Source organism: Lissotriton vulgaris, unplaced genomic scaffold (genome assembly GCF_964263255.1).
Source record: "Lissotriton vulgaris unplaced genomic scaffold, aLisVul1.2 SCAFFOLD_896, whole genome shotgun sequence".
NCBI classification, from domain to species: Eukaryota; Metazoa; Chordata; class Amphibia; order Caudata; family Salamandridae; genus Lissotriton; species Lissotriton vulgaris.
Genome location: NW_028250281.1, coordinates 357,400 through 501,578, shown reverse-complemented (window position 1 = coordinate 501,578; position 144,179 = coordinate 357,400).

Here is a 144,179-nt window from a genome sequence, read left to right as displayed (position 1 = left end):
TTATCGATCACTTTATGTTGCAGGAGTAGAAAACACAACAGTCCTTGACCATTTATCTTTACTTCGTTCCTGCGTATTATACCTTTTATCCGTCATGTAATTGGACTGCTTTATTTCACTTGCCTTTTACTGTTTCGAAAACAGTGACTAAAATTAAAAACTTTACCAATGTAAATACTTCTACCATGTTTTGTTTTAAAAACCTTTATTGTGAAAATGTCAGTATACAAATATGGGCCTATAACCACGTGGGCCGGCCACGGAGCAAACTGTAATCGTATATGATGAGGAGACATTTACACTGTAGAGGAACGTAACGGGTGGGCCATTAGGTTGCAAGAACTAAGGTGTCTAACAGTTGCGAAATCGGTGGACGTACATTTTGTAATTAAAATACGACAGGGCCACTTACAATAAAATTATCTAGATATACATTTGCGGGCAAGTACCATGGATGACGTTAATTTGAACTTTCAATAGTACAGTAATCAATAACACATCAGAACTTAATATCAATAGGGATGTCGAAATATTCAAACAATTCTCGTCCCCGCCCACCATGTGCTTCAAAACTGCATACGTATCTCATGATATCAAGGTTATGCAACCAGTACACAACAAGGAATTACGAGTCCCATTTATACCGGTGCCATTTTGGGCGAGGCCGGGCAGGTCCAGGATATAGTCAAAATGTTTCCACCAACCATCGACTATGATGATGTTCATAAGCTCTATTGATTAGACTAACACTCCTCTCTCCACATGAAATTAATTTGCCGCAAGTTAAACATGTCATTTTCATTTGTCCAAAGTTCTTCTGCTCGTTTGCGCCGCCTCCCCCCCCCCCCCCTTCGAGCACCCCACGCCGACTTTCGGCGCAGCATTGTAGGATGGCCACACCAGTGCGGCAACTTGCTGGACAACACCTAGGTGCCAACCGGATCTCAGCGCCTTGTGGTGTCTTCCATTCAGAAAATTTTGTTGGCAGCATTTTGAAAGGGAAGATAGACAGCCGTTCTCCTAGTGAGTCTCACATTGTTACATTTAGGAAGAATGTTGAAGAGTAGTATGTTGAAAATCTAAAGCCATTGTTCTACAAACTCTCAACCAGCCTTGGATGGAAAAATCCCGAAGAATATACAAACTGAAAACCAGTTTTTGTCTGTATAGCATCAGCAGGAACGCTTGAGTCAGCTTTGTGTGAAGCCGCCATTTTGATTCAATCAATAGCGTCCCCCTGCACACATTCAGGGACCTGGTCGTGTCTTCAGGTCAAACGGATTGTGGGACAAGATGCAGAAAGGAAAAGGAAATACTTACGCCGGACCCCGGGAGCCGGCCGCCTATGTCATGGGCGATCTTTGGCCACACCAAGGCAATAGTGAGGCTGCAGCAGGTGCAAATAAGCTTCAGACAGTGTTACAAGCGCTGCTCAGAACTCTCAACTATGACACCACCTCGGTGCCATCCGGATCTTGGCGCCTTGTGCTGGTTCCGGCCTATTCACACATCGGTCCGCTACTGACACCATCTCACAGGACCCCACGCCGACTTTCGGCGCAGCATTGTAGGAAGGCCACACCAGTGCGGAAACTTGCTGGACACCACCTCGGTGCCATCCGGATCTCTTCGCGTTGGGCTGCCTTCCGCCTACTGTAGCAGCAAGTGCGGACCCAACTCAGTTGGCCGGCCTGTGAAACGCTAAGGGGCGCTGCACTGCAGATGAGGTGCCTCCACCTGGAGAGGCGGAAGAGGGCCGTTCGCGCCGCCTCCCCCTGGGCACCCCACGCTGTCTTTCAGCACAGCATTGTAGGATAGCCATACCAGTGCAGCAACTTGCTGGACACCACCTCGGTGCCATCCGGATCTCGGCGCGTTGTGCTGCCTTCGGCCTATTGGCACATCGGTCCGCTACTGACGCCGCCTCATGTGCCAACGGATTTTTTACGCTTTTTATAGCCCTATGCCGCATAACAGGTCATGTGACTTGTTTATAAAACTTTTCATTGGTTCATTTTACTTTTGGTTTCCTAATGATGGAAGGCTTGGTCATATGACCTAAAAATAACACTTTTCATTGGTTTAGAACATTTTTTTTTCCCAAACGTTGAAAGCCCCACCTTGTTTCTGGATGTTTCAGACTGAAGCTGGCGTCAGCATGAAAGCACCACCATCTCCTGGCTCCGTCGTGGTCATTCCGCGAGCAATCATGGAAGCCGCTCCCCACCGGAAGCCTGCAGGAGTCGAGGGCCCCCAAGACTTTTGTAAAATCTTCACGGCTGAGAGGACGCTTTCGAGAATGGGGTCCAAGACCTAGCAGACAAGCGTCCGAGTTCAGAGGTGTCCCAGGGCCATTTTAGTGGACCAGGCCCAAAAAGGAAAGAGCCTGCCGCCATTTTGAGAGTCCTGTGGCAGCCGCCTATCGCTGAACCGCAAGAGTGGGCGCAACTCAGCTGAATGGCGGATTTTGGCACAGTGTACCAAAAGCGGGCGGAATGGCAACTGAAACGGTAAAGGGGCGCCCCACTACAGCACACGAGCCGCCACCTGGGGAGGCCCGTCCACACCGCCTCCTCCCCCCCCCCCCCCCCCGGGGTGCCCCATGCCGTTTTTCGGAGCAGCATTATAGGATACCAAAACCAGTGCGGCAGTTTACTGGGCATCACCTGGGTGCCATCCACATCTCAGCGCGTTCTGCTGCCTTGGAACTATTCGCACAACAGACCGCTACTGACAAGGCCTCCCCCGGGACGCCCCACGCCATTTTTCGGAGCTGCATTGTAGGATACCAAAAACCAGTGCGGCACCCAGGTGACATCACCTGGGTGCCGTCCAGAACTCAGCTCGTTGTGCTGCCTTGGGACTATTCGCACAAAACACAGCTACTGACCATTGTTGCTTCTTTTTTCCAAAAAATGTTTAAATGTGTTTACTGTTTTTGTTGCGTTGTATATATTTAAAAGTTATTAAAGTTTTATAATCCTACTACTTTGTTGGAGTGCTATATATTTTTAATGTGACACATAATTGTAAAAACTTTGATGTACAAAGAGGCATCCCTGGAATCTTCCGCTTCAGGCTCGGTCCCACACACCCTCACAGTGAGAATTCCCTCCCCAAGCACAATACAGGATGGTTATCAGATAGTAGGAACGCGTATGGTGTGACGGATCTCATGGGGTGGGGGCCTTGATCTACTGTAACTCCTTTGAAGAGGGGTGATTCTTTACAGCTGGGGCCATAAACTACATCTGCAGGGCTAGGTGATAGCCTGGGACCGGCCTGGACAATCGGACACAGAGAAAGAGGAGTGTCAGAGGGTGCGGTAGTGAATAGGGTGAAAGGGAGGTGTCGGGCGGGCACGGGGTGTGATTCTCAAGGCAGAGCAGCGCAGATGGGGGGAGGTTTATGGCCCATGCATGAGAGAGAGAGCGGGGGTGACCAGTGCGTGGGGGAGATGCTTGCGAGGGTGGGGAGCCGTGCTGAGGATCGACGGCGTGCAGAGAGTGGGTCTGGTCAAGGCATCTAAAATGGCTGCCGTGCACGACAAAATTGTTTATCAATAAGGAATAATTTATAACAAAATATTTTATCGCAGTGACAAAATGGCGGTCAACAGTTCCTGATTTCCATCGAATCGAACGTTAACAGACGTCACGCAGCAAAAAAATAAAACGCTCATGCACAGCCGCTGGAAGACATGTATCAACATATATGAGCCTCCTCAGCCAACCTCAGAAAACATAAGGGGTCAGGATACGTCTCCCGTCCCCCCTTATACCCTGTAATTTAATTAAAACGAAACACAAAATGGCGAATTCCCATTTCGCTACCAGTTTGCGGCCCAGTTCGCGGCCCGGGAAGCGCTTCTACAGTGAAAAATCTATTTTTTTTTATTTTCCCCACGGGACCCTTTAATAACCCCAACATCATTCCTAGGGGGTCAAGAGGGGTCTACCTTGCCCCCTTTCATTAAATTCCCCCTTCGTTTTTCTCCTCCTCTTGTCTCTCGATCCTACCGAGAGACAAAATGGCGGCCGCTCCGGACTGTTTAGAATGTTGACAGACACCGGAGAGCCAATCAGCTTCGCTTCGCAAAGCTCCGTTATGCAAAAAGTACGCGATCTGGAGCGCTATCTGGGACGCTGTCACAGATATATAAATTTTCTAAAACATTAATTTCTCAAAATCCACTGGAGCACATATATTGAGACCCAGCAAAGGCACATCGGGCTAACAGTCCCTACAATTTTGCCAAGTTTCGTGTAAATCCATTCAGCCGTTCGAGCTAAAAGTGAGGCCAAACGCCCTATGGAAAAATGAATGGGAAAAACCCTAAAAAAAAAGGGGTCAGGATACGTCTCCCGTCCCCCCTTATACCCTGTAATTTAATTAAAACGAAACAAAAAATGGCAAATTCCCGTTTCGCTACCAGTTTGCGGCCCGGGAAGCGCTTCTACCGTGAAAAATTAAATTTTTTTTATTTTCCCCACGGGACCCTTTAATAACCCCAACATCATTCCTAGGGGGTCAAGAGGGGTCTACCTTGCCCCCTTTCATTAAATTCCCCCTTCGTTTTTCTCCTCCTCTTGTCTCTCGATCCTACCGAGAGACAAGATGGCGGCCGCTCCGGACTGTTTAGAATGTTGACAGACACCTGAGAGCCAATCAGCTTCGCTTCGCAAAGCTCCGTTACGCGAAAAGTACGCGATCTGGAGCGCTATCTGGGACGCTGTCACAGATATATAAATTTTTTAAAACGTTAATTTCTCAAAATCCACTGGAGCACATATATTGAGACCCAGCAAAGGCACATCGGGCTAACAGTCCCTACAATTTTGCCAAGTTTCGTGTAAATCCATTCAGCCGTTCGAGCTAAAAGTGAGGCCAAACGCCCTATGGAAATTAACATTGGAAAAACGCGTTTTGGGACCCCCCTTTTTTCTCGGCCCCCCCTTGACGAAACCCCCCCAAATTTTAGAGGGCTGCTCAGAAACAAAATGTGCCATTTTCCTGAAAATTTCAGCCGATTCCGTCCACAAACGCCAAAGTTATTAGACATAGAATTTTCAAAAGTCCCATAGGAAAAAAATCCTAACTATATATACCTACTGGCGATCGCCAGTAGGTAATATATATATATATTCACTGAAAAAACCATAGGTTTTACACACGTTATAGTTAGGAAGTAGCATTTGAAAAACCTATGAAATTCACTGAAAAAACCATAGGTTTGACACCAGTTATAGTTAGCTGGAAATTTTACTGATATAAAACCAATGAAATTCCACGTTATAGTTAGTTGGACTCACTATAACTTGCGCGTGTAATGCACTGCTGATGACATCACATATTAGATCACTCATGACATGGTCAGTGACATCACTCATGACATCACTGATGACAACATCCTTGTGAGAAAGTGACAGATATCATTTCAGTGTAATGTAACCCTTGAAACACATATTCAAAAATAGAAACTAACATTTTCAAAAAAATGGAGATACCTATACCAGTTACAACAACCAATTCAGTAATTCCAACATTTATATACACATCCACTAATTCACTAACAGTTCTATATAGTCACTCGTATATATGCTTACTGATTATATATAGTGATACAGCTATACATCCTATTATATACCGACAGACATCCAAAAGTAAATCACACACATATTCACACTTGGAAATAAACTAATAAACATCCATTTATTTACATATACAGATATACACACAGTAACACCTTACTTCTAAGTAAACTTTCACTTACTTACTCTTTTAAACAATCACTTATAGAAACACATACTTATTTAAACAAGAACTCTTTCAATCTCTCACTGTCACATATACTCAGTTATATATATCAATACTTACATAAACTACATTAAAACATATGTGGTTACTAATAAACACACTAGTGAAGCAGGTATTCACTCACTAACACACACATATACACACTCAGCCATCCATACAGTCCTGCACATCCATTAAGACACTTATTTAAACATTTATTTTTCCATCAACCTCTACATATACATATATAAAACATATTTATTTTTTAAAAAGACACACATTCACTGAATAGTGTCATCAGTGATGTCATCAGCAGTGCATTACACGCGCAAGTTATAGTGAGTCCAACTAACTATAACGTGGAATTTCATTGGTTTTATATCAGTAAAATTTCCAGCTAACTATAACTGGTGTCAAACCTATGGTTTTTTCAGTGAATTTCATAGGTTTTTCAAATGCTACTTCCTAACTATAACGTGTGTAAAACCAATGGTTTTTTCAGTGAATTTCATAGGTTTTTCAAATGCTACTTCCTAACTATAACGTGTGTAAAACCTATGGTTTTTTCAGTGAATTTCATAGGTTTTTTGAATGCTAGTTCCTAAGTATGAAGCATATACCTGAAATAAATATCGACATACCAATCTTACATGCACAACCGAGTGCACGCACCCACCTATTTATTTCATGAAGCTTTCCAATTTAAGCCTAATGAATTTCTTCATAGACCAATGAAAAAACTTATAGTACGTTAAAGACACTGAACCTAGGCTTTTTTTCTCCTATAAACTTTTTAATTAAATGGAGCCGAATTTTTTTTAATCATTCGTGCGTGACTGATTGTACACACCTTAATATTTATTTTGAAAAATATAACAGATTTTATAATTTATTAATTGTATACTTAAATCGAGCTGTAAAAATATGTGAAATCCGTATGTGTTTGAATTCACTTCTTTTCACGTTTTTAAACTTCAGTAAAGAACATCGCTACTTCCAAATCAAGTTCGTAACTAGATAGTGTCACCGCCTACACGTCCTAAGAAGCGCATGTAAAGTCATGTGACTTGAAAACAAGACTTCCAATTGGTTCTTAGTAGTTTCTGTTCTGAAATTTACACGAAGCACTCCACCCACTTTCCTCACAATTTTTTTCTACTCTGAAGAGACAACAATGTCGAGCATCTTCCGGAAAAGTTTGCTGAAATGGCTGCCGTTCTGCATTCATCTTCCGAATCAGAAGGAAATGAGCGACCACCGTTAAGAAGAAAAAAGGAATCTTTCATTTGGCAATTTTTTACTTATCCTGAAGATCAAAAGAAAGTGAATGCGCCAAAAGTAACCTGCACGATATGCAATTCTGAGCTCTCAAGGGGAAATCCAAATAGAAAATATTCGTTTTCTATACACACCATGCTGCGGCATGTAAAACAAAGGCACCCTGAGCATTATGCAAAAGCATCGACAAGAGCCCTGGCAACGCTATTACCATCAGAGGTGGCCAGCGCATCTTCTGGTGGAGGACCTGTATCTCCATCGAGTGCTGAGATGGACTTGAGACCATATCTTGCGAAGGTACACATGAAATGCAACCAGTGTGCAGAAATTCTTTTGTATGGAGAGCAGAGCCTTGTTCTTATTAAACTCAAAATTGAAAGTCATAAATGCCCCAAGAAAAAATAAATTTCTTCACTTCATTTTCATAGTATTACATACTGAAAAATGTAGTACAAACTTTAAGAAATCGAAAGCATCATAACACTTGTTTCCAAAAAAAAAAAAAAAAAGTTCTTGTCAGAACTAACTATTTCTACCAAAACATGCTCCAAGAGCATCTTATGACATGTTTTTTCGCCGCTTCATTGTAGCGCGCACCCTCCTATCACGTACAGGACCTGAGACTTGCATGTGAAGTCATGTGACTTCAAAACAACACTTCTAGCTGATATTTTCTCGCCGCTTTCATTTTGTGCGCGACCGGGTGCGCGCACCCACCTATCACCTACAGGCGTCGAGACACGCATGTGCAGTCATGTGACTTTAAAAGAACACTTCCAATTGGTTCTTACTAGTTTCTATTCTGCAATTTACACGGAACACTCCACCCACTTCCCTAGAAAACCAGTTTATCGAAAAACTTTTAAAGCCTCCCCTTATGAAACATTCGACATCGTTCACATAGCAGTGTAGTAAATAGCACTAGATACACTCCGTCCCTTAATTATAAAAGACTTATCAGTATGTGAGAAAAACTTTTGTTTTCACACGATAATGTGAAATGCTGAGCCTGTTACCGAATTTTTTTTCACATATGTTACTATTCTCCTTCGACCACTAACACCATAGAAAATACCACCAATAGCGGTGATATTTTGTAGACCGACAACGGGCGATTTCTATCGCTTAGAGCCCTTGCTATTATAAAGTTTTATTTCCTAAGTCTCTGATCTCCAACTGTGGAACGTGACTCCCCTGTGTGTCGTAATGAGGTGCTAAGAGCAGCACGTACACTATACTGCGACTAAGCATCCATAAATTCCGAGGACGTTTCTACCCTGCTATCTGCAATTATAAACATCAAAAGGAGCTACGCTGCCCCCCTTAGAGAGGCCTCACTCCCACTGCTACAAAGGCTTGGCAGTCGCCAAGATACACAAAAACAGCGTCTCGGATCCATTGAACTTCTGTGACGATCTCAATGAAAATAAGCACTAAACAATATTCAAGTATGTAGTATTCCTTCTACTTGGTTAGAGACTAGGGGGCATATTATCAAGGGGGTTTATCACCGCTTTTTTGGCTTTAAAAGCCAAGAAAGCGGAGATAAAATTATCTCCCTATTACCAAGCTGTCGCTAACACCAATTAGTGACAACTAATAGGAGATAGCAACCATCTTGGGCCCCGCTTTACATGTCGGTGATATTTATCACTAATGACATGCAAAGTGTGTATGCCAAAATGTTAGCCACTGCAAACAGTCCCTAACATCGCTATCTCCTATTACCAACTTTTGGAGATATTCGCGCTAAGCGCAAATATCTCCGAAAGCTAACACATGCCCTGAGCAGTTCTTAGCCATGTTATCCAATGGGAGGTGGATAACATGGCTAAGAGCATTTGCTGGATAATTCATGAATATCGCTGACTTTTCAGCGATATTCCTGCATTGCGGCCGTTTTTATCGCATTTGCGATAAACCTTGCTAATAGCAAGGTTTATCTGCGATAAAAATCGCCGATGTGCGGCGATAATTTTTGTCTCTAAACAAGTTAGAGACAAAAATTATCGCTAGTTGTTGGTAATATGCTCCTAAACATTTACCGCAGCGCTGCAGCGATTTCTTCCGCAAATAAACCTTGGTATTAATGAGGTTTAACGCAAATGCGGTAAAAAACGTTGCAAAGCATAAGTATCACAAAAAAATCAGGATTATTCATAGATAGCGACCTAATGCTATTAGCGATGTTATCCACCCCCCTTTGGATAACATAGCTAAGAACTACTCAGGGCAAGTCTTAGCTTTTAGAAATATTCCCGCTTAGCGAAAATATCTCCAAAAGCTAGTAATAAGAGATAACGATGTTAAAGACTATTTTCAGTCGCTAACATCTTGGCAAGCCCACTTTGTATCTCATTAGATATAAATGCAACTGACATGCAAAGTGCGACCCAAAATGTTCACTATCTTCTACTAAGTGTTGCTAACTGGTGTTAGCAGCAGCTAGGTAATAGAGAGATAATTTTATCTCTGCTTTCTTGACGTTTAAAGTAAAAAAAACACAAATAAACACCTTTCATAATATACCTCTATATTCAAATTGAAGTAGGCGTAGGTCTTCACGCAGCAATCACATGCACAGTTTTGAAAGAATATGGCCCAGAAAGTCACTGAGTAAAATCTCATAAATGACAGTCAACCAATTTCAATATGTATTAATTCAGAAGAACAGTTCTTTATGATACAGGGCTCTAGAATGACAGACATATCTCATCTTTATAAAAACCCTTCAGGTTTTTTAACAGCTGTTAAATGGTTCCATACTCATCACAAACCTGCTCCATCATGAACATTGCCTGATCTGTCCTCAGGACGAACAACATTTGTGATGAACTTGCCGCTATGCATGCAGAACACTAACATTATGCTTCCTTAACACGTTCTATTCACTAAGCAGAACCATGACGGAACCACTCTATCATAAACACATCTGAGCCATGGCTCATAAAAGGAGTACCTCAATCATGACCATGCAAGTCCCACTAAGCCCCCCAGCCCCCTAATCTTGAGTCAAAATTGGAACTACAACACAGGATTTAAAATCCTCCAAAGAACACCATGTAACATTTAATACCATATACACCACTTTTCCTAAACTCACTCAGTGAAATATCGCTCATTTTATTTAATCACTTTTAAACCATACCTCCTAACAATGCACCCAATCCTATGTGGAAGTGTTCAATATAAAAGATGACATTGTTTTAAGAAGGATAGAGAAATAAATAACACAATGTTGTAAACATTTCTTTATTATATATACTTACCTAATAAAAAGAAAAAAAAATTAAATGTCTTATAAAAACGTAGCACCTGAGGAAAGAAATTAAAAATAAAATTATAAAGTATATTATTTATAGAAAAAACAATACGAAACAATAAGACAGATGCAAACAAAACTGTCAGATATTATTAATTAAACTTACCTTATAAATATAATATCTGTGGAGGAGAGTAAAAAAAAAATCTGTTATAATACATATTTCTGAATGCAATGTAGCAAAATAAGTAAACAACATATTAAATGATTTATTTTTGCTGTCCTCAGAAAACATTGATTTTCACTATCAAGAGTGATTTCAACATTAATCATCATATAACAGCGGGGGAAAAAAACACAATCAAAATGATTGTGTTTAAAAAACCCATACAAAATCTGCATACATATTATAAATACTTGAAAAAAACATGTCTTAAATGTTTTCCTCAAATTCGCAATTTCTTGAGTAAGCACACTACATCTTCCACAGTTACAACCTAATTAAAGTATACCACTTATTTTTCAAGATATCTCAACAAAATCCCGTGCAGCAATCTCCTATAAAAAATGTATTTGAAAAACACAGTTTCTTCTCTCATACCTTTCCGCGTGGCCAAATTGTATAAGCTAACTCATTATCTTTTAAATACCTCTCCCAAACACTTACGTCCATATAAGTTTCTAAATAATTCTCAAAAGTACTCATTTTCTTCTCTCATATTTTTCCACGTGGCCGAATACTATGAGTTAAGTAGTTTTTTTCTGAAATTTTGTAATCTTAGTCTCATCTATTATTTTCTGTACTTTTACAATCAAAATTTGTACCATATTTTATACCATCAAACATTAAGTAAATTTGTACCTGATGTTATCAATATGCAAAACACAAATTTCATGTATAGATTTGTACACCCTTATTTACATGATATTTCTAAACTAGTAAATTTCAGATCTTTATAGTATACATATTCCTACAGCAAACCACTCTACTGAAATTTGGGTTCCAAAAATAACAAATAAGAGTTACTTAAGGCAAAAGGCAAACGTTTTTTAAAAGTCAATTGGCTATCATTGCAAAATGTCCAGCCAGTAGCACACTTCAAATAAGCCGTATAATGTCCTGATGATGTAGAATGCCCTTCATGATAAATAATGGCTACAGTTACAAATGTTCTTCTAGAAATAGAAACTTGAGAAGCCACAAAATTTTTAATTAAAGTGGATAATTTACTCCCATCAGCTCTGCATCGTTGAAACATTAAAATTACATATTGTCCGTATCTATGGATAAATAAAGTTGATAACATTTCAGACTTGCATTGAGAACAGACCATATTTTGATGCGCATCTTTAACTAGTTTATTAAAAGGCACTTCTTTGCAGTCTGGTAATGTCAAATATAAAAATCTTTCACTGGGTATCTCAGTACTACTTAAAAATGAGCAATTATCACACTTATGTTCCCATTTATAAGAAAGCCCAAAAAGACTATCAATATCTACACCTTCATCTTCCAAAGCTGTAAACATATACATAATAAATTCCTGACAATCTTGCTGTATATTCTGAGAAAACTTATTTACTTCTACACATATATCTAAAACATTCCTTAATTCTGAAACACTTCCTATTTCATTATCACCACTACTACACGTTTCAAATATCGAATTTAAAGAATGACAAAAGGTATGCTCCTGATTTTCTATAATCTGTTCCTTAACATTTTTCAAAAAGAAAACAACATTAACTACTACATTTGCATAGCAGTTGACACCACACCTATTTTCCAACTTAAATCCAACAATCTCTTCAATACTAACAGTTTTCCTAGAGCTACCAACAACAGCTACATCTTTTTTTCGTCGTTTCTGGACTACTTCAGCACATTTGTCCTCATTTTTCCTTTTCTGACCAACTATACGCCTTTCAATTAAAGGATATTGAGGTAAACTTGGAGCATATTCTCTTCTTAACCTATTGTACTCCTTCACACAATTTAAATCTGCACTAATCTTTGTCTCATCATAATCAATTAGATAAAGTCCACATAAAGTTCTAACACGCGACAGAGCAACATACGCCATACCCTCTTTGAATACAGTACTTCCAATATTTACCAAAGCACAATCTACACTTAAACCTTGAGATTTATGTATAGTCACTGCATATGCCAAACAAATTGGAAATTGCTTACGACGGACATATAAGTCTTTCACAAGCAAAAAACGAGTTGAACATCGACTAATTTGTTGAACTTCATCAATCCCATCAAATTTTATCCTCAAAAATTCAATCTCATCTCTATTGGTATAATTCACAAAACCAACAACATTACCCATTGCTCCATTTACCAATCCTCTTTCTACATGTAAATTTCTTCTTAAAATTATCCGACAATTTAAACATACATACAGATTTTTCTCTAAACCAGCAGTTTTAGATATAGTTTTTTGAAGAGAATCCAATTTCAATTTCAACTTTTCAGACAAAACAATAGTACTACCGTCATGCTCTATTCTATCTTTAGCTTCCAGTTTCTTAATTTCTTGCTTTTCTAAATTCAACATTTTCTCATTAAAAACTGAACATTCTTTCAGAGTTGGCATCAAGCATATCACTGACTTATCTACAACCTCTTTACTATATATTCTTTCAGGAAAATTATCTTCATTAGGAAACAGCTTGGAAAGTAATCGCGTTCGTAGAGTCTGTTTCGCATCTTCAGTTAATTTTCCAATCCTAATATCTTGAAGAATACTTCCATATTTAGTATCCTTTGCCTGTCGCATATTTTGAATCAGTTCAGTATATTTGAAATGTGACCATATATTTACATTTCCAATACTGCCCAGGCACTTTCTGGTCTCCTCATGTGTAACAGTTTCAAATACAGGTTGTCCTTTGACAGGAGTCAGCTGGAGTAGATCTCCAAAAACTATGACATGTTTACCTCCAAATAACACATCATACTCTGTCTTAAGTGTCTGTTGCATTCTTAAATGCACAAAAGCAAGCATTAAATTAGAGACCATGCTTACTTCATCAATAATAAGAAGTTTCATTTTTTTAAGGACTCTAGAAACTCCAAAACAAGCTTCTCCAGAAAGCTTCTGATATTGTAATTTATTTTCATGTTCAACTGGCAGCATCAGCAAACGATGTAAAGTTACACCTTTTATATTATGTGCTGCCAATCCAGTTGGAGCAGTAACAACACACGACAGTGTTGACTGAGTTGTTTGCTGTAAATATGTAGTAATTCCTTTAATTAGGAAACTTTTACCAGTCCCAGCTTCTCCACTTACATATAATCGAATAGGCTCAAATGACATACATGAGCAATCTTTTCTCTCATGACGAAAGCCATGCTCAATGTGCTCTGTCACTTCATCATATATCTGTCTTTGCTCAACATTAAACTGCTTCTTTAATTCTTCTAAGTCGATTACTTCCTCTTGACCTTGCTGCATTGCGCTTTCCACCTCATCCATGGCGGTGGCTGCTTCATTTTGAATAATTGGTTGTCCCAGTGGATCTTGACTTAATGATGCCGAACTTTGACTATCTTGTGAACTATCTCTAGCAATCTCTGCTGCAATTGTTGCTTCTTGCTCTATTTCGTCATTCAACATTTGGAGATAATTGCTGAAAACAGGACATTCAATACTACTTTTAGATGCGTTAAATGATTCTTCATAACTATCAAAGTCTCCAAGTAGTTCCTCTTCTCTACGCCATGGTTTAAAGAGTTGCAAAAGAGCAAAATAGTAAAATTCTCTTTTATCAGGTGTTTCACAACTCAGTTTCCGATGATTTATCAAGTGTCTTTTTCTTTGTTTTACTAGACATCCTTCATGTCCAATTCCAGCATGTACACCTTTATCAATATTCTCGGTAACATTTCTCTTAAAAGTATAATTTTGAAGTATTTCATACAGACAAATATTTTCAAGCAGAGTACTTCTATTTGGATAGTATGTATCCAACATATTTGTTTTCAAAATGTCTGTACTGTTTGGTTCTTTCTGGGCTAAGTACTCAATTTCTTGCACAGGTTTTAGAACACGGTTTCGTGTTTCTGCTAGGCCCAAACTCACCCAGAGAATAGTCCTTGACTTCGCATAAAGACTTGCTGATGATAATCTATCACAACATTCATATGCTCCAATTTCTCGATGAGACAGCATCTTCAAACTGTACGTATATAATTTCTTGCTCAGGCTCTTTTCATGAGAAATGTCTTCCCACATCTCCTTCAGTTCCGTCTTTTCAGATTTCGTGATGTAAGACGTTACATATCGAGCCACAGCAATAGAGTTGTCTGCAACATATTGTATGTCCATGTTAGCATTCCACATGGACGAAATGACTGGATTATAGTCATTAATATATTTCGATTCTTCACCTCTTCTTAAATTGTACGTATTTTTAGGTGACCTCCTTCTGATATTATGTCGCAAACATGACATCAAATTGTTGACTCTTCCTTTTGAAAGTACCGGTCGTGCAAATCCAAAGCGACATTTGGTATAAAATTTGCTCTTTGATTAGAATTTTCGCCGACAATATTTTCCACAGCGATGACTTTGGAAACGTAACACTTTTCCTCTTAAGTCCTTATCAGTGGTACTATTAGGTATGTCACAAGTGGCATACTGTTCAATAAAAGACAGTACAGTCTCATCCGAGTCTATTCCAAATTTAGGAGCATCCTTGATCCATAGTAGCATATGAATATGAGGAGCACCTCTTGCTTGATATTCTTTTCTCCAAAAGAAATCCAATACTTCACCAAGAGGCGGATTTTTCTTGTTAGTAATAAAAGACATCATAGCTTCAAATCTATGATTAAAATACCTGCAAACATTAACTGGATCTAATGAACACAGTTCTCCAGGTGTCTTGTAGTTTATATTTTCTATATTTGCATTCGCCTCCCGAAGAAATTCAATTAAATCTTCCCAAGCATACTCTGCACAGCTTAGAGTTAAAAACCATGTTGGTGCTCCTAAGTTTCTAAGCATACACTTTAAATCTCCATGACGACTGTACCAATACTCATTAGTACCCCGCTGACAAGCCATTAAATTAATTAAATGAGAATCCAAAACACTATCTTTCTGATGCACTCTATCCATAAATTCCTTTGCTGAAATATTTTGCAGATGTACACCACTTTTTAAGATATGATTTACTGCATAAGACAGACCAGATAAGTCACTCTCAAACAAAAGATGAAACAGATATGGAATACATTGCCGAAACCTTGGATCTTCTGCATATAATCTAGTTGTCCGGTACTCAGACGCAGGAATCTGCATAGGTCGATCATCATATCGTGTACCTTCACCTGTAGGAAATAACTGTGGGAAACAACGACCTTCCAAACTTTCTTCCCAGACACTAATAGCCTTTCGCCTTTCTCATCTGAAATAATTCAATAGCATTCCCTATTGCTTCTTTGGAATGCAGTGGATGAACACTGTAATGTTCATAAATTTCTTCAGATCTAGATACATCAACTTTTTCAATTTGTCCACTACACAAATCACTATCCTCTTCTTCACTTACATCTTCTTGTTCTACGTATATATCTTTGTAATACTTATTATTTTCCACTAAATACAACGTTGCCTTTTTCACTTTCCTAACATCCACTAAATCTTGCCAGATTTTCTTACTCTTTGTGGGTACACCATTCACTAGAATAACTAGAGGTTCCTCTTCTACATTTTCAACACCAATTGTTTCCATATTTTTTTTAAGATCAAGAGGCAAATACACAACTCTACCCTTTAATCCTCTTAGTAAATCTGAAGGATTTAATTTACCAGTCTTAGGCTCCATTCGAACAATAGCCTGAAAAGGATGTACACATTGAATCAGAATCGTCTCATAAGTATTTAAATTCATCAATTCAGATGGAATATTTACCAACTCTAAATTATTGTGAACAGCTCTAGCAGGCATTTTATTTTCATCTAATTTATTATAACAATATTTACAAACACGTTGCTCAAAACCCAAATCAAAATAGTTTTCCACCAACAAATAAGTTGCAAAATCATTCCATTGACCATTACTTTCATCTTCACTTTTTAAATATAAATCAACTAACCTCGTTTGACTTTTGTAATGAATTCGTCGACAACAGACACAAGAAAAATTTGGTTTCTCACCTGCAATTACCTTAAACTTTATTATTTCTTGTTCAAAGTTTTCAATATTTACATTCCCAACATTTTCTAACACATTTCCTTCTATAATTATATCACCTTCTGCATTATCTTCCTCGGGACCAAAATAACTTACCTCAATTTCTGCACAAATCTTCTTAACATCTAATTCACATCCATACAAAAGAGCACTATTTAACTGTTTAAGTTTAAGTGCTGGACTTTTTGCATAGTACAACTTTCTCACTAATTTTCTCATTTTAGTGTGATGCACTGCTAACATCCGGAAGTGATGAAATACACTCTGACATATTTTTTTAGAGAGACAAGCCAGAGAATGGCCTTGCAGACCTATTTTCTCACGCACTCTGCATTCATCTAATTCTTGCAACATTTTAATTTTTTTCTTTAGACTTTCTTTACTGTACTTACGTAAGAAATTGCGAAAGAAATCAATTGAATCCTGTCGTACACTACAAATGCTACTACAATTCCAACTGTAAACAGGAGCATTAGGACGTCCCTGTAAAGCTTCTCTAACCATAACATCTTCTGCATTTCTAACCACAATTTTCTCTTTCTCAATAACACAACCATCCTTCACCTCATACGCTCGACCAGTGGTGTCAACTGCATGCAACAGATCGTTACTTTGAAAGTAACTCTCTTCATTAAAAAATGGCTCAGAAGTTGAAGTATGCATCCACTTCCCAGAAAACACTTTACAAAAATTACTCCTATTTATATGTCTCTTCCATTTACTTTTACTTTTGAAAACTCGAATCGCCTTATTTAAAATATTTATTCTATTAAGTATTAAAATAAATAACTTTCGTTTTGTCTCAAATGCGCGCTCAACAAAAGCCTCTATATATCGTTTTTTTTAAGAAAAACAGATCTTTTTTTAGAAACTTTTTCCTTTTGTAATAAATTCGCAACAACTCTGTTGTAAAACATACGCTTCCTGATTTGGCTAAATTGATTGGTCCGGGTTTTACTGTACTGACTTTCATCTTTCCTAATTGCAGTAATAGTAGTTTGTTTAACTCCAGATGTCTTTTTAGATGATGAAATCGTTTTCTCCTTCTGAACTTCAATAGTTACATTTTTCCTCCCCAAAATACTTTTCACAAACTTTTTAGTTTGCTTACCAGGAGTACTCTTCTTTGTAACCGTCCTCTCAGTCTTTGAAAATAATTCTGTAGTATTCTTCTTTAAACTGTACGTCCGCTTGTAGAGTTTCTTTTTTTCAATTCTGGTCGGCATCTTAATTTAAAATTTTGATGAGATTGTGAACCTGTAAGACACAAAAATAACAAATATTATAGTTCAGTACTACCATATACCGTACAAATTAAAACCACACATTCATTTTTTAATAAAATACACATAATAACAGAAAATCTCCGAACAAAGTAGTAAATCCTGTAGTGAATTTTCCTTCTAAATTTATCACACTGTATATGTCTTTAAACTTCATAGACAATTTAAAAAAAATTTTTTAAAAGCATACAAACAGTACACTCTTTTTAAAAACTATCGATCATTATAACTGTTTTAATCTTTTTTTCTACAATCTCTTTTACACTTCATGAGAACATATCTTATCACTCTCATGAAGCACTTCATCGACGAATATATCAAGAAAACTATCATCACGAATGGTTTGCTATCACTTTTTTTTATTTATTTAAAAGTTCATAATTTAAAAGAACTTCTAACATCAGTTCATCAGAGACTTCTTCAAGTCCATTGTCCTCCTCTTCTATCAGCTCTAAATATGCTGAATCTAATGAAATGTCCATAAAATAGTCATTTTTATCTTCTTCCTATCCAACAACCGCGTCTAATATTTCCTCCATCAGTTCATTTATAATTTCAAAATGCACTTCATTTTCTTCGAAAAAAAATTCCATTCTATTTTTTTCTATAAATTCTTCTTTTTCCTTTTAAAAAAATATTAAGACTAAATTATATCTTTGTCCACTAGTGTATAATTGAAAACTACTTTTACTAATTTTTAAACTACAGAAAATTTTATAATCTCTAACTTATTAACTCTATAATTTGTAAGATACCACATTCCTCTTGTTTTGAAAAAGAAATTGGCAATATAACTCTAACCATTGACACTGTGTTTTTTAAAAAATTAAATAATTACTGTTGATAAAATACATTTCACTGTAAAATTTATTTTTATATTTTCTACATATTTGAAAAATGTATTAACTGTATAATAATTTTTAGAGACCCATTTCTTTTATTTCATCACTACAAAGTGCAATATAAATATATGCACTCTAAACAAAAGGATGACACTATACAAACCATTTAATTCACTTTACAGATTACTACTTCCCACAGAGACAGTTCCATTTATATTACAACAGTATACTCACCATATTAATGTCTTAGCATATGCAAAATGTCATACTTACCATGAACAACCACCTCATAATAAAACTCTACATTAATATTTAAAAAAGTGCCTATACATAGTATATTCACAGATATGCAGGAAAATGAGCATTACATTTAGATCCATATCATAATACCTCTCTCTAATTAAAAATGGAACACTGCCAAACATAATACAACAAGATTTTAAAAATAATAAGCACTTCACAAGTATTACTAAAACAAACCTGAAAGAATTATAGTCCAATGATTTCTAAATCTCAACTCCTTGTAAAACTTCACATATCCCAAACTCATTAAAACATAATTTGAACTGTCAATGGAGAACATCTCAAAAAACATATGTACTATAAGCAGATAGAACCACATGTAAAACAAATTGAGATAAAATCATATTCAAAACATTTACAAATTACTCTTTATTATTTTCATCACCACCCACAGAAATTGCCAAACCATAAAAAGAAACTCACCTGAAAAAAAGAATATATATTCTCAATATATAACTTCGACAGGTTAATCCTTACAGGCACCAAACACTCTAAAAATAGAAAAAATAAAATTTTATTAACTTATAACAAACTTATTTCCTACACAATATACAATCATTATAGCATTGAACAAGCATAAGTAATAAGATTCCCAAAATACTCTCCATTAAAAATAAATACAAAATTTCTCATTTATAAAAGCATTCTGCCACAGATATGTCACTTTTTTCTTATGTTAACATTCATGCACCTACAACAGTAGGCTTTGAAAAGTAAAAGGCCAACTCACAAAACAAAAAAAGCCTTATTAATGAAACATTGCGTCGCCACTGCGTCACTTTTAGCATGGAAAAAGTGACGCACTAGTAACGCAAGGCCGTCATAAATAAAGCCTCATGTCCATACAGAAAAACTACAGGGCCAGCATTATACACATGCAAGCAATACACTTGCACAGAACCACAAAACACCAGGAGCCACCATGTTAATATATATCCTTAATATAATAAACCTCTGAGAATGGATATATATTTCCGTGGCAAACTCCTTAGCAATATTTAAGTGACTAAACTCCTAGAAAATTTATCAAGTCATTATGCTCCTCTCCACTGCATAGCCGGCGACCTAATTCTGTGGAGTTCCTATACGACCGGCAATACTGCGCCGTTTCCTTTACCACCTTGGTAAATTCAAAATGGATATGCCTCCTGCCTTCGCAAACGAGTCAGAACACATACAACTATTTCGACAGAGAATGCTTCTGTACTACGGCACCTTAACACTCTCATCTTTGAATACTTCATATCGATTATCATTTCCATATTCGTATTTCACTTCTGTGCAGCCTGTATTTCATTGCTTCAGCTGTGATTTCACATGGGCCCTGCATTTATGTCTCAGCAATTTGGTTCCTCCTGAACCGAATTACAATCACCTCATAAATCCATTACTTGATCATGAACAGCTTTGTTACAACGGAGGGTTTATGGCCTTTGCAGCGATACAAGGAATTCTGGATCATTGGAATATATTCGCAGCGGCGCAAGATTTCCTAACAGAGAGCTACATCGAAAACCCACCGAGCTGCCCTATGATGGTAAAAGACGCTCCAATAATGACAGATCATGAATGCTCCTTTCATCTTCTCAATTGGATGGCTGACATGTTTTCAGATGATAACAGTGATTTCTTGATACAACCACTTGCTGCCTATTTTACCTACACAATGGACGGTTAACTCTTTCCTAACAGCGAGCTACATCGAAAACCCACCGACCTGCCCTCTGAAAATATAAGAGGCTCCGATTTTAACAGATCATGAGTACTGCTTTACTCTTTTCCATTGGATAGCTGACATACTTTCAAATGATAAAAGTGATTTCCTATTACAAGCAGAAGCTACCTATTTTGCCTAAACAATGCTTCAATAACTCTTATATAAGCCATTGACGTCCTCATTTCCTTTTGGTTCCCTATATTCTTCACGTTCTTTTCCATATTTTCTTTTAAAGAACAGACCTATTGGCTTTACTGACAGTGGACATTATGATTTCGTGCTGGCTAAATTTTGATCTTTTATATGAACTACATTTGTTTCTTCACCTACTCGATTTTCAACTTTATTTTTTTACAGTGTATTCTCAATAATTCTATTGCATATCTTATCTAACGTTATTTCAAACATACTCGATGCAAAACTCGCTAATATATGCTACATGTGCCCTAATTAATGTGTAAATTTTAAACGAGTTTTTTATGACTGTAAACGCCATTTCGCATCTCAACTACTTATTTCCGCCTCACACGCCTCTGCTCCTTTAATTTCCTATGAAATTATATTTTTAAAAAACTTTACAGAAAAATATGTTCTTTCAACAAAATTTCCATTATTACTAGTGCTGTATTTTAAATGCAATACTGCAACCTTCAAAAGATATCTCAATACAGTAGTTCTCCTCAATAGTGATTTCCGCAGCATCCAACAGATTACATACATGCACCTCTCGCCATTTTGTCGCTTTTGGCGCCTTTTTTTCCCCCCTCACATACATTCACCTCTCGCCATTTTGTCGCTTTTGGCGCCTTTTTTTCCCCTCACATACATGCACCTCTCGCCATTTTGTCGCTTTTGGCGCCTTTTTTTCACCTCACACAGTAACATAACACAAACTTGATAGTGCTTCGTATGTAGACATCTGATTCATAAAGTAATGATGTATAACAACTTGCATTTTCATATATCCTTCCTAAACTAAAAGACCAGAGACCTTCTTCCACTTATTAAAATATAATATACTTCCTTATTAGAGTGTACAATGTTTTTTTCCAACTATATTCATTTTTCTTCAACTATAGCGTTTGTATTCCATGTACTACTGACAATACCAATTACTGTGTTTTTTGCAATTTCTGTACTCATGTTACATAATGATTTACCTTTAAAACAGTACATTTCCAAATAAACATTTCAAATATTCACGGTTTCTCTTTTAATCCATAATTTCAACTGAAATGATTTCATATTAAAAAACTATTCATGGATTCCACATAACCTTAACTGTAGACACGGAGGACCTTATTTATGAAGACCTTCCGCCGCCGGTGCCTCATTTTTTAAAATGGGAAACAGTGACGCCCCGGTGGCGCAAGGCCTTCATAAATAAAGTCCTGAATGTTTTCTTTTCTCGACCTCACTTACTGATACTAGAACCTGCAAGCCAATTACGGCCCGTGAACTCTTTCTTAGTAGGTCGCGCACCGTAAAGACAATTATACCACTGTTAACAATTTTTTTTTACTGTTACCAAGCACCGACACAGTTCCGCTTCACTCAGAGTTAATCACTGCTCCCACGCTTCTACAAGCCAGACGCTATGTCGTATTTCTCTCCTTATCACCCTTTCATCTCCACAATAACAAACAGTTCTCCGCCAGCCAGCAGAGAACAGAGTCAGATGCAGAGGCACCAAAGAGTGAAATACGACATACCCTCTGCTCTGAGAAAGCAACCAAGCGGTACTTGAGAACGAAAACATTCAGTAGCGCTTTAAAAATACCAATGCAATTATATAATTTTTTTTTTTTAAACGTTCCAATCACTTTAATAGGACTATCTGTGTGTGCCTCCACAGCAAACTTCCTCAGGCCGGATTGAAGGCAAACACACAGACAATAAGATAACACAGGGCAACGGAGATGCAAAACAAAAGGGACATGAAGATGGAGTCAAACAGCAGAACTGAGAGAGATATTTTTATGCTCCGTTTCCAACCTCAATGTACGAACACATTTACTACACAAATCTCTATACAACCTCATGGTCAAAACTTTTCATTTTATTTCACTCGACCACCTCCCTCACCCCACCAGTGCAAACGACGACCAGAAACCGCACTATAATTTTGACGTCTAACAGAAACTTTGTGAATACCTTAATCATTACCACTTTAGCCCCCTTCCCCGTCCCTCTCGCCCCACCCCCACCAGTGCAGGCCACGGCCACCAACCAGCCTGAAATGTTCTCGATTGACAAAAAGTTTACAAATTCATTAACCATTAGCATTTTTTGACGACGGTATCACTAGTAATTTACCATTTCTCTCTCTTTCTGCATTGTCTGTGTCTCTGCTAATATAATTTCTTCATATCCTCAACAACTTCTCTCATTATATATAAACGCTTCAAAATTACAAAAATAATTACTCTATATTAAAAATATTTTTTACTGCGTATTCAACATTTAAATGGAAGAAATTACTATTACAAATACAACACATTACGACAGCCATATATTAGTTTTCACATGGAAAATCAATGATTGTTTCTGATTAAACTATATTATACGGTACATGACAAAACAAACAGTTACGCACTTACCTTTACCAATGCTTTGAACGATGTAGAACAGTGAAAGTCACAAAACAGATATTCGTTAGCGGAACTCTGAATATTGCTTCTATCACTGCAACCAAAATTCAATGGCACAGATATCCAGTCAATACACACTCATATAACTCTCTTCAACCAATCACATTTCCTGACGCAAAATTGTAAGATCAAATTTACATTTCAATTGGTTGTCCTTCACAATATTTTCAGACTCACGTGAGAGACACCCATCACCAACTGCCATCTCCGGCTGTTTCCATGGTAACACCTCATTCTGCACCTTGCTGAAGGCACAGGTCAAAAGTTCATATCTCAACGTTCTACAACAAACTAAGAAGACTGTTTTCCCTCCAGAAACACCTGCCAATCCACAACTCAGTTACATGTCTTTTGTTCACACCCAATAATACTTTTCGTTTAACATAAACATTAACATGCAACGTACTCTTCAATCTCCACTTATTATAATCAACCAATCATTTTTATTTTATTAACCACACCCAGCCTCTTCCTTTCTTTTTATTTAGAATTTCAACTTGTAACTACCATTCCACTTCCAGAACCGATCGGACGACGACTACAAATCCATTAAAAATGAAGGTCTGGCTAATAGGACACAGTTATATTCACTAGAGTGAAAAAAATGCAGTAAGCAGATACCACATGCAAGACGTCTATAGGAGAGACGGTGTTCATTTCACGAATAGGGGAAACACAATCATTCTCTGCAACATCAGGCTCTGCATCGATACTTACTTATAAATGCAGAAAACACTCAATTAACACAAGGGCTCTTTTCAGAGCCACTTTATATCTAAGCACTCAAACTTCTAATTTATCTCCATTTTCACACTCTTGTGAATAGGTGTGCGCGACCGGGTGCGCGCACCCCGTTATTTTTTTCCGAAAAAAAATTCGCGTTTAAGGGCCTTACTACACACCCCGAGAAAACCTGCGCAGCAAGACAATCTCTACCTTCTCCCCTTTCCATGTTTCAACGCTATGAAATGAACAATATATTTACTCGCAGTGACAAAATGGCGGACAAAACTTCCTGATTTCCTTCGAATCGAACGTTAACAAACGTCACGCAGCAAAAAAAAATTCCGGTCACGCGCAGCCGCTTGGGTGCGCGCACGTGTGCGCGCCTATAGATATATAATTGACTTTAACTTTAATTTTCTCAACAACTACTAAACGGATTTACACCATTCCAAAAAAAGCGTAATCTGCGAACAGGACTCTACAGTTTTGCCAAATTTCTTATAAATCCATTCAGCCGTTCGACCTGTAGCCGAGTCTAAAGGTCCTATGGAAAATAACATGGAGAAAACACGTTTTGGGACCCCCCTTTTATCTCAGCCCCCACTTGACCAATCCCCCCCAAACTTTCAGGAAATGAGCGCAGCGGACCGAGCCATCTTCTTTGAGGAATTCACAAAGATTCATCCACCAGGGCCAAAGTTATTCCAAATAGAATGTTGAGGATTTCCTATGGAAAACAATCCTAACTATAACTACCTACTGGCGACCGCCAGTAGGTAATATATATATATATATATATATATATATATATATATATATATATATATATATATATATATATATATATATTACCTACTGGCGGTCGCCAGTAGGTATATATAGTTAGGATTTTTTCTCTATGGGATTTTTGAAAATTCTATGTCTAATAACTTTGGCGTTTGTGGACGGAATTGGCTGAAATTTTCAGGAAAATTGAACATTTTGTTTCTGAGCAGCCCGTGACAATTTGGGGGGGTTTCATCAAGGGGGGGCCAAAAAAAAAGGGGGGTCCCAAAACGCGTTTTTCCCATGTTAATTTCCATAGGGCGGTTGGCCTCACTTTTAGCTCGAACGGATGAATGGATTTGCACGAAACTTGGCAAAATTGTAGGGACTGTTAGCCCGATGTGCCTTTGCTAGGTCTCAATATATGTGCTCCAGTGGATTTTGAGTAATTTAGGTTCAAAAAAAGATATATATCTGGGCGGAGCCTAACCACACATCTGATCTGATTGGCTGTCAGCACTTCATCCAAGAAGTGTTGGCAGCCATCTTGGGACCAATATACATGATAGCACCTCATTAAAAAGCATTGTAGTTAATAGAGGGTTTTAGGACTTTAGTTACATTATAAATCATTTGTTGACGGTACCATACACGTTTTAGGAATTGTGGTGGGTTCTAAGGTGATTTTACCATGTGAAAAAACCTTCTGCTGTGATATCATGAATATTGTTTGAAAGAAAACTAATATCTCATGATTTTCCCACAGTGGTTTGGAAGGGGATCTATAAGCTAAACTGAAAGCATATTTTCTGTAAATTCACATTATCTTTCTCAGTCATGTGAAAATGAAGTCTGACATTCTCAGTAAAACATGTACATCCAACAAGGACAGAGACTGTCAGTTGATTCCTTTGTGTTCTACTGCAGCCTCCTAGAGTGTTCTAAAGAACAACTAGAGCGCTAACAGTCCTACTTATTACAAAGGTATGGCACACCTGAAGCCATATTGATTGGAATGAAGTGGTAACTCTTAAAACATTTAATTTAAAAAGAAACAACATGAGGGGGTATATTTTGCCATAGAAAGTATGATTAGTGCTGCAGAATGAAAAATTAGGGCACATTTTGAGTGACTTCTCAAATCCTTTTCTATTTCATTAAAACATTCTGACATGCAGTCTCCCAAAATTGCCACCAGAGACAAAAGAGCCCAAATGTAGCCCAAATATCACCCAGATGTAGCCCAAGTAGAGCCCAATGACAGAATGTCCCAGAGTGTTCTAAAGAACAACTAGAGCGCTAACAGTCCTACTTATTACAAAGGTATGGCACACCTGAAGCCATCTTGATTGGAATAAAGTGGTAAGTCGGAAAACACTCAATTTAAAAAGGAACAACATGAGGGGGTTAGTTTTGCCATAGAAAGTATGATTAGTGCTTCAGCAAGAAAAATTAGGGATCATTTTGAGTGACTTCTCAAATCCTCTTCTATTTCATTAAAAAAGTCTGACATGCAGACTGAAACATGCACTTTGAATACCAGCAGCAGACGTCCCTGGTGAGCAGTAGCTTTACTACAGTGATCTAATGTGCAACTAGAGTGCTAACATTCAGAATTTATGGCAAATGTGTGACACATCTGAATGCCTTCTTGATGGAACCAAAGTAAACAAGCATTGAAAATGCAATAGATCTCGCCCTCGTTTAAGTTAAAGCCATTCTGTTTGTAATGAGGTGGCTTTTTAGCTTTGCCTTTATTAGTGTTTTTTCAACTTTCATGTAAATAACATGCATCTGTATGCATATAAGTATATGTATGCATGCATTTATGTTTGTATTTATATAGATATACAGATGATATATGTTTATATATATATATATATATATATATTCACAGAAAAAACCATAGGTTTTACACACGTTATAGTTAGGAAGTAGCATTTAAAAAACCTATGAAATTCACTGAAAAAACCATAGGTTTGACACATGTTATAGTTAGCTGGAAATTTTACTGACATAAAACCAATGAAATTCCACGTTATAGTTAGTTGGACTCACTATAACTTGCGCGTGCAATGCACTGCTGATGACGTCACATATTACATCACTCATGACATGGTCAGTGACATCACTGATGACACCATCCTTGTGACATAGTGACAGACCTCCTTTCACTGTAATGTAACCCTTGAGACACATATTCAAAAATTGAAACTGAAATTCAAAAAAAAATGGAGATACCTATATCAGTTACAACAAGCAATTCAGTAATTCCACTATCTATATACACACCCACTCATTCACCAACAGTTCTATATAGTCACTCATACATATACTCACTCATCATATGAAGTGATACACCTATACATCCTGTTACACACCGACAGTCATCCAAAAGTTACTCACACACATATTCACACGTGCAAATAAACTATTGAACATCCATTTATTTGAATATAGAGTTATACACACACTTCCACCTTACTTCTATTGAAAATTACACATATTTATTCTCTTAAACAATCACTTATAGAAACACATACTTATTTAAACAGGAACTCTTACAATCTCTTACTCTCACATATACTCACTTATATACATCAATATTCATATATACTAGATTAAAACATATGTAGTTACTGATAAAGACACTAGTGAGACAGTCATTCACTCACTAACAAACACATATAGACACTCATCCACCCATACAGTCCTGTACATATGCTGTCTTCAAAACACATACAAACAGAGAGTCAGTCACTCATGCATCTATGTGCTAAGTAATACCCCCACCAAACCATATAGACACTCATACTGATACTAATAAAAATATCTAATAACCCATATACATACGCATGTAGCTACTTACCAACACATGTAGCCACTTATACACAAAGTGAAACACTAATATATATATTTAAATATTTAAACATAACTCACTAATATTTATTTTTCAGAAAGACACATATTCACTGGATGGTGTCATCAGTGATGTCATGAGTGATGTCACTGACCATGTCATGAGTGATGTAATATGTGACGTCATCAGCAGTGCATTGCACACGCAAGTTATAGTGAGTCCAACTAACTATAACGTGGAATTTCATTGGTTTTATGTCAGTAAAATTTCCAGCTAACTATAACATGTGTCAAACCTATGTTTTTTTCAGTGAATTTCATAGGTTTTTTAAATGCTACTTCCTAACTATAACGTGTGTAAAACCTATGGTTTTTTCTGTGAATTTCATTGGTTTTTAAAATGCTAATTCAGAAAAATGTCGTGTATGCAACCTATACTTTTGGCAATAAAGTTCTGGCAATATTTGTTTCGAAAACAAGCCGTTTTCTTCACTGTTCAAGTTGCATAGAGACTCCTTGTAAAGCGATACAGAATTCGAAAGTCTGTACCTTGCCTTTTTTTAAACACATTAAAATTTGTCTGTAAATAAAAATAGCCTTACTAAACTTTCGTGCGCGACCCGGTGTGCGCACTCTCGGCAACAGTTGTCAATAAAATGGATATCGCATTTCCAGGCTTTCGTGCGCGACCGAGTGCGCGCACCTGCCTATATATTTCGTGAAAACTTTGCAATTTGAACTTTCCAAAAACAGCTCCAGGAGCATATTATAAAGGGCGTTTATCGGCTTTCGATCGTGCGCGACCGTGTGCGCGCAACCGCCTATATATATATTTCGGGAAAAGTTCGCGATTGCAACTTATTAAATTTCTTCATACACCCACCATAGAACTTATACTACTCAGAAGATATATTAAATCCGGATATGTTTCGATTTACTCCTTTTCACGTTATGAAATTGGACCGCTACTTCCAAACAGATACTATCACCGCGTACACGTCCTGAGACGCGCATGTGAAGTCATGTGACTTGAAAACAACACTTCCAATTGGTTCCTAGTAGTTTCTATGCTGCGTCAATACCTACGCCTGCTTCAAACACATGCACAGTTTTGAAACAGCATGGGCCTGAAAGTCACTGAGTGAAATATCATACATTACAGTCAGCCACTTTCAAGACGCATTCCTTCAGAGGAACACTTACCGTTTATTAGAGGTAGATCGTCCGACTCCACCGGAAAACACCCCTAATAAAAAAGACATATATATAAAATGCGGACTAGCCGCTGTATCGTACTAGCAAACTTTAACTTAAAACTCGTTAGAGAAAACAAAAGGAATCGAACAAAATCAATAGGCCACTGATAGGATCTCTTTTGACCTTGCTAAAATAGAAACATTAGGAACAACCCCTCATGAGAAATATGAAACTAGTGAAACTAGTGAGAGAAACCGAGCTCGACGCCATCTTGCCCCCTTTTAGGCCCCATCACGAACATAGATAGCCCTACATAGCAAAACGTGATCTTATCGCCTGCCCAACTTCATATCTGACCCCCCCCCTTTTGCTCTCATGTCCTGTCGGAATGTCCGGCTGTAGATTACAATCACATGTTCCATTTGGGAGGGGAAACGACATCAGAGCGACAAATATTAGAAATATACCACACGACAGCAAAATAACAGATTAAAACGTTTTTATTCTTGAACAAAAATATATTAAAACAACTATGGAGAACCATTACGCAAATAGTCCGGAGGCGACACCATGCGCCAAGGCCTGTCCCCAGGATGAACCAAGGAATACGTTCCTGGGACCGTGGCAAAGAGCAGCCGGTCGCCATCGGCCAGAGAAGGCATGGGCCCAACCCGAGATGTAGTTGTCTTCCCATTCTCTTCCTCTTTCGGCGCCTTGCAGGCCATGAGGGGGGGATGTCTTGCATATGCCTCCGACCCCCCCCCCCCTCTCTTCATCGCCTGGTCCGGCCATAACAAATGTCAGCAAAACGCCGTGGGGTACACTGGGAGGGAGAGACGGCGCGGACGATAATCTTTCGGCGCCTTGCAGGCCACGAGGGGGGATGTCTTGCATATGCCTCTGACCCCCCCCCTCTCTTCATCGCCTGGTCCGGCCATAACAAATGTCAGCAAGACGCCGTGGGGTGCACTGGGAGGGACAGGCGGCGCGGACGAGCCTCTCCCGCCTCCCCACGTGCAGGCCCCTCACCTGCACCCCCAATGCTCCACGCACCCGTCAAAGGACTCGTCCACTCTTGCGGTGCAGCGACGCTCCATGCACCTGGCAAAGGACTCGTCCACTGTGGCGGTGCAACGATGCTTCGCCCGACAGGCTTGAGTCCATCAGCTCCTGCAACCCAGTGACTGCCGGTGGTTGCAGATCTTTCCTTTCAAAATGCTGCCAACAATATTTTCTGAATGGCGTAGCCACGAGACGTTGGCTCTCTCATGCTGACGCCAGCCTCAGTTTGAATGACCAACAATCCGGGGCGCGGCGCGGAGCGCGTAACGTAAGCATAACAGGTCATGTGACTTGTTAAGGCTTTTCATTGGTTTAGAAATATTTTTATGAGCATATTTGACTATTTTATTAAAGACACTACACATAACCTGTTTTTCAAGTTATGTTTAATTTTAAATGAAACGGTTTACATTTTCACTTTTAATTTCCAGTAAATTTGAAAAATAAATGTTTATAGTTCCATATGCTGAAGCACGTCAGCTTCCCACCCTATGTCATACAATTCTGACAAATCGGCATCCTCATCATGTTCTTCATCATCCTCAGGATTTAAATCATCTAAGGGTTCCACTTCCACTGACGTTTCAATGACATGTTCAACAATAAGATCGAGACCAACGGATTGCTCATTATCACTCATGGTTAATGTCCTTATCTTTAAAGAAAGAGAACAACAATGAGATGTTGCAGAGTAAGAGACAAATCTCAGACACTATAATAGTAAAATTGTGTAACAACAGTAACATTTTGCAGCTATTATTTAGCCATGTCCAGCGATGCTGAGGAGGTGAGTCCTATGTCCAAGTTTTCAGTGAACAGGACTCATCTCTTTTTAACCTTCGATAAGCTTCACCAACTCTGTGTCCCCTGCTCATACTTAAATGTAAAGGAGCAGATTTATGTTAACTGGCGCATCCCCAGAGATGCACCAGTTAATGTGCACCGCTGCTCTGCCACCCATGGTGTGCCGCATTTACAATGTGGAGCACCATTTACTCGCAGTGACAAAATGGCGGTCAACACTTCCTGATTTCCTTCGAATCGAACGTTAACAGACGTCACGCAGCAAAAAAAAATTCCGCTCGCGCGCAGCCCCTCCTTCCCCAAAGTAGCAATGTTGGGCTACTTTTGGGCTGCTTTCTAGTAGGGTTTTTGAGCATCAGAAAGTCTACAAAAGCCGTCGGCAACGGCCTGGGGTGGAGAACCATTACGCGAATAGTCCGGAGGAGACACCACACGCCAAGGCCTGTCCCCAGGATGAACCAAGGGATCCGTTCCTGGGGCCGTGGCAAAGAGCGGCCGGCCGCCATCGGCCAAAGAAGGCATGGGCCCGACCCGAGATGTAGTTGTCTTCCCATTCTCTTCTTTTTTCGGTGCCTTGCAGGCCACAAGGGGGATGTGACATACCTAATAGTATAACTCATATATATCCGACCTCCCCCTCTCTTCATCGCCTGGTCCGGCCATAACAAATGTCAGCAAGACGCCGTGGGGTCCACTGGGAGGGAGAGGCAGCGCGGACGAGCCTCCCCAGATGGAGGCCCCTCAGCTGCACCCCCAACGATCCATGCACCCGGCAAAGGGTTCGTACTCTGTGGCGATATAGGGACACTCCACGAGCCCAGCAAAGCGTTCGCATACTGTGGCGGTATAGGGACGCTCCACGAGCCCAGCAAAGGACTCGCCCACTGTTGCGGTACAGCGACGCTCCACTCACCCAGCAGGGTCTCGTCCACTGTGGCGGTGCAACGATGCTTCGCCCGACAGGCTTGAGTCCATCTGCTCCTGCAACCCAGTGACTGCCGGTGGTGGCAGATCTCCTAAAAATGGCGGTCGACTTTGCAGGAATGGGCCTGGCGTGAAAAGTTGGCCTGGTCACCTGTTAACCAGAAAATGGGCCCCTGTCTTTCCTTTCAAAATGCTGCCAACAATATTATATCAAACTCTGCATCGGTACTTACTTATAAATGCAGAAACAACTCAATTAACACAAGGGCTCTTTTCAGAGCCACCTTATATCAAAGCACTCAAACTTCTGATTTATCTCCATTTTCACACTTTTGTAAATAGGTGTGCGCGCCCGAGTGCGCGCACCCCGCAACTTTTTCGAGAAAAAAAAATATATATTTTCGCTTTTAAGGACCTTACTGCACACCCTGAGAAAACCTACGCAGCAAAACAATCTCTACCTTCTCCCCTTTCCATGTTCCAACGCTTTGAAATGACAATATATTTACTCGCAGTGACAAAATGGCGGTCAACACTTCCTGATTTCCTTCGAATCGAACGTTAACAGACGTCACGCAGCAAAAAAAAATTCCGCTCGCGCGCAGCCCCTCCTTCCCCAAAGTAGCAATGTTGAGCTACTTTTGGGCTGCTTTTTAGTAGGGTTTTTGAGCGTCAGAAAGTCTACAAAAGCCGTCAGCAACGGCCTGGGGTGGAGAACCATTACGCGAATAGTCCGGAGGAGACACCACACGCCAAGGCCTGTCCCCAGGATGAACCAAGGGATCCGTTCCTGGGGCCATGGCAAAGAGCGGCCGGCCGCCATCGGCCAGAGAAGGCATGGGCCCGACCCGAGATGTAGTTGTCTTCCCATTCTCTTCTTTTTTCGGTGCCTTGCAGGCCACAAGGGGGATGTGACATACCTAATAGTATGACTCATATATATCCGACCTCCCCCTCTCTTCATCGCCTGGTCCGGCCATAACAAATGTCAGCAAGACGCCGTGGGGTCCACTGGGAGGGAGAGGCGGCGCGGACGAGCCTCCCCAGATGGAGGCCCCTCAGCTGCACCCCCAACGATCCATGCACCCGGCAAAGGGTTCGTACTCTGTGGCGATATAGGGACACTCCACGAGCCCAGCAAAGCGTTCGCATACTCTGGCGGTATAGGGACGCTCCACTCGCCCAGCAAAGGACTCGCCCACTGTTGCGGTACAGCGACGTTCCACGAGCCCAGCAGGGTCTCGTCCACTGTGGCGGTGCAACGATGCTTCGCCCGACAGGCTTGAGTCCATCTGCTCCTGCAACCCAGTGACTGCCGGTGGTGTCAGATCTCCTAAAAATGGCGGTCGACTTTGCAGGAATGGGCCTGGCGTGAAAAGTTGGCCTGGTCACCTGTTAACCAGAAAATGGGCCCCTGTCTTTCCTTTCAAAATGCTGCCAACAATATTATATCAAACTCTGCATCGGTACTTACTTATAAATGCAGAAACAACTCAATTAACACAAGGGCTCTTTTCAGAGCCACCTTATATCAAAGCACTCAAACTTCTGATTTATCTCCATTTTCACACTTTTGTAAATAGGTGTGCGCGCCCGAGTACGCGCACCCCGCAACTTTTTCGAGAAAAAAATATATATATTTTCGCTTTTAAGGACCTTTCTGCACACCCTGAGAAAACCTACGCAGCAAAACAATCTCTACCTTCTCCCCTTTCCATGTTCCAACGCTTTGAAATCACAATATATTTACTGGCAGTGACAAAATGGCGGTCAACACTTCCTCATTTCCTTCGAATCGAACGTTAACAGACGTCACGCAGCAAAAAAAAATTCTGCTCACGCGCAGCCACTTGGGTGCGCGGACGCATGCGCGCCTATAGATATATAATTGACTTTAACTTTAATTTTCTCAACAACTACTGAACGGATTTACACCATTCCAAAAAAAGCGTAATCTGCGAGCCGGACTGTACAGTTTTGCCAAATTTCTTATAAATCCATTCACCCGTTCGACCTGTAGCCGAGTCTAAAGGTCCTATGGAAAATAACATGGAGAAAACACGTTTTGGGACCCCCCTTTTATCTCAGCCCCCACTTGACCAATCCCCCCCAAACTTTTAGGGAAGGAGCGCAGCGGACTGAGCCATCTTCTTTGAGAAATTCGCTAAGATTCTCCAACCAGGGCCAAAGTTATTCCAAATAGAATGTTGAGCATTTCCTATGGAAACTAGGTCCTAACTATAACTACCTACTGGCGACCGCCAGTAGGTAATGTATGTATATATATATATTCACTGAAAAAACCATAGGTTATAGACCATATATAGTTAGGAATTAGCATTTACAAAACCTTGAAAATTCACTGAAAAAACCATAGGTTATAGACCATATATAGTTAGGAATTAGCATTTACAAAACCTTGAAAATTCACTGAAAAAACCATAGGTTATAGACCATATATAGTTAGGAATTCGCATTTACAAAACCTTATTTTACTCACACAAAACCATTGAAATTCCATATATAGTTAGTTGCACTAACTATATATCGCGCACCTGCAATCCACTGCTGATGATGTCACATATTACATCATTCATGACATGGTCAGTGACATCACTGATGACATCACTGATGACATCTCAAATGACATCACTGATGACATCACTGATGACAACATCCAGTGACTGTATGTTTCTGTAAAGTTAAAATATGTCTTACATATTGAAGAATGAGTGGATGTATAAGTGTCTGGATGAAGGATTTAGTAGGTGCATGACTGACTGTATGAGTGAGTGATTAAATGTGTCTCACTGAGTGCATGGGTTAGTGACTAAACTGTCTTAATTTGTGCATCATTATGTCTGTTGTTCTGTAAACTGTTGCATGTGTTGATAAGTAGCTATATGAGTAACTATATGGGTTATTGATTGGTTGCCCAAGTATTTGTATGGGAGACTGAGTGTGTGTGTGGGTGGCTGGGAGGTGTATGACTCTGTGCATAGATGTGTGAGCAGTTGATTCACTAGATGTATGGTTTCAAAAGTGCATGTGGAAACAGCTGTATGGGCGGTTGACTGTGTGCATGAGTGTATTGGTGAGTGAATGGATATCTCAGTGCTACATGTCAAAGTAAGTACATATGTAAAACACAGTACATGTGGGAGTTGACATATATAAATAACTGTGCATAAGAGCCAGTGAATGTGTGAGTGGCTGTATGGATCATTGTGAACTTGTATCAGGGATTGTATAAGAGAGTAAATATGTGTTAGTATATGTTTGAATAAGTAAAGTTTGTATAACTGTATAGTTGAGGAAATGGAGGTGTGATTGATTCTTTGCATGACTGACTAGGTGTGTGAGTAACTCCATGGATGAGTGACAGTCTGTGAGTGTCTGTTTACACTGATTGTATCTAAGGTTATATTAGAGTCTGAAGAGGTTCATCGTATTATCACATGAATGATATCATCAGTGATGTGATCAGTAATGTCAAATGAGATGTCATCAGTGATGTCATCAGTGATGTCATTTGAGATGTCATCAGTGATGTCATTTGAGATGTCATCAGTGATGTCACTGACCATGTCATGAATGATGTAATATGTGACATCATCAGCAGTGGATTGCGGGTGCGCGATATATAGTTAGTGCAACTAACTATATATGGAATTTCAATGGTTTTGTGTGAGTAAAATAAGGTTTTGTAAATGCGAATTCCTAACTATATATGGTCTATAACCTATGGTTTTTTCTGTGAATATATATATATATATATATATATATATATATATATATTCACTGAAAAAACCATAGGTTTTACACACGTTATAGTTAGGAAGTAGCATTTGAAAAACCTATGAAATTCACTGAAAAAACCATAGGTTTAACACCAGTTATAGTTAGCTGGAAATTTTACTGACATAAAACCAATGAAATTCCACGTTATAGTTAGTTGGACTCACTATAACTTGCGCGTGTAATGCACTGCTGATGACATTACATATTACATCACTCATGACATGGTCAGTGACATCACTTATGACATCACTGATGACAGACCTCCTTTAAGTGTAATGTAACCCTTAAAACACATATTGGAAAATAGAAATTAACATTTTCAAAAAAATGGAGATACCCATACCAGTTACAACAACCAATTCAGTAATTCCACCATCTATATACACATTCTCTCATTTACCAACAGTTCTATATAGTCACTCATACATATACTCACTCATCATATGTAGTGATACACCTATACATCCTGTAACACACCGACAATCATCCAAAAGTTACTCACACACATACTCACACATGCAAATAAACTATTGAACATCCATTTATTTGCATATAAAACTATACACACTCAACCACCCATACAGTCCTGCACATATGGTGTCTTCTAAACACATACAAAAAGAGAGTTAGTCATTCATGCATCTATGTGATTAGTAATACCCCCATAAAACCATAGAAACACTCATACTGATACTAAAAAAACATCTAAGAACCCAAATACCTACACATGTAGGTACTCATCAATCCATGCAACCAGTTATTCACAAAGTGAAACACTGATACATATAATCAAATATTTAAACATTACTCGCTAATATATGTATTCACTAAGGTACACATTATAAGCCAGTTATCCAATCATTTCTTTTTGAAAAAAACATTCATTAAGACAATTATTTAAACATTTAGTCTTCCCTCGACCTTTACATATACATATATAAAACATATTTATTTTTTAGAAAGACACACATTGACTGGATGGTGTCATAAGTGATGTCACTGACCATGTCATGAGTGATGTAATATGTAATGTCATCAGCAGTGCATTACACGCGCAAGTTATAGTGAGTCCAACTAACTATAACGTGGAATTTCATTGGTTTTATGTCAGTAAAATTTCCAGCTAACTATAACTGGTGTCAAACCTATGGTTTTTTCAGTGAATTTCATAGGTTTTTCAAATACTACTTCCTAACTATAACGTGTGTAAAACCTATGGTTTTTTCAGTGAATTTCATAGTTTTTTTGAATGCTAGTTCCTAAGTATGTAATCACGTTCGTAACTACATAGTGTCACCGCCTACACGTCCTGAGAAGCGCATGTAAAGTCACGTGACTTGAAAACAAAACTTCCAATTGGTTATTAGTAGTTTCTGTTCTGGAATATACACGAAGCACTCCACCCACTTTCCTCACAATCTTTTCTACTCTCAAGAGACAACAACGTCGAGCATCTTCCGGAAGACTTTGCTGAAATGGCTTCCCTACCAGATTCATCTTCCGAATCTGAAGGAAATGAGCGACCACCGTTAAGAAGAAAAAAGGAATCTTTCATTTGGCAATTTTTCGCTTATCCTGAAGATCAAAAGAAAGTGAATGCGCCAAAAGTAACCTGCACGATATGCAATTCGGAGCTCTCAAGGGGAAATCCAAATAAAAAATATTCCTTTTCTGCACACACCATGCAGCGGCATGTTAAACAAAGGCATCCTGAGCATTATGCAAAAGCATCGACAAGAGCCCTGGCCACGCTATTACCATCAGAGGTGGCCAGCACATCTTCTGGTGTATGACCTGTATCTCCATCGAGTGCTGAAATGGACTTGAGACCATATCTTGCAAAGGTGCATATGAAATGCAACAAGTGTGGAGAAATTCTTTTGTATGGAGAGCAGAGCCTCGTTCTTATTAAACTCAAAATTGACAGTCACAAATGCCCCAAGAAAAGATAAATTTCTTCACTTCATTTTCAAACTATTACATACTGAAAAATGTAGTAGCAACTTTAAGAAATTGAAAGCATTATAACACTTCTTTCCCCCCCCCAAAAAAAAAGTTCTTTTCAGAACTAACTCTTTCTACCAAAACGTGCTCCAAGAGCATATTATGAGATATTTTTTCGCCGCTTTATTTTAGTGCGAGACCGGGTGCGCGCACCCTCCTATCGCGTACAGGACCTGACACTTGCATGTGAAGTCATGTGACTTCTAAACAACACTTCTAATTGGTTCTTGGTAGTTTCTATTCTGGAATTTACACGCAGCACTCCACCCACTTCCATCACTTTCTTTTCTACTCTCAAGAGACAACAACGTCGAACATCTTCCCGAAGACTTCAGTACAATGGCTACCGTTCCGCATTCATCTTCCGAATCTGATGAAAATGAGCGACCACCTTTGACAAGAAAAATGGAGGCCACGCTATTACCATCAGAAGTAATCAGCACATCTTCCGGTGGTTGACCTGTATCTCCATCGAGTGCTAAAATGGACTTGAAACCATGTCTGGCGAAGGTGCACATAAAATGCAACAACTGTGGAGAACTTCTTGTATACGGAGAGCAAAGCTTTACTCTAATTAAACACAAAATTGAGAGTCATAAATGCTCCAAGAAAAGTTAAATTTCTTCACTTTATTTGGATAGTATGACATACTGAAAAATATCATAGCAACTTTAAGAAATCAAATGCATCAAAACACTTGTTTCCAAAAAAAAAAAAAAAAAAAGTTCTTTTCAGAACTAACTCTTTCCACCAAAACATGCTCGAAGAGCATATTATAAGATGTTTTTTCGCCGCTTTATTTTAGTGCGAGACCGGGTGCGCGCACCCTTCTATCGCGTACAGGACCTGACACTCCCATGTGAAGTCATGTGACTTCTAAACAACACTTCTAATTGGTTCTTGGTAGTTTCTATTCTGCAATTTACACGCAGCACTCCACCCACTACCATCACTTTCTTTTCTACTCTCAAGAGACAACAACGTCGAACATCTTCCCGAAGACTTCGGTACAATGGCTACCGTTCCGCATTCATCTTCCGAATCTGATGAAAATGAGCGACCACCTTTGACAAGAAAAACGGAGGCCACGCTATTACCATCAGAAGTAATCAACACATCTTCCGGTGGACGACCTGTATCTCCATCGAGTGCTGAGATGGACTTGAGACCATATCTGGCGAACGTGCACATGAAATGCACGAACTGTGGAGAACTTCTTGTATACGGAGAGCAAAGCTTTACTCTAAATAAACAAATAATTGAGAGTCATAAATGCTCCAAGAAAAGTTAAATTTCTTCACTTTATTTGGATAGTATGACATACTGAAAAATGTCGTCGCAACTTTAAGAAATCAAAAGCATCATAACACTTGTTTCCAAAAAAAAGAACTAACTCTTTGTACCAAAACAAGCTTGAAGAACATATTAGCTGATATTTTCTCGCCGCTTTCTTATAGTGCGCGACTGGGTGCGCGCACCCACCTATCGCGTCGAGACACACATGTGCAGTCATGTGACTTTAAAACAACACTTCCAATTGGTTCTTACTAGTTTCTATTCTGCAATTTACACGGAACACTCCACCCACTTCCCTAGAAAACCAGTTTATCGTAAATCTTTTAAAGCCTCCTCTTATGAAATATTCGACATCAATCACATAGCAGAGTACTAAATAGCACTATATACACTCCGTCCCTTAATTATAAGAGACTTATTGCTATGTAAAATCAACTTTTGTTTTCCAAGATAATGTAAAATGCTGAGCCTATTACATAATTTTATTTCACATATATGTTACTAGTCTCCTTCGAGTACTAACACCGTAGAAAATACCACCAATAGCGGTGATATTTTTTACACCGAGAACGGGCGATTTCTATCGCTTACAGCCCTTACAATTATAAAGTTTTATTTCCTAAGTCTCTGGTCTCCAACTGTGCAACGTAGATCCCCTGTGTGTCGCAATAAGGTCCATAAACAAAAACTACAGAGCCAGCAATTTAAACATACACAGAACAACAAAACGACAAGAGCCACCATGCTAATATATATCCTTAATATAATAAACCTCTGAGAATAAATACATATTTCCGTGGCAGCCCATAACACAAATGTGGCGTCCTCTGACTCTGCTCCATTACCAAACACCGTAACTCCCCGCCCCCCTCACTTTTCACTAAACTCCGCACTCCACCCCAGCCGAACCCCCTATTACAAACCCCCAACCTACCCTCCCTGCCCAAACCCACCATGAACCTCAAACCGCCCCTAGAAAACTTATAAGACACAGGATTACTAAAACTCAAAGAATACGCAACAGGCACATAATGTAAATAGTACATAAAGGCACATATTTTTTCCAAAATACTATTTAAAAACATGTTCTATTTTTAATAAATCTATCATGCATCTGACCCTCTAGAACTGCTTTCAAAACGTGAACTATAAACCTCTACTTTTCATTTTCAAACCATACACTTTCTTCTGACCCTCTAGAACTGCTTTCAAAACATGAACTATAAACCTCTACTTTTCATTTTCAAACCATACACTTTCAATTACATTATTTTTTTTCCACAATTCATGTAATGTTACAAACCTTTTCTAAAATACACCAGTCCGTATCATTTATAAGGATTTATTTTCAGTCTTCATCAGTGACACTTTCTTCACATATAATAGAAATCACTATAACTTTTTAAACGACAATGCTAACGCGGTAAAAATAACCCTTCATTTACTTTCCTTTAAGAATGCACACTATGTACCCCACGCATGCGTTTCTTAATCTTTGTATTTGGCAGCGAATACCGACCTTGAATCGGAAGACATGAACAAGACCGCCATTGTCACATTTAAAACTGAACGTTGCATCTGCTCACACACATATCTTTCACTAAGCTAACATTCACAGAAAACAGCATTGATGTAAAAAAAATTGACCTTGCTTTACAACTCCCTCAAATCACTCCCTTATTTTTTAACGCATCCTCCAGTTCAAAAAAAGCTACTTTTTTAATAACCACTAAGCAATATATAAGTGACTAGACTCCTAGAAAATGTATCAAGTCATTCTGCTCCTCTCCACTGCATAGCCGGCGACCTAATTCTGTGGAGTTGCTATACAACCAGCAGTGCTGCGCCGTTTCCTGTACCATCTTGGGAAATTAAAAATGGATGTCCCTCCTGCCTTCGCAAACGAGCCGGGCCACTTAGAACTATTTTGCCAGAGGATGCTTGACTACTACGGCATCTTACCACTCTCGACTTTGAATGCATCATATCGATTATCATTTCGATATTCGTATTTCACCTGTGTGCAGCCTGTATTTCATTGCCTGAGCTGTGATTTCACGTGGGCCCTGGATTTATGTCTCTGCAATTTGGTACCTCCTGAACCGAATTACAATCACCTCATGAATCCGTTACTTGATCATGAACAGCTTTGTTACAACGGAGGGTTTATGGCCTTTGCAGCGATACAAGGAGTTCTGGGTCATTGGAATATATTCGCAGCGGCACAAGATTTCCTAACAGAGAGCTACATCGAAAACCCACCGAGCTGCCCTATGATGGTAAAAGACGCCCCAATAATGACAGATCAAGAATGCTCCTTTCATCTTCTCAATTGGATGGCTGACATGTTTTCAGATGATAACAATGATTTCATGTTAGAGGCACTTGCTGCATACTTTGCCTACACAATGGACGGTTAACTCTTTCCTAACAGCGAGCTACATCGAAAACCCACCGAGCTGCCCTCTGATGGTAAAAGAGGCTCCGATTATAACAGATCATCAGTACTGCTTTACTCTTTTCCATTGGATAGCTGACATAATTTCAAATGATAAAACTGATTTCCTGTTACAAGCAGAAACTACCTATTTTGCCTAAACAATGCTTCAATAACTCTCAAACAACCCATTGACGTCCTCATTTCCTTTTGGTTCTCTATATTCTTCACGTTATTTTCCATATTTTCTTTTGAAGAACAGACCTACTTGCTTTACTAACAGTGGACATTATGATTTCGTGTTGTTAGATAGCTGATTCATAAAGTAATGATGTATAACCACTTGCATTTTCATATATCGTTCCTAAACTGAAAGGCCAGAAACCTTCTTCCATTTATTAAAATATAATATACTTCCCTATAAGACTGTACAATGTTTTTTTCCAACTATATTCATTTTTTTCAACTATAGCGTGTGTATTCCATGTACTACTGACAATACCAATTACTGTGTTTTTTGCAATTTCTGTACTCAGATTACATAATGATTTGCCTTTAAAATAGTACATTTCTAAATAAACATTTCAAATATTCACGGTTTCTCTTTTAATCCATAATCTCAACTGAAATGATTTCATATTGAAAAACTATTCATGGGTTCCACATAACCTTAACTGTAGACACGGAGGACCTTATTTATGAAGACCTTCCGCCGCCAGTGCCTCATTTTTTAAAATGGGAAAAAGTGACGCACCGGTGGCGCAAGGCCTTCATAAATAAAGTCCTGAATATTTTCTTTTCTCAACCTCACTTACTGATACTAGAACCTGCAAGCCAAATACGGCCCGTGAACTCTTTCTTAGTAGTTCGCGCACCGTAAAGACAGTTATACCACTGTTAACATTTTTTTTTTTACTGTTACTAAGCACCGACACAGTTCCGCTTTACTCAGAGTTAATCACTGCTCCCACGCTTCTACAGGCCAGACGCTATGTCGTATTTCTCTCCTTATCACCCTTTCATCTCCACAATAACAAACAGTTGTCCGCCAGCCACCAGAGAACAGACTCAGATGCAGAGGCACCAAAGAGTGAACCCATCACCAACTGCCATCTCCGGCTGTTTCCATGGTTACACCTCATTCTGCACCTTGCTGAAGGCACAGGTCAAAAGTTCATCTCTCAACGTTCTACAGCTAACTAAGAACACTATTTTCCCTCCAGAAACACCTGCCAATCCACAACTCTGTTACATGTCTTGTTTTTTCACACCCAATAGTACTTTTCGTTTAACATAAACATTGACCTGTTCACTCTCCACTTGTTACAATCAACCAATCATTTTTATTTTTTTAACCACACCCAGCCTCTTCCTTTTTCTTTATTTAAAATTTCAACTTCTAACTACCATTCCACTTCCAGAACCGATCGGAGGACGACTACAAATCCCTTGAAAATGAAGGTCTGGCTAATAGGACACAGTTATATTCACTGGAGTGAAAAATATGCAGTAAGCAGACGAATTTGCAACCTCAGCTTACCAAATGTACACATAACATGGATTTCCAAAAGAGGATTGAAATGTCACCAATTAATTCCATTGGTGAAAACTTTTATGCATCTCCCAGAACCAGACCTTATAATTGTGCACTGTGATGGGAACGATCTAGACACAATCACTGGGGTAGGTCTGGAAATGCTTCTAAAAGACACCTTTCGACAATTGATGACACTTTTTCCTCGATCTGCCTTGGTATATTCCAATATATGCCAAAGACAGAAATGGAATTGGTCCAATCACCATTGTGCACAATTTGAGAAAGCAAGGAGACATGTAAATAAATCTGTTTCTGCGTTCCTCAGAGATTATAGCATGGGTTCTATTTACCACAACAACTTGCGCTACCACATGCAAGACGTCTATAGGAGAGACGGTGTTCATTTCACGAATGAGGGAAACAGAATCTTCCTCTGCAACATCAGGCTCTGCATCGGTACTTACTTATAAATGCAGAAAACACTCAATTAACACAAGGGCTCTTTTTAGAGCCACCTTATATCTAAGCACTCAAACTTCTGATTTACCTCCATTTTCACACTCTTGTAAATAAGTGTGCGCGACCGGGTGCGCGCACCCCGTATTTTTTTCGGAGAAAAATTATATCTTTTTGCGTTTAAGGGCCTTACTGCACACCCTGAGAAAACCTACGCAGGAAGACAATCTCTACCTTCTCCCCTTTCCATGTTTCAACGCTTTGAAATTAACAATATATTTACTCACAGTGACAAAATGGTGGACAAAACTTCCTGATTTCCTTCGAATCGAACGTTTAACAGACGTCACGCAGCCCAAAAAAATAGCGCTCACGCGCAGCCGCTTGGGTGCGCGCACGTGTGCGCGCCTATGGATATATAATTGACTTTAACTTTAATTTTCTCAACAACTACTGAACGGATTTACACCATTCCAAAAAAAGCGTAATCTGCGAACAAGACTCTACAGTTTTGGCAAATTTCTTATAAATTCATTTACCCGTTCGAACTGTAGCCGAGTCTAAAGGTCCTATGGAAAATAACATGGAGAAAACACGTTTTGGGACCCCCCTTATATCTCAGCCCCCACTTGACCAATCCCCCCCAAACTTTCAGGGAAGGAGTGCAGCGAACCTAGCCATCTTCTTTGAGAAATTCGCAAAGACTCATCCACCAGGGCCAAAGTTATTCTAAATAGAATGTTGAGGATTTCCTATGGAAAACAATCCTAACTATAACTACCTACTGGCGACCGCCAGTAGGTAATATATATATATATTCACTGATGAGCAAGGCGACTGAGTTCCCCGAAATGCATCGGATCGTGGCACTCCTAATTCACTGAAAATAAAAATAACATTTTGCAACTGTACCGGATTGAAGTGTCCGTTTTCTCCTCGAAGGTGCTGTTTGTGCGGCGTGCTTTATATATATATATATATATATATATATATACTATTTTTTTAAAGACCTCCATTTTAGCTGCTTTTGTCTTTGGAAAACTACCACATTCAGCTCTAGTCTTCTCCTGACTAATCTTGCTCCTTCACTTCAAAATGCTTAGAGTATGGATTTTGGGCCACAGCTATATCTATTAGGCTAACGAGGCTGCAAAAAAGAGAGAGGTATTGACAGGGACTTGGGTTTGCCAATTGTGCACATTACTTTGTTTGGCCAGATAGGGTAATGTTTGATCAGTTGCTGGCTTTAGCTAAATCCACTCTGGAATCCCAAGCTCATCACCTCATGATTCTGCACTGTACTGGCAATGTCCTAGACACATTGACTGGGGTAGGGCTGTAAATATTAATGTAAGAAACATATGCTAATTAATCACTTTTCCCCCACACTGTCTTTGTGTACTCTAATATATGCCAAAGACAGAAACGTAAGTGGTCAAATCATTTCTGTCCACAGATTGACAAAGCCAGGACTCCTCAGAGACTACCTCATGGGCTGTACCTACAACAACAATTGGCGCTTTGAAATGCATTGAATTTATAGAAATGATGGAGTGCACTTTGCAGATGAAGGCAACAGGGTGTTTCCAAGTAACACAAAACTCTGTGTAGCAGCCATATACACACAACCAACACACCTGCTTCAGAGCCACCCTAGTAACCAAAACATTGTGAGGTTTTTTCTAAAGGTTTTTTAAAATTTCAATTTTTGACAATATTCACGACAATGTCACGATCCCCCCACATATACATCACGAAAATGGAAAACAAAAGTAGACATTCAATGACCATTAACACATCCAAAAATGATATGTAAAAAAATCCATTTTGAACATTGCACTACACATATTACTATATACATACTTCTTTCAAAGCATGCTTAAACTCATATTTTTCTACTTAGCTTCTTTAAAATACTTCTTTCAGACCTAATTTCCATTTTTGCAGTTACTTGGGGCGTTACGACATTGTTGTTAACCATGTCAATTGTACCTTTTCCATAAAGTTAAAATACATATACACATGTGTGCACCTATATTACAGTATTTTACAAACTAGAGGTTTATTATGGTACACTTCAAACTCATGTTTTTTAGTCTATTTCTAGAGCAACCATCTCTAAAACCTATTTTCACTTTTTGCGGAGTGGCCGAAGATCCCGATGACGGTGGTCCTAGTGATCCCCATGGTGACGTTGTGAAAGCAGAAAGCAAAAGCAGGAATTTAATAGCCTCCACCACATAAATAAATTATAAATATATATTTAATTCTAGCCATCACTGTACGTAACTCACTATATCAATAACTCAATAAAAACATTTACCGGAATCTCAATATCTTTATATAAATGCAATATTAATGACTCAATATATTCCCATCAATCTTTGTGATGCCTTTGTAATAGCCATAATGTCCCTGTGATGGTACATGCAGGGCCTCGGTGGCTGTCGCAACATCGTCCTGAATATGGTGAACGATCCAAAAAATCTATTATGGGCACCTAACTTGTGTCACTAACACCCCCATTTCTCAAACATAGGGTGAGCGAACCTCTACTCTGACCCCTAATGTAAGCTTTATTACAAATTGTCAGCCCCGGGCACCATTCCCGATCAATAAATGGCAGCCTCAATTTTCTGCTTAAGTTCCGTCCAGCCAATCAGAGCATTTCCATTGGTGCGTACGTTCGCGATTACTCTAGAAAATTCCGCTAAATATCCACAACCAGCCATATCACAATAAATTTCGGCTTAATTTTTTCAAAAACAGCCTAGCAGATTTACACCAAAAAGGCAAAAGGCACTTCCTTGAACCAACATTTACCTCCTTGTCAAATTTGGTGTAAGTCTGGTTAGCAGTTCCGGCTGTATGTGTGGCTAAAGGTTCCTATCGGAATTAACATTAAAAATATTCCCCCTATTTTGCATCCCAAATTCTCGGTCCACACTCAACAGAACCCACCCAAACTTTCTTTGACAACCAGAACATACCTTGACACTTTCTTGGGAAAATATCATGAAGATTGTTTAATATATATATATGAACTAGCAGCCCGTCCCGACGTTGTCCGGGTATGAATTGTAGCGGGCCAGTAGTATATTGTTTTGTAGGATTTCGTTTTGATAGCATTTCTTATCTGTGACATGCATGTGAAACGCTCTGATTCACAGTGCACTGCTGATGCACTTATAGTGTGCGTTCAGTAGTGTGCGAACTCGAGTTTCCCTACTTTATTTTTCCTTGCAGTATTATGTAGCACAAACTCGACAACATGGCATGAGCACAATTTACATTACAGAAGAACACATTAATTTGTGGTAGGCACGGGTAGACAAAGCGATTTGCCTGGAATCACAGGATGTTGAGCTGATGCCGAGATTCGAACGTAGCTCCACAGCTCTAAAGTTCGCAATTCTGGAACTTGTGGCGGGAGGTGTGTCTAAAAGAGAATGTCGGTGCTTGCCTTCAATGAGAGAGACCTGTGCATTTTTCAAATGGGTGGTGAAAAAATATGAGTATGTTGCTGGAGATGTGGGCCGCCGTGCCACCAATGTACTTACCGGGGGAGGGTAAACACCCATTATTCCGCAACTTTCTTTCCGCATACCATCACTCCGCATACTTTCATTACAGAAGTACCATGACTCCGCAATGCTATTGTAACGCATGGCATTACATTTTGTATGCTTTTACCATGCATACATGTACAACGAAATTCGTTGTAAATGCATGAATGGTAAAAGCATGTTTTTTTATGTTTGGATAAGGTAAGTATGGGTATAGGGGTATATGTTTTGGGGTACTGAGGTATATGTTTTGGGGTGTTTGGGTATTTTAAGGGTTCAGATATAGTTTTGGGTTATGGGGTACAGGGGTAGTTTTAGGGTTTAGGGATAGGTATGGGTATGGGTTTTGGAGTACAAGGGTATTTTTAGGGTTCAGGGCTAGGTTTGGGTTTTGGGGTATAGGGGTATTTTTAGGGTTCAGGGGAAGGTTTGGGTTTTGGGATACACAGGTATTTTAAGGGTTCAGGGCTATGTTTGGGTTTTGGAGTACAGGGGTATTTTTAGGGTTCAGGGCTAGGTTTGGGTTTTGGGGTACAGGGGTATTTTAGCATTCAGGGGTAGGTTTGGGTTTTGGGGTACAGATTTATTTTTAGAGTTCAGGGCTAGATTTGGGTTTTGGGGTACAGGGGTATTTTCAGGGTTCAGGGGTAGGTTTGGGTTTTGGGGAACAGGGGTATTTTAGGGTTCAGGGGTAGGTTTGGGTTTTGGGGTACAGTGGTATTTTTAGGGTTCAGGGCTAGGTTTGGGATTTGGGATACAGTGGTATTTTTAGGGTTCAGGGGTAGGTTTGGGTTTTGAGGTACAGGGGTATTTATAGGGTTCAGGGCTTGGTTTGGGTTTTGGGGTACAGGGTTATTTTTAGGGTTCAGGGCTAGGTTTGGGCTTTAGGGTACAGGGGTATTTTCAGGGTTCAGGGGTAGGTTTAGGTTTTGGGGTACAGGGGTATTTGAAGGGTTCAGGGCTAGGTTTGGGTTTTGGGGTACAGGGGTGTTTTAGGGTTCCGGGGTAGGTTTGGGTTTTAGGGTACAGTGGAATTTTTAGGGTTCAGGGTTGGGTTTGGGTTTTGGGGTACGGGGTATTTTTAGGGTTCAGGGGTAGGTTTGGGTTTTGGAGTACAGGGGTATTTTTAGGGTTTAGGGATAGGTTTGGGTTTTGGGGTACAGGGTATATTCATAGGGTTAAGATGGGTTAGTGTTTAAGGGTGTTGGGATATTTTTTAAGGAGTAAGGGTGGGTTATGATTATGGGATGCAGGGGTATTTAAAGGGAGCAGGGTGGGATTAGCACACAATATGAGACATGGCATGAAAGGCGGACCGTACCACACGCCCCAAGCTTTTGTCACGCCCCCAGTACACGCCCACAGCACAACGCAGACACGCCCGCAAGGGACTACTTTGCTGGCATGGTTCTTTTACCTTTAAAATGTATATGGTAGCCGTCTGCATAGCCTATGCCCTTCTGCTGCAACTTCCCTTTCCAACGCTGTATTGGGTGTTGTGATTGGTGCTGTGGTTCCTGAGATTACCCGCCTCAAAGGTTTGGGCTCTCTCTTTATTATATTAGTATGGATATATATAAAAAATAACTACTGGCAGTCACCAGCAGGTAGTTATAGATAGGACCAAGTTTCCAAAAGAAAAGCATTTTTTTGAATTGACAATATCTTTGGCGTCCTTTGGCGAACCTTTGTGAAATTTTTAAAACTAATGGGGCAGTTAGGTCAGCTGCTGTGTTGAACGTTTTGGGGTGACCCATGAAGTGGGGGCTGAAAAAAAAGGGGATCCCAAAATACCCTTTCTCCATGTTAATTACCATAGGAAGCTTCAGATAGGGCTACAGCCCAAACTGCTGAATGTAATTACACCAAAATTGGCAAAAAGGTAGCTCTTGGTTCAAAAAGCACTATTTTTGTTAAAAGGTGTAAATCCGTTCATTAGTTCCTGAGAAATGTAAATATTTTTCAGATATACAAATACAGCTGCTGAGAACCCTCCCGATCTCGTGCCAGAGATCTGATTGGCTGCCAACACTTTAAACCAGGAACTGTTGGTAGCCATCTTGTGACTTGTTTGAATGCAGTCACAAGGGAACATTTAAAAAAACATAAAGAAGTAGGAAAAGGGGGAAGGGTAGAAACACCTGCCCCTCAGGCCTCCACATGGGGCTACACAGGGACCCACTGGGCCAAAAGATGAAAAAAAACAAAGTGCAGGCTCCTGTGCTTTGTTTCTTTGATACCCATGGGTGGGCTAGGTCCGGGGCTATATTAAAATGATATGTGGACGCCTGCACTGGCCCGTGCAGCCCTAGGGACCGCCAGCTTTCTTTTTAAAATGAATGTGTGGGGGGGGCTCCTCGAAAACCCAGGGACTGCCACCTTCCCGGGGCTATTTTCAATAAAATGCGGGGGGCAAGCACCCCCCCTGCTGTACCCAGGGACCCCCACATCCCAGAGGCTACATATGAAATAGAATAATAGAATGCATGGGGGTTGGAGCCTTCCCCATGCAACCCCAGGGAACGCCACCTTCCCGGGGTTAGCTACAATAAAATGCAGGGGGCCACATGCACCAGGGGCCACCACCTCAAAGGATCTACATTACAACATTCATCAGGGGGCTCAAGCGACCCCATGCAGCCCCAGGGACCACCACCTCTCCGGGGCACAAATCAAATAAGTTGCAGATCCCTGGCCCTGAGTACCACCACCTCCTTGGGGTTATAGAGAAGATGGGAGGGGCTCACTTAGCCCCCCTGCAGGAGCCCTCCATTGCCCCCAGGGCTGGCTCTAGCAACATTTACATTGCAGCAGGACATTGCAGTTTGCTATGGCATGGCAAGAGCACTGCTCTAGCTATGCCATTGCAAACCCTTCTTCTCTTCATGGAAGCGAGAGCAATGAAAATGCTCTTACTTCCATGAAGCAAATCAGTACTTCTGTTGGACAGAGAGAGCTGCATGTTCGCAGCCTGCTGTTAGCAGCTCCCTCTGCTCAAAAGCAATGCTGGCTTCCGCACATTTATTTTAAAAACATTTCAGTAGGCGTAGCACTGGATCCGTGAAACAAAAAAACATTAAAAAAACATTAATAATCGGCCCCAGGTGGGTCAGGTCCTGGGGGCACTTGCATTATAAAAGAGGGGGGGCACATGGACTGACCCTTCCTGGTGCTTATTAATGCCCCTGGTACCACCCCCTCTCCAGGGCTAATTTATTTATAAATGGGCCATGATCAATTTGTGGTTTGGGACCTCAGGGATCCCCACAGGCTCGGGAATCACATCCTCTCTGGGGTAACTTCTTTTTGTAAAAATGGTTGAGGGCCACACAGCCCCCATTTCTGGGCCATTCTTGGCCCCTGGACTGCCACCTCCTTGGGGCAGGCCCAAAATTAAGGAAGGTGACCCCTCTCTTGGAGTCATAGATGGCACTGGGGACAGCCACCCCCAAGAGCTGTATCCTGATGCATCCCAGTGTGTGACCCCCGGTACACAGCTGTTTGCTGTGACTTGTCGGAAGCTTTACCTCTCCCGCCAGCCCGCAGCAAACACTCTACTTCTGCTTATCTATCAAATTTGCAAGAGCTCGTTGTCCAAAAGTACACCGGTTGCTGTTCTAAAGAAGTATGTAGTATTCGCAATTGATCCTGTTTAGGGTCAAAAAGAATATCCAATTCAATCCACAACCAAGCCAAAGAGATAGATCCAATAGTGATCTGTTGTAAATGTCAGCTGAAATCAGTAGTCCAGAAGTAGCTGAACTCAAACCCGAGCCGCTCCAGGATAGGAAGACCCAAGTCACTTGAGGATTGGAAAGAATGTCTGAACAGTGTGGCAATGATTGAAACTGCTCAGTTAGGCCAGTATCTGTATTATTGACCAAATTGCTTCATATTAGGAGGGTGAAGCAGTCCGTAAAAGCAATAATAAATGGGAAGCACAGAAAATGGCCAGTATCTAAAGCCGATTCATCTGATCATCAAAGTGTAATTCCACACGATGACTGTAAATCAATCAAACCACGTGTATTGCATCCCGGCTCAAGAATTGTAATAGCTGTAAGTACAGTGTTCCTCAAAGTCCAGAAACGTGCAGCATACCGTTCTCCTATTCAAACGCCTACACTCCCTGTAGGCTCCTCCAATTCTGTAGCACAGCCCTTAAACCCCCTCCCTAATACGAATCTAACAAGGGTTACTCAGCCTGGCCAAGGGCTAAATGAAGGTGACCTAGCTTGTGAGCCATTACTACCTAGGACAGAAGCTAGAGGAGTTATGCACCAGGCAGCGCTACCTGTGAATTTCACTGGAATACTTAAGCACCAACCACAACAAACTCTCCATCTCCCCCTGCCGCTGCACCACTGGCCCTGGTTTTGGCAAATGTCCCTCACCTTCGTGAAAATCAAAGCGAAACCACAAGACAATTAATGGACAAATGTTTTCATTGGTTAATAAGTAATGTCCATATGACCGAGGGGGGGAGGAGGCAAGTGACCAATGAAGTTATTATGGCCAGGAGAGTGGGATGGGTGGGGGGTTCAAGAAAATTGTTTTGTGGTGATTGTGTGGTAATTAATTTTACCAATGCATACACAAGTGCCTCTCTTTTAGCTAACTCCCATAGATTTTCTCAAAGGAACTCCCAGATAATACCTTTACCCCGGAATTGTTTTATAATGGCCTGGGTGTAACCATGGGAGGAGAATACAGGGGTAGACAGCTGAAAACGCCCTCTGGTACTAATGAGGGACCCCTTTTAAATCCTTGGATTAGTTTATATAATAGATTTGCACCCCTGTTGAACTTGGAGGAATGTGATTGACTACCTACATCACTGCCCAAACTACTAAGTAGGGCAAATACTGCGACCCTTGTAGAGGTTACCCCATTGGGTATTCCACTAGAGCTGCAAATCTAGCATCCAGGGTTCCGGAACATGAGCACCCTTGCCAACCTGTACGACTGATATTAACGGAACGAGGCCTAATATGATATTGTGGAACGTGGCAGGTTTAGCTTCCAAACTAGCTAATGCTGAATCGACAAATAAGTGGCAATCTATGGAGGTAGCATTTTTTTAATGGACCTGGGCTATAGAACTAATTTTTTTCTCTGGTTTTTGCACCTTCTATTTCCAAGCTGTTCCGTCAGTATCTGGAAGGGCGAAGGGGGTTTATGTACTCTATTCTCAAATACTATACCCCTTCAAATCAAAGAAGTTGGTCCTAGGCATACTCACTTTCAGATCTTTGAGTTGGGTAGTAGGAAACAGGGCATCTGGACAATTGTTAATTTTTACAATAATGAGTTTGAGAGGAACTCAAGGCAAGTAGCAGACACACGAGCATTAGAAATTGAGAAATTGTACAATCGGAAAAATGGGGGGAGTGCAAATCTTGTATGGGTGGGGGATTTTAATGTTCATCTTTGTAAGTTTAATGGCACTAGGATATGTGGAGTAGAGGACTCCTACAATAAACTCTTTTCACACTTCACACACAATGAGTATGGTGAGGTTTTGAATAGATTGCATATAAGTGAAACTTGTCCTTAATAAATGTATCAGAAGAGGGAGGGCAAGGGTCCACTTTTAGAAGGGGTACACAAGAGTCTACTATAGACCATATTTTAGCCTCATCACATTTACATAGGAAAGTGGTCAATACAAGTACCCGATTCTCTTCTTATAGTGATCACACCATGTTATCTATTTACCTAAGTATCTTATCTGAACCTAAAGAGTAAAATAAGGTTGTAGAAGGTGTGAATTTGTCTAGAAAAAATGGTTATCAGCTGAAATAGTCACAAGCACAAAGATTACATTTAGGCCCTGAAATTATAGCTCAAATAAAGGAGGAAATATTAACCTGTCTGGAAGAGAATTCATCACCTCTATTCTTGGTGACCCAGTTTATTGTTCTTTTGGAAAAAATGAAAAAAGCACTCACACGGGTTAAGTCAGCTAACGCTACCATCACAAGGGTGTGATTAGATACAGCCTGCGCAACAGCAAAAAAGCCCTTGTTAAAGCTCTAAACATACATCCTAGAGATTGCTCTGTAATCTGTGTGTTACACGAAGATCATTATTTAGCGAGGAGGGCAAGGGAGAAAGATCTTGGGGCACAGGCATGGGCAGATCTTGTGGAAGCAGCTATGTCAGGCAGTAGTAAAGATTTCTGGAAAATTGTGAATGCCCCACATTTTAAAGACATCAATGATCCTTCATTAGATGTGCATGTAGAGGAAGATGCATGGGTGAGGTACTTTGAAGAAATATTTGGTTTAGAAACCCCACTAACTCCACTGTTATCCTCCCCAGAGATGTTACTACAGGGAGGGTTAACTTTCTCTGTATTATAGATAAGAAAGGCGTTGGAAGCCTGCACCCCAGGTAAGGCGCCTGGGCCAGATGGAGTTCCAATTGACCTCTTTCAGCAGAATTATAATAGGAGGGTGCCTTTACTTACAAAAAATGTTAATAGCATCCAGATAGTAGGCCTGACTCTCTCTTGGAACCGGAGTCTAATTGTGCCCATTTTTAAAAAAGGTGACAGAGTATCTCCAAAGAACTATTGTCCCACTACAGCCAAACTTATGGGACGGGTACTTTTGTCCAGATTGAAGGACTGGGCCGAATCGCACAATATTTTTATGGAAGCCCAATACGGGTTTCGTAAAGGAATGGGGATGGTCGATCAGTGTTTAAACCTCTCCCTAACTATAGGGAAATACATTAAGGCAAAAGCCGGCAAATTGTACATGGCACCCGAGGTTGTGGTCCATGATGGAGGGCATGGGTATTGATCCACCAATAATTGGTTTCATACGCCAGTTGTACGCCAATGCAACTGCCTGTGTAAGGTATAGCAGGAAGGGGGAGTGCACTCGCCTCTTTATATCAAAAAGGGAGTAAGACAGGGTTGTGTTCTCGCCCGTTCCTTTTTTGAATCTATACGAATGGGGTAGAATCCTCCCTGTCTGCTCTACCGGTGGATGTGTCTAAATTTCATCATATCCCCCTTCAGATTCTGGCACACGCTGATGATGTGTTATTGATGACAATTTCTGGCTTAGCCCTACAAACGCTAATCACAGCCTAATCAGTCTTTATGGCCTCCCTTGACTTAAAGGTCAATGAATCGAAATCAATTATAATTGTGTCTGGAGCTGCAAGAGGTGACAAACATCTCCATTTCCACTTAGCAGGCAAGAAAATCGAGACAGTCAACTCCTTTCGTACAGTCAGATCTACACATTGTATTATTTTGCAAGACCTATACAGAGGAAAAGAAAACATTCATACTCCCAATCCTGAGGTACCTCAATTTTAGGCAGTGTCGAGTGGCCATGTACTTTTAAAAAATTGTACGGGAACCATGTGTATGCTGTTCTGTTGTCTCATTTCTGTGGGCTTGTCTTAGGAAGAGGAAAGAATTGGGATGACATTTTAGTAGCAACAATTAATTAATGAATTTTAAATTCTTAACTGCTTTTCTCATAAACGTTTTCGTACGAATTTACCTGGATCACAGCAACTGTTTAATTCTTATTGTAAATGTGTATATATGTGTATATATTGTGTTGGAATTTTTAGATAACTTTATTTTATGATCCGTTTTAAAAAGATCGAATAAAGCTGTGTGAGTATGACTATGAACCTGTAAGGTAATATTTAAAATATGCAAAAAACGTTGGCATGAAAGATGAAGTATATTGTAGTAGCCACATTCTCCTTTGGGAAAGGTGAGAAAGACCACATTAACGAGATGAGAAAAAGTAGCAAATCACTATGCACTAACAACTCCTCTGCCACCCAAGTCGTCCTGCCTGGCCTCCCTCAGAGCACTGATATCATAAACCATTGGTAGCTCGCTGCATCTCATGGTGGTCTCTTCAGCTGCTCTAGTGAAAAATATTATCTGACTACAGTCATCTGGGATAGGTGCTTGAAAAACAAAAATATGATAAAACTGACAATATCTATTTTCACTATTTCCAGTTTATGGACATTCTTGGTAATCACAGTCAAGCTAAATACATGCACAGGTGAAGAAATAAATGGGAAATCAGAAGGTCAGACAAATCCATGAATGTGGTGTCAACTTTATTTTGGTTCTTGCTTATTTGAAAGCCTGGGATGTGCTCTCTCCAGCACATATATTGCTTTGTTTTTACTATGTGATCTACCGAAAAGTACAGCCGCCTCAAACAATGGCTTTGTGATGTCCAAGTTGTTAATGCACTCATACTTGACTACAGGAACTAATTTCATCTTGCTTCTCCAGAAACGCTTTTTAAACAACCGCAGTTGGTCTAGAATTTAACTACCTGACCGACTGTCATGCAATATTCCAATTCTCTTTTAACTTCATTTGTAATGTACAAAAAGCCATGTCATTTTCAAATCAATGATGATAGTTTACAAAGCAGTGTGCTAACACTTCTCTGAGTTTATTGCAACTAAATTACACTGGCAATCACTTGAATGATACTCCACTCAGCTAAATCATATCAGGACATGGACCATTAAGTTGGGACCCTGTATATTCTCAGTTACTGCTATGAAGGTCTTTAATTATTTTCCTTTCCATCTTCGATCAGAGCTCATTCTCCTTCAGTTTAAGAAACTGCTGAAGACCCATTTATTCAAATTGCTGTAGTTTTTCTACATAATGCATGCACTCTCATTGGCCACATGCTTCCGCAAAACGCACCCTCTATAAGCAATACCCATAGAACGCAGATCAAAGTAAGAAATATCACTTTTTTGATCGCCCCACCTATTTTTAGTTTTTTGGGTCCCCAGATTGAAGATCTGCATTCAACTTGAAATGCTGAACAAAAACTGGATGACCTTTTTTTGGAAAGTTTCTTGAAGATTCCCCGCACTGCACCAAAGTAATTAATAAACACAAAATGGCCTTTCAGTGAAAATTCCCTATCCATAACTACATAGGTGTTCTATATATCATCTGAATTATAATCATGCAAATGTGCAATTTGAGATTGCGAATTTCAATCTTTTTTCTTTTCTTATTCCTATATATAGATATCTATATATTTATACAATATGTGAAGGTTCACTGTTACTCCTTGGAAAACTATATAAAATTGAAAGAATATACATTATTAGATTTTCCAAGATCGCAAAATAAGGGTCATCAAGAATAACTCTAAAAAGTTCAGGACGTGGCTAAGACACCTCCTAGACTGGCACTAATCTGTGAGCTACCAGCCCAATTCTAATTACTTTTGATACGGTGGTCCATGGGCTTTAGCCAACCATCATTGATTTGTGGCAATGTAGTAGGATCATCATAGGCTTAGTGAAAGCATACTGTAAAATATGATCCTTCATCTTCAAGTGGTTTGTCATTAATGGTGGAGTGCTGTTCACTCTCCAACTGTACCTTTAATGTATATCAGCAGTTATTTGTGAATACCATCCTAGATTTAGGTGACAATACAGGGGTGCAAGAATATTTAAAGCATCTTTGAAATATATTTATGGGAGCAAAACAGGAATGTACTGGTTGAGGGACACTTGTTTAATTAAGCAAAACTCTCTCAATGCTTAATGTTCATGCATTGTAACTCTTGAACGCGTGCATGAAGCTGCAGGCACCGCGTGGTGCATGCCGATTCATGCATGCAAAGGCAGGGGGGTACCATAGGTACCCCCCATGTGCACGCCCCACCCCCCCTTCACCCCTGGGGGCCCGCAATGGGCCCCCAAAGAAAAGTCCGTATGCCTTTCCACGGCGGAAATGCCACCGTGTAAAGGCATAGGACCGCTGACATCCTAATATGGCTGCCGGTGTCTGATAGACACCGCCAGCCATGTTAGAGCTTTTCCGCCACGGTCGGAAGGCGACCGCGGCGGAAAAACAGCGGGCGGAAAAAAGATCCCCCAGCCATCCTAATCTGGCGGGGGTCTTTTTTCAGTCCGCAGCGGTTAATCCGCATCCTCCGGGCCGGCGGTGGCTTCCGCCGGCCCGGAGGATGAGGATTAACCGCAATCCTAATGAGCCCCTATGTTGGGTCACATTAATGTCAGTTACACTGACTGCCTTCTTTCTTTCCTATGCCAACACTTCTTCATGCACAATGACACATTGTGAATATCTGAAATTTCTGCTAGTCAATAACTATTGATGAAACATTATTTTGTTTATCCACAGACATTCCTGAAGGGATTAACGTATGGAAACTGCAACTTCTCGGAGGCAGTGACCTGAAGCCGATGTGAGAATGTGAGCAAGAGAGGGGATTGAAGAGCAGACCCTACTCAATGGTCGTGGGCACACAAGAGACCACGGTCCAAACTGTTAGGAAGAGTCCAGGTCCCTGAGTGGCACAAGTGCTAAGTGGCTAGGGCTTACTGCAGGGGGTGCTCATCAACCTGAAACCCCTAGATTGCTGCTCTGGGTCTCTGAAGGCATAATTTACAGTCATGAATGGTATGGGCTTCTGGGGCCCCATAACACATTGTAATGCAGCCAGTAGGGTCATGCACTTTACACCACAAAGCCTGGCAAAACATTAAGAATTGGAAATTCTGTAGCAAATTCTCTGCTCATGCCAGGCAAGGCTCTTCTACTATGTTCTGCTCTCTGTACATACCTGGAAATCTTCCTTCTGGCTTGATGCACTCACACCAGGATGTACTGACATGCTGATTTTGACAGCGCAGAGGATAAGGTTCCTAGCCACAATGATGTGCAGCCAATATGATGTGCACTCTATGTTAAGGAGGTTGTGTGGAACATTGGGCACCTAGTCCCTATTGATGAGCAAACTCACTCCTTGACACTCATCTTTTCTGTCTTTGCCCAGATCATACCTAACTCTCTGGATGGTCAAACTAAAGATGGGCAAGGGGTGCAAGCACCCATCATCCCTGGTACAGTCGATGGAACAATCTCAGGAGATCCTGACCCCATTGCAAACTCTGATCCCCATTGTGATGGGTACCACCCTGCGCACAGTACTATAAGCTGTGATGAGCACTAAAACGACCCTTGAAAACAAAAGTGCCCGTGTGGCATTTGGCTTATGTTGGTGGGCCAGCGAAAGCTAGTAGATATATTGTCTAAGTCTCAAAAAATTGTCGTGCAGATCACTTTTGAGGTGATGGAGTTAGAGACTCGGCTGGCAGATGTGAGAACAGGTGCAATTCTCGCATTGCTGGGCTGAAGAATCTTAGGGAAGAGTCTGCTGCAGTAACTTACGCTTCATTGGGGTCTCATAGGGGAGCAAAGAAAGGGATTTGGCAGCCTTTTTTGAAGAATGGATACAATGTTCACTGAATGTGGAGAGTCTTTCTGGTTTCTTCTCAATAGAGAGGGCACACAAGATCCCAACTGTGCCTCATAAGCCAGGCACTCCACCAACAACCCTCATCGCCAACATGCTTCACTTTCAGTGATACTATCCAACAGAAAACTAAAAATAAGACCCCTGTCCCACGGGTCAATTTTACCCTGACTACACTACAGTGATAAAACAACTGCACAACTCTTTCTATGCAGTCAAGACTACACTACGTGAGCTATCAATATCGCACAGGCTCATGGTTCCTGCATGGCTGAAGCTTATGTTCAGACCAAACTTTTTTAAAGATCCCAAGGAAGCCTGGGACTGGGCAAACATGAGAGAGACTGCAGGTGAGCAAGGGACAGGCAAGTCTCCCTGTTTGAAGAACCCACCTCCTAGTAATCAGACAAACAGAGTGATCAGAAGATTCCCTACTCCTTCCCAAGCACTTAATGCCTGGTTGGAGGCCTTGGCTATGCTCACTGCAATTATCAGGTCACTAAACCACCTACAGGGTGTTGGGGATTGAGGGACGCTTTGGCCATGTTTAATAATGGACCTAAAGACTCAGACAACGAGTTACTCATGTGCACGCCTAGAACTCAAATGGCCAGAGACTGTGAATCCAGAGAGTGCAGCTCTGCTGGCTGTCCCTGGTGCCATCCACTGGCACCCATGCCGAACATTCTTGTGAACATCACAGCTGATTTATTTGTATGCTTACATTTGCCAGATTCGGTCAGCCCCAAAGAGTTGGCAGTGGGGTTCAAGTGCATGTTTCTTCTTCACCCCCTAGGCAATAGCCATGATGGGTCTATATCCACTTTTAATACTGCAGATTTGTGCTGTACTGACAGTTGCAGTAAAGGACATTGGGTTTTTGTTACACATAGTGGGCTGTGAGCAGTTTTGTACCCCGTCTACGGAAAGCAGTTCAGGGTGGACTTGTGGAGGGGCGTTTTAAGTTGACTCATTCAAGCAAACATTAAGGTCCAATTCATGGGCTGCATCAAGTCTATCCTGACACATATAATTGCATCCAACACATTGTATGGCTGATATGCAGAAAACAACTCATGAGGCACACAATATAACTGGTGGATCTACCGGAAGGAGTGGATGCTGGAGTGATCGGAATCTGGTGTCTTCAAAGGTTGGCAAATATGTCTTCATGATCTGGAATGGCCAGGGCCTCAGTAGCCCAGTCAAAAGACACACAATTCATACTTACCTGATAAGGTAGGGGACACACGTGTTACTGTTACAGGAGACACATGTAACGCCACGTGAGGATATCAGACTGCAACGAAGAAGGAGAGGGCAGGTATAGGTCACTGCCTTCTCTGCTTATGATTGAGGAGTCCTGATACAGGTGCATCCTTTGGTCTCCTCCCACATCACTGAATAAACAGAGGACAAGGTCAGGAGATTGTCTGTTTGTATGGCAGATTGCATGCAAGTGTGATACAAATAATAAGCCTCTATGCTCCCAATACAGGTCAGATGACAACCTTAGAATACGTTGGCTTGTTGTTTAATAGACACACACAGGGTCCATTCCTTAAAGGGGGAGATTTCAAGTGTATTATGAGCATTGAAATAGACAGATGGCACCCATTGGTACACAGCGCACCAGTAGAGAAACTGACTCAAGGGCTGACAGCCTGGGTGAGGGAATTTGCCCTAAGCGACAGATGGCGTGTCTTCAACCTGAGGAAGCTGGAATATTTCTGTTACTCCCCACTACGCTTCACACATGCATAGGGCCCGCTTCACAGAACTAACTTAAGACACAATCTTAAACTTACTACTTTTGGTATTCACAGAAGTTAGGATTTTGTCTTAAGACAGACTTAAGTTAGGATTCTGTCATAAATTTGTCTTAAGTGTGTCTTAAGTCTGTCTTAAGACTGTCTTAAGTCTGTCTTAAGACAAAATCCTAACTTCTGTGAATACCAAAGGTAGTAAGTTTAGGAATTTGTCTTAAGTTAGTTCAGTGAATCGGGCCCATAGACATTTTCTTTATTACCTCAAATCTGATGGCAGACGTCTTTGGAGTCGAATATTTTGACAAGACACATAATCCGACCATAACCCAATTTTTATGAGTGATCATTGCAGTGACTATCTCACACAAATAGCGCCACGGAGACTGCACACATCTGTACTTTAAGATGTAGTGTTCAGACACACAATTAGATACAAAATCACAGGATCTTCAAAAAAGAATGAATGCTGTATCAATAGATAACAGATAGTTAATTTGGGTTCATTTGAATACATGCATCAGAGCGATCTGTCTGAAATACAAGAACGTGGTGTGCAGAGCACCTCATGATCAGATCACTGACCTCCAGAATAGTAGTGCATTAACTGAGCGCCAACCACTTATATAACCTGAATCCCTTCCCAAACGGGTGCAACAATTACTCTCCAATAAGGAGTTCTAAGATAGGCTATTGTGTTAGTTCTACTGAGGATACCTGGCCCAGAGTCATTCTTAGGGTGACAAGACGAGGTGCCTGCTTGTCAAACTAGTCCAGGGTACATCACTGTGCCCGTCCGTCTCCGCAGTGTGCCGAAAGGATGGCAAGATGGCACACATCGTTGCTCAGGTCTATACTATGTTTGTGGTGTATTGCCGTGATCTATATGCAGCTCCTGTCTTGGAGAGATGCAATGATTACCGGTACCTTCAAGGGGCAGCCTTGATGTGGCTATCCCTGGAACAACACGCTACATCTGCCCAAAGATGCTGATGGGATTAAAACAGCACTGGCACATGGAGCTTTACACAATGTATTCAGAGCACTTGGCCCCCACCTTCATGATCTTTATCAGCAAGCTTACACAAAGTGAGACCTGTCCCAACCTCCAGCGTGGCAATCCTGGTGTCCTGCCAAATGTGGGTCACTTCACCCCCTGTCATTGCTTAACCTTGATTTCAAGAAACTGGGAAAGATTCGGCCATCAAAGTGCTTTGAGTGCTGCTGTTCAGAGTTTATTGTGACCGAAGCATGTTTCACCCTGGCTGCAGTACAATACCCAATGTTAGACGCCTTCTTCACTCCTGAGCAGCACGTGGGATAACTGTCAGTTTGAGATCAGCCTCCATAGACTTGCAGAAAGCTTCCAACACCCTCGAATGAAGCTTCTCATGGCTAGTTCTGAGACATATGGGCTCGACAGCTGATATCATTGAATGTGAGAAGCTGCAGTATGCTGCTCCATCCTTTCCAGTCTTAATGGAGCATGTGATTCTGATGCAAGCTTCTATTATCCATGATGGGTCAGGTTTTCATCGCTAAGATGGTACTACTACTGAGGATGCTTTTTTTCTTTGCCAACATCCCTTCGCAACTTAAACTGCATGTTCTCCAGCATTTTTCCTCAGTTGGGCGGCGAGTAGCAGGAGGGTAGCCCTTGACACCTTATACACCCCACGTGTCACAGGAGGACTGTGGGTCCTTGACTTTGTGGCATACTACCTGGTGTTGCAGCTCCAAAGTGTGGCAGGATGATTCAGTCCCGGGTCCTATTCGAATTCTCTTACTTACAAACAAAAGTATCTCCCATAAATGTCTTAAAGTATATTTTGTATTAACAGAAACAATGTCCCTAGACCAGAAGACAATAAATTTCAATAAATATAGACTGAATAGTTCTATATCAAATGTCCAGCCGGATAGTTTAATTTTCAATGCATAAGATCCATAAAAGTATCACACTGCCACAATTTGCCTAAAAATCTTGTGTTTGTCTCCCCTTGAGTGTGTTAGATGGGCACCGGCTGGTGTCCCACTTGTATCACACTTTACCTTTATGGATCTTATGCATTGAAAATTAAACTGTCCGGCTGGCCATTTGATATAGAACTATTCAGTCTATATTTATTGAAATTTATTGTCTTCTGGTCTAGGGGCATTGTTTCTGTTAATACATAATCACCCAAGGTCCCTCGCTTATTGCACCTTTGGGTACCCTTGTGTTTTATATACATAAATTAAAGTATATCTTGGACAAAAAGTTTAGGAAAGGGGTTAGGTCAAATCTGCTACATGAGACATAATATAACTGGCATGCATACCAGTGCATAAGGGCTAATTACTTTCTCTATGCCCTGAAACTCCACTGTGGGTTTTCTCTAGTTTCTCACAACTGGCACACAGAGTGGACATATCCCTATGGAATTGGGCAAGGATACCACGAGTAACCTATACGATTCTGGTATTTTCATGTCTTTCAAGAAGTTGACACTCACTCATGACCTTCCCTTCCAGTCAGTTCCACACTCATGTGGCCCTATATAGGGAGATGGTGGGGTAAAGCCAGCAGCAGACACTTAAATACAGGCATTCTGGGTGTTGGGGGATGGTTATTACTTCATCACTCTCACATGTAGAGCGATCAAGTCTGCTGAATCTAGAGCCCCTACATCCTAGAGAGTCCAATGGGACGAGGAGCTTGGAGAAGAACTAATGGTCTCAGAATAGACATGTGCCATGCGACAGGTGCAACAGGTTTCCACGAACGCCCCCCTCAAACTTATACCATTTAACTATGTTTATAGGACCCAAACAAAAGGAAGGGAATCAAAGCATAAAGTGCCAGCACTAGTCTAAAAAATCCCTATCAGTTTTGGCGAACAGAAAGGTGCAAACAAAGGGCTGGGAGCACAATTCCCTATATTCCCTTAATTTAAAGGCTGATTCAACGAACCTAACCTTCAGCAATTTAGCAACACATAGTAGCCCAGCACATTTTAAGCACAATTTATTACAGTCAATGAGTCAAAGAAAGTTTAACTTCACAAACAAGCCGATGTTTTCAGTTTCAATTATTCTTTATTGTTCAATGTTTACAAACTTTTGACAGCATCACTTTTGGAACCGCCAACGCGTTTCGTCCCAACCAGGGACTTCTTCAGGGCTTGAACAGTCAATATAGTCAATTCTGGTTGACAATTTCTTATAAGTTCTTTGTTGACAGTTTCTTATGAGTTCTTAATGGTAATAAAGTATTTCAGAAAAAGGAGTATTCTATTTGGTGACCCTTTATCGTTTCTTCATCTGGTTAAGGCATCATATTTGATAGTCGGAAGGTCAATTATACAAAATAGTAACCCGGATATGGTAGTTCGGGTCCGTAAGGAGGGTCCTCGATCGTCTCTGCTCCAACAGGAATCACCACGTTTATAGGACCCACCTAATGCCAGCTTGCTTATACATCATGTACCTGGATATGTCCCATGTTTGCCCCCACTGCAGCCAAGATTGTTGAGTGTTTGATTATATGGTATGGCGGTGTTCAGCTTTAGGAGGGTAAAGTTTGGGCACAGGACCATATTGTCAGCATTTTAATGTTGTATCTTAAGGTTGTTCTTCAGACTGATAATAAAGAATTTATTTTTTAAAACTGTGGCTTCCGTAGGAATTTACAACAAGGGGTGGTGAGGGACAGAGTCTCTGAATTAAGCAGAAAGCTCTCACCCAGTCAAGAGATCAGGGCTAGATCCAACACCGTTTTTTAGCTCACTGCACCATCCCAGTTTCAGAACCTGGCTGTATGCAAATTAGTCTGTTCCTGTCCCAGTGCATGATGGGAACAGCGCAAACCAAACCACAAAAAGCCAATTCTTACACTGGGAAGGAAACAAGCTCCCGGGGACCGGTTTCTGGCATTACAGCCGTCTTCGGCCCGGTTTGCTTGAATCCTGATGGTGCAATGAGCAAGGGTCTCACATCTGAGAATACCCTTCCACGCTTAGGGTGGACAAAAATATTTACAACAAGGGGTGGTGAGGGACAGAGTCTCTGAATTAAGCAGAAAGCTCTCACCCAGTCAAGAGATCAGGGCTAGATCCAACACCGTTTTTTAGCTCACTGCACCATCCCAGTTTCAGAACCTGGCTGTATGCAAATTAGTCTGTTCCTGTCCCAGTGCATGATGGGAACAGCGCAAACCAAACTACAAAAAGCCAATTCTTACACTGGGAAGGAAACAAGCTCCCGGGGACCGGTTTCTGGCATTACAGCCGTCTTCGGCCCGGTTTGCTTGAATCCTGATGGTGCAATGAGCAAGGGTCTCACATCTGAGAATACCCTTCCACGCTTAGGGTGGACAAAAATATTTACAACAAGGGGTGGTGAGGGACAGAGTCTCTGAATTAAGCAGAAAGCTCTCACCCAGTCAAGAGATCAGGGCTAGATCCAACACCGTTTTTTAGCTCACTGCACCATCCCAGTTTCAGAACCTGGCTGTATGCAAATTAGTCTGTTCCTGTCCCAGTGCATGATGGGAACAGCGCAAACCAAACTACAAAAAGCCAATTCTTACACTGGGAAGGAAACAAGCTCCCGGGGACCGGTTTCTGGCATTACAGCCGTCTTCGGCCCGGTTTGCTTGAATCCTGATGGTGCAATGAGCAAGGGTCTCACATCTGAGAATACCCTTCCACGCTTAGGGTGGACAAAAATATTTACAACAAAGGGTGGTGAGGGACAGAGTCTCTGAATTAAGCAGAAAGCTCTCACCCAGTCAAGAGATCAGGGCTAGATCCAACACCGTTTTTTAGCTCACTGCACCATCCCAGTTTCAGAACCTGGCTGTATGCAAATTAGTCTGTTCCTGTCCCAGTGCATGATGGGAACAGCGCAAACCAAACTACAAAAAGCCAATTCTTACACTGGGAAGGAAACAAGCTCCCGGGGACCGGTTTCTGGCATTACAGCCGTCTTCGGCCCGGTTTGCTTGAATCCTGATGGTGCAATGAGCAAGGGTCTCACATCTGAGAATACCCTTCCACGCTTAGGGTGGACAAAAATATTTACAACAAGGGGTGGTGAGGGACAGAGTCTCTGAATTAAGCAGAAAGCTCTCACCCAGTCAAGAGATCAGGGCTAGATCCAACACCGTTTTTTAGCTCACTGCACCATCCCAGTTTCAGAACCTGGCTGTATGCAAATTAGTCTGTTCCTGTCCCAGTGCATGATGGGAACAGCGCAAACCAAACTACAAAAAGCCAGTTCTTACACTGGGAAGGAAACAAGCTCCCGGGGACCGGTTTCTGGCATTACAGCCGTCTTCGGCCCGGTTTGCTTGAATCCTGATGGTGCAATGAGCAAGGGTCTCACATCTGAGAATACCCTTCCACGCTTAGGGTGGACAAAAATATTTACAACAAGGGGTGGTGAGGGACAGAGTCTCTGAATTAAGCAGAAAGCTCTCACCCAGTCAAGAGATCAGGGCTAGATCCAACACCGTTTTTTAGCTCACTGCACCATCCCAGTTTCAGAACCTGGCTGTATGCAAATTAGTCTGTTCCTGTCCCAGTGCATGATGGGAACAGCGCAAACCAAACTACAAAAAGCCAATTCTTACACTGGGAAGGAAACAAGCTCCCGGGGACCGGTTTCTGGCATTACAGCCGTCTTCGGCCCGGTTTGCTTGAATCCTGATGGTGCAATGAGCAAGGGTCTCACATCTGAGAATACCCTTCCACGCTTAGTGTGGACAAAAATATTTACAACAAGGGGTGGTGAGGGACAGAGTCTCTGAATTAAGCAGAAAGCTCTCACCCAGTCAAGAGATCAGGGCTAGATCCAACACCGTTTTTTAGCTCACTGCACCATCCCAGTTTCAGAACCTGGCTGTATGCAAATTAGTCTGTTCCTGTCCCAGTGCATGATGGGAACAGCGCAAACCAAACTACAAAAAGCCAATTCTTACACTGGGAAGGAAACAAGCTCCCGGGGACCGGTTTCTGGCATTACAGCCGTCTTCGGCCCGGTTTGCTTGAATCCTGATGGTGCAATGAGCAAGGGTCTCACATCTGAGAATACCCTTCCACGCTTAGGGTGGACAAAAATATTTACAACAAGGGGTGGTGAGGGACAGAGTCTCTGAATTAAGCAGAAAGCTCTCACCCAGTCAAGAGATCAGGGCTAGATCCAACACCGTTTTTTAGCTCACTGCACCATCCCAGTTTCAGAACCTGGCTGTATGCAAATTAGTCTGTTCCTGTCCCAGTGCATGATGGGAACAGCGCAAACCAAACTACAAAAAGCCAATTCTTACACTGGGAAGGAAACAAGCTCCCGGGGACCGGTTTCTGGCATTACAGCCGTCTTCGGCCCGGTTTGCTTGAATCCTGATGGTGCAATGAGCAAGGGTCTCACATCTGAGAATACCCTTCCACGCTTAGGGTTGACAAAAATATTTACAACAAGGGGTGGTGAGGGACAGAGTCTCTGAATTAAGCAGAAAGCTCTCACCCAGTCAAGAGATCAGGGCTAGATCCAACACCGTTTTTTAGCTCACTGCACCATCCCAGTTTCAGAACCTGGCTGTATGCAAATTAGTCTGTTCCTGTCCCAGTGCATGATGGGAACAGCGCAAACCAAACTACAAAAAGCCAATTCTTACACTGGGAAGGAAACAAGCTCCCGGGGACCGGTTTCTGGCATTACAGCCGTCTTCGGCCCGGTTTGCTTGAATCCTGATGGTGCAATGAGCAAGGGTCTCACATCTAAGAATACCCTTCCACGCTTAGGGTGGACAAAAATATTTACAACAAGGGGTGGTGAGGGACAGAGTCTCTGAATTAAGCAGAAAGCTCTCACCCAGTCAAGAGAGCAGGGCTAGATCCAACACCGTTTTTTAGCTCACTGCACCATCCCAGTTTCAGAACCTGGCTGTATGCAAATTAGTCTGTTCCTGTCCCAGTGCATGATGGGAACAGCGCAAACCAAACTACAAAAAGCCAATTCTTACACTGGGAAGGAAACAAGCTCCCGGGGACCGGTTTCTGGCATTACAGCCGTCTTCGGCCCGGTTTGCTTGAATCCTGATGGTGCAATGAGCAAGGGTCTCACATCTGAGAATACCCTTCCACGCTTAGGGTGGACAAAAATATTTACAACAAGGGGTGGTGAGGGACAGAGTCTCTGAATTAAGCAGAAAGCTCTCACCCAGTCAAGAGATCAGGGCTAGATCCAACACCGTTTTTTAGCTCACTGCACCATCCCAGTTTCAGAACCTGGCTGTATGCAAATTAGTCTGTTCCTGTCCCAGTGCATGATGGGAACAGCGCAAACCAAACTACAAAAAGCCAATTCTTACACTGGGAAGGAAACAAGCTCCCGGGGACCGGTTTCTGGCATTACAGCCGTCTTCGGCCCGGTTTGCTTGAATCCTGATGGTGCAATGAGCAAGGGTCTCACATCTGAGAATACCCTTCCACGCTTAGGGTGGACAAAAATATTTACAACAAGGGGTGGTGAGGGACAGAGTCTCTGAATTAAGCAGAAAGCTCTCACCCAGTCAAGAGATCAGGGCTAGATCCAACACCGTTTTTTAGCTCACTGCACCATCCCAGTTTCAGAACCTGGCTGTATGCAAATTAGTCTGTTCCTGTCCCAGTGCATGATGGGAACAGCGCAAACCAAACTACAAAAAGCCAATTCTTACACTGGGAAGGAAACAAGCTCCCGGGGACCGGTTTCTGGCATTACAGCCGTCTTCGGCCCGGTTTGCTTGAATCCTGATGGTGCAATGAGCAAGGGTCTCACATCTGAGAATACCCTTCCACGCTTAGGGTGGACAAAAATATTTACAACAAGGGGTGGTGAGGGACAGAGTCTCTGAATTAAGCAGAAAGCTCTCACCCAGTCAAGAGATCAGGGCTAGATCCAACACCGTTTTTTAGCTCACTGCACCATCCCAGTTTCAGAACCTGGCTGTATGCAAATTAGTCTGTTCCTGTCCCAGTGCATGATGGGAACAGCGCAAACCAAACTACAAAAAGCCAATTCTTACACTGGGAAGGAAACAAGCTCCCGGGGACCGGTTTCTGGCATTACAGCCGTCTTCGGCCCGGTTTGGTTGAATCCTGATGGTGCAATGAGCAAGGGTCATCACCACCCCCTTTTTGTAAATCGTTTTTGGCCACTATAGGTGTGGCAGGGTATACTCAGACATGAGTCCCTTTCTCACTGCTCCATCAGGATTCAAGCAAGCCGGGCCGAAGAAGGCTGAAATGCCAGAAACCGGTCCCCGGTAGCTTGTCTCCTTTCTGGTGAAGAATTGGCTTGGTAGTTTAGTCTGCCCTGTTCCCATGATGCACTGGGCCAGGGACAGACTGATTTGCATATAGCCAGGTTCTGAGCTGGGATGGGGCAGTGAGATAAATAACGGTGATGGATCAAGCCCTGATCTTTGGACTGGGTAAGAGTGGTCTGTTTAACTCAGACACTCTGTTCATCACCACCCCCTTTTTGTAAATCGTTTTTGGCCACTATAGGTGTGGCAGGGTATACTCAGACATGAGTCCCTTTCTCACTGCTCCATCAGGATTCAAGCAAGCCGGGCCGAAGAAGGCTGAAATGCCAGAAACCGGTCCCCGGTAGCTTGTCTCCTTTCTGGTGAAGAATTGGCTTGGTAGTTTAGTCTGCCCTGTTCCCATGATGCACTGGGCCAGGGACAGACTGATTTGCATATAGCCAGGTTCTGAGCTGGGATGGGGCAGTGAGATAAATAACGGTGATGGATCAAGCCCTTATCTTTGGACTGGGTAAGAGTGGTCTGTTTAACTCAGACACTCTGTTCATCACCACCCCCTTTTTGTAAATCGTTTTTGGCCACTATAGGTGTGGCAGGGTATACTCAGACATGAGTCCCTTTCTCACTGCTCCATCAGGATTCAAGCAAGCCGGGCCGAAGAAGGCTGAAATGCCAGAAACCGGTCCCCGGTAGCTTGTCTCCTTTCTGGTGAAGAATTGGCTTGGTAGTTTAGTCTGCCCTGTTCCCATGATGCACTGGGCCAGGGACAGACTGATTTGCATATAGCCAGGTTCTGAGCTGGGATGGGGCAGTGAGATAAATAACGGTGATGGATCAAGCCCTGATCTTTGGACTGGGTAAGAGTGGTCTGTTTAACTCAGACACTCTGTTCATCACCACCCCCTTTTTGTAAATCGTTTTTGGCCACTATAGGTGTGGCAGGGTATACTCAGACATGAGTCCCTTTCTCACTGCTCCATCAGGATTCAAGCAAGCCGGGCCGAAGAAGGCTGAAATGCCAGAAACCGGTCCCCGGTAGCTTGTCTCCTTTCTGGTGAAGAATTGGCTTGGTAGTTTAGTCTGCCCTGTTCCCATGATGCACTGGGCCAGGGACAGACTGATTTGCATATAGCCAGGTTCTGAGCTGGGATGGGGCAGTGAGATAAATAACGGTGATGGATCAAGCCCTGATCTTTGGACTGGGTAAGAGTGGTCTGTTTAACTCAGACACTCTGTTCATCACCACCCCCTTTTTGTAAATCGTTTTTGGCCACTATAGGTGTGGCAGGGTATACTCAGACATGAGTCCCTTTCTCACTGCTCCATCAGGATTCAAGCAAGCCGGGCCGAAGAAGGCTGAAATGCCAGAAACCGGTCCCCGGTAGCTTGTCTCCTTTCTGGTGAAGAATTGGCTTGGTAGTTTAGTCTGCCCTGTTCCCATGATGCACTGGGCCAGGGACAGACTGATTTGCATATAGCCAGGTTCTGAGCTGGGATGGGGCAGTGAGATAAATAACGGTGATGGATCAAGCCCTGATCTTTGGACTGGGTAAGAGTGGTCTGTTTAACTCAGACACTCTGTTCATCACCACCCCCTTTTTGTAAATCGTTCCGTAGGAATTTGGCATTTATCTCTTCTGATGTATTTACCACTGCTCATTATGAAGTCTGTATCACTTCCTCTACCGGTTTTACAAACTCCTGGCGCACCCTGGTGTCATGGAAAGATCAGTATTAGTCTATTAATGCATATTTATGAGCCATGGCTGGGGTTTCATTTCATAAAAGAAATGATAATGCATTTTGGAGCAATTCTCTGACATGGAAGGTCAAAACATTTCAAGCATCCTCTGGTTATAAAGCCATCATAAGGTGAAAAATATGATGAATATGTGGAGGCTGGTAAAAGACATGAAAAAGAATTCTGTTCACAAAGCATACTTTATCTCAAACACATGTTTTTCCAGAAAGCAATATATGTAGGATACCATAAAGTCTTAGCTCCTTTAAGAAATCTAGCAGCACAATGTGAATTTGAACATTTCACAGAGCAGCTGATTAGAGATCAATTAGCCATGATGTGCGGGGATTCAAGATAATCCAAGAGAGGCTATCATTACCTTCCAGAAATCCATATTTCATAGAGGCAATGAAAATGGTCAATAGTATTCAGAGGTTACAAGGTATGTTTTAAAATCTTAAAAGAGAAGTGGTTGACTTTGAGGATGTATCAGTTAGAATTTTGGAAAACTCAGGTGAGATACTTTGCGCCTATTATGACTAACGAGGATAATAGAGCAAAGGAAGATGTATTTTTAGATGTAAATGAGGCACCAGCACCTTGCAACAGAGAATACTCTAGTTTTTTGGTTTGTGTGAATTAAATGTAAAATGTGTGAAAAAAATTTGGCATCGCTGAGTGACGCACTCATGAGTTTACTAAAAAGGGCATAACATGTGAGTGGGGAGAAAAATAGAAAAGTGTGTTTTAAAATACATAGGGCCTGATTATGAAGGCTGTCGGAAGAGCATCTGACTGCCATCATTGCGGGATGGATACCGGCCAACATGTAGTAAGCGGTTCCACCCACCAAATTAAAGTCTGACCACAGGTGTCTGTTTTCCATTGTGGCTTGTGCAGAGGCGCAGAAAAGGACACTAGCACAAGCCACAAAAGAAATTGGCATGTTTTTAACATCCATGCACATGGCAAAGTAAACAGACATCGTAAATCCTACAGTGGTGCCTGAGCAAGCACTGCCCCTTCTGTAGGGATTACAATCCAACTGTTGCCCCAAATGGGATCCTTGAGCCCATTGGAAAAGCAGAGGTCTGTCACTATGGCTGATGCCTCCGACCACCAGATCATTATCCGGCAGTCGGGCCACTTCTATGGATGGCACAGGGACTGCCACTGAGGGGCTGTCAGTGCCAGTCTCCCTGCCATTGTAATGAGGCCTAAGTGTGAGTTGGCAGAAGCCCAAATGTTAGCATCATTTGTCCCCTGAGAAACAGTGATTGGGGAGGTAGACAATAATATGGGTTTGGGGACTGTGATGACACAAAAAGGAACAATAGAGATTATACTATTGTATTTGCATCAAGATCATAATATTCTTCAACAGAATATAAAATGCTAGCCTGTTGCTGGGCACTGCAGAAGAAGTTCAAATCCTGTGTTTGGGATACCAAGTTTGTGCTGCAAATTGACCACAAATCACTCATATATATTTTAAAGTTGACAAATGTTCATTCCATAGAGGATGCTGCAAAACTGGACAGACTGAGCACGAAATTGTTGAAATGTAGGGGCATATTACCAACAACTAGCGATAATTATCGCTATGTTGGTTTAGCGGTGATATTTTTATCGCCGAGCTGCGGCGATTTTTTATTGCTTAGGAACCTTGCTATTATCAAGGTTTATCTCCTTAGCGATAAAAATCGGCCGAAATGCATGAATATCGCTGAAAAGTCAGCGACATTCATGCATTACCGAACGAATGGTCTTAGCCATGTTATCCACCTACCATTGGATAACATGGTTAAGAACTGCTCAGGGCCAGGTGTTAGCTTTTGGAGATATTCGCTCTTAGCGCGAATATCTCCAAAAGTTGGTAATAGGAGATAGCGATTTTAGCAACTGTTTCCAGTCACTAACATCTTGGCACGCCCACTCTGCATGTCATTAGTGATAAATATCACTGACATGCAAAGCGGGGCCCAAGATGGTCGCTATCTCCTACTAGTTGTCGCTAACTGGTGTTAGCGACAGCTAGGTAATAGGGAGATAATTTTATCTCCGCTTTCTTGGCTTTTAAAGCCAAAAAAGCAGAGATAAACCCCCTTGATAATATGCCCCCAAATTTTTAAGCATAGTATATACATGGTTTAACGAACAAGGAAGAAGTCTGCAAGTTTTAGTTTCCAATGCTGAGTGAGGGTTGGGAAGAAGCAGAATCTGATAAGGAGCTGGAGTGCTGGTAGCAAGTTTTAGTGAGGGTTGACCGAAGAGGAATGATGACAGGTGTGGTCACCTATCAAGTGATTCATAATGTCATGGAATGAGATTTTAAGTTGCCATAAAGAAAGACATTCTGTGGCCAAATGCAAAGTTATGCAATAATTGACCCAGAGATTCCCACTTAAAGAGAAATTTTTGGGAGAGGTGAAAACGTTGCACCCTAGTTGACATAGGATAATTCTAGCGATAATTTTACACAATGAACCCATGGGTACCACTGCATGTACAAACTGAGGATTGAGGGTGTAATTTTTGTGGCCGTCTGGAGATAGGGAAGTTGATTTATTTATTTGTGTTGAATGCAATAGGTCAGGAAATGGATTGTTTGCAGAAAGTCATGTTTGGTGTCAGTACAATCTCAAGAATGTCTTTAAGCTTTGAACTTATTTTTAAGGACTCTTTTTGTGTTTGTTGACAAGTAATAGGCCCGCCATGGTTACTTTAGATTATTTCTAAAAAGTGGTAGAAATTAGATTTATCACCAATCTGGATACCATAGTCGTAATTCAGTTTCTGGAAGAAATATTGGGCAACTGGATTGTAATTTGTATCACAGAAACGTTTTTAAAAGACAATGGAATGGACAAGTCTGTAAAAGAGAACCCAAAGGCGGACTTCTAGATCTGCACCTCATGCTAGTTTTGTTAGTATCAAGTCCTGCACACTGATTCTCTAGCACCAGCCATTGTGTGGTGCCTCTGGGTTCCAGATCCTTAATTGAATAAGCGAATGGGGGTGCACAAAGTAATGAAGTCCAAACACTCTTGTAGTTTCAAAACCTCTATTTGTACTTATTCTTTTCCTTTTTTCAATAGCACATACAGCTCAGCCAACACGTTTTGTTCCAACAGTAGGAACTTTATCAGGGCTTGAAAAACAGTATAATCTAATTCATTTTTCCATGACAGTCAGTGTAGTTTCTCCAGCTTATTGCACCAGATGAAATGAGAATTCCCAGGGCAACATCATGCCCATAAACTATAAACCTAGTCAGAGTTCCTGTTGTTTAAGTGTTCTCATGTAATATATGTGTGCGCTGATACTTCCATTTAAAAGACCCAACCTGGCCTCCCACCTATGAACGCTTCTTGGACATTTGAGGAGCAGTTTATACCCTTGTTAGTGCAGTACTTTAGTTGGAAGGGCCAACAGGCAATTATGTGGATGTGCTTTTTCCCAGTCACAAACAGGCCCGCACTCTTGCAGGCAGGGAAACAGTGTCCCAGGGTGGGCTCCCTAGTACACCGCGGCAGCTGAGCCACCCCCAGGGGATGATCAGCTCAGATAGGGGGTTGATATGGGCCCTGGTGGGATCCCCAGGACCTTGATCAGGAGGGGTGCTGCGCGCCTACCTCCCATCTGAGGATTGTGCTGGGTTCCTGCGGATGGGGTCCCCATTGCAGTGGTTGGCTCGGGGAACAGGGCGCTCACCTCCACTTTAATATTTATGTAGGACCCTGGGGGATGGGGTCCCTAGGGCCATCATCAGCTCTGGAAAGGGGGTCCCACACTCGCCCATATACCAAAACATTAGATTACATTAATTAGATTACATTAACATTATATCACGTTTTATATATGCCTCCCTGATTCCTGAGCTTTATCGACCATATTCCCGATTTTCAAAAAGGGCGACTTGGATAGCACCTCATGCTATAGGCCCATCTCCCTCCTGTATTCTGTGGTGAAGGTGGTGGGCCACATGATACTCAAAAGGTTGGTATCTTGGGCAGACAAAAGTAATTTCTTTTCTGAGATCCAATATGGGTTTCGCCCGGGCGTTCCACCATGGAGCAGGGTCTCAACTTGTATCTTCTCCGGAACAAGTACACAGTGGCCCATGCTTGCCCTATATACTTAGCTTTTATGGACATGTCCTCAGCCTTTGACTGTGTGAACAGGTCCAAATTCTGGCAGCTGATGGCTACCGTCGATATTGATAACAACATAATTTGGTTTTTGAGGGATCTTCATCGAGACTCTAGGGCAGTTGTACATTACTCAAAGGATTTGGAAGTGTCCCGCAAACTCAACATAAAGAGAGGGGTGCACCAGAGGTGCATCCTTGCTCCCTTTCATTTTAACCTATATATTAATTCTCTAGAAATTGCTCTTTTAGATATCAAAGCAGACACTATACAGGTAGGAAAGCATTGTCTGCCGGTTCTCTTATATGCAGACAACGCAGTCCTCTTGGCGAGGACTGCTATGGGCTTACAACTTCTCCTCAACTCCTTTGCTTCTTTTATGGAGGAGATGAACTTATCAGTAAACCACTCCAAGTCATATATTATGCAAGTGGGTCCCGGTAAGGAGAAGGAAAAAAAGCCAACTTTTAAAATAGGACGCTCGCCAATACCTAAAACTAACGTCTTTTCCTACCTGGGAGTTGTTTTTGATGACTTCCTGAGCAAGCGCACCCTGATTAACTGCAAGAAAGGGGACCTGGTGAAAGCCTCTGCAGCCGTTTTTACCTTTGCAAGTAGAGTGGGTAGGAAACCAATAGGGGCCCCCCTGTAAATTTATCAAGCAAAATGTATCTTCAAGGTTAGGTATGGGAGCGTGATATCGGGTCATATTGAACTTGGGACCATGCAGAGTTCCGAGAACTCATTCTTGCAAAGGATACTCTCTGTTCCGCAATGTACCCCATCCTGTGTTGTACAAGAGGAATTGGGGATGTCTTTTCTTACTGATGACCTAGCCTTCTGCCCTTTGTCCTTGTGGCTTAAACTTGGTCTAAGAAGGAGAACTCACTTAGAAAAGACATCATACGGGACTGTCTCTCACCCAACCATTCCTCAAGCATCCGCTGGCTTCAGTAAATAAGCGTTGGCTTACCAGGCATGGGAGATCTGTCCTTTATAAGAACCCAGAGGGTATATGCAAAAGAGACCTCACCTGGGTGAAGGAGGGTTTTTTAAGAAATTGTCACTATGATGGAGAGGATAAAGAGTTGGGTAAACCTAGTGTGCGAAAACATGTTGTATTGAAAACTGTTCCTACCATCTTCTAGGGCTTAAACATACCTATGAACGCTTTCCATTGAAAAGGTTTCGGCTTGACCTCTTTCATTATTTATTGGCTCACCCCCAAGGTTCTCACGAAGGTCAGTGCCTCGTGCCCTTTGGCTGTGACAGAGAGTCTCCTCAGGACATGATGCACTTTTTAATGTTTTGTAATTGTTATGTTGTACCCAAAAAACTATTTATTATCCCCATTTTACAACATTTGGGTTTTAGGAGGGTAAGACCAGTTTTTATTTTTTTACAACTTTTCTCTAGCAATACTGTTTTGCACACCCTCAGTTTTTTAAGGGATGCCATTAGACTTAGGAAAAGTTGTGACTAATATCTGTTTGGATTTCATGTATTCTGCTTGTGTCTTGATTATTTGGATCTTGGTACACCTGTGAATTTGTACTGTATAGTGATATTTTGTAGTTGTTTGACTTTTATGGTTTTACCCTTAAAGCTGAATAAAGTTTATTGATGATGATGAACTGACTACTCCTTTGCAGCAAAGGACATGGACAGATGTGCCACAAGGTGCCCAAATTATATTTATTTATGTGAATTATGGTACCCCTAGTTTTCAGAGTGACAAAATGTCTCAACTTTATGAAACGTGGGGGAGGAGCAATTTCATTTGTAATAAACAATTTTATTTTTAGAGTTGAACTGAAAGGGAGTAAAAGTTTGCTTATTCAGGCATTAGAATTGTTTGCCTCTACAATTACCTTTTTTTAAAGAGTACCTACTAATACCTACTATTCGGGCTCTTCTTTATGTTTCCCTAGTTTCAGGACAGTCTGCCAATACTGACCACTGAAAGCCCCATAGGGCTGAAGCAGCATCCACCTCTGTCATTCCTGTTAGCGTTGCTGGTAAGTCATGTTGAATATTCTCTGTGTTTAAACTAGTATTTACGAGGGACTTCGGTATTTCTCTAACTACCTCTATCTACTTTAATGTCTCCTTTTATGACACACACCTGTCTCCTTTATATTTTCTTTTAAATTCCCTTAGTTTCAGCAGCTACCTTCCTCCTGTCTGTGGCTTTCATCTTATGCCTTTTTAGTAACATTTCTTCGCCTCTATTTTACAGGACTAGTCTTGTATTAACAGAAAAATTGTTGGTAACATATGGACCAACACAGGCTTTAGTTTAAACAACATGTATGTTGACAGAAGGCTTTATTGAGCAATCGGGTTATAGTATGAACAGAGATGGTTATCATGAAGCCCAACGGGATGTTGTGTCATACAAGGATCCATGATGTCATGCTCGTAAAGCTTAACAGCAGACCACCTTACGCCCTTTCCATTTCTTTCTCTCCTTCATTGTTTTTCCTATACTTTCAGAGCACTATCTCAACTTATAAAAGAAATATACTATATAGCATTGAATGGTTGACTACTTACTTGGTCCATTAAACCTTTCGAAGTGATACTTTGGATACTAGATAACCCAACATTAGTGATGTATTGGTTTCATAACTTGTCCTAAATAGTGTAATGTTGACAGCAGGCGTCTAAATATCTGCATTATGCTTTTATCTAGGATCAGAAGTACTCCAGGCTCCTGCCAAAGAGGGCAGAGGCCACCATCCATTGGAGGGGAAATGAGTGGCTGCTGAGAGAAGTGGTAAGTCACTTTCTTTTCTCAATGACAAATACTGTATGCAGTTGAGGTCCCCAGCTGCCTAAGCCATCCCCCCCAATGACCACCGTGGACTCTGCTCTTGCCCTTCAATCGTGTGGGACATGGACGAGATTAAGCATGGCCCGCGGGAACTTTTGCAGCGGATGGAGGTTATGGATGCCTATTTGGGATGAGGGGTTAGACTGGTTGTGGGAGGGGATGGTGGTTAAGACAGCTGGAGACAGGGTCATTTTTGGGTATATTGGGTTTGCGTAAGGGTGTGCCCCTTTTATGTTTAGAGAGGGTAGGAATTTTATAATTTTTTGTTAAATTACATCAATGTGTTTGCTTATCACCATGAATATCTATTGTTGCATTGCTGGTTAAAAGAATATCATCTCATACAGTTGAAGAGGTAGCGCTACCAATGCAGTGAAAACATAGGCTGTTTCTCTCTGTTCCATTGTATTTGCAAACTATTGTGTCCCACTGGGTCATCGCCTTCTCCTGTTAAGTTTTTAATACTTCCTTATCTTTCCATGTGTTGCTAACTACTCTACTTACCTTACCTCATCCAGTTCAGAACCTCCCTGCAAGCAGTGTTGTAAAGTAGAATATGAGTGACCCTACATAACTTACCCATCCTTGCTTGATGAGGCTGAGCAGCACCCACCCTCCCAGTGTCAGTAATATCTGTATACTATTTACTGCCCTTACCCTACCCTCTGCAACTAGGGACTACTAATGAGGTTGGTCAACATAAAGCAATAACAAACATATCTCCTCCCCAAGAGGTTTTTTTCTTACTAGAGTAGATGAAGTGATGTCTGATACATCTTCTATAATCGGTCCATATTTTAATGAAGGGGTTTGCAAAGGGTCCTCCTAATGTTAATGGCAGTAGACCAACTGTACTAACAGGGACAATATGACAGGGATTGAGATACAACATCATAAATTAATTTGGTGAGGTGAACCAATGCATCACAGCCATCAACTAGATTTAAAGAAAACAGAATGAGTGGAAAATTCAAGACTGAGACTCCCATGATAACACAATTAGCAACATAGCACTGAGTTGCTTACTACTGTAAGCATAATGAACACTTCAAGTCTCATGAGGAGTAAGGAAGAGTAATTAGACGGTTACTTCAGTTGATTGCATGGGATGTAGACTGTGGGGCAAGCTCACACTACTTACCTTGGAAACACATTGTTGTAATTATGTTTCTGCACTATGGTGTCCCTTTTATGCCTGGGTAAGAGGGGTGACTTGGGCAAATGTCAATTTTGGTACTAACCACCTACAGTAGCAGTTGGCATCGCTTTAACCACATCCATTTCACCAAATGTGGGATATGGTAAAGTTGGGAATTAACACACAACACAACTGATCACACAACAAGGGGAAAGAGGGTTATGGGTTTTATGAATGGATGGGTAGGAAGAAATTAGGAAAGGTGAGAGATAGTCAAACACAATAATAATCAAGTTGCTGAGCCCATCACATCTGTTGTGAAATGAAGATGACAGTTCCGTTACCAAAAGCAAACTGTCCTTCAGTCCCCAGACTCTCACATTATCTAATTTATTTGTTACCTATGACTTGAAAAATGCAAAATAGGTAGAACCCGGACAGTTCAAAAATAGTTATAATTCTGAAAATAAAAATTATACTGTATACCCATGGACGGTGCATTTGCACTCTTCTGGCATAGTCTGTCTTTGGTGCAGGGCTTGAGCGCTGTAGCATTTTAGTAGACAAGATGGTCTGTGGAGTGTAAAAATAAAATAACAATAATGGAGAGTCAAGGTAAGCAAGATTCATTTCAACCAAAAGAGATTGACCTGTAGTTGTGACAAGACAATGAAAAGAATTTGGGGATTAGTAATTTTAGTTAAGTCTTGGTAAACCAACTGACTTTTCTCAAAGAACCTAGCGATAATGGACTTATGCTAATGATAGGAAAATGAAAGTATATATCCCATTATGTGAAAGGCAAGCTTTGATGAAGAATAATCCCCCAAACAATACATTATCAAATGTAGATTGCATTTGGTAATACTCATTAGGGCAAGTAAGTGTGTGGAGTCTCTATTTCTCTGCCTTCTTCGTGGAAGCAATACACATTATAAGGCTTAGTTTTTAAATCTTCACTGGCAGCTCGGGAAGGGAATAATACCAAGGAATGAAGTGTGATAAATCTTGTTCTTTAAGTTCTTTTTACAAAACAGAGGATATTTATTTCAGCAGAACGTCACCATTTACTCATTTTAAAATCAACAATTAAACCGAAGGTTCAATGAATCTTTCTCAGCTCTCACCGCTCAGCCATCTCAGGCCAAAAAGTTTTGGTGTCCTCCTTGATTGACTATCTCTGCCATGCACACTGGGCAGAGTTTACTATCTGGACCACTCTATTGCAGTTTACTATGTGTTTATTTTTACATTATATGCAATATTAATAGTTTATTATTTACAATAGGCAGTGTAAGTAAGCCGCATATCAAATATAAATTATATATATATATATATATATATATATATATATATATATATATATGATTAGCATTTACAAAACCTTATTTTACTCACACAAAACCATTGAAATTTCATATATAGTTAGTTGCACTAACTATATATCGCGCACCCGCAATCCACTGCTGATCATGTCACATATTACATCATTCATGACATGGTCAGTGACATCACTGATGACACACGCTGTTTTTGCCACGCTAGCCCAGCAGTATTCTTGACCTGACCTGTATCCTGTTGAGCGAGGAAGTCTCTGCTATTGCTACGGATTCCCGCGCTGTTGAGACCCCCCACCGCCTCCCTTCCGCCATCCTGCTGTTCGTTTCCATCTGACAGCGGGGCCGCCGAGTGGAGCGAGGCGAGGGGCTGCCTACAACTCCCGGCAGCCCTCGAGGTCTCCAGCCACACCCCCTTGACGACGCGCTAGGAGGCGCATAAAGGGCGTCGCCGCTACAAGGAAGTTGACACATGCTGTTTTTGCCACGCTAGCCCAGCAGTATTCTTGACCTGACCTGTATCCTGTTGAGCGAGGAAGGCTCTGCTATTGCTACGGATTCCCGCGCTGTTGAGACCCCCCACCGCCTCCCTTCCGCCGTCCTGCTGTTCGTTTCCATCTGACAGCGGGGCCGCCGAGTGGAGCGAGGCGAGGGGCTGCCTACAACTCCCGGCAGCCCTCAAGGTCTCCAGCCACACCCCCTTGACGACGCGCTAGGAGGCGCATAAAGGGCGTCGCCGCTACAAGGAAGTTGACACACGCTGTTTTTGCCACGCTAGCCCAGCAGTATTCTTGACCTGACCTGTATCCTGTTGAGCGAGGAAGGCTCTGCTATTGCTACGGATTCCCGCGCTGTTGAGACCCCCCACGGCCTCCCTTCCGCCGTCCTGCTGTTCGTTTCCATCTGACAGCGGGGCCGCCGAGTGGAGCGAGGTGAGGGGCTGCCTACAACTCCCGGCAGCCCTCGAGGTCTCCAGCCACACCCCCTTGACGACGCGCTAGGAGGCGGATAAAGGGCGTCACCGCTCCCTCTCGCGGGACGCGAGCGGGACGCTGGGCGAAGCCTGGGCCAAGGGTGGGCCCGTCCAAGCCCGTCACAGACCGGAGGAGACCGGGCCGGGCGCACCCCCCTAACATCTAAGCAAAGGTAAAATACAGAGTAAAGGCTCCTCAAGAGGCAAAGAAAATAAAAGTATAAGCACTCCTCCTATTGAAACATTACTAACACAAGTTCCACCCTCTTCACTCTACCTGGTTATCTAATATACAATGACCACGAGAGGCTCCAGAAGCAAAACCATGAAAAAAAAACATAACAACTACTGTAGGTCCAATCGAACAATTTTTACATAAAGTAAATGAAACCATCGATCAAACAGTACTGCTGATCGACCGCCGTGTCTCATATGAGCTAGATCAAGCACGGCGCTCATCGATGGGTATCTTGGCTCAGGCTCAAACTCCAAATGCGGTACCCTTAAATAAGTCAACCATAGATACTAATGTCGAAATACACGCATTACCAAATACTGTCGACCTATCAGTAACCACACAACTGTCAAACTCACAATCATCAGAGGATCTCGAACTGACCCCCGATATCTTTGCAAGTTTACAACCAACAAATAATGACTTAACGCAGCCAGAACTCAGAGGCATAAGGGAAGGAGCAATCCCAAAACAGAACCACCTACATTTACGATCTAATAGTCCAGAACGCATAAGTGCCACAAATTCGGATACTGTTCTACTTGCTAGCCAACAAATTCAACAGAACATCGTTACTACAGAATCCTCTAAGAACATTTTATCCGATGTCCTTATAGTTGAAGACCACGCAAATAGACCCAGCACCAACCAGAACCGTCAAGATAAACCGATTCCTTGTGCGGAAAAAAGTACAAATCACTCTAAAGTAGATACATCTCTGTTAAACAAAATCTCGGAAATAATAAAACATCAACTACAACCTCTACAAAAAAGTCTCGAAGCAATAGAAAAACAAGTGGCTATATTAATAGCCTCTGCAAAAACAACCACCAACGTAAGGAAAAACGATCTTCCTGTTCCTCTAGGCGCCGCCACCGACTCAGGAAAAAGAAACGCGACTAACTCTTCAAAACAAACAGTCAATAAACCAATCACCACTAATATCACAAATACCACAATGAAAATAGTAAAAGAATCGGAAAATAAATCTATTAATCAAACCAATCCCGTAAAAACAAAGCCTGATCAAAATAACGTAAAACTCATTTCTGGTACTCAAAACCAACCAATTACAGATTCCACTTCGACAAATGCTAACCAGATAAAAAAAACTCCCAATCCACCCACTGCAAATACTCCAAGACTTGAACAAACGCAGATCCACAACAGTAAATCAGGACAACCTAATAAGAGATGGAGAAAGGCAGTAAATCTCCCTCCGGAAGCAGCCCCTTTTGTAGCCATACTAACAGGTGTCCCCGAATTAGGTAGAGACTCAGATGAACCTACCTGGTCTCTGTTAAACAAAGTACGATACTGGTTAAATATCAACAGGCCCAATCACCCTAATAACATTACCAGAATAACCACGGTAAGAAGGGTTTCGTGGATAGGCCACCAGCCAAAAACAATCCCTGGAGACTGCATAATCGTAAACTTCGAAAATCCACGGGCAGTCGATTACACTTGTTCTTGGGACACTCCAGAAAAAAACGAAGGAATAAATGTCAAACGCCTATCCTTTTTCTACCCCTGACAAAACCATCGCTCTGAGGACCCCACTTGGCCATCAAATTGGTCCTGGAGTCAACCCGAGCAAGGACCAAGAAATTGGCACCAGGGAAACAGGGGACAAGGAAATATCCAGAGGTTCCACCCGCAGGGGGATTGGGGATATGAACACAGTGAACGAGGTGACTGGAATTTTGGCAGAAGACCATATCATCAAACGTATAATGAACCATGGTCGGGAATTCTGACCTTTAACCACTTCAGCTGTCTAGATATGGTCGACTGACCACTATCTCAGCCCCATTTTCCAAGTCTCCCGTATAAAACTACCACGCTACCATTTTCACCACCTAGTATTTCTAAACCAAATACCATAGGAAAAGCTCAATGTCTAATACAGGTAAGAACAAAAGACGTCACCTTAAAACTCAGAAATCCAAACGGAGGTTGCCAGACTGAAACCAGACAACAATATGTTAATCTGGTCCCGGGTTTGCAGAAACCATCATTATCTCCCTTAAAAAAGCGACTGCCCGAAACGAACCAGATTGTAGACGAACCAAACTCAATGGTATATGAACTATCCGCCCCCCCCACGAACCATCTTATCGACAATACAAACAAAGTCGAGCGGAACCTGTTATTCTGGAACGTGGCGGGTCTTGCAACCAAGCATCAAGAGAAAGCCTTCTTGGATCTGGCTCATACAAATGATTTAATATGTCTTCAGGAGACATGGCTGAATGATCCAGTTCACCTGGCGGGATACAGAACATACTTCTCGAAAGCAACAAAATCACAATCAGGGAGAAGCAAAGGGGGCCTAATAACATACATCTCGAACCTTTGGCCCTGTCAGGAAATAACGCCTATAGTTCTTCATCAGAACTATCAAGTAATCAATATCAAAGTAACTATTCAAATTTCTTATACAATAATAAACTTCTACAACAACATGAGCTTGGGGGACCTAACCAAAACACTAAGCGAAATCACTGAAGTAACAAACATGCAAAAAATTAAATTTGCAAAAACCACACACTCAATAATCTGGGGTGGAGATTTCAATTTACACATCTGCGGCCAAAGTAACGCACCCACTTGCGGGATTACCGATGAACATGATAACCCTCTAACTCATTTTCTACATACGGAGGAAGGAACTAATACACAAGCCACTATGTTTGAGTTAGATCTAGGGTTTGCGAATATGATAATGTCACCATCAATCCCATTCACGTCAACCTTTCACGGCAGAGGGGCCCAAACATTAATTGACTATATCCTGGTTTCTACCATCAATGCAGAATGTATAAAGCACTTTGAAGTGATTAACAATGTACTCAGCGACCACTATCCCCTCAAATTAAAATACCTTGAACCTGATCACCACAAGAACCCAGTAAAGGATCACTTTACTCTACTACATCAAGATAATCTCACGCTAAACAGGTTGAATGGCTTCACCCTAAAATGGGGTATTCTAGACCAAGAACTAACTACCAAAAGAATAGTTGAAAAATGCAGGACACTTATCGAAAACTGCCTAAGTCCTTCAGCTGCTGCTGACGAAATCCTGAACGACTATGACAGAATAGTGAAAACCATAGGAAATGAATTAACCAAGCCTAGAAAACAAAATAACACACAAAGAAAAGGATGGTTTAACACCAAGTGTACAAAAGCCTACTCTAATCTAAAGAAAGCCCTAGCAAAGAAAGAACGAAACAGGGAAGAGATAGCCAAACTACGGAAATCATACGCGCAAGCACTTAAAGAACGGAAAAAAGAGATACAACTCAACCTCTGGACTCAGCTTTTAGATAGCAGTTTGCAAAAAGACAATATAGCATTCTGGAGAATAGTCAAGACTCCTTTCCTAGCTGGGAACAAGGAGGGCCCATCCTTAGACATTGCAATTAATGCAGAGGATTCGGTGTTGTACTTTTCAGGAGTCTTTGGAGAGGCAAAAACCGGAGACCCAACTCCTCGACCTGTGCTCCCATCGGTGAAGTACCCGTTAGATATACACTTTACCATCAATGAGATACAGAAAGCCATTAACTCGGCAAAAAATGGTAAAGCGCCTGGTCCAGACTCCGTTCCAATGGACCTCTACAAATTTCTCCCCGACCTTTGGTCCCCACTTTTAACAAAAGTACTGAATGCAGCCAAGGAAATCATTCTCCCTAAATCATGGTCAACATCAATCTTGATCCCTATTTTCAAGAAAGGTAACAGAGACAGTCCTTCTTGCTACCGACCCATCTCACTTCTGGACTCTGTGGGAAAGATGGCAGGAAGGATCCTTCTTGATCGTCTCCAGGAGTGGTCTAAGGAACATGGGGTCCTTTCAGATCTTCAATACGGGTTCAGGGCAGGCCTGAGCACCGTGGACCAAGTTCTGAATTTAACCCTACTGGCCGCAAAATATACAACTGTTAAAAAAACTAGTCTCCACCTGGTCTACGTTGACCTTACGGCAGCGTTTGACTGTGTGGAACATACAAAACTTTGGCTAATAATGCTGGAAATGGGGATTGACCCTGCAATAGTGGATTTTTTACGTGAGTTATATTCTGATGCCACAGGCAAGGTAAGATACGGGCTGGAAGGACAACTTACAGAAAGCTTTCCAATACAGAAGGGGGTCAGGCAGGGGTGCGTACTGGCCCCCTTCTTATTCACGCTGTACACTAATGGACTAGAGGCAGCAATGCTGCAGGCTACAAAAGACTTTCCAACAGCTGGACGGCGACCAATCCCAGCATTGCTATACGCCGACGATGCGGTGATTCTTGCCCGAACTCCAATACAGTTACAAAGAGCTGTAAACAATTACTGCACCCTCATGACTAATCTTAATCTGAAAGTTAACATAAAGAAAACTTTTGTGATGCATGTCGGCAGTAAAGGGAAAAGGATGAAAACAATCTTCGTGGACAACTTACCACTTGAAACTACAAAAACCTACTCATATCTTGGTATCACCATCGACAAGGAGTTCAAATGGAAAGATGCAATTAACTCCCGCAAGCTATCGCTCATACGAACAGTCGGCGCTCTAAAAGCCTTCTCTCTTCGCCTAGGGAAAAAACCCCTGGTAGAGATGTTAAAGATCTATAATGCAAAATGCATTACCACGGCCATCTTTGGAGCAGGAGTTTGGGGAACGGCAAACGTTGAACAAATTTAAAAAATCGAAAACACCTTCCTCAAATTTTTACTAGCAGTCCCTAAGAGCACGACCACCTTCGGATGCCACCTAGAACTTGGACTCGAGCATATCTCCGATCTTATCAAAATCCAACCCATAATGCTATGGCGCAGAATATGGGCAACGGACGAATGCACACTCACAAGAGCAATTATCGAGGACTGCATGAACCTAGAGCATATGGAAAAGATCAAGTGGCTACACTACATAAAAACCTTCCTCACAGATATCGGCCTTCTGAGGTTTTTCAATGACCCACAGTCAGTAACAGACATAGCAAAAAAAGAACTAAAAAAGATATGTCTGTCTCACTTAAACCAACTAAGACTGATGACAGAAATAGGTAAATCGTCAGTGCAACAGTGCCTCATGATACAAACTGTTCCATCCATACAACCATATCTACAGGAAGACCTGACTGATTTTGAAAAGTTACTGCTTACTCGTTTCAGGTTCAATCTTTTCCACATCATGGTTTCATTCCCCACTCAAAACAACTGGACACATACTACAACAGCGTGCCCCTGCGACTCTAACTCTTTTCAGTCCACAATCCATGTTCTTTTCTTTTGTACCTTTTACACTCCATTCCGTAAGAGATGGATTTTACCAATCTTAAAAGCAATGAAGGTCAGAAGATGTCGCCCAGCATTCCTGGCATTACAGTTCTTGGATAATCCTCTAGTGTCAAGATCCGTGGCACACTACCTTAGAATGTGCCTCAAACACCGTACGAACTTATGAGTAATCTGAGAACCTGTCTTAACATAGTCTCTAGTAAATGTATTGTACAGTATTTAGAGATGCAAATTTTAAACATATCATGAACTTTTAACGTCTTTTTAATTAGTGTTTTTACTGTGTAAATTTGTACTTTTGTGGCTTTCATACTGAAAACCGAATAAAGTTAATTTAATTTGAATTTAATAAAAATTTAATTAATAATTTGAACACATCCATGCACCCTAACTTTCTGTTTTCAGAAATGGAAATGCACCAATCACTGCTAATGAATCATTAGCACTGGAAATCCACAGTTTTTTTTCTTTACAAACTCCTACTGTTTCAACTGCCCTTTCATTACCACACTTCATCTGACTGCAGCCCAACCTTCTCTCACCATGTTTAATGTCTGGATTGTTGGACATAGTTACATCTACTGGGCTCAAAGGTATGCTGAGAACAGAAATTTACCTAACCTCAATTTACAAGATGTGGAAATTAAGTGGTTGGGCCAAAGAGGATTAAAATGTCACCAATTGATACCATTGGTGAACACCTTTATGCATTTGCCAAAACCTGACCTGTTAATTGTGCACTGTGGAGGTAATGATTTGGGCACTTTGACTGGGGTAGGTCTGGAAATTCTTTTAAAGGACACCTTTGAGCAATTAATGGCACTTTTTCCTCAAACTGCCTTGGTATATTCAAATATATGCCAAAGACAGAAATGGAGGTGGTCCAACCAATTTTGTCCACAAATTGAGAAGTCGAGGAAGCATGTAACATGTAATGGGCTCCATGTACAACAATAACTTGCGTTACTACATGCAAGATATCTACAGAGGAGATGGAGTTCACTTCTCAGATGAGGGCAACAGAATTTTCATTTTGAATTTAAGACTGTGCATTGGTACCTACTTATAAGTACCTAAATGTACCATAAACCCAAAAGCTCTTCTCAGAGCTACCCTACATCTGATCACTCACATTTATTATTTTTCTCTAACTTTTTTCTCTAATTTTCAACAAACTACGCTCCCAGAGCGCTACCCGGTACGCGAACTGGAAGCTAACCGCGCCAATTTTTTTTTAAAAATGTTTTTTTCCCGCACATATGGTCCTCCTCAGCCACCCTCAGAAAACCTAGGGGGTCAAGATACATCTACAGTGCCCCCTTCTACCCATTCTGAACATTATTTGCCCTCCATCTTGTATCTTGATTCGACCGAAACACAAAATGGTGGACTCCCGTAACGCTGCTGGTTCGCGGACCGGGACGCATACCGGGAAGCGGTCCAATAAAAAAGGTGGGAAAGTAATTCACAAAAAAACGACTGGAGACACTCTCACCAAATATACATTAGCTCATACTACATAACAATCCCTTTCATTTTCACAAATTTGATTGAAATTCCATTTAGCCATTAAGCCTGTAGACCTCTCTAAATACCGTGAGGTAAATTACTTCACAAAACACATCTAAAGTGTTGGAATTGACAACCAATGAAAATGTTACTTTCATTTTCTACTTTTATTACCTAACATTTGATTGGTTATATACCTGAATATATATAAAGGAAGAGAAGGAAACACTGCCATTTTGACTGCTACTTCTTGTTGTACATTACAATTGAATTATCACTAAACTCTTCAACTTGTTTGTAAAGGTAAGTTGATATTTTTAAAACTGAAGTATATTGTGCACTATAAGTTAATATGGTAAACTTTTTCTGATAGTTATATACTATCCCTCTGTAGTAGTTATAGATTTAGATAGACTTCTCTGTTATAGTTATGGATGGAGTTAGGCTTCTCTTGGTTAAATCACAGACACTTTTTTTATATTCCTACTTCCACTCTGATACTCTACACTGCCAAAAGATAAATTCACTGATAAAAACTGCCTATCTAAAATTAATCCCAACAGTGCCCTATCTCTACTAATATATATTTTTTTTATCCAAATTTCAGGCAAAATGGAAGGCGAACAGAAAGTTGAATTTAAAATTGTCCTGCAAGAGAGCAGCCAAGAAAACATTTATCAAAATGAAAATGAAAATGAATTTATGGATGAAACTAGGGACCAAGAACTACTGCAATGTGTGCAAGCAGTAGATGATCTCCTTAAAAATGAGGACATTTTACACCCTCAGAGACTACAAAGTATATTCAATGAGAATTATGAAATTTCTGACAGTGAAATGTTAGAAAATTAAAAAATTATGAAACACAATCACAATAAAAAAAATGCTTAAAAAATAAAGAAATTAAAAAATAATCAACAAAAACAACAAACAATTAACATACAGTATTTGAAAAGTCTATCATTCTTTTTTCCTTATAGTACGCTGCCCAGAACGCTTTCCGGTTCGCGGACTGGGCGCTCCCCCACTGCTGGGCCCTTTTAAAACCTCCACATAAAACCTAGGGGGTCAACGAGGATCTACTATGCCCCCTTATGGTAATTTCCCCCTTTGTTTTGGCCTCCTCTTGTCTCTCGATCTTACCGAGAGACAAGATGGCGGCCGCTCCGGACTGTTTAGAATGTTGACAGACACCAGAGAGCCAATCAGCTTCGCATCGCAAAGTTCCGTTACGCGAAAAGTACGCGAACCGGAGCGCTACCCGGAGCGCTGTTACAGATATATATATTTTTTTGAACGTTAATTTCTCAAAATCCACTGAAGCACATATATTGAGACCTAGCAAAGGCACATCGGGCTAACAGTCCCTACAATTTTGCCAAGTTTCGTGCAAATCCATTCAGCCGTTCGGGCTAAAAGTGAGGCCAACCGCCCTATGGAAATTAACATTGGAAAAACGCGTTTTGGGACCCCCCTTTTTTCTCGGCCCCCCCTTGACGAACCCCCCCCCAAATTTTCAGGGGCAGCTCAGAAACAAAATGTGCCATTTTCCGTAAAATTTCAGCCGATTCCGTCCACAAACGCCAAAGTTATAAGACATAGAATTTTCAAAAATCCTTTAGGGAAAAAATCCTAACTATATATACCTACTGGCGACCGCTCCAGTCTACTCCAGTCACGAACTGACAGTATCAGGCTTACCACAACACCCGGATAGAAGAAACGCGGTGATGAGGAAACTGTTCCTCGCGCTGGACTAGCAGTATCACTGCATGTCCCCGCGCGGTTGATATCTGGGCAGAGTGGTTGTGCGGTGGGAACAGAAGGAGGCCCTGACAGTCGACAAAAGAGGGGGAACTTTGTAGTGACAGCGCACTCCGTCCTGTGAAGCGGCACATCCTGCGGTCAACAACGCCGTGGGACCTCAAAACGGAATGCTGAATTCTGGGTCCTGTAGTTCCAGTACCGACAGTACTAACTACATCAGGCGGAGCCCATTTAGGGGAGGAGCAGCCGCAGCCAATTCAACAGCGGCAGGACTACTTTAAGTGCGAACTGCATCCATGTCCCTTTTATTTTCCATGGCGCTGACGAAGGCACAAACATGCCGAAATGCATTCGCCGATGTGGAGTTGACTATTATAGGCTTCCGAAACTGTTCCCGTGTTGGCCTCTGCCTTTTCATTTGGGAAGGACTCCTGTGCATCAATCACACGTCTGCCAGTGGCGTGTTTGGGGGCCCCCGCACATCTAGTGGCCTGATTTTCTGCTGGCAACGCTTCGGCTTTCTACTCCAGTCACGAACTAACAGTATCAGGCTTACCACAACACCCGGATAGAAGAAACGCTGTGATGAGGAAACTGTTCCTCGCGCTGGACTAGCAGTATCACTGCATGTCCCCGCGCAGTTGATATCTGGGCAGAGTGGTTGTGCGGTGGGAACAGAAGGAGGCCCTGACAGTCGACAAAAGAGGGGGAACTTTGTAGTGACAGCGCACTCCGTCCTGTGAAGCGGCACATCCTGCGGTCAACAACGCCGTGGGACCTCGAAACGGAATGCTGAATTCTAGGTCCTGCAGTTCCAGTACCGACAGTACTAACTACATCAGGCGGAGCCCATTTAGGGGAGGAGCAGCCGCAGCCAATTCAACAGCGGCAGGACTACTTTAAGTGCGAACTGCATCCATGTCCCTTTTATCTTCCATGGCGCTGACGAAGGCACAAACATGCCGAAATGCATTCGCCGATGTGGAGTTGACTATTATAGGCTTCCGAAACTGTTCCCGTGTTGGCCTCTGCCTTTTCATTTGGGAAGGACTCCTGTGCATCAATCACACGTCTGCCAGTGGCGTGTTTGGGGGCCCCCGCACATCTAGTGGCCTGATTTTCTGCTGGCAACGCTTCGGCTTTCTACTCCAGTCACGAACTGACAGTATCAGGCTTACCACAACACCCGGATAGAAGAAACGCGGTGATGAGGAAACTGTTCCTCGCGCTGGACTAGCAGTATCACTGCATGTCCCCGCGCAGTTGATATCTGGGCAGAGTGGTTGTGCGGTGGGAACAGAAGGAGGCCCTGACAGTCGACAAAAGAGGGGGAACTTTGTAGTGACAGCGCACTCCGTCCTGTGAAGCGGAACATCCTGCGGTCAACAACGCCGTGGGACCTCGAAACGGAATGCTGAATTCTGGGTCCTGTAGTTCCAGTACCGACAGTACTAACTACATCAGGCGGAGCCCATTTAGGGGAGGAGCAGCCGCAGCCAATTCAACAGCGGCAGGACTACTTTAAGTGCGAACTGCATCCATGTCCCTTTTATTTTCCATGGCGCTGACGAAGGCACAAACATGCCGAAATGCATTCGCCGATGTGGAGTTGACTATTATAGGCTTCCGAAACTGTTCCCGTGTTGGCCTCTGCCTTTTCATTTGGGAAGGACTCCTGTGCATCAATCACACATCTGCCAGTGGTGTGTTTGGGGGCCCCCGCACATCTAGTGGCCTGATTTTCTGCTGGCAACGCTTCGGCTTTCTACTCCAGTCACGAACTGACAGTATCAGGCTTACCACAACACCCGGATAGAAGAAACGCGGTGATGAGGAAACTGTTCCTCGCGCTGGACTAGCAGTATCACTGCATGTCCCCGCGCAGTTGATATCTGGGCAGAGTGGTTGTGCGGTGGGAACAGAAGGAGGCCCTGACAGTCGACAAAAGAGGGGGAACTTTGTAGTGACAGCGCACTCCGTCCTGTGAAGCGGCACATCCTGCGGTCAACAACGCCGTGGGACCTCGAAACGGAATGCTGAATTCTGGGTCCTGTAGTTCCAGTACCGACAGTACTAACTACATCAGGCGGAGCCCATTTAGGGGAGGAGCAGCCGCAGTCAATTCAACAGCGGCAGGACTACTTTAAGTGCGAACTGCATCCATGTCCCTTTTATTTTCCATGGCGCTGACGAAGACACAAACATGCCGAAATGCATTCGCCGATGTGGAGTTGACTATTATAGGCTTCCGAAACTGTTCCCGTGTTGGCCTCTGCCTTTTCATTTGGGAAGGACTCCTGTGCATCAATCACACGTCTGCCAGTGGCGTGTTTGGGGGCCCCCGCACATCTAGTGGCCTGATTTTCTGCTGGCAACGCTTCGGCTTTCTACTCCAGTCACGAACTGACAGTATCAGGCTTACCACAACACCCGGATAGAAGAAACGCGGTGATGAGGAAACTGTTCCTCGCGCTGGACTAGCAGTATCACTGCATGTCCCCGCGCAGTTGATATCTGGGCAGAGTGGTTGTGCGGTGGGAACAGAAGGAGGCCCTGACAGTCGACAAAAGAGGGGGAACTTTGTAGTGACAGCGCACTCCGTCCTGTGAAGCGGCACATCCTGCGGTCAACAACGCCGTGGGACCTCGAAACGGAATGCTGAATTCTGGGTCCTGTAGTTCCAGTACCGACAGTACTAACTACATCAGGCGGAGCCCATTTAGGGGAGGAGCAGCCGCAGCCAATTCAACAGCGGCAGGACTACTTTAAGTGCGAACTGCATCCATGTCCCTTTTATTTTCCATGGCGCTGACGAAGGCACAAACATGCCGAAATGCATTCGCCGATGTGGAGTTGACTATTATAGGCTTCCGAAACTGTTCCCGTGTTGGCCTCTGCCTTTTCATTTGGGAAGGACTCCTGTGCATCAATCACACGTCTGCCAGTGGCGTGTTTGGGGGCCCCCGCACATCTAGTGGCCTGATTTTCTGCTGGCAACGCTTCGTCTTTCTACTCCAGTCACGAACTGACAGTATCAGGCTTACCACAACACCCGGATAGAAGAAACGCGGTGATGAGGAAACTGTTCCTCGCGCTGGACTAGCAGTATCACTGCATGTCCCCGCGCAGTTGATATCTGGGCAGAGTGGTTGTGCGGTGGGAACAGAAGGAGGCCCTGACAGTCGACAAAAGAGGGGGAACTTTGTAGTGACAGCGCACTCCGTCCTGTGAAGCGGCACATCCTGCGGTCAACAACGCCGTGGGACCTCGAAACGGAATGCTGAATTCTGGGTCCTGTAGTTCCAGTACCGACAGTACTAACTACATCAGGCAGAGCCCATTTAGGGGAGGAGCAGCCGCAGCCAATTCAACAGCGGCAGGACTACTTTAAGTGCGAACTGCATCCATGTCCCTTTTATTTTCCATGGCGCTGACGAAGGCACAAACATGCCGAAATGCATTCGCCGATGTGGAGTTGACTATTATAGGCTTCCGAAACTGTTCCCGTGTTGGCCTCTGCCTTTTCATTTGGGATGGACTCCTGTGCATCAATCACACGTCTGCCAGTGGCGTGTTTGGGGGCCCCCGCACATCTAGTGGCCTGATTTTCTGCTGGCAACGCTTCGGCTTTCTACTCCAGTCACGAACTGACAGTATCAGGCTTACCACAACACCCGGATAGAAGAAACGCGGTGATGAGGAAACTGTTCCTCGCGCTGGACTAGCAGTATCACTGCATGTCCCCGCACAGTTGATATCTGGGCAGAGTGGTTGTGCGGTGGGAACAGAAGGAGGCCCTGACAGTCGACAAAAGAGGGGGAACTTTGTAGTGACAGCGCACTCCGTCCTGTGAAGCGGCACATCCTGCGGTCAACAACGCTGTGGGACCTCGAAACGGAATGCTGAATTCTGGGTCCTGTAGTTCCAGTACCGACAGTACTAACTACATCAGGCGGAGCCCATTTAGGGGAGGAGCAGCCGCAGCCAATTCAACAGCGGCAGGACTACTTTAAGTGCGAACTGCATCCATGTCCCTTTTATTTTCCATGGCGCTGACGAAGGCACAAACATGCCGAAATGCATTCGCCGATGTGGAGTTGACTATTATAGGCTTCCGAAACTGTTCCCGTGTTGGCCTCTGCCTTTTCATTTGGGAAGGACTCCTGTGTATATATATATATATATATATATATATATATATATATATATATATATATATATATATATATATATATATATATATATATATATATATATATATATATATATATATTTTAAGCAGTCTTCCTATATGTAACTTCTGTTGCATTAGTCTGTTGTGCTAGTTTGAAACAACAAAAGGACATGTTGGGATGTTCGGGTAGAACCAGACACCCCAACACAGGTCCCATAAATTGAAACAGTAGATAAAAAAAATGTGTAGCAACCAAACCATGTGGAACTAGAAGCCGCCTGAGAAAGTACTATAATATGTACTCTCCAGATGAGGAAACACTGCATAATGCCCTGTTACATGCATTTTTCTAGCTTTGTGGTCCCCAAGGTTGGCCGGGCATCAAAAATGTGCAAAATAGAGTTATTGGGGAGATGCAAGAGTGCAGCAGATCCTCCAAAAGATGTTAAACATTAACCATAAGATCTCGGAGTCCTGAAAAGCATGATCCTCAGGTTTTTCATAATTATTTTCCAAATATTTCTAAGTTTGGAACTTTTCTTCTGCAATCTGGGAATGCAGTAATATCCAGTGGTTTATTCAGTGGCCATATGTTATGTGGCTCGAAGGTGTTTAGGAAAGACACATGTTATGTTCCCTTGTAATGCTTTATTGAAAAAATGTTGTTAAAAGTATAGTTTATAAGAAACATTGCAATGCAACATTGACAATGTCCACTGCATTTAACATGGTTAATGATTATGGTGATATAATGATGAATTATGACATAGGTTTATGTTCTTCAAATGTGCTGATCCCTTGACAAAGCCAATAGGCTTGCCTTATGTATTGCTGTGGTGACCCCTGGGCAAAGCCAAAAGGTTTGCTTTACTTAAAGTGCTACCTCTTTATATTCTGATGTTCAATCTGGTATAGCTGGGGGTACTGTGATTTTGGGGGTCGTGACCAGGAGGTGGTAAAATGTAATTGCAGAATGTCACCTTAAGGTATTTTCAATGTGCCTGATGTACATATCTGTAAATGAATGTGTGGTGTTTAGTGGCACACGTATAATAAATGTACTTTTCCTTTTTTAAAGAAAAAACAACTGTACAGTGATTTATTGAGTGTTAATATTATGTGCCATCAAATGGTAATGAACAGCTCACATCACCTCCCGCGAATGGGCCTTGGACTGCTTTGGTTTGCTACCCTGAGAGAGTCAAGTGCTATAATGGTTTGCTTGGTTCCCGGAATAAAGGCAATTGTGGATCTGTCACTTGCGCAGGCTTCCCATCCTACATAACTACTGACCCAATTTCTGACAATGTGCAAGTGTTTTGCAGCAACCGGGTTAAAGTAATAAAGGTTGAAGACTGTTCAAATGTATATATTTTACGATGCATACTTGAATCTGATAGATTTTTGACATGAAGGAAATTACCATCTTCAATCCAGGTGTAAGAAATTAGGTTATCAGTTGGGTGAGAGCCCTACTCAAGAAATAAACACCTCTGTTCAACACTCTGGTACACAAAAGCATTCAGGCATCACTCTAAGGCAATTTGTAAAGTGTGTATGCTGCACTCAAACAGAAATAAATTGAAAACACAACAAAAGAACAATCCCACTCCAATTTAGAAAACAGAGTACATTTTAATAAATACAATGACACCACACTGACAAACATCCAATATGTAGAACCAGAGTTGTGAACCTTACACATTTGTGTTGAAAATAGCTCCAAAAATCACGTAATACTGCTCATAGTTATCTGGTCATGGTGGACTGGGCCAATGTCACAAGTTCAGGCCCACCACAATTAATTACAGGTTCTATGCAGGGACTGGGTTCGACTGAGTGAAGAGTATACCTTCTCAAAATAAAATCCCTTGGGAGAAGCCTTAGCTGGAACTTTGAGTTGGTGGGCCGCAAAGAGTTCACTGTTGAGGTGAGGAGCAGGTCGCTAATGCAGTTTTGCATTGACGGAGAATACGGAGATTATTGGTGATGCGAGGAGCCCCAAACTTTCTGGAATTTCACCTATAGTTTAATTGTGTGCTTTAATGCCAGCCAAGGGTCCTTGATGTGAGTGCACCTCTTGGGTATAGGACTCACTGCTGCAGAGGTCAGCAGCAAGGCTCAGGGAGGTCCAGTTGGTGTGGGTCAAACTGCCTTTGGGGTAGCCGCAGATCCTGGGTTCAAGGAATGCAGGACCAACCTTCTTTTTTCAAACAGGAGGATATTCCTTGCTCTGAATCATCCACAGGTCCAGGAGTGTCCTGATTAAGGGTGGGCAGTAAACTCCATTCCTCTGGCAGAGTTTGCAGTGTTTAGCCCACTTCACCCTCACTGGGGGCACGGAGTATTGGAAAACTCTGCAAAACACCACCTGGCAGATTTGTTACTGGTGCACAGCTCACCAACTGGTGAGGGTAACTGAGAAAATAAAGCACTAGACCACCACACAGCAAGGATTCTGAGCTGGGGCGGTCGCAGCAGGTCGCTACTGCTTGTATTGAGAAAGCTGCTGCCCCAGTAGAAAATCTGCTTGAGCAGCAGAATGAAGCAGTGCCCTCTGGCACACCACTCTGTGCCATTCATACTGATTGTACAGCACAGGACAACTCCTGGGGATACAAATTAGCATCAGCAGCATGACGTACTGCAACCAAGCCATGTGCGAAACTCCAAAGAGTTTCGCAGAGATTTTAGAACTTTGCAGCGAGTTTCATTTACTGACATTTCTGTTGAGAGGATCGGGGGGTACCATTCTTATGCCCTGTGAAACCCTGTGGCTGGATGGATGCCCCTTTTGTCTACCTTCCCCTTTCTTGGGTTTGGCATCAATCTGTCTATGGGGTATGAAGGCAGACAGGTGTGAGGTGCTTTTGTCAGTGGCAGGGCAGGCATCCTTAAGAAAGCAGGAAGGGAGTGGGCACAGTCCTCAGGTTATCCTTTAAAACTCAGGAAGGAATGAGTACAACACTACAGGAAATCCTTTTTGGGAGAGGCACACCCTACCTCACACTCAAGGGCAAGACAGATTTGGCTTAGACAGAAAATGTTTACTTTCTGAACGTGGCATCTTAAGAATAGTAACTTAAAATCTGAAATTACCATTCAGGAGGAGTTTCAATTGTTATTCAAATGTGTGGAAGAAATATTTGTCTATCTGCTCCCGAACTGAAGTTGTCACTTGTTAAATGTGATAATGTAACCCAGTGTTAGTCACTGGGAGAGACAGCTATGCTCAGTGAAAAACAACTTTAGAAGTGTGAGGACATGTAAAACTTAACATTTCGTACTTTTTGAATGGCATGCACCCTGCCCGATGAACCTTTTGGGCATACCTTAGGGGTGACTTATAAGTATTAGAAATAAAGGTTTCCCTGTGCCTCTTCAGTGGGTGGCATAATAAGTGCTGTAGCCAATTTGTAGCATTTAATTTTGAGGTCCTCTGCACATAAAGTACCATTTACAATTGACATATAAGTAAATTAAATGTAGTAATCAGGTGTAAGTCAATTTCACCATGTTTACAAAGGAGAGCACAATTACTTTACCACTGGTTAGCAGGCTAAAGTATACAGAGTCCTAAAAAGCCAACAAAGTTCGGGAGAATATGACACCAAGGATGTCACACCAAACACCACACCAAATATTTTAACTGACTACTTAAACTCTAAGTACTTTTTATTTATTTCAGAACATTTGAAGAGAGTACTAAGTTATCATTTGCCAGACTATGGGGTGTATTTACAAGGGTAATTTTGCCACTGGAACCTCACTTTTTACAATGTTCCCGTGGTGCAATGCCCTGCACCATATTTACATTGTGGCGCTAAGCATGGTTTAGTGCCGCTTTGTAAATATGTTACGCTTTGATGCAGTTTTTGGCATGAAAAGGGTGTGCAATAGGTATTGCTGTGGGTATTCAACTGCAACACCCATCGCTTTTTAAAGTTGACTCAAATTTACAAGGATCTGTAAATCTGAGGCAGTGCCAAAAAACTAACACCATACAAAAGCAGGCATTGTATTTGAGCAACGAGGAGAAATGCTTTTATTTCTTCTAATGTTTACTTTTGCTATGTGTGCTGCATTCTGTAGCAGACATAGAAAGAGCAAAATACATTTAATGATTGTGTATGTGCAGGAGGTGTCTCTTCCTGCACATAAAAACAATAATTAAATAATGGTGATAAGCTACCCCTGTATGTGATGCAGAAAGCAACAAATTGCCATTATCAAACGGACCTTCCTGAACATAAACAATTGTTCACTGCAGTGCAGGCTCCCTTGCACTATGGCGCAAGGATGTCTGTGTTGGCGCCAGGCAGCAATTTTTAGTGCAAGGGAAAACGCAGGGGTGCACCATATTGTTATAAATACAGTGCATCCCTGGGTTTTCAAAATGACGCGCCGAGGTGCTGTAAAATTTGCTGCAGATCTGCACTGCTCCATTTATTGTAGATTTGGCTCTATAAGTTTCTCTCCCTACACCCTTCTTTTGTTTCACAATTTGTGCCCTATTGAGGTTGACAGTTTAAGCTTTCTTTGCAAATGTGCATATGTTAGAAATGGGGTCTCTAATTGGCAAAGGCAGGTACCTTTGTCCAAGTAGGGACCCTTGCTTCTAGTCAGGGTAAGAGGCATGCACACTTTAGGTAACCCCTGCTCACCCCCTTGGTAGCTTGGCACGAGCAGACAGGTTTATCCTAAAGGCAATGTGCAAAGTATTTGTACTCAAAACACACAGTAACATAATAAAACACCACAAATGGACACCACCCCAGTTTATAAAAATCAATTATCTTTATCTAAACCAAACAAGACCAAAACTACAACAATCTAACATACATATATCAAAATAGCACTTAAAAACAGTAACTTGCAGAAACAGCACTTGTAGAACAAAATAGCTCCACCTGGGGCTATTATGATGTCATGACAGGCATAAATTCAAAGTATGGCGCCGACCGCGTGGAGCGCAGCATCAGGCATGGAGTCACGTGGACCCCCAAATAACAGTGGGACGCATAGGATTATCCCTTTAACAGTCTTTTGAAGACCGCTGGAGAAACAGCCACATAGGTCCCACGGGGAAGATTTGCAACTAAAGACACTCATCTGAAGGGTGATAATAAGAATTATAAAAGTATAAATAAAGGAGCTGCTGAAGACTCCCCATATAATTGGGACAAGCAGGGCACATTCATACTGCAGCTGCGCCAAAGAACCTGTGATGGAATCCTGACGAAGGCCTAAGCCGAAACGCGCGTAGTTGTTAGATCACAAACCGACAGTCTCCTCAGGCCACTATAATGATGGATGCTTTGTGAATATGTTGTGTGTATAACCCATTGCAGAACAACATAATTTATTTTTTCATATTGTTTAGATCTTTGTATGCTTTTAATCATTCAAATCATGATTAGACTAATATGACAATTCTGTTCTCTGCGAATATACAAAGAATGCAGAAATAAGACAACCATGCAATGTGGGTGTAATTATCAGTAGTGAATGTATGCACACCAAATTAGTTGTTTTTAATTATTGATAATAATTGAATAGATATTTTTGTAATGCATCAAAAAAAAGTTATGTACTTATGAAAAAAATAAAATAAATATACAGAATATTGGTGTGTTATGTGCTCAACATATGTTTTGTAATCTCTAAGACTATCTGTTGTTGATATGTCTGTAATGTGTTGAATCCACCTTGCCTGGGTGTTTCTTTTCCACTTAATTGTAATTCCCTGTTGACGCAATTTATCTCATATTCAGGGGCCCCGTTTTTTCCAAAATAACCAATTCATAAAAGAGCCAAATGAAATTTAAATTAAACTGGTGTAACTTCAAGAATTTTGTGTCACACCTGTTCCAGGAAATTCCCAAAAATATGCATTTGCCACATTATGTAAATACGCTGTCGTTTATTCTACATTATAGTGCGGGAGTGGGGAAACAAAGTGAACAACCAGAGTGCGATCAGCTGTTTGTGTCACTCAAGTTGTTTTAGCACAAAATGTGCCCTTGCATTAAAAATTGACACAAGGATTAATCCAAGCAAACATATAGTGCTAAATTACAGATTAGCATTTTGCATAAATGTGTGTAAATTCACACAATGTCCCCAAAATTATGTAAAACAAAATTACATGGCTTTCACCCACCAGTACTCTCATTTGATCTGGTTTTTTCCACCTCAGAGGTATTGGTACCTTTTTTTACTGCTAAATCCAGAAGAGGAAACGTGTCATAGGCGACTCCCACTGAAGGTCTAAGGGGTGGTAAACTGTCTCTTGCACAAGTCATCTTTAATGCTGCTGTTACTTTCAGAGGCTAGAACCCTATCCTGAATGGTCTCGCCGAACTGGAGGGACCTCTACTGGTGATGACTCCATTTCCAATTTTAAATAAAAGGATTTGCCAAGGCAGTGTTCCTATGTATATTCTGAAACATGTTGATGGGTAACATCAAAGAATTGATCCAACTGTTGATTGCCTTCTCTGCTTATTTCAATTACTTCTGGGAATCCTACTTGATGAAAAATTAAACTGGAAAACATTGATGGCGGGAAAGCTGAGCGACTTTGAATAAATCCATAGGGGCTATCACTAGCTTTGCCCACAGACTAGGATCATGGTCACCAGACATGATTTTAAAGTTGTACCAGTCCATATGCACCTCCAAGGCCTTATATGGAAGTGGAAGTCAGGGGATATACTTCACAACATAAGCTACAGGTGGCTCAAAATAAGTTCTTGTAACAGATTTTGAAGATTGCACAAATCACCCCATCCTTCACAGTATACGAAGAACTTGGTGTTAACTATTTAGCTGACCAGGTGACAGTTAAGCCTCTGTTGTGTTGGGTAAAGATATGGTCCAGGGAGGATAGGATCTAAACCGCCTGATCATAGCATGCTCTTAAAATCCCCTGATTATGGTATGTTAAGGAGTTGCTTGTTGCTCAAGGAAGGGCAAACATTTTTTTCATGTGATTCAGTAAAGCCTCAGGGGCCTCATTTATGAGGCCTTGCGTCAGTTTTGCCCTTCCAATGCGTCACTTTTTGTGACGCATCGGCAGCGTAAAACATGCCTCCTATTGCGCACTATTTACAAAGTGACGCATCTAAGCAGATGCGTCACTTTGTAAACCCCTGTGCTACATTATACCTGCGTCAGGTATAATGTATGCAGGGGGGAGTTCCCCCGCAAAAATACTCGTAGAAGTGACGCAGTGAAATCTATGAGATTTCACTGCGTCACTTCTAGGACGCCGTGGCGTCAAAATCTTGCTCCTGCCTCACAGCAGGCGTAAGACTGACGCAGGCCCTTTCACATGGGGCTTGCCCCATGTGAAAGGACGCATTCCTGGAGTTGCGTCACTTTTGTGACACACTCCAGCAAAGCTTCACTTTTGCGCCTACAGATACGTCAGAAATACTGACGTATCTGTAACTCCTTGCGACATGATGCGTCATATTGTAAATATGACGCATCAATCATGTCGCAAGGAGTGTGCATTGAGAAGTGACGCATCGCTGCTTTCACGCAGCAATGCGTCATTTCTCATAAATGAGGCCCCAGGACCTTAACACAGTAAAAAGAATTGTTCTTCAAACTACTGCCGACCATGAAAACACGGAGCTTCTGAAACCAGCAGTGAGGGGGCATGCCTTGTTAAAGTCAGTCCAGGGCAGGGAAAACTATCTCTCTACTCAAAGGTGCAGCCAACAGGTTTTGGTAACCCAGTTTAGGCTTAACCTAGATTATCATCATTTGGCATCCCCATCTGCTTTTGTTTCCCCAAATGTGAGAGGACCCTGTGGCTGCAACTCTAGGTCTCCATAGGACACGGTACACTTTGCCCTTTTATTTAAATATTTTAGCTACCCCATGAGACAGTCTTTTCGACACCTTTTAAATTCCATGAAATTTAGGCACGCCCGAGTGGCATTCATGTACCTGCAACTTTTGGCTAATGCCCCCATCATTTGTGCAATAACAAACCATTTCAGGCCGCCTTTAGATCAAGACTCTCCAAACATGATTGGTTCTTGAATGGCCTTTTGTGTCCTTTGCACAGTCTCTCCTTTTTTGCACTTCTTTTTAACTAGACGTGTGATCTTGAGTTGCGTCTCATCTTCTTCTTTTTGTGTCGTGATTTTTTATTATTGAATTAGAGGTGTACAAATACAAATACAGGGAAAATGCCAAATTAAATCACACGTTGTGTCTTATATTAGCTTTTATCTGGATTTATAATGATGTTTTTTACTGCATGCTTGTATATTTTATCGTTGCCATTTCACCCGAATAAAGATGTATTTATTATTATTATTAAATACTTAAATAATTGGGGCTGTGTAATGCAAAATTTGTACTGGTGTACTTTTCAGCTCCTTGTGAAATAGTGACTGAGAAGCATACACAGAGTTGTAGTTTTCAAACGTGAGGAGCGGGCACAGTTGGGGACAAAAGCAGTTATTCCCATTTTTATGTATGCAGCAAAAATCCTAGAGCAGGATTTCTTTGTTAAATTCTGTGATGCTCACACTGCTCACGTGACAGTAGGCGCATCGTTTATGTTTTAGTAAATACTTTTGCCATTTGGCCCTATTGAAAAACAGTCTACAATTATAAAAACGCACGTGCACATAATTGGTTTGGTACATTTAATATTACGTTTAACATGCACACATGAAACAAATAGTGGGTAATTTTCCAATATCCGTTTTTTCCGCCCAAAATATATTGCAAGTATTTTTCACAGTCAGTTGACGGGTTCTGTTGAAAGATAGGTTTTTTTCAAAGAGCATTAGTGCGGGTTTTTCACAGATCCCTCAGCCCACGTGTGACGTCTTCGCTGTCAGGTCAGGTCGACGAGAGATGTTTTCTATTTTCATAGTCACGCCCGAGGATTTTACCGAGCTAAGGAGCGCACTTCAGATTTCTTTCATTAACAAGACTGTACGTTTTGGCCGCAAAAGAGCCACTGGAAGGATTGTTCTCATTTTCTTTGTATTGTCGATCAAGGAAGTTTAGTTCACTTGATGAAAATGCGACTTGTTAGGCACGACTGCCAAAATGTCCTTTTTCGAAAGATTGCCATAATAAGGTGAATTTGCAAAAAACTGTTTTGAAAAACTAAAAGTTGTAAAAATGTAAAAGAATGATTAAACAACAACATGTGTTTAGGTACTGCCTGAGCCTTTTTCTAAAACATTCCGAAATTCGAAGCATGAAATGTTTAAATCCGATATTAAATTAAACTGCACCATCGTGATGAGTGAATGAATGAGTGTATACTACGTTGTCACGTTCAGTGTAGCACTTTGTGTATATTGCAAACATACATTTACACTTTCAACAAACCAGAAGCAGGAGTCAGTGGCATTAAAACGCTGCATTATAGCATGCCTCAAACACTCACATTATTCTGCTAAAAATCCAGGAAATATGAGACAAGCTCTTCCATAACTAGCCTACCTTCTCCTTTGGCAGAGGTTGTGTTGGATCAAGTCAATCTATTTAAACTCGGCAATATGGTTCAATTTAAGGGAGCAACAATAACATAAAAATACCCCTCAAACTTTGAACCAAAGCTCTGATACCACTAAGCAAGGAAAGCATGTTAGCGCCACCCTCCCCTTAAGAACTTCTGTGTCTCTTCCATTCAAGGTTCTATCTATTCATCCTTTCACCCTTCCATCAACCTCCTGACATCCACTATTTCACAATTACAGTCTGTCATCCATTCATTCTTTCATAGTTCATTCAATCTTCTCAAATCCATCATCGGCCATCGCATTCTTCAATCTGTTCACAAATCCATGTATCATGCGTGCTTCCATCCATACAACCATCCACCCAAACATCCATCCGCTGATCCATCCATCCATCCATCCATTCATCCATCCATCCATTGATTCATCTATCCACCCCACACTTTCAAGTTTCCCTTTACTCTGCCATCCTCTCATCTGTCCACCCATCTATCCATTCACTTAATTTGTCAGTCACTCTTCCCTCTACCCACTCATCCATCCATCCTCGGCCATTGCATTCATCCATCTGTTCACAAATCCATCTTATATGCGTGCATCCATCCATACAACCATCCACCCAAAACATCCATCCGTCCGTCTTTGATCCAACCTTTGATCCATCCATCCATCCAAAGTTTCCCTTTACTCTGCCATGCTCTCATCTGTCCACCCATCTATCCATTCACTCATGTTGCCACTCGCTCATCCACCTACCAATTCATTCATCCACCCCCTCATCCATCCATCCATCCTTCCAATCACCCTTCCTATCTTTCACCCTTTCTATCTTCCATTCAATAATTCATCTTTTGTTCTTCCTCGCTCCCGCTTGCTCTCCTATTGATGCTGGTAATCTTTTGTAGCATTAAATATGAGCTGACAGAGCTAAGAGGTCCAGAAAAGCCCCCACCCCCGTTGTAGCCACTAACGCGGGAGGTTCACGACGCCCCTGGGTCAACTAAACTGAACGCTCATCTGCTTAAATATGTTTGATAATCTGCAGATCACGAGTTTGAGTCCAAGCAGGGCCTTCCCAGCTTTCCAGCTTTTTATGACTGGTAAATTAAATACCATTAACTGAGTAATTATCACACCGGCCAATGACATAGCACAGACGCAGCGAAAGTGTTGCTTTTATGGGCGTTCGCAGACATTTTTCCAGGAGGGGCAAATTGTTAACGTCATCACCATCATCCGACATGATGTGTGCCAGGTGGGGCACACGAAACACTGAGGTGCAGAACTAGGATAGACTCAATTAAATGCCAGGAATCCAGGACATGCGACTGACCCTGTCACGGGCCAACAAACACCACCTGTATGGAAAACGCTACACTTTCTGACAAGGTTCTTTATCTCTGTGTGCTAGGTGTGCAGACTTCTGGGTCCTCGATCCAACACCAATCAAGGCTGTCTTCAGCACGATTCTATTTTTTTCAGAATACTTTAAAACAGCCTATGATTAAAGCACCAGATTAAATATACTGTATGCACAGTGTATGTTAGGGATTATTTGTAGCACACATATTTACCAATATTGGCTTCTTGGTGCTAGAATTCATGATAACTTTTATCCAAAGTTAAAGCACAACGTCAAAGTTAGTAATAAATAATGTAGCAATCACACACGCTAGTGATTTGACAGTGGGTGCTTCCTTTACTAGAATTCCCCGGGCATTGCTAAATTTGACACACATTCAATTAATTTATACAAAATAAAATGTATAGGTCCAAATGTTAGCTATATTTTTTAAAAGAAACTTAGGGTCCCTCTACGTGTAGTCAATGTCAAACTGGCATTGTGCGCACGTTTAGGGATACAATAATGGCCAGCTCCTTATGCGGAAGCCGGGCACCGTAAATGTGTGGCACATGCGGCGCCCGCAGCTGCGCCACATCACAGGTCCAGGGATGCTGAGTCTTACACAGTGGTCGAAGTGGGGGAAAAAAAGTAGGGGAGCAGTGGGTGGAGAATCAGAGGGCGGGAATAACCCAAGGATTGGATCTGTGGGTGGAGCCAGAGGTGTGACTAGAATGCGCAGACATCTCAATTTTTAGTATGTGTTTGGCATTTCACTGCCCAGTTTAATCAACCAATGGATACACATGATTATTTAAGGTTATTTTTTTTTATTTTATAATTTTCTTTATTACAACAAATAATTATGAGCATTTCCAATACAACAAGGTTTGAATATCAAAATACAATAGACTTTTTGGCCAAACACAAAGTACACCGTGATATCAATCTTCTAAGGGTAAAAAAACATAATCTGTAATCAGCGATGAAGAAGCCCAAAACAAACATTTAACATCCAGACTAAAGACTACTACTTCCCTCTGCCCCTAGCTATTCCTTCTTTGACCCTCTTTCCATTTACATAATGGGTCCCAGATTCTTCTCCCCAACCGTCTTCCACTCCTACCCTTCCGGGCAAAAAATTTTTCCTCTATATTATACGCATATAGAGTGTTTGCCAGCCAGCATTGCATATTCGGAGGGTTTTTATCGAGCCATGCCCTGGCTAATGTTAGTCTATAGACAGCCATTACCACAAAAAGGAATTCAGCATATTCGGGATAATGTGTCTGCACATCGTCGCTCACCCCTAACATAACCAAAGCTGGCGTAAGTGTTATCGCAATATCCAATGAGTTCGCCAAAAACCCCTCAATTCCCCTAATCAAAGTTCTTAACTGTGGGCATGAAGCAAAGGTGTGTACACTATCTGCTTCCACTTCATTACATCTGGGACAATTGATTCCTTGATTCCCACCCCACTTAGCAATCTTTGCCGGTGTAAAGTACAGAGAGTACAATGTTTTATAATGCTGCGACTGCAGCGGGGCAGCGCATAATATCGTTGCTCCAAATTTCAGTGAGTCATAAAAGCATCTTGGATCAATACCCAATTTGTCTTCCCATTTTTTACTAAATTTATCTAAATCATCCTGCTTACCTTCCACCAATGCTGCATAGAGCGTTTTAATAGTGCAATCTCCTGACAGTTTTATTTTCTCCAATATACCAACTTTATTAAAGCCTGCAGGACCCCCGACTTTGTTATTGAGGAAACTTCTAATCTGTAGGTATTTAAAAAATCCCCTGTTATCTAACCCATATTTTCCTCTCAGCTCTGAAAATTGCATAAAGCCATCTTGTGCATACAGGTCTCCAATTTGTGTAACCCCCTTCAGTGCCCACTCTGCCATAATATGGTCTCCGAAAATATCCTTTGGTAATGACCTGTTGTTAGTTAATAAAACATATCTGTTGTATCTCCCAAGTTTTACCCTCTTCAAAAATGCATTCCATGTCGTAACGGCTGCCTTAACAGTTTTAAACTTAGTCCTCTTGAAATAACTGTAATCAATACACTTTAAAAAACAATTCTCTGCATTTACCCCAAGGGTTACAGCATACACATCTGTAGACATTTTCTGAATTGTAACATCGTCAGGGCTTCCGCCAATAAGACCTTGGATATACTGCAGCACACAAGCCATATAATATAAACGAAAATCTGGTGCCCCCCACCCCCCTTTTTCTCTCGGTAGTGTCATGTATCTATATGCTCTCCGGGTTTTACCTTGGGCCCAGATAAACCTATTACATATAGCCTCTATACAATTAAACCAGCTGGCTTCAATCAGTAATGGTACCGCCCTAAATACATAGAGAAATTTTGGTAAAATCAGCATTTTGATAATGTTTGTACAGCCAACTAACGACAGGTGCAAATTGTTCATTCTTTCTAAATCTTTTTTCATTTGAGTTATCAAGGGATCCATATTATTCTCCACAATTTTACTTATCTCTGCCGTCATTTGCACCCCTAAATAGGATGCCGTACTTGTCACTCTTCCATCATTACACCTTGCCCACTGGTTTTTAACTATCTGCGTCTTGGTTGTATTCAGCTTATAACCAGAGAACTGGCCAAAACTCTCAGCTTCCAGTTCGATTACCCCAATGGCGGCTACTGGTTCTGGAGTCAAAATAGCAACGTCATCCGCATAAGCTAATGATTTCAGTCTGCGCCCATTTATTACCAATGGCAATATTTGCTGATTCATTTCCAGTTTGCGAATATAAGGGTCAAGGTATAAAGCGAACAGCAAGGGAGAAGAGGGGCAACCCTGTCTTGTGCCTCTCTGAATGTTAACTGCATTTGTGTAACCTCTACTGATTCTTATCTTGGCCGTAGGGGCTATATATAGCGTTTGCATAGCCTTTATATAGCCTGGTCCTATGCCATGCCACCTTAAAACTTCCCACAGATATCCCCATGAGACCCTATCGAAGGCCTTTTCGGCGTCAAGGAACACTGCTGCCATAGGTTCTTCCAGGATATCTGCAGCATCGAATGCCGTGATAACCTGCCTGGTGTGGTGAGTTGTCCCTCTCCCTGGAATAAATCCATGCTGAGAGGGTATAACTAAGGATTCGATTTTCTTAGAGAGTCTTTTTGCCATTATTTTTGAGAACACCTTTGCATCGGCATTCATCAAAGTGATGGGCCGGTAGGAGCCTGGGACGTCTGGTGGTTTACCTTTCTTAGGAATAACTATGATGTCCGCACCACCCCAGGAACATGGAACAGTTTCACCCAATTGTGCCAGCTCCATTATATTAAACATATCCGCTAACAGAGGGGTCTGAAATACCTTATAAAATTCAACTGGGATCTGGTCTGGGCCAGCAGCCTTCCCAGATGGGAGTTCCTTCAGTGCTTCTACAAATTCCTCCACCTTGAACTTTTCTTCCAGCTCGACTCTGTCTGACTCCTCCAGGTGAGATGGCTCAATATCCCTCAGGTATGCCCGCATATCCTCCTCACTTCCATGTCCATCTGCCTTATACAATTCCATATAAAACTGCCTAAAGACCTCCCTAATCTGCTCTGTTTCTTTAACTTTAATTCCATGGCTGTTTTTCATCTCCTTAATATCAGCCATCCCATCTCTCTGTCTAGCTCGCACCGCTAGAATATGCCCCACCCTTTCGCTAAGTTCATATGCCTTTTCTTTATTGGCTAGATATTTCTCCACCGTCTTTTTTGCCATCCCTTCCATAGCTACTGCTTTAAGGGCAACTAATTTTAGCAAAATCTGCTCCACTGGCGTATGTGCTTGTATGGCCAACATAAGCTCCTCCTCTGCCTCCCTTAGTACTTCATTATTTCTTTCTAATTCCTCCCTTTCTCTTCTTTGTGATCGGATAACATAGCCTAAGGTCTCTCCTCTTATACCAGCTTTAAAAGCATCCCACACAATTCCTGGTGATGAAGTACCTCTATTGATTGTCCAAAATTCATTAATCCATGCCACCATCCTTTCCCTATATTCACTATCCTGCAGGAGTGCTCTATCAAAGGTCCACTGTGTCGGCTCCTTATTTCTCCTTTGCCCAATATTTACATCTAATACGAGTGGGCTGTGGTCTGATATGATCCTCGGTTCTCTTACTATCCTTGCATCTGTTATCAGCCCTCTTGTTATTAAAAAATAATCCAGCCTGACTAAAATCTGATGTGGTGCTGAGAAGAAGGTACTCCCGTCGAGATTCGGATGACAATGCACCCAAGGATCCTCTAAAGAGTTATTCTTTACTAAGTCTGCTAGGGCCCTATAGGTTCTTTTTTTCCTCCCCAAGTACCTCCTTTTAGGGTCTAAAAAGCTACTATCTAAATCATGAATGTTCAGATCACCACATAGTATAATAGGCTCAGGCCAGCGAGCAAGTTCTGTGTCTAGAAATTGTAAAATATCTGGATCATCTCCAGTAGAGCCATAGACTGAAACAAGTGTAAAAGTTTCCCCCCTAAACAGTAGTTCAACTATGGCCCACCTCCCCCAGTTATCCTCCAGCTTTCTTTTAACTATTATATCCTGTTTCCTGCCCAGTATCGCCACTCCTCTTGTTTTAGTGTTCTGATTGGTTTTTGCCAGCACCTTAAAGCCTAATTGGTCAAGTAGACAGGCCTTGGTCCCCTCTATATGTGTTTCCTGAATACACACTAAATCTGTTTTAAAAGATTTTAACAGTGCCGCTGTTTTTAACCTCTTATTGATCTCATTAAGACCACAAATATTAATTGATACAATTCTACAGGACATTGACAATTCTTGACATTACCATTTCCCAGTTTAACCAGCCGGAATTAATAATTACCCTTTTGTTGTGCGCCTCAGCCCCTACAACCTTTTTTTTTTAAATAAAGCCTTTTTTACCTCCTTTTACCACACCACAACTGTGCCCATAACCATCCTGTATGTCTCTCCCCTCCCCTCCCCCCTCCCCCATCCCCCCCTTGCCCCCCACCCCTTGGGAACCCCCCCCCCCTCTCTACAGGCAAATAGGCCAATCCTGGCCTATGTGTAGCCGACCGAACTCTGCAGTGTCGCTACTCTCTCCCATCCTTTCAACTACTCTTTTTGATAGTGCCAACTAAACCAAATGGCACTACCGTCTATCTGCCTTATGGAGTTTTTGGTGGAGTTCTCCGAGGAGACTGTGACAGGGTTCTGGTTCTTGCTCCCCTCTCCTTCTCTTTATTTGTCTCTGCGATTTCTGCCAGATATTCTGCCGCTTTTATCTCAGATGTAAACATCTTGACATAGCCATTTCTGATGACTTTTAATCTAGATGGAAACAGGAGATATGCTTCTGCCCCTTGCTTCTGGAAAGGGCCAATCATCTGTCTTAATTTCCACCTTCTTTCCACGGTGACGTGGCAAAAATCTGGCCTTGAGAAAAAAGTATTACCATCCACTGTAATTCTTGAATCGGGTCTAGCTTTGTCGATTATCTCCTGTCTTGCTAGGAAGTTACCCAAAAAAACCAACATTGCTCTTGGGAGTTCCTTCTCCTGCCCTCCCCGGGGTTTCTTCTTGAACAGTGGGTACCTATGTGCTCTTTGCACCTCCACATCCCATTGCCATTTTGAGTTAGGAAAGGCCTCTTCCAAGATCCTAACCACGTGCCCTCTAGGATCCTGTCCCTCTTTTCCCTCCTCCACCCCCAAAAGTCTCACATTGTTCCTTCTTTGACGATTTTCAAAGCTTTCCAGCTTCCACTGGAGGTCTTCCACCACTTTTTCTTGATCCGTCTTAAAAGTCTGCCAATCTGTCACTTCGTCTTCCACCCTACTTGTCCTCTCTTCCACTTGTAACACTCTTTCCTCGACCTCTTCCTGCTTTCTGCTTACTTTCCTTAATGATAGTTGCAGCTTTTTTGTGTCTCTTTTCGCTCTTCTGCTCTCAGTTCTTGCCTCCTTTTGCATCTGCTTCAGGGTTCCAAACAGCATTTCTAAGGTTACCCTTTGGTTATCCTGCTTTCCCTCCTTTTCCCCTCTTTCCTGCTCACTTTCTTTGTAGGTCTCTGAAGTAGCGGCATAGTCCCATGATAGTTTCTTAGACATGCTACTTCTTGAGCCTCTTCCACTTCTTGTCTTTGCTCCCAAAGCACCCTTTTTCTTTTTGGTACCTAATTCACTGGGACAGTTGCTGATGTCTGAGTCGGGAGTACATTCAGTCCCGCTTTCCTCCTCCTCTGTTTCCATCTCGCTTAGTTCTGATGAGTCTGTTCCCTCATTAACCGAGAAAAACTCTGGTGAGCCTCCCCTCGCGCTTCTGTCAAGGCTTTTATTATTTCTCCCCAAGTCTGAATCCAGACAGAGCCCGTGCTGTGGCCCCTGCTGCTCCGTTAGACTCTGCGTGCTACCCCAGCTTGCTTCAGTAGCCTTCGGACAAATATCAAGCAGTTCCGCCTCTACTGACAGAAGAGCGTCTAGCATTAGCCCATTATTTGTATTTGTAGTTGTAAGTTGTTTAGGGGCATTAATATTGTCACTGATACTGACCGGGTCACATCCCAAAGTCTTACCCACCGCCGACTCCGTCTCCTCTCCTCTCACGGCTACTGGAGCTTCTGCTTGCTGCTCTCCGTTCTCCATACCGCCTCCTACGCTGCTTCTCTGTTGCCTAGCAACCGGGGCTTCGCTGCTTGCGTCCTCGCGGTCTGCAGCGTCTGCTTCCGCGTTTGTCTCTCTGATCCTCTGCTCGCCGGTAACTGTCGACTGCTGCCCCCTCTGCTGCTGCGTGTCTGCGGGGAGCTCTAGGCGGGGGACTGACAGAGGGATCTTCGTGGTGAACGACTCCGGTAAGGTCGCTTGCCTCTTCTGGTCCCTACCGATTCCATGACCTGCATGCGCTCGCTGGGGCTTCCCGTCTGGTGCCTTATCCTTTGCAGCTTTGTGCAGTGCTGATCGGGTCTCAGGTCCCGCTTCTAATTTCTTCTCCTGCTGCTTTACTGGCGTGTTCTTCAAGTTTCGGCCCGAGAAATCCGGCGCTTTTCTCGCAGGGGCTGTCTTTGGGATAGCCCCCTCTCTCAGAGCGGTGCCTGAAGCCTTAGTCGATCCTGCTGCTGCAGCTTTGTCTTTATCCGCCTTCAGTCTTTGGGACATCTTCGGGAGTACTTTCATACCGTTGAGAAAACTTCTCCAACAGTTAATCCAGTCTATCAGTTTCCTCTTCACTCCTCTCACAGGGAAGACCCACGATCCCCTCAACCAGACTGGGTTGAGTACATCAGCTGTGGCAAGGAAAGTCCGGTCAATCAGAACCCACATCCCTGGGGTCACCAATACTCCATCATCCTAGGATAGGAGAGAGTATAGAGTGCGACTTCTCTCTACAGAGTCACGGCGGCCATCTTGCCTCCCCGTGTGTAAGCTGCTGAGTAATTATCACACCGGCCAATGACATAGCACAGACGCAGCGAAAGTGTTGCTTTTATGGGCGTTCGCAGACATTTTTCCAGGAGGGGCAAATTGTTAACGTCATCACCATCATCCGACATGATGTGTGCCAGGTGGGGCACACGAAACACTGAGGTGCAGAACTAGGATAGACTCAATTAAATGCCAGGAATCCAGGACATGCGACTGACCCTGTCACGGGCCAACAAACACCACCTGTATGGAAAACGCTACACTTTCTGACAAGGTTCTTTATCTCTGTGTGCTAGGTGTGCAGACTTCTGGGTCCTCGATCCAACACCAATCAAGGCTGTCTTCAGCACGATTCTATTTTTTTCAGAATACTTTAAAACAGCCTATGATTAAAGCACCAGATTAAATATACTGTATGCACAGTGTATGTTAGGGATTATTTGTAGCACACATATTTACCAATATTGGCTTCTTGGTGCTAGAATTCATGATAACTTTTATCCAAAGTTAAAGCACAACGTCAAAGTTAGTAATAAATAATGTAGCAATCACACACGCTAGTGATTTGACAGTGGGTGCTTCCTTTACTAGAATTCCCCGGGCATTGCTAAATTTGACACACATTCAATTAATTTATACAAAATAAAATGTATAGGTCCAAATGTTAGCTATATTTTTTAAAAGAAACTTAGGGTCCCTCTACGTGTAGTCAATGTCAAACTGGCATTGTGCGCACGTTTAGGGATACAATAATGGCCAGCTCCTTATGCGGAAGCCGGGCACCGTAAATGTGCGACTAGAATGCGCAGACATCTCAATTTTTAGTATGTGTTTGGCATTTCACTGCCCAGTTTAATCAACCAATGGATACACATGATTATTTAAGGTTATAATGAATTATTGACATTACAATATATTCACAAAGTGGGATATGCTTCTAATCACAGAATGTACCAAATATGATAAAATGTGGAAACACAAGCCATTTGTCTCCGACCCATGGAGTTTCTGTCATCAGCACTTCACCCTTTTCAACAACAGCAGTTCAAACATGAATGGCAAAATATACTAGTTTGCAAATGTTTTCTCTAAAATTATGGCTCTGCCATATTTGCCTCATAATGCAAGATCTGCTGCATGATCTGACCATTTAAACTAATAAATTGTTTGTAGCTCAAACATATCAAAAGTTAATATAAAATGTGACTTGTGTTGCTGCGGAGTGGATGGCCTATTGTAAAGGTTGACTGGTCACCTTTCTCACTGCTGCGTTTGTATGTTACACTGATACTAATAAGGCAAAATCTTTCCAGAGACTGTTAGCATGTATACACACGTCAAAATAATAAAATATCTGAAAATATACTGCATTACGCCACAGTTTTTTTTTAATGCATAATTTAGTCAACACTAAGGCATAATGTTGTCATCCTTTGCTGCATACTTAATTCCAGTGGCCCCACAGCAGGCAGCACATGCTAAAAGTGCTTGTGAATGAAGCAGGGAGACTGTGAAGTTTGCGAACTTAGGGCCTCATTAGGGTCGCGGACGGACGCAGAGCAGGAGGGAACCTCCGCATGGCATGCGGAGTTCCCTCCTGTGCAATTAGGATGTGACCGCCACCCTGGTGGTCATATCCTCTATTTTTAACATTGCGGCGGGTGCGGCTTCAAGCTGCACCCGCGGCAATGTTAAAAATGCAGGTGTTGCATTTGTATGCAGAAAGAGGCAGTCACCGCGCGGTGCCTGCCGCTTTCCACATACAAATGCAGGGGGGTACCATAGGTACCCCCCATGTGCACCCCCCACCCCCCCTTCACCTAGGGGGGCCGCAACGGGCCCCCGCAGTGAAGTTACACATGCTTTTCCACGGCGGAAAACCCGCCGCGGAAAAGCATCTGAAACAGGCCATCCTAATATGGCGGACGGTGTCTGACAGACACCGTCACCATATTAGAGCTTTTCCACCGCAGTTGTAAGCCAGCTGCGGCGGAAAAGCTGCGGACGGAAACTAGGACCCACCAGCCATCCTAATGTGGCGGTGGGTCTTTGGTGGGTCTGCTGCAGATTTTCCGCATCCTCCGGGCCGGCGGTGGCTTCCGCCGGCCCAGAGGATGCGGAAAATCCGCAATCCTAATAACCCCTTTAATTTGGTGTGTGCAAATCCTGCATTGCCAATCCCTGGTGAATTGCAGCTACTGCTGCTGAAACAAGGCCAATGGAGGTACCTTTGGGTGAGGCAGACTGGCCTCAAGGGCAGGGCCAGCCATAGCACTGGTGGTGTCCTGTGCATTAATGTTGGTTAGTGCCCCCCAATCACCACCTCTATCATGGATTCCCTCACTACCACCCTTTAACTGTGCCCCCCAAGTCTCCATAACCACTCTCTCTCAGTTGCATTTAATTTGATTTACAGCGCCAATCATACCATTGTACGGTGTCTGAGCACTTTACATCACACACATTACACAGAGACAATCAACATGTGTGTAAATCACTGTGTAGAAAATGTTACATAAGACTAAGGACTACAAGGTGTAGGAGTCACATGACAACCTTACTAGTAGCCTGTATAGTTTTATTGTGATTGGTCTGGAGAAACACAATACCCGGAATTTAAAACGTAATACCATGGTTGGGGGTTCTCCTTAATAATCAGAATGGGTTTCTGTCCAAAAGAACACCTTTTGGGATATTAGGATAATCAAAGACTGGGAGACGTGGGGGGGGGACATAAAGTTTGAATTTATACATTGCCGTTTGTATGCAGCTCTTAGATGACAGTTAATAGCTCACTATTCTAAGTTAGGATTTTAACGTATAAACTGCAAGTAACAAAAGGATCTCTGACAAAAGCAGTAGATCACTGAACTATTTACATTATGTGCACTTTGTGATCTGCATGGCGCATGTTCTTTGCAGCCGGTACATTAACCCTCTGAGCTACCTTTCCATGAGTCAAAACTTCCACTACACAAAATTCTGATCTCTCTCTAGGAAGAACATTAATCACCAGAGTCATCATGACATTTTTACTGTTGCTGAAGATTGCTCGAAGCCAAGAAGCAGGCAGCAAGTGTTTTTAAAACCATAATATACTTGCAAACATGATGCCTTCACCTAAAGTCAGCACCCGGTGCGGTCACACTGGTTGCACCACACTAGAGCTGGCCCTTCTCAAGGGGCCTGTGATCTCAGTGACTGTTGTTCTAGGCTGTGCTGCTTCATAGGCCTGCCCGCAAGACTGGAGGTAAACTTCAGTATGGATAGTGGTGGACAAGTCTTGAAGGTTAACCTACACTTGTCATGCTAGGGTCCACCTGCTGGTGCGAAGACACCAGGACTTCTAAGGTGTTGCGAAGCCTTCTAAGGTCTAGCATGTGACTGTGCTCTCGCAGGAGAGTGGTCTGGTGGGCTGGTTATTAAGACAGAACCTGGTTCTCAGTTCCAAATTCAGCAGCTCTGACCATAGTGCCACATCCTCTCCCCCACTGAACACCGTACAGCCCCACTGAGAAAAACTCCCACTGTTTTTAACTACAACCCAATTGTTGCCCGCTATAAACGCCTGGATGCGCAATTTAAATTACGCACTAGACAAGCGCAATATGCGGCCTACAAAAAAAAAAGGAACTCTTATAGGGAATGCAAACACTTATAGGGAATGCAAAATTTAGCAAACCATGGGAAATGTAAGCAGGAACAACATGGTTACCTTAATGCTTTTACACTCACTATTCAGAAATCAGTGAGTGCTTCTGCCTGAAAAGTTAAGGACACGACCACAGGGCCCTGAATGGACCCATTTCAATGGCCATTGCTTATATCCTTACAAAACATAAGCAATATAGTAAAAAGACCACATCCCTGGACGCAGAGCCGCAGCACATATTTTTTTTCTCCAATCCACACATTTTGGTACCTCTAGGATTGGTGCACTAGTTCCAAGTCCAGGGAAAACAAAGACAAGAAAACAAAAATAGCGCTTCACTAGCAAACTCTGTAAAAGTGGCGCTAATGTGTTTCAGTGTGATTAAAATCAATTTGGCCAGTTTGCTACCACTCTGTCTTACTTTATTTAGTTATTTATCTATTTTTCATATTTTTAGCCTTTTATTCCCAATGCTGCACTTTGGAATTAAAATGTCAGAAAAATACTATATTTTCAGCAAAAGCATCTTTCTTTTTTGGATCCATTTCACAGGGAAGCAAATAAAAGACAGGAGAGGAAAGAGAGTGAGAACACCGTCCTGAAGTCACGGTTTTCATGGGCGTCTGCAGGGGGGGCAAGGAGGGTCGCTCCGGGAAGGTTCTTTAAAAAAAAATAAAGATGTTTTATGTAACTAATATAATATGGTTTTATGTAAAAAATTATATTATTCAAGAAAATGATGAATAGATGTATAGTATATATGATAAAAATGTAATATATGAATGCATATTTAATATTACTTACAGGTAAATGTGTGGCTGCTCCTGAAGAAGGCGTTGTGTATGCCGAAACGCGCGTCGATTTGTGCCATCAATCGTATTGATTCTTCCCTTTTTTAAAAACTTTTTTATGTGATTTATTTTCAATTGTATAATTGTATGTAATGTGTTACAATACAATTTTTTAGATATATTTTTTCATTGATGTCATTAAAATGAATATTTTTTATATATATTCTGTTTCCTGATCCTTCCCTTATTGACCTGTTTGCATTGATTAATTGCCTAGGACGTTTTTCACTTGTATTGTTTAAATCAAACATTACTAAAATGACATTCAAAATTCTATCGCAGATAAGATACAATATAAATGGACTGAGATTTGACCACCTGTCAGGAGAGGTCTTTCACCCTAGATTATCACGAGCAATACACTGCTAAACCAGAAAACAATCCTACCTGCTAGGCCAGAGATGCTGACGTCGTATCGCAATCTCCAATGAGAGTTGATATCGAGACTGACCTCAGAAGGAGTTGATGCTGGAGCAGAACATGCTTTTTCCTTTCGTAGGGAACATAGCCTCCTCGACTCTTAATATTTTGGTGTTTTGCTGTAAATGAGCTATTCAGTGAGCTCATCCTCTCTAAGAAAATTTTGATTGAAGTTATTCTACTTAACATGCTCTCCTAGCACAGTGCATAGAAGTAGGTTTTAGGGTGTTAGGTTTTTAGAAGATATTTTACCCATGTTAGAAATGTTCATTTTATTCTTGTTTGAAATGTGCTGTTTTAATTGTATTCTTAGGTTGTTTTAGATGTGATTAGCAACAGTGTGCACCTGTTGAAATAAACACACTTTGTGTATGTGTGATTGAAGAGAACGTAAAAGGTTTATTTCTGATCTCCACGTTGTCCCTAAATGATTGAGACACATCTCTTCACAAAAGAAAAAAATCCTGGGACACTTAGGGGGTCATTAGGATCCTTTCGTGGAATGGGACTGCCGCCATTGCTGTGGGGGTCCCGTTGTTGACATTATAATGCGCCCGCCACACAGGTGGGCCCATCCTGCATTCCTGGCATTGCAGCGGGAGGTCACCGCGCGGTGCCTGACATGTTGTGCATGGAACTGCAGGGGTGTACCATAGGTACCTCCATTTGCACCCCCCCACCCCCCAGGATCCCTGGGTGCCCCCTACGGGCCCTCAATTGCTTGAACCGCCTGCCTTTCTGTGGCGGCAATTGGAAATTTCCTGCAGACATGCTAATATGGCTGGTGGTGTCTCCCAGACACCGCCACCATGTTAGCAGCTTATCCGCCCGGTCGACTCTGCGACCAGGAGGAAAACCGCCGGACGGTCTTTTCGTCCACCAGTGTACCCCCGCCATGCTATTGTGGCGGGGGAATTTGTAAGCGTTGGGAGTTTATGGCGGGCGGATCGCCACCACCATACAGGCAGTGGTGATCCGCCGCCATACTAATGACCCCCTTAATTTATTCACAGAAGCTGATTATTTGATTCTGTGGTGACTTTTGCTAACTAATGCATAATGTTAGGAGTGAGCACCGGGTTAAAACAATATGTCAGGTTTTCTTCTTGAAGCATGGTGTTTACAGCATATGTGTGTATCAGGTTTCTCCCATTTTTGTTCTACCCATGCTGGTCACTGGTGTACTTTCTCTTTCCTTTAGCTCTTCCTTGCATGCCTTTTAGGAAGCAAATTGGTGTATTTGATAAGCCCTGAGAGCACAGGGGTAAAAACTTCTGTCAAAAGAGAAGAAGGTTACTTTTTTGAGGCCCACTACAAGCAGGCTTCTAAATCATTTCTCTAATTAATATACATATTAAAAAACACTACAAATAAAATGAATGGCTAGCTGCTTCTTTAACCCCTTAAGCGCTGCCTTCGGCCAACGGTCGTCGGCCAACGGTCGTCGCGAGCACTACCTTGCCAGTGCTGCGCACGACCGTTGGCCGACGGGCCAGCGCTCGTTATTCAAACGTTCAGCACTGGGTGCTGAACGTTCGACGCAGCAAAGGGGTTAACATGTGTGGAAGGTTTCTAGTTCCATTGTTGCCTTGCGGCTGGGCCTGCTTGAAAGTTTGACCAATAAAACATCCTCACAATGTATGGACTGGAACTTGAAAGACAGATTAGAAAGTAATGCACTGATTACTTATTGGTAACTTAATTTTTTTTGAGTCCCAGTCTTTCTTGTTAAAGTTCTTGATACACACCCTCCTTTACTGGTTGGTTTTGACCACAGGACCACCAAGATGATAGGAATTTTAGGAGGAATGGTAAGTGAAGTTCCTATTTATAACTCCCAGGGAGGATGTGCATACTGTTTTAGGAACTGGTTATAAATATTTGTTTTTAAATTTATTTTAGGGCTACCAGTGACAAGTCCTGTCTTTCCTTGGAGAAACCTCATGGTGTGAGGACTGTGATATGGATGATTAGGACATGGAATAATTAAGCTTACCAGTATTAAAGACAACATTTTGCACTTTTTTGATACTTATGTAATATATTAAGGAGCAAACCTATTTAGTTCCAGTTATTGGTACATATATGTATGTGCACAAGGCAGGGGCGGCTCTAGGCTCATGGTGGCCCTGGGCAGGGACCGTAGGTAGGGGGCCCCGGAAGAGGGGGTCCGGGCGGCGTGGAGCACGGAGGCCAGTGAAATGGGGGGGTCAGGGTGTTTGGAAGTGGAACAGAGCCAGAGGCCACCAAATCCCTGCCAGGGTCCGCCACGCAAAAATGTATCGATCCTCAGAGGATTAATATATTAAGGATTTATATTGGCGTGGTGGCCCCTGGGATTTGGTGGCCCTGTGCAGGTGCACAGCTTGCACATGCCTAAGGCCGGCCCTGCACAAGGGCAAAAGTGGAGCAAATGTATTTTTGAACCATAGCTAAACATATACAATACGCTTTTCTATTATCATTTTACTTCTGAATTAGAGATTTTAACTCAAAATCTTAGTGCAAGTAGAACTGTTGAAAAAAAAAAACTGATGTTGCCCTATTTAGCTGCATATGAAATAAGTATACTAATTTATTATGAGATTTTTACAGTGTTTTTTCATCTTTCAGGGACTTCAGATTAAAATAAGAATGTGTAGATACCACATAACGCGATTGGGAGCATTAGGGTCCGATTCCAAGTGCTAGGTACAGTTGTACGGGGACATAGAATCTGGAATTCTTATTCTAATCTGGAATGAGGAATAACATTCAGGCACCAAAGTTAACGGTCCCATTCAAACGTGTTTTCCCTGACTACAGTCCAATTTCCACCTACAAATTCTATTTGCTATCTGCCCTCTGCAAACTCATTATTTTGCAAACTCATTTTTCAGCAATGGTTGGTCCAGTCTGATAATTCTTGTTTCCAATGGACAAAGTACATTTCAGTGTGTTATGAAACCACTCAGCTTTCAGGGCCTTCCTGAGATCCAAATAATTGGACTCTGCTGAAATGCTTGGGTTCATTCTATTCTAAAGTATCGGGACCAAATGTATGACCATTTCCTTTTGCACCTCACAATTTATGAATTTTAACATCACAATTTGTTAGCCGCAAAACGAAATGTGCTTATGTGTCTCAGACACATTTTTCCATTCCTAATGGGGTCGCAAATGACCTGCCTTATCAGTATTAATGAGGCAGGTCGCAATTCGCAGCCCATTGGGAATGGCCGGCACTCCCAGGGATGGTGGCCTGCTGGGGTCAGCAGACCACCATGTCTGTGACTGCTTTTTCAGTAAAGCTGTTTTTAAAAAAAATTAAGGCTGTTTTCCTTAAAAAAACGGGATGTATGTAAAAAATAAAAAATACACTTTTCTGTTTAATTTCTTAAGAGCGGGCAGTAGTCCGTAGGACCACTGCCTGCTCTTAAAAAAACATTTTCCCTGCCAATCACAAAGGGGAAGGGGTCCTCTGCAATCCCTTCCAGTATTGCAACTGGCTTACGTCCAATTTCAAATTGGTGGTAGATGTGATTGTTTTGTAACCGCATTTGCACTTAAAATGTGATTGTTTTGCTACTGCATTTGCACTTATATCCCTATGCAACCTCCTAAAAGCGACTCTCAAAACCTATTTTGCGATTCGATAACAGATTGCTAACTCGCAAAATAAGTTTAGTACATGCTACAACCCTTTATAGTGGTCCCAACTTGATGATTTCCTGCGTACGACCGTTAAAAACATCTGCCTGCAGAACTCTCTGGGTGATACATACCTTCACCACTTTTTGGGCAATTAGGTGTAGAGTACAAAATCCTGTTAGGTGAGTAATGTGGTATTAGTAGTATCACCTATTTTGTGTCTTTGTCCCCACAAAACTAGTCAAACTTGATATCAGCATTTAATTGAAGATAGTGAAGTACTTTAAAGGCAAAGTTAATGCACTTTCACTTCACCAAATTTTAACAGTCTGATCTTAGAACCTCTGTATGCATTCAATTAGATTTTTTTGGGGAGTCCACTGCATATAATATTTTAGAACTCAAATTGCACCATGACCAAGTTCTTGTCAGCTTCACCTGGGAGCCTAGACAAATGAGTGAGAGGATTCCCAGAAGAAGGAGGGGTTGTAGTTGAATGCTGCTGAACATGTGTTTAATTGTGCCTCATAACAGAGTTCAGCATTCAAAATTGACCCAGATCTCCTGCTTCAGGACCATAGGCGCTGTTGATGCATCTAGTCCAGGGGGCAATTTGAAGGAGGGGGGGTTGATTTCTGTTCAATCCAGCGACAGGATACCGGTCATGGTTCAGTTTAAGCACAAGGAACCCATGGTCCAGGCAGGAAGTTACGTTGTCCAGGTTTGTAGACATCTTTTCAAGCTAAAAATGGATTTGATTGCCAACTTGAGCTTCTCCTAGTATTGCTCTGAGATGGACATCCAGACGCATGCATATATTGAAGGGCAGACAGGATAGGGATGTTTATGCACATCCCAGAAGATAACTTGTGAGATAATCACTTCAGTGTTTCTATTCAAACTTGATGATGGAAAGATCAAACACTTTTTTTCAGTGCTTGCCCAGTGAATCCCGCACACTTTTCGAGTATTTTCAGCATGAGGTCATGCAGAATGGTTAAGGAGTTGGAAGACTGAATTTTTATATTCGTCGAAGAATTTTAGGAGTTTGTCACAGATATTGGCCTGGGCAGATTCAGTACCACTTGCAGGTCTAAACCCAGCTGTAGTGTTGCCTCTTTCTTAGTACACTTACATACAAAGGGAACGTAATAGAGTGGAGCTGGTTTGGAGGAGACAATGTGGACATAATCAATTTTGCCTGAGCTTTAGTCCCTACTTAGTCATTTGGAAAGAAGGGACATATAGTGTCCATTACTTATTATAATAAATACAACTCTGTCAACAGCTTATCCCATGTCTTGTGTTGGTGAAAACTCCCTCTGCTCCATTCTCTGTTACAAAGCAGTACAAATATGGCAAGCATGTTTGATCCCTTTTTATTCACATCAGTGCGGGTTTTCTGTTACATGACTCATTCAATGCATTAATGAAATATGATTTGAGTACCCTTAATGTGAACTACCCATTCCCTCAACCTATTGACAGTGAAAACCTGCTGCAGCAGGTGCATTGATCTTCTGAGTTGCTTTGGCTTAAACAATCACATATCATTTGAGGTAACAAATGCAATGCAGGTTTAGGAATCCCCTTACATGTGATTAATCCATGACAAATCTACGAACGGTAGTTTCCTTAAGGAAGGCAGAGTATTACATGAGTATCCTGTTTCAACATTAAAAACTCCAACACTGTAATGCACAACGTTCTTCTGAAGAATAACACTTGCAACATTGAAGCTATACAGAAACCATTCATACCGTGCATTATTACCGGTTAAGTGATAGCCCTAACATATAAAGAAACAGAAGGGTTCATATCACAAGGCACTTCTCAAACTTTTGAGAAGGGTAAGCTTGAGCGGTTTTGGAGGGAGAGCTTTTTGGATTTATTGGCCATGACATATTTTTGGGAGGGCATGGAAGAGTTGCAAGGTAGGTGATCCTCTCAATGTCTACTTTAAGAATTTTGCATGTTTTTAAGGCGAAGAACCCAACAAGAGTGACACCCTCTGATGAGGGTGAGTTAAGAGGCATGATACAAGCACACATCTTTAATAGTGGGTGAGCTTCCTATATCGTTGAAGGAGTTTGCATTTAAAAGTGAAAGTTGTTGCCACTTTTTTCAACTGTGGGTTCCTTCAGGGAAGTCCCTGCCTCTTCCAGTCCTCATCCCACCGCCCTGTTCTAGAGTTGTTAACATAAGAGCAGTTCAACTTCATTAGTTGCTGTAGTATATTGCCATGTCGATGCCTGCTGGGAATTGGAGTGAAAATAAGCAGTGTCTCTCTTGGAGAGCAATAAAGTAAAGGGTGGAGGCGCAACATATATATTTTTTATGTTTGGGGGCAGAATGTGAGGTGCAGATAGCCATGATGAAAGTGGAGTTGGCAGACTGGAGACACAAGAACTTCATGAATAAATTACCTGTGGCTCCCCACCTTATTCACACACTGTTTTCCCATGCTGGCAGCTCACCATATGTTGAGGCACAGTGGACATAACTTTTACTCAACCTAGAATGCTAAAACGTTTTACAATATGAAACTAGGTTTCACCTCATGCCCCATTTCTTGCCTTCAACATTCTCCTCTTGGCATTCACTCTTGAATTTATATCACCTCCAGCTTTCACCTACAGGTGTAACCTCTGCCTGCCTACCCTCAGTATTAGTTTTACTACCAGCAAGAAGTTGATAGTACGTTTGAATTTGAATTTATCCATTTATAGAGTGCATGGTTACACCTCCAGTGTGTCCACGCACTAGTAGCGGACCTTCAGATGGACAGAATGTAGAACAATGTCATACAGTCACCCCAGTATAGAGATCTGGGCTAAGATCCATCGTTTCTTTGCTCACCATGCCATTCCAGTTTGGACCCAGCCATATGCTAATCAGTCTTGACTCTGCGCCCAATGGGAACAGTCCAGCCCAAACTGCCAGGCCAGGTCCTCCCTGGACTGGAAACAAGCATCCTAGGACCGGTTTCGGGCTTTCAGCCCTCATCAGCCAGGATAGCTTGACTCCAGTGGCATGGAGAGCACCGGACAACACATCTGGGCATACCCGTCCCACTCGGGGTGACAAATGCAAAAAGAATTGAAAAGTAAAGCATTATCTGCTTCGCCCATGGGTATATGACAGGAGATAGCGAGTGTCTATTCTGGTTAACTGGTGGGGAAAAAGCCATGTCTTCAGCCTTTTACGGAAGGGGGCTTCACAGGGCTCTATTCTCATGTCAACTGGTAATGTGTTCCAGTGCTTAGCTGCCAGGTATCTAAAAGATCGACCGCCCATCCTACCCTTCCTTATTCTTGGTACATTTACCAGAGCCCTACCTTCGGATCTCAGGTTTCGGCTAGGTGTGTAGGCTGTTAGCATTGTTTGGAAATACTGTGGATCTTTTTGCACCAGGATTCAGTGGCAGTAGCACATTGTCTTGAACAGTATTCTTTTCTCCACAGGTAGCCAATGCAAGTTAGCTAGGGCTTTTGTTATACATGTTCTTTTAGGGAGATTCAACACTGGGCGGGCTGCCGCATTTTGTATCGATTGCAGCTTCATTAGCCTTTTTTTGGATGTGCCTAAATATAGGACATTGCTGTAGTCAATCTGGGAGGTGACCATGGCATGTACTATTGCTTTCCTTGAGTTAACCAGTGATAGATTGAGGACCTTCCTCAAGACTTTCAACGTCCCAAAGCATTATTGTGTTACTTTCCGGAATTATCAGTTTGGAGTCAGGCCATACTCCCAAGTTTTTGACTTCTGTATTAGGGGTTAGAAGTTGGCCAAGCGTCTCAGGCCACCATGCAGATGTGCAGACAGATGGAGCCCTTCCCACTATCATCACCTCTGTTTTGCTTCCATTGAGCTTCAGGCAATGTTTGGACATCCATGCTGCTGCTTCTATCAGACATTGGGAGAATAGGTGGGCAGTCTGTTCCAGGTTTTTAAATGGTGTGACGATTAGCTGAGTATTATCAGCATATGATACAATGGACACCTTATGGCCTTCCACTATATCTGCAAGTGGACCCATGCATAAGTTGAACAAAGTGGGGCTCAGAATTGAGCCCTGTGGGACTCCATGTAGCAGGGGAAACCTCTTGGATGTATGCACGTGTTGCGTGACCTGGAAACATTGTGAAGACAGGGATGATGTCATCCAGCGTAAGGCCAAGCCCCTCACACCGCACGTCTCTAATCTTTGGAGAAGGAGGCCATGGGAGACGGTGTCAAAAGCTATACTTAGATCCAACAGGTCCAGTGAAGCTGTATGTCCTTCGTCCGCAAGTTGCCTTACTGCTTCGGTGGCCAGGAGCAGAGTTGTTTCAGTGGAATGTACAGCTCTGAAACCTGATTGTGAGGGGTGAAATAGGGCATTTCTGTCAATATGGTTAGTTAACTGTTTATTTGTTACTTTCTCTGCAATTTCTGCGAAAAAGGGTAGTGGCGAGATGGGACATAGGTTATTTAGCACAGAGTGGTCTATTAGTGGCTTTTCCAGTCGCTCTTCATATCAACCTCTTCCCTGCTAAAGTAGTGGAATCCTTTTCAAGATGCAAAGTTTCCACAGGAATAGAAATTGAGGAATCATAACAATTGTAATGCAAGCAATTGCCCACATGTAGTTACATGCCTATACCATCTATATTAAATTGGGGTGGCTACTAGAAAGATCAAAGTAATTAATAATGAGAAGAGAAGCACAATCTATCGCAAACACACCACCTCAAAACTGACAACCCATTGTCTTAAAAAAAAAACACATTCAATGATAGTACATGGCTAATTTTATAAATAATACTTGATAGATACAACACTCAGACCATCTTTTAAAAAAAAAAAGAACAACATTGTATATACGCATCCAAGGTCCATATTACAGCTCTAAAACGATGAAATTCCATGTGCTTTATTGTCTAAGGATTAGAACATATCAACCCCCATTTAAATGCCCGAAACGTAAATAATATATCCCACATGCATGCATGCTAATTGCATGGACAATATGCAAAGTAGCGCACAAACATGATATTCATAACAAAGTACTTTTCTGGCATGATATTGAGAAATATCAATAAATCGTGGGCTGTTCTTTATATTCATCCTTGATCAAACACTTCAAGATGGCGTTCATGTTAATACTGGTTTATCTGAAACAATAATTTAAAAGGTAAGTTGTGTATGCTATTCTTGAAGGTATATCACTAAGGACACACAGCTAAATCTGAAACATGCTTTTATACATGTTGTATCACATATTTGTTTGTCGAGTTTACTAGTTTACTAGCAAAGACTGTTTAGCAGATTCCAAATGACGACTTTTAGTAAGTATTTTTGTGCCTTAATATTCAATCAAGACACTCCCTGTCTTGGTGAAGGCTAAAGATCCCTCTTTGGCTATTTGGCATAAAATATATTGACAGATTAATAAATTTACGGGAAATGTGGGTTCAGTAAATCCACCTTTTGTCTTTTAATCTAATTATAGATTTTACAATACAAGATATTCCTCTGGTTATCCACAGGTACTTATTTCCCGTTTACCAATCTACTGCTGCACTACGCCTGTGACTTAAAAGGCCTGCATTCTTGTGGTCCAGTTTGACCACTTAATGCGAGAGATCTCCAAAAAACAGCTCCAGAAGAATTCTGTTGGGTATTACACATCCCACTCAACATGGAGCATGCCACCTTGGTGGCTGGCATGCATTCTGAAAAGGGTTCCCCTCCTTTAGCATTTAGCGGTCAAAACGATAAGTGGTTCATTTTGAACCTCAGAATCGACTTCTTTCAAACCAGTGGACTGGTGGGCACTTCTTAGGGAAAAATTCCCGGGTCAGAGCAAGTTTGATTTTTAACGAGACATCAGTAAATGCTCAAATAACCTTTCCTGGCATAGACTCTATATTAAAACATACCAGCACCTCTAGCTGTTTACAGTTTAGAACCCCCTGAGAGAAATCTATCTTTGTCCACTTTGTTCCATATCAGACTATAGCCATTCTAACTAGCTAAGACTGGCTTCAGAATAATGTGTGACTGTGATTAATGTGTTCCCTCATTCTTAATTGCACATGAAAGTGAAGCGTGGTCAACATCCCAACATTAGATGTTGGGATGTAGAGGAAGGGCGATGGGGCCCATTTTAAGATGATACATCAGACTATCTCTAGGCCCACAGAGGTACACAGAGCTACTACCTTGGAGATCGAACATCTCCCAGGATGCTTGAGGAGGGGGATGTAAAGAGAGCGCTGGATCAGTGTAGTACCCTGAAGGCCCCTAGACCCAATGGGGTACCTATAGACATCTATTTGGAGTGACAGGATCTATAGGCACTGCTATTGGCAAAAGTATTCAACACAATAGAAAAGATGGGTCCACCAATATCATTGAAGCAATCTATAACTCCTATATGCATGAAGTGGGATAAGTCGAACCCCAACAATTATAGACCTATTTACTGATTGATAGTACAGCCAAACTCATGGGGTGTAAGTTATTACCCAGGCTGGAGGAGTGGGCAGAGCAAAAAGAACATTCTAGTTAAAACTCAGCATGGCTTTAGAAGGTTAAAGGAACGACTGACCAGTGTCTTAATCTGAGCATGGTGATAGCTAAATACACAGCGCATATTTACGAGTTCTGGCGCATCTCTGCATATCAGCAGAGATACGCCAGAACAAATGCGTCACGCAAAACTACCCTTGCGTCACGGCAGATGCGCCGCATTTACAATGTGGTGCGCCATGGCGCAAAGGTAGGCAGATGCGTGACGCATCTCGTGACGTAAGGGCGGCGCATCGCTGGAGTCGCGTTGCAAGCGTGACGCAACTCCAGCAATGCTCAGGGCCGCCCAATACTTAACATGCTGCGTCGGTCCTTACGCCTGCTTCAAGCAGGCGTAAGGATTGACATAGCAGCGTCGCGGAAGTGCCTGCGTGAAATCTTGCAAATTTCACGCAGGCACTTTTGCGAGGTGCACAGGAATGCCCACCCTGCGTGGGAACGCCCCCATTGTGGTGATGGGCTTTATAACGTGATGCATCTCCCTAGATGCGTCACATTGTAAATGCCTCGCAGGGATGCGTCACGTTTACGCCGCTGTTGCGTCACGCAAGGCGGCATAAACGTGGCGCAAGGGGCTTGTAAATCTGCCACACCGTGACTAAGAAAGGCCACATTTTTATGGCATTCATGGCTTCAACTGCGGCTTTCGATTGTGTTACTCTTTCTAAATTATGGGCTATTATGGAGGAGATGGATGTTGGTGTTCCCATTATTACCTTCTTAAGACAGATGTGTTCCCAGGTTACCATGTGTCCTTTGGTATGGTAGGGATGGTGAGTGCACTAAGTTCACCCATATTGAATGGGGGGGTTATACAGGGGTTCGTCCTCGCACCTATTATGTTTTTCTCTTTACACACACAGAGTGGAGGCAGTTTTGGTGGGGAGCACCAGAGGCTTTCCGTGTATTGGAGAGTGCCCTCTCCCTATCTTCCTCTGTGCTCATAGCCAGCACTCATCAAGCACTGCAGAGACTCATAATGGATTATACCATTTGTCATGTGAATGAAGCAAAGACCTTTGCACTTTTCTCTGGGTCATGCCTATGCCTAAAAAATTTCCTGTTTTCCATATAGATAATCAAAAGGTTCAGGTGGCTGAAATGTTTTCTTACATAGGAATACTTTTTGATGCTAAATTCTCCTGGAAAAATATGGTCTCTAATAGGGCACTGATTCAAGAAAAAAGCATAGCAGCAATTTCTAACTTTACAAAGAAAAGGGGAGTCAAAATCTATTCCCGAGATTTTAGATATATATGCAGTCAAAGCTATCTCCACTGCTACTTATGGGGCTGCAGTCTGGGATATGATGGACGTCAAACTGATTCAGCAAGTTGAGGATGCATTTGATAAACAATTCTTAGCCTTGCCTCGTGGTTGTTTCAACTTTATATGCGATAGTGATCCCGGCTTACCGTACATTACAGACTATTAGGCTCACACCAATTCTATTTCGGCTCTCACTCTGGAGGAGGGAGACCTTTATTTTTAACCAAAGTGTATTGGTGGATTGCCTAAACCTTGACTTTGCACTAAAGACCCCCTGGTTGCAATATGCAAAGCGTACATTGGAGGATAGGGGCTCTCAGAGTTATTTACAAAGGGGAGGATCAAGGAGCTATTTTTTGCAAGGGCAGCTACTAATAAATGGGAGCCAAATGAGAACAAATCGACTGTTCCCCTGTATCAAGGGTCTCTTCCTAACCAAGATGCCCAGTCAAATCTACCTTTTATACAGAATCAGATTCACCATTTTATCTTGATAAGATTCAGTCAAAATTATACTCCAATGATGAGCTCTTTTGCCCACTACGCCACCCAAGTTTGGACCAAGCAATATGCAAATCAGTCTCGATCCTATGCCTCATGGGAAAATTCCAGACCGAACTGCCAGGCCAGGTCCTCCCTGGACCGGAAAAAAGCATCCTGGGACCGGTTTCAGGGTATGTCACCCTTCTTCAACCAGACTAGCTTGAGTCCAGTGTCACAGTGAGCAAGGGACCGAAGTCTGGGCATACCCATCCCACTTAGGGTGAAAAGTGTTACAGCAAACAAATGATGGATGGAATGCTGACAATACAAACATTCTCCCCCAGTCAAAAGATCTGGGTTAAATCCATCGGTCTTTTGCCCACTACGCCACCCCATAAATTGGGCAACAGAGTTTAAAAGCGTTTGCAGGCCAGTTCAATCCTGGCCACTAGCAAATCATGCCATGCTACCTTGGGATTATGCTGGAGCAAATTTGGTCCCGGCATGATCTGTTTTACTGTAGATGTCATCTGTTATACCAAAGTGCCCAGTAGTACAAAAAACAAACGTGCATGTCTGTTGTGCTCCAGGGGCACTTTCTGTAAACAGCCATAATGTCCTCTTCAAATTATTCATCTGACTCTCATGCAACCACTCCTTCTGTAGGTGAAGTAGATGTTACTTATCTACAATATCTTTTATTTGTCTGGATACAGCCTTCCCAAAATTATAAATAATATTTTAAAATTGACATCTTATCTATTTTAAAGAAATATCTCTAAGGGGTTTAGCAACTGTTCATTTAGTTCATAGGTATGCACCCTGATTCACAGGAGCCATTTTTTACATATTTTCATGACTAGGGCAATTGTGATCTAATGTTCTTTAAATATCCTTTCTGAGCGTACATTCATCTAGCATCCTTAACATGTTCTGCTCTCTATTAAAGACTTTACTAAGGGTGAAATTACAGCATTTGAACACACAAGATTGATTGTAAACTGTGACTAATGAAGGAGGGGGCAAAGTCTGGTTTTATGAGATTAGCCTTGTTATCGTATGATCAAATCTCCCCTTGGGTTTAAAAAAAGGCTGAAATCTCTCCAAGAGTCAGTAATACTTGCCTGGCACATTCCAATAGCCTTGAATTTACAATTTCGTCAAGAATTCCAAATTATTATTTGCTAATATTTACTATATAGCAACTCTTTTAAGGCCTGTGAGTCTTGGTGGGAGTAGTTCTCCTTTAAGAATCTAGGGCCTTATTTATGAGGACTTGCGATACTTTTGCACCGCCGTTGTGTCACTTTTTTTGTGACGCACCAGAAGTGTAAAAAATGCATCATGTTGTGCCCTATTTATAAAGTGAGGCATCTAGGCAGATGCGTCACTTTGTAAACCCCTCTGCCACATTATACCAGTGCCAGGTTTAATGTATGCAGGGTGGGCGTTATCCCGCAAAAAGCCTCATAGAAGAGGCGCATTGAAATCTATAAAAATAGTGTCTTTTTTTTAACATACTAATAATGTACGAGCATGTAGATGGTAAAGAGGGATATAAAATGTTATTTAGGGTTTTTACAGTGGTTATGGTCTCACCTTGGATGGTTGCAAAGGAGTATGCCTTCGGCGGGCTAGTGCATTCTAGCAGTTTTTACACTGCATTGTCACTTTGCAGCTGTGCCATGTCAGAACGTCAAATAGTTTATGATGGAAACAAAGTCCAGTTAATTAAGGAAGAATGTTGTCTAAAAGTGGCAGATTTATGCCTAACGTGTACAATCAGAAAACAGGTCAGAGCCCAACCAGAAGTTGATTCAGTCACGTTTGGAATGAGGTAAGATAAAGCTACAATTTAAATCAAGTAGAACACATTAGAATAAACAATTCCACAAGAGTGTACAGTGAATGTAACTGACATTCAAACGTCAGCTAAGCTCCAGTAAAGGCTGGGCTATGGAACAAAATCTTCAGAAATCATCATTGAAGATGCAATTAAAAATGCAATAATTAGATTCCTGCGGGGTGGGGGGGTCACATTGTTTTAAAACATGCACGTGAATTCATTATAAGGCAAAACTAATGTAGAAACGAATACACAACAACATATTGTTCTTTGTGGTATAATGGGTTAAAACACATTCAGTCATCATCATCAAAATCTTTTTTCGGTCCAATTAGGAATAGACCATAAAAGTACATAAACATTACGAATTCATCATGCATAAAAGTTAAAACTATTAAATGAGTGTCAAAATTACATAAAAAGCTGAAGTATGCTTTTAAAACTACATAAGTCAGTGAATAACCAACCAGGTTAATGGACATTCAGGAAACAGTTAATATTCAATGTTCGAGGTGCCCAGACAGTCGTGACTCACACGATCCAAGCCAGAAAAGAGGGGGATAAAAACCACAAACAGGTTCCGCTATATACTCATCCTCTTAGCCTAAAAGTAGAAGGGGCACCTCTACCATCAATTAAGAATCAGCTCACTATGACTCATGTCTACCTGGGCATAGGTAAACACTGAGTTACTCCCCTTTAATACATACTAGCATGCATTCAGTTGTCTAGGGGCTGACATACATCTAGCAGATAAATACATTTTTTGAGTATAAAACATACAGTAAAACAATGCAATAAAGCTCTGTGCAAATTATACTATCATGCTTTTTCTAGCCCGAATCGCTGCTTTCAGGAAGGCACATACACAAAAGCAGATTTCAGGTGTGCCAAGTTCCTGTAAGGAGAGCAAAGCTACTCTGCACTGCGTGATCCCTTATTTGTGTAACAGGGGCTTTCTTGGTAAACTGTGCGAATTGCAAAGGAACATAAAATGCAAAAGTGACCGAAAAGATTGATTGCTACAGGGGCAGGAAGATACTATGTATCCCTCTGGGTATTGAAAGGTATTGAAACACAGATACCAATGTATTGAGCAAGCCCTAAACAAACAAGCATTTGCAATGCGATAGGTCTCGCAATTGGAAAGTTTGAGCGATTGGTGTTGTAAATGACACATTTTTTATTTATGTGTTGGTTTTGAAAATAGCGAAATTAATAGCTTTGTCATTTACAATGCCAATAGTTATAACTTTCTCAAATGTGACACCTATAGAATTTGTAATTCAATATGTGTTGTATTTACGTGAGTTAGATGTATTGCTATTACAAATAACAATGGCTTTTATTTTTTTTTAATAATGAATACTTAAATAAAAAATATTGTAATTTATAATGGCAATAGCTTAAACCTTTGTAAATAACTTTTGTGAAGATTATGTTCAGTTTATTTTATTCTGACGAAAATCCAAGAACAGAAGTGAAATATTAACATCTTTTTGTGACATTTGTAATAAAGCTTGAAACATTGAGAGAACATATTTGAACCAGTTGTTGAACGGTTGCACAGATTGATGCTGTGGTGGCGCTGAGTGATGTTATAGTGGCGACGAGGGATTCTGTGCCGTTCTGTGATGGTGTGGTAGCGCATAGTGATGTTGTGCTGCCCCTGAGTGATGCTGTGGTGCCCCTGAGTGATGCTGTGGTGGTGCTGAGTGATGATGTGATAGATAGAGTGAGTGCGATAGATAGATAGAGTGAGTGCGATAGATAGATAGAGTGAGTGCGATAGATAGAGTGAGTGCGATAGATAGATAGAGTGAGGGCTATAGCTAGATTGCGGGAGGGCGATAGATAGATAGAGGGCGATAGATAGATAGATAGATAGATAGATAGATAGATAGATAGATAGATAGATAGATAGATAGATAGATAGATAGATAGATAGATAGATAGATAGATAGATAGATAGATAGATAGATAGATAGATAGATAGACTGAGGGTGATAGAGTGCGGGCGATAGAAAGATAGATAGAGTGAGACGGATAGATAGATAGAGTGAGGGCGATAGGTAGCGAGATAGAGTGAGTGCGATAGATAGATAGATAGATGGTTGTGTGTGTTGTTTGGTTGTGTGTGTAGGTGGTTGTGTGTGTATGTGGTTTGTGTATGTGGTTTGTGTATGTGGTTGTGTGTATGTGGTTTTGTGTGTGTGGTTTTGTGTGTGTGTGTGTGGTTGTGTGTGTGTGTGGTTGTGTGTGTGAGGTTGTGTGTGTGGTTGTCTTTTTGGTTGTGTGGTTTTGAGTGTGTGGTTATGTGTGTGTGTGGTTGAGTGTGTGTGTACTGTTACATCACTGCTCTTTATCTGATGCTGTGTTGGCCCAGAACTGACTAGTGTTTATCAAGCACAAGGATCACTTATAAAGCAGCTTGTTAATAGCTTGGCTGGGTTAAGCGTGCAAGCCTGCCAATTACAAAGCCAATCGATTCAGCACAGGCAGCACATACTGCACGACGATGGGATAATAGTACTGATAGACTACTCATGGTATCATCAGCAACTGTATAGTTGGCGCAGGCAGCAGTGAGTTGCCAAATAACACTAACGGAGCGGGTACAGGCATTACTGCGAGGCACTGAGAGACAGTCAGCCTTTAATTTTGATTGCGTGACAATCTTGGGGCATTACACTGATACAACAAAAATCAGCAAATGCGTTAGTCTGGCACAAGATGTGAGCGGCACTTGTTGAAATGTCAGCCATGAACGACACTGTGTGCCCTGGGGAGGTTAGCAGTCTAGTTCTAGTCTGGAAGAGGAACTTCCAGGAAGGGGAAGAAATAGGAAGCGGGTGGGGGCAGTAAAAGGCAAAATTAGAGCAGCGGAGGCAGGACGGCAGAAATTAAGGCAGATGCTACAGTGAAGCATCGTGACATTTCTATAAAAAAGAGACTTAACACATTGCAGGGCTGTTTTCCGCCTGAAATTGCAGCTGTTTTAATAGAAGTCAATTGGGAAAATGCGACCCCCTTCATGTTTTTCCCCAAAACCCCCTTGTTTCCTATTCTAACATGTATGCAATTAGGAAGGCAGGGTAGGACTCCCGGCACCAGTCTACTTGCATTAGCCATAAAGTGCTTGGTTGATTGTTGTTGAATAGGGCACGTTGCTGCTACGCTGATCCTGGGCAGGGTTACTGGTACATTACAGGCGCATTAAGACATCTCAAGTGTCACTGATCTGCGTGAAAAAGTTCATATATTTTTTTCGGCATTCAGGTATCTGGTCAGTTGCGATATTATATAGACATCTCAGCATGTGAAGAAAAAACTGACCCCGACGAGCAAGAAACTGACCTTGATGAGTTTACTCATGCATGAACCTTGGAAATGTTAAAGCCCTGCTCTTTAACAGTGGGATTCTTTCCACGGTGTGTATGGACACGTGCGACAAACACCATCAGCACATTAACACGCTTTGAGGCCTTGGCGAACGGTAGGTAAGAGCTATAGTAACGCATAGGTGTGCGAGCATCCCGCTATACCCCCCGCTCAAACAGAACTTTAAATGGCGAGCCCGTCATTGAGGGCATTTTAAGCAAAGATAGGATTTGCTCCGTTTGTAGCAACTATTATGAATCACTTTGCAACCGAACGTTGACACTTGTTTATTAGTGAACGAGGTCCTTTTGCACACTGTTTTGAAACATAATAAGCAGTGAAAGTGCTCCCACAATGAGAGGCCAACAATTGTGTGAATTGCACCCTGGGGATACCAGAATGTGAGCTGCCGGGCTCGGGTGAAGTGGACAGTGTCAGAGGCCTGCCCTTCGCCCGCGGACTGATAGCGGCGCAGTGTGGGGCACGTCACTGCAAAATCATAGCGAACAGCAAAGAGAGACACCCCTGAATAATCCCACTATTGAGGGGCGGGCCTGTGTTACTACGGCAGCCCCAGCCATTGAATTCGGCGCTGGGCTCCCCTGTTGCTACTGCAACGTTTATTGCGATGTTCAGGTCATTACAGAGGCCCAGCGGGCTGGTGGCATGGGGGATGTGCTTTTGCTGTGTTTGTGTGAGCCTGTGGTGGTGCAAGTCGGGGTCTGCTAGTGCCCCCGAGCTGCAGTGCGCTGCAGCAGTGACAGTACTGTTGCCCATGACCAGTACAGTTTATGTCACTCTGGACACCGGTGGAGGCAGGACGACAGGATGTTGGTCCATCACTGCTTGCCTGACTCCAGTACAGAGCCTGTGACTATCCGGGAGCAGGCTGGGCCCAGTGCTCATAGGCGCTCAAGCTAATGTGACGTAGCTGTCTTCAGCACGGTATACGTACTGTCATTGCTTGCCTGAGGTGTTCTATGTACTAACGTGTCTCTTTTAGTGTGTGTGAAAGAAAGAGAGAGAGCTGATGAAAGAGAAAGACAGGAAGAGATGTTGTGTTTATAGTGCTTTTATGTGTTTGTGATGTGAGTCTCTACAGGGGTCACCACTGATGATGTGTTCAAATTAATAGGTGGATGAATGTGCACTGGTTATCTTTCCTATGTCTTTAGTTGAGTTGAGGGGTATCTGTGGAATGAAGGTAGTGCAGGGGCAGCTTAGATACGGTCCACTGTAGGGCCTACTTTTGTACCAGGAAGTAAAATAACAGTACCACTAGCAAAAAAACATTTGAAGCAGACCTTCAAGCAGAAAGTGAGAGCCGCGCGCCACAATTCTCGACTGCAGCTATCCGCACTGGTTGTATGGGCAGCTAATGTGAGAGAAACAACATGCAGCCAACCACAGAGTTATATTACATACAATTAATTTGGGACAGTTATCGGCGGGTGGATTTATCAGTAAAATTCAGGCCTAACGGTCTCACAGCATAAGTAAAGGGGAGTAGTGACTGCATGATGATTAATAAAAACCACCTCTGTGCGATATTACATTCTATGCGTGTGCACTCAAGATGGAAACGCCCAAACACATCGCCACATGTCTCCAGTGTAAATAAAAAAACACACATACCTGCGCTCAACGTTCATTGTGAAACCAACATTCCTATTGCCTGAAAAAAACGAGCTGTATTCGCGGAAACTCTGTCATTAGCTGACAGTTCTATCTAAGCCAAGAACACTTAAAAAAACGAGGCGTGGAACGCAGGCGAGAGAGGCGGACTCTACTTCGATAGGCAGGAGCCTGCAAAGTTCCGGCAGATTCCCCGCCTCGGTAGCAGGGTAGCGGTGACGTAGGTCGTTCGGAGCGCGGCACCTTGGAGGCAGACGGAGCCCACAAGCAAGCAGGGATTCCGGGAGAAGAAAGCAGGTATTCCAGGAGTAATGCGGTTCTCGGTAGAGAGCAGGAAATGCATAACGGTGCGAGGAAGCAAGAAGAGCCCGGTGAGTGGGGGGTGGGGCGCGTGTGTGGGTGTAACTGTGTGTGTGCGCGTGTGTAGCTGTGCGTGTGTATATGTGTGTCTGTGTGTCCCGATGCATTGTGCCTGCGTGGGTGTATGTGTGTGTGCGCATGCGTGAGTGTGGCTGTGTGTGATTGAGAGAGGCTGTGAATCGGAGGCAGGGGATGTGAACGGCGCCGTGCGCGCCCACGAGGACAAATCTGAGACAGCAGAGGCGCGTGGCCCAACTCTGTCTCAGATTCCCAAGAAACTGAATACAATAGTTGTTGAGCTAGACCGCATGCTACGCATGCGCAACTCTAGCTCGACCTAAAATGGAGCGATGACTTTGCTAACTCGTTTTTCGTTTTTAAATCTTCACAGTGTTCAAGAAATAATGCTTTGACCTCTGTTTTGTTAGCTTTGGTTAAACTCCTAGGTTCAGTCATGAAAGAAGAATGAGACAGATTTGCAAAAGTGCCACAAATATATATCCGCCATGGGATTTGCAAGGCCTTATCCAGGTTGAGACAATCAAGGATGATATCCCTGCATAGCATTGTAGCAGGGTTCGTCCACATGCTAACCCATAATAAAAGAGGCACCAGTAGGACCTTATCGGAGATAAAACCCTGTTTTAATCATACAGAATGGATGATATAACTAGAGGTAGTGGGAGGTAGAGTTAATATCCAAAGGAAAACCCAGTTTTTCTTAGCCTGCAGAGAGCTACATTTATTGAAACCCCACACTCCAGCACCCTAGGTGGCTGCACTAAGTTTGACGTTAGGTCCTATTTACGCTGCCCTTGTAAATAGGGGGCAGCCTAAATATCAATGGGTGTTGCGGTGGAACGTTCACTACAACACCCACTGCACGCCCCTATTATGTTAAACACAGCGTGAAAGGGGGCCTATTCACAAAGCAGCATTAAGCCACGTTAAGTGGCTTACCTCTGCCTTGTGTATAAGTCGAAGCCCCTATCGCCACCACAACGTCACTGAAAGTGACATTGTAGTGGTGATAGGGGCTTGTGAATATGTTCCCTTCAGTGCTGGCAAAAGAGCCCCTCTAACTCCAGGTCTAATGAGGTTACAAACTGTCCCTGCAGTTCGACTGAGTTTCAAGCTGGCAGGGGTGAGCTGATGGTTTCAAGAGCCTGAGGAACTAAAAGTCATGCCCAGATAAGGAAAGGTTTCTGTGCTTGTTAGTGCTTGACCCTTGATTGTGATTTTATGTAGCCTTGTTTTACCAGCCCCACAGTACATAATGTGCGACTTCATTTAATTAGTATTTAACTCAGACCCTTGCATGAAGGTAGCAAAACACTCCACCTGTTGTCTCAGTTTGTAAGGGGTAATAGCTAGAATTTGGTCATCTGCATATTGTAGGGCAGGCACCAAAGTGCAAGCTATTCTAGGTGTATCTGCTTGAGCAGAAGTTAGATAAGCTGCAAAGCCTTTTATATAAATGATAAAAACCATGGGGTCCAATATGCATCCCTGCTGGTCTCCACTCTTCAACATAAATTCAGATGAACGCTCCTTTGCTAGGCCCAGACCTTCCTTTTTAACACATGTAAGTCACCACTAGGGTAGCACCTTGACAGAGCAGAGAGCAGGGTGTAATGTATTTAAAAAGTAGGACATGTGTTTTTAAGTTTTGCATGTCGTGGTAGTGAAAGACTCAAATTCATTTTTCACTACTACAAAGCCTAAGTCTCCAATAGGATAAAATTGGAGTTACCTTAATACATTTTATAAATGTAATTTCCAAATGGGAACAGGTGACCAAGTCATGTGTGGTGTCTTTGGAATTGTAATACAAAACCTAACATATGGGGAAGTGGATTTTAAATTACAATTTTGGAAATGACACTTTTAGGAAGTTGGCATTTTCCTGCCTTTTTCATTTGGTGTCTGCAGCCTTTCTTTGGTTGTATCACAGATTGAATGTAGTTGACAGTGGGGCCTTGTGTATTCCTCTTAGACGGTCACACACAATGAGGAGCTTAGGTGTAACTGGATGGGTCATCACTGGTAGGATGGGATGTAGGAGCTGGGTCCAGACCCACTTACTCTTGAATAGGTTGTGTCCTGCCTTCACATATAGGACTGCCTACTCCCTGTTGTTAGTCCAGAGCCAAGGCCAGGATGACAGGACAATTGTGACCTTCAATAAAATGCCTCTAGAAGCTTCTCCCCCACTGCAAAGGCGCAACTGGGTATACAAACTAGCCCTCAGACATCTTTCCTTCAGTACACATCTGGACCTGTGGATACTCTGCCAGGAAGAAGGACTGCTTTACTGCTGAAAGAATTGCCACTCTGTTGGACTGCTGCCCTGTAGGACTTCTGCACTGCTGTCCTGACATGCTGTCCGTTGCCTGCTGTCTTCTTGCGTGAGAAGGACTGCATCTCTTGAACATAGACCCAGGTGGATTCCAAGGGCTAGTTGGCTGGTCTCCTGATCTGAAGCCTTAGGAACATAACATGTTTCTAACAACCTTACACAAGCAGCTGGACCGTGCCATCTGTGAGTCTGCCCTGCCAAGTGGCGACACCCCAATCCTGGACCCTTGGAAGTGAGCTTAATGTGCTCTGTCACCCCCTGTGTATCCAGTGGAACCATCGCATCTCCTTTGCTGCATGGCACAACCCCAAGAAGAGCCGACACATCCCTGCTGCTGGATGGATTGGGCCCATCACAAAGACCTGCAATGCCTTCACACCCAGTGCTGCCTCTGGAACAACTGCTGTAGATTGCATCTTCAGCAAAGCCCATCGCAGCCTCCATGATGATGACGGACTCCGAATCGCAGCCTCACTACTCTTCGGAAACAACACATCGCCTCACTGCGCAACTCATCCTTGATGCTTGACTTTGCATTGGTAGCCTTCATCAATGGGATCCTCAACAATTACGCGGGGTCTTGATTCACATCCTCACTGCTTTACGGAACCGATGCATCCCTTTAGCTGCGCGACACACCTTCGATGCGAATCCTCCCAATGCTCGACAGACCAGGGTTTAAGGTACTTTGATCAGCGGGCCTAACTAGGTTCCTGTAGCAGGGCCATGCTCCATCCTGGTTGGCCTGAAATTGTGACTTTGTCCCGGTCCAATGTAACCAGATATCCACAGTTGGTGCTGTGTGCTTTTTTGGCACTATTTGCACTAACATCTTTAAAATTATATATCTCTTGTTCAACTGATTGTATTGTTGTTGTTTTGGTCTTGTTTAATTTATTGAAGAAAGTTCTATATTTCTAACAGGGTGTGGGATCCTTTTATTGCTGTGTTTTTCACTTTATTACAGTTTGACGTGTTACACAAATACTTTACACTTGCCTCTAGTAAGTCACACTGCTCTGTGCCAAGCTACCACAGGGCTGAACATAGGTTAACTTTGGGCTGGTTTTTGCCTCACTCTGACAAGGATTGTGGTTGCTACTTGACCAGGACTCACACCCCAGTCAACCAAAAACCCAGTTTCTTAAACCATGGTATTTTGGGAAGCGTTTTTGAAGTGAGGTTTGATTTATAGAAGTGCTTAGATGCCTTCATCGATTTTTCCACAACTCTTGTGCTTCCATCAATTCAACATCCATTCACAAGTTCATCACCTGACCTACCATCATCCATTTGTTTGCCTATGTAGTCCAAATTTGTATGACTGGGAGTGAGTGTCTGAAAAGTTTCAGCGCTCCGTCCATCATCTCCTTGTGCTTGCTTTGTTTGCCATGTGGCCCAAGGAATACCCAGACGTGGGTCCCTTGTTCACTTTGCCACTGGATTCAAGCTAGCCTAGCTTATGAGAGGTGTTACCCCAAAACCGGTCCCAGGATGCTTGTTTCCGGTCCAGAAAGACCTGGCTTGAACGTGATTTGAACTGTTCTCATGGGAAACAGGATTACGCCTGATTTGCATATGGCTGGGTGTGAACTGGGGTGGCAAAGTGAGCTACATCCTTCATGATAATGCATTTCATTCACCACCCATTCACATACATTCATCAATTCACCCACATACATGCGATCGTTCTCCTAGCTATGCAACAATATGCAAAAGTCCATCTACTGACGCTCACATATGTATTTATCAATCTACTCAACATTGAATTAATCTGTTTGTTCTTGCATCCACTCATATCATACTTATACACCCATCCACCCATATCTTTATCTACTCATACATGCATTCATCATCCACCTACAAACCCACATCCATCCGTCTTCTCTCGCTTGCATCCAGCCAACTTCGCACCAACCCCCCCATCAGGGGCAGCTCTAGGCTCATGGGCAGGGAGCTTAGATAGGGGGCCCCAGAAGAGGGGTCCGGGTGGGGCGGAGTGACGAGGGGGGGTCAGGGTGTTTGGAAGTGGAACAGAGCCGGAGGCCGCCAAATCCCTGCCAGGGGCCGCCACACAAATATATATTCATCCTCAGTGGATTATTATATTAAGGATATATATTGGCGTAGCGGCCCCTGGTGTTTGGACGCCCTGTGCAGGTGCACAGCTTGCACATGCCTAAGGCCGCCCCTGCCCCCATTCACCTACCCTCCCAGCTACGATTGAGTAAGCCTCACCCATCGTTTATTCATCCATGTGTACACCTACTGACCCATCTGTACATCCATGTATCCACAATGCACTTGTCTACATGTGGCCATGTCTGTGCCTGACTATGTGTATCTCTAGGTTTGTTTTTTTGTCTGTGGGGCTATGTTTCATTGCATTGTCTTTTATATGGGTGAAGTATATGTAGTATGTGTTTGTGCCACCAAACATATCACACCGTGCAGACATTACAAGTAAATTGACAAGGAAAACATACACCCTCTATGCAGTGTTTCTCTCACAATATTTACTTAGTCACATATGATTTTCGATTGTGCTACTTGATGTTACAATATAATTATGGAAAGCCTTTTAAAGAATATGTAACCAATTTTAACAGAAACAACCAATGATTAAAAATGGACATGTCATGCGAATATTCCATGGAAAACCATACACTTAAACGTATTAGTGAAGTATATAAATACACATTATTTACTGCATTGCAGCACCGTAAGCGTCAACCCATGACACAGGAATACATTTCAAGTCTAAATTGACATGCAGGGATATGCCGATCTTTTCACTGCAGTTTGCAGTCCACCGTGGCAACTCCCCATTGAAATACTTCTTGTGGTCCTGTGCTGTGTGTCTCCTTAAGGACCAACGGCCTCTAAGAGCATTTGTTTTGGGAACGGAGGTGTCAGATTCTAGTGCCGCGATTCATCCTAGCTTAAACAACAGTTTGCAGTTTGTTATAAGCTGCTTCTCTCTATTTATAAGAATAAGGTGGGGGCGCCTTTGCATTGGGGGGGGGGGTGTCTCTTTGCATTTTGAAGATTTGAGAATCCCTTGCACTGCAAGTGAGTATGGTCACTACGCAAGGCAAATACTTGTGAATGAGGACCACTGACAAGACAGCAGCATAGTACTTCATTATTTCAATGTTACTTGACGCCCTTCTGAACATTTTTGAAAAACAATTCCCTCCATAAGCAGAATTTCTTTTGTGTTTCAGGTACACGCAAAGTGTTACAGTTGTTTGGTCTTTATTGGCACTGTGAGGATTTTATGGGCAGCAGACATTCCAGTGGACTTTCTTTGAATCTACGGAGGATTCCTTCATTCCAATACGTCACCGAATAATATACTATACATTTTTGCCTGGATTTAGTTTATGAAAAGGCTTTCCCTGTTTCATAATGCATTCTTGTGTGTACCTAGAGGCAAATGTAATTCTACTGTAACGACCGTCGCCTGAACTGTAATGCTGTTGATAAAAAGCCAAGTGCTACAATCTTTGACATCCATGCTTGCAAAGACACTTGCTTTAATGCAAAACTCGTGTTACTGCAACCCCGCCATGATGCACCACTTTGCTAGAGAGGAGATCGAGTTGGCATTCTGTGGGTGTTCCTCCCACCCTTTCGTTCTCACTGTCAGAGTGGTGGCATTGCTTTAGACAAATGTAACCTCTGAATTAGGTAAACTAAGCATAACGTATAGAGACTAAGGGGCATATTATCAAGCAGGGCGTTAAAAATTATCGCTGTTTTAGCGGCAGAAAACTGCCGCTAAAGCGGCGATAATGGGCTTGATAATATGGCCAACTTACTGTTGGCAAGCAGCTTGATAGAAAAAACTCTGCTCCGCGTCACTTCGCAGAGTTTTTTGGAACTATGGGCAAAAACTCAGAAAAATCTGCATGTGTATCGTAATTCTTCACCCACCCCTACTTTTAATGGTAATGCTAGGACAATTAGAGGAAGAAGATGTGAATATCAATGAATTATTTTGTTTAACTTATAAATGGAGCCATAACTGTGACGATTGTGATTTTACATCTAGCACTGAAATCAATTTGGAATGATTCCTCTGCTTGACATTACCAGATTGTAAAGTTGTACCCTTTGAAAATGTAACTAAAATCGTCCATAAAGATATGACCTGTCCAACTGACATTGGCCTTTCATGCCCTGCATGATAAAGAACCTAGGTATCTGAGGCATAGCCTTTGCCTATACCAAAATGAACGCACCTTCAGATCCAATTCCCAGTACCTGCACTCTGTACCCTGCTATGCTGAGTCCTGAATGGGAGGAAGGTCTTTCACAGTGAGGACTGCCAGGCTGTAGAATTTCTTACCCTCTCATATGCGCTTGGTTGAATCAGAATTTGAGTTCAGGAAGATCTTGAAGCTCTGGCTCTTTAGCCAAGGATAGCACCTGTCAGTCCGGATCTCCACCTGACTTCTGCTCAGCTCAGGGACTCCTGTGGTTGAGGTAGCTGTTGTGTTCTATAAGTGTCACTACTAATATTATTATGATTACATTGAAAGTGGGGCCATATCAGGGTTATGTGGAGCAGCACTAACTGTAGAAATGTGTGTCTGGCACCCACATGCAAATGTGGATATTTTTTGCTACCAAGATGCAAACTGCAAAATCAAAGTGCATTTAGGATTTAGCTGAATGAGTGCATGTGCCTGTGCCACACAAGAGAAAGAGCTGATAAAAGGATGATTGGACTGGGATATGTCAGAAACATCCCGTATGCAGTTAAGTGTTTAGTATCAGTAGTGACTGGTGTCCAGGCAAAGTGGCGGCACTAGGGAGGAGGCAACAGGGGTTGATGGACAAACTATGAATAAATAAACGTACCTGACACTTCTCTCATGCTGCTGGTAGCATGAGAGCAGTTTCAGGATTGGCATGTTCTCCCCCAATTTGCACTCCCAATGAGACTGGAAAGCCTGTACCTACTGTCTCTGACCCGGCAACGAAGCTCAGGTGGGAGACAGCTTCAGTGTGCATGTTGGTTTGGCAGTCCTGAGACGACCAGCTAAACCCAGAGGCACATTGAAGGCAGTGTGTGCATTCACTACTTTCAGTGCCTGTCATCCCCCTGGCCCCGCCCCCAAAAACTCAGCAGGAAACAAAATAAAACAATAAATAACTCAGCTTTATTATTGTTTACTTTTTCTTTCTTTCTTAGGCTGCTGGTATCAGGGGGCTCGATGCTCCTCTGTAGGAAGGTGGATATCTGACTATGGTTACCCCCAAACCTTTTGCCTGGTGTTTAGCTGGTTTTTGACATAGTTGGCCTGGGATCCTGCTATTCAGGGCCCCAGGCTAATTGCTCTCTCCTTAAAATGGACTCCATGTACCTTAGGTGCATACACAATTGGAACTGGTTCACCTTATAGGCCCCTGTAACAGTGTACCATAGGTGCCCAGGGCATAGGTGTGGCCAAGGCCTACCAGGGGCTGCAGCATGTATTGTGCCACCCCTGGCCTCCATATTTGACACAACTGGCTGATCACTCAGCTGGGGTAAGTTGGTGTAATCACCTCTTGCTTAGATATAGTATCCCTATATCTAACCTTAACTGGACACATGTTAACCTATAAGTCATTCCTATGGAAGGCCCCTGCAATCCTTCGGGCAGAGTGCGTGGTTACATGTGAGATGGTGCTCTAGCATGAGCTGAGCCTGTCTGCAGCTGTCGGGAACAACTCCCTTAGCTGTTCCGGGATATTGCCATACCATATACTCTTAAGTGCATTATAATCCTCGCGGTTATATGCTAACTTTGGTTTGGCTTTATCAAAACATGTCGAGTAAGGTGTCATACGATTTGGAATACTATCCCCTCGACAGTTCTGTCGACAGGAATAGCATTCCACCCTTCTAGAGGGACACGACATGTACATAGCCTTAACCCCGGTTAAAGTAAACCAGAGCCTCAGCATCACAAAATGGATGCTGCCACCACAGACACAAGTCTGACCTCCTGCTACTGGGAGTCCTTCCAGCGAGGGAGGCTTGGACAAATGGTTTCCTGCCTTGGGAGGTGCGAGCACCACCCCAGACAGGATTTTGTGTATTGGGTAGG